The following is a 101,936-nucleotide window of genomic DNA, read 5'->3' as shown; positions in this document are numbered from 1 at the left end:
CTGCCATCCTCGACTGCGCTTCCCTTCTCTTGGTATCCATTCTGTAACCCTAACGGTCCACCGGTTATCCATCCTACGCATTACATGGCCTGCCAGCTCCATTTCTTCCGCTTAATGTCAACTAGAATATCGGTGTCCACGTTGTTCTCTGATCCACACGCTCTCTTCCTGTCTCTTAACGTTACTCCTAAGATTTTTCGTTCCATCGCTCTTTGTGCGGTCCTTAACTTTTCTCGAGCTTCTTGTTAACCTCCAAGTTTCTGCCCCATATGGTAGCACCGGTAGAATGCAATGATTGTAGACTTTTCTTTTCAACGACACTGGTAAGCTCCCAGTCAGGATTTGGCAATGCCTGCCGTATGCACTCCAACCCAATTTTATTCTTCTGCAAATTTCTTTCTCATGATCAGGGCACCCTGTGAGTAATTGACCTAGATAAACGTACTCATTTATAGACTCTAGAGGCTGACTGGCGATCCTGAATTCGTGAACAAGAATTCACGAGGTCCTATACATGTACCTTAATGTTGAGCCCAGGAAATGCCCGTAGAGCGGCGATAAAGAGACAGCAAGTCCAAGAAACGTTCATTTGAAACATCACATGGGGAGATGAAACCACCTCATCGTTGTGTTCGCAAATACATTCTCTTACGCTCCGCATCAAGACATCGCATGGCATGGAATAATATAGTTCCTCTACGTCAATGCTAAAGGCACTAAAATCTACAGGGATCTCTTGATACAGAAAGTCTGAAACAGAAGTAGAGCAAGGAAGAAAAAAACGGTCCTTAACATGCAAAGATTCCAAATGTTTCTGAAGAAACCCTGAAGTGTTTCGTTTAAAGTAGTGCTCGTCTTGTCTGGTTTTCCTTCTTGTGTCTTCGTTTTTTGCGCTTTAACTAAAGCATGAATTCTTACAAACTCGCCCAAATTTCCTTTCTGGCACTCTGACTTTGGTGAGAAGGAACCTGGTCGAGAACAGATAGAGAACTGCCAAAGACGCATCGTCCGACGGACTCGTGGATAGTTGTTAGCAGTGAATGTTTGGATACCATTGCATCGCACAGCGAGAAAGCGCACAGGAATCTCGTTGTTCCTTACTTGGTGCTGAAGTCACACTACTGTAGATAAAGGATTCAATGAACCAGACATCAAGATCAATTGCTTACCACAATAGTTATATTAATGCGAGTAGCATTCTTTACCTACTACAGGAGCCTATCTATCTATCTATCTATCTATCTATCTATCTATCTATCTATCTATCTATCTATCTATCTATCTATCTATCTATCTATCTATCCTCGTACACAAACCTAGTGGCCAAGTTGTCGATCTGCTTGTCACTGTGTAAGTGCTCCTGGTCGGGATGCAGTCGTGGTCGTTCCATTAGACAGTTTTAGTTTAGCGTGGATAGTGTAATAGCGGGCTTAGCGGAATAGCGGGATCGAAATGCGCTTGCGTAGAATGCTAAACGACCCATACCGTTTACCGTACGCACGATGTTTCTCAGATTAGACAGTTTTAGTTACACGCACGTAGAGGCTTTGCGTACATAGAGCTTCTACGTGTAAGCAGTGCGCTTGCGCAGAACGTAGCGGCCGCGCGCTGGTCTCACGGACGTACGTGAGATTCGATTTTTTTTTGCGTGCGCTTCTTGCGCACGTAGACAACTTCGCGCGGGGGTTTCGCGAGATCACGAACAAGCGATAGCGGGCTGAGCGGGCGCAGATGGCTTGCATGGAAACACGGCGAAAGGATGACTGGTCATCTATTTCATTCCATGTCAATGATGACAGCAGATAACGCTTGCACAACACACTTCCGGGCATTGCGGAGACGATGACCGGCACGCATCAATGCACATCACTGGCTTCGCTGAAATAATCATCTTGAATTGAATTGGCTACCGCAGTGTTCATATTTCCCGATAGATGTAGCTACGTGGTGCGTCGCGTACGTGTAGCTAAAAGCGTTTCAGATGGCGTACACGTAAGGTACGTAGAGTGTTCACGTTTGCATACGTGAAGTCTCCACGTACCATAGCGCACCCGGATCTCTGCCAGGGGGGTTGACAGTTTGCCAACACCATATAAACAGCACTAATTTCGATTTCTTCACGGGAAATTAAAAAATGCGCTTTTTGCGACTGTACAGACGATTGCGCGTCTGACATCTTAGTTGCAGTACCCAAATTCGTAAGGAAAGAAAAGTGGTTAAACAAAAGGGGGGGGGGGGCGGGTAGTCGGCCTCACGGGGGGGGGGGGGGGGTTGCAACCCCCGAATCCACCCCCCCCCCCATCGGTGCGCCACTGCCACGTACGTGTAACTAAAGCTGTCTATTTAACGTTAGCGTGTTTGCGTGCTTTACGTATTTTACGCACAACATGGCGGCGCTCCCGGCTGCCCGCTTCTAACTGAATTCCGCGTTGTTTTTGTAGAATTAACTTGATCGTAGCAAATCACTCTATAGACGGCTTCGCTTAGTCTGAGGCCGCTTCGAAGACAGAGTATTTTGGATAACCTTGAGGAATTTTCGAGATCGCTTCCCCTTTCGAACTTACCTAAGCCTAACGCAAGAAGTTTTCTCCAAAATGCGAGTGTCACCTATCGGTAAAGTTGGGAGATATGCGCGACGACGGCATATGGCCTCTGAGATGGGAGGATTGCGGAGGCTATGGTAGACGGTTTGTACTGCTTGTCTTTTCGCTAGAGATCGGCGGACATGGAAGTAAAAATACAACGCGCTAGCTTCCATTGTGCTGCCTCTAGCACTTTCCGGACGCATGCACACATAGAATCACTTAGGTGCCCTATGCATGCGAAACTCAAACCGTATTGGAATAGCGTCCCGCACGTAAACTACGCTATCACGCTATACTAAAACTCTCTTTCTGCAAAGTTCGTTTGCGGAACGGTAACGCTATTTCCCGTAACCCCGCTATTACGCTAAAGTTAAACTAAAACTGGTTATTGTCGTCATTCTAGCTTTGTGATCTTACTCTCATGTTGTCGTCGCCATGCCTTCTACCACGGCCCAATCACGTAACTTGTCTAATAGCTTGGGCTCGTGGTCGTGATGCTGTTGTGTTCGTTGTATCGCAGTCATGCCAGCTTTGTCACCCTAAACTCGTCGTGCCGTCATCGCAACTCCATCGTCGTCACACAGTCGTCGCACAGTCGCCACGCATTCGTTGTCACACCGCCATAGTGATATCACTGTGGTCATTTAATCGTCATCATTACAGCTTCATGATCTCACTCTCGTCATGTTGTCGTCATGGATTCTACTCCGACATAGTTGTTTAGTAGCTTGGGTCACTAGGTAGGTGCTCGGGGCGGTGATGGCGTCGTGGTCGATATATCATCGTCATTCCAGCTTTGTCAACCTAGTCTCGTCATGTCGTCGTCATCAGGCCATCGTCTTCACGCTGTCGTTTTAATGTCATCACTTCAGTTGCGTCATCCAATTGTCGTCATGCCGTCATCGTCATACCGTCTTTCGTCGTTCCATCAACGTAATTCTTTCTACATCATTATATGATAACCATACTGTCGCTATCATGCCTCCAGTGTCAAACAGTTGTCTTCATGCCATCGTCGCCATAGATTTTTGTAATAGTCATCGTCACGCCATTGTCATCATGCTTGCGTTGTCATCTCGTTGTCCTCATGTCGTTGTCATGCCATCGCCATCAGTGCATCGCCGTCATGCATTCGTTGTAATAACGTAATTGCATGCCAGGATGCTGTCGTGGTCATTCCATCGTCATCATTGTAACTTCGACATCCGACCCTCGTCATGCCGTCGTCATCTTGCTGTCGTTAACACATCGTCATCACTTCATTATCGTCGTCGCGTTGTCGTAATGCGGCCGTTTCACCTTGGTCCTCACTTCGGCATTGTCATTCCATTGCCGTCATCTCCTTATCATTATACTACGTTAGCCTATCCATCAACGTCAACCTCGATTATGCCGCCGTCGTCATGCCATCGCCATCATTGCGTTGTTCTCTCACAGAACAACCGTTATCGCGCCGTCGTCGTCATGCCATCTTCGTCATTTCCGCTTTTTCATCTGGTTGTCGTAATACCGTCGTCCTGACGCCATCGTCGTCATACAGTCGTCGTCAAAACACTGTACTCATGTCGTCATCGTCACATTGTCATCCTTATGTTATCGTCATAATTTACTATTCAACATCTCATTGTTGTCATGCCGTCGTCGTTATACGCCTTTGTCCTTCCGTCAATATCATTTATTATTCGTCAATCCACCGTCACTGCGTCGGCATCGTCCAGTCATAGTAATGATTTCTTGCTCGTGGACGACCTAGGCAAGCGAGTGTCATAGCAAAGTGGGGCGATATCGGAGCACGTGGCATATAGCTGAAGCAACGAAAGTCTCATAATTAACACTACACGTGTTAAGTGAACTTGACTTTGGGAATATGGCGTGTCGCTACATTGCTCGACTGCTATTCGCATTACTGTCGACAGTCATCGTGAGATGAGTTCTTGTGTATTTTTTTTTTCGAAGTCATCTGCCGACCTCCCTTTCATGGAAACTACACGTCATCGCCCGACACAGCGGTGCCAAACCTGCCCGCTAAACTATAATTTTATTTTCTCAAGGGCGCCAAACTTGGGGCGTTGCATAAGGGGTGGGGGTAACACAAACACTCGGTGCACGAATAATCCATTGAGCGAAATGCAGCTCCACTAACGTGAAACATGGGGAGGTGCGAAGCATGCAGTGATGCACCGCTAATGGGCTCATACTGCCTTAAGCAATGTCTCATAACCCCGTAGACGCGGGCTCACGTTTACGACGACAGGAGAGAGAGAGAGATTCAACTTTTATTGGTGCCAGCAATCCACGAGGGCGGACGCAGCCTCCCTCCTCCTAGCAGACGGCCGAGATCCCCTGAGTCTCAGCGACGGCCCAGACCTGGTCTTGCTGGTCTGAGCTGAGCAGCAGGGTATCCCACTGCTGCCAGTTTTGAATTTTGCGGCTCTCGAAAGGAGCTGCCTTCGAGCATGCCCATAGAATATGTGGCAAATCCGCCCTACCTTTACATAATTTGTATTGGTCGTTGTATTGCCCTGGATAGAATCTGCTGCAGACCACCGGGTTAGGATACATGTTTGTTTGCAGGAGGCGCCAGGCCACCGCCTGTTTCCTGGTTAGCGCGGGATGAGCTGGTGGGCACCGGGCCCTTCCCAGCCGATAGTAATCGGTTAATCTTTGTAGCTGACTATGCGGTCTCCTCTCCTTCCCGGCTCGTTGCCGGGGAGAGAGGAGTGCGCGGGTGCCCAAATAATTTAGATCGTCCCGTGGTAGAAAAGTGAAATTCTATGCTGTAATGATGAGCGGCAACGCAGCCAGCTGTGGAAGACGACGACGACGACGACGAACGTTGGCGCAGTGGCACGAGCGCGCCGAGCGCGAGTACAAGCCACTTGCTTACCGTGACGACGATGACGACGATTACGACAGGAGACGCCGACAGCCCTGGCGCATAAGGTGCTTCGCACCTAAAATGATAATTCATGAGAATGACCCCGTCGTAAAAAAAACGTCGTGGCTGCTTCCATGAAAGTTGATGGAGCAGTGATGCCTGCGCTATTGTACAAAAGGCCATCCCAGTAGGTTGCTGCACGAGGGAAGAAGGAAGACGAGAAGGTGCCAGTAAGGGCACGAAGGTGGGCGACGCTAAGAGAATGACCTTGAAGCCAAACAGTTTAGTATTTCTGACTCACTTACCTATTTCCCGGGCAGCAAACCGTTTAACAGACTTTCATGCTCATCACATCACCTCAGCAGCGAACCTAGGGTATTGTTTCGGTTGTATTCGATGGATTCGATATCGATGTAGGAAGGTCTAGGTTAAGGTAACACATGAATACTTCTTTTTGGGCGAGTTGGTACATCTTGAAACTTTGGGTAACAGCGCAAACAGACGACCACAAGAAGGGAGACACGGACACACAGGCGCTGACTAACAACTGGTTTTATTGTGAAGGATAGCACACCTTATATATGCCAGAGTGAAGCAATGGTAAGGGGAAAACATAACAAGGGTAACATCGTGCCAACAACGCAAGCGCAAAACAGCCAACCAAGCGCAACAAGACGCAAACAATTATTTTTCTTTCTAATCTGAACCCCCGATAGCCGCATCCAGAAGATAAAATTCAGCGTCCAAAGAGAGCAAGGGAAGGGGTGCTGAAGCACTTGCTACCGAACTTCCTGATGTGGTAGGCTTCCAAACTGATGCGCGCTGTCTTGTCACTACTCTTTCCTAGAATCGTCGTCTCCTTTAACCGGGCCACACAATCAGTGCACTTGCTAACGTGCGCAACTATATGTGCGTATTTGTCATCTCGTTTTTTCAGTTTTAGAGCGTGTTCCCCTATACGGTCATTGACACAGCGACCAGTTTCGCCTTAAAATCACGTTCTGTGATGGACACATTTGCTGGGGATACTACGCACGGGCTAAGAAGGAGCTACTGCCCTATGACTCGGCACATTCCAAGACAATTAAGAGAGGAATAGCAGTGATGTGTATGGAATCGGCTCTCCAGAAATTGTGCCCACATCAGATGACGCTCAGTTTTAACAATCAGGTAAGCCGTCTTTTGGCTGCAGGGTTTCCCGTCTCGGTCTTCACTGCTGTTTCTGAAACCCTCCTTCAAAAATTCAAGCGTGGAACGGGAAGTACAACGGCGGAGGATCACCGGAAGGCACATAGACCTGAGGTGGTCCCCTACATCCATAAACTCTCCCACAATCTGAAGAAGGTGGCAAGTAGGCACGGCGTGCCAATATGTGTTTCTGCCCCTAACAAGCTGGGAAGGTTGTGCCCACGTATCTGCAACACCAGTAAACGTGGATGCCAGAAGAACCACCAACCACCGTTCGTTAAATGTTCCACTGGAGTGGTGTATTGCATTCCCATGTCTTGTGGGATGTTTTACGTCGGCGAAACTGGTCGCTGTGTCAATGACCGTTTAGGGGAACACGCTCTAAAACTGAAAAAACGAGATGACAAATACGCACATATAGTTGCGCACGTTAGCAAGTGCACTGATTGTGTCGCCCGGTTAAAGGAGACGACGATTCTAGGAAAGAGTAGTGACAAGACAGCGCGCATCAGTTTGGAAGCCTACCACATCAGGAAGTTCGGTAGCAATGCTTCAGCACCCCTTCCCTTGCTCTCTTTGACGCTGAATTTTATATTCTGGATGCGGCTATCGGGGGTTCAGATTAGAAAGAAAAATAATTGTTTGCGTCTTGTTGCGCTGGGTTGGCTGTTTTGCGCTTGCGTTGTTGGCACGATGTTACCCTTGTTATGTTTTCCCCTTTCCCTTGCTTCACTCTGGCATGTATAAGGTGTGCTATCCTTCACAATAAAACCAGTTGTTAGTCAGCGCCTGTGTGTCCGTGTCTCCCTTCTTGTGGTCGTCTGTTTGCGCTGTTACCCAAAGTTTTAAGGTAACACACAGGCGGGCTCGTGGATACGCTGGCTTCGATTGACGTGGCATCATGCAGCTGGCGCTCTTTAGACGTGGTAGCTCGCGCCTTGAGACATTGGAAACAACATTAGATCGAAAGCTTTAAGTGTCTATGTTTGCGGTGACCTCGGCGAAACTGCGCCGTGGCGAATAATGGCCGACGCTGCAACGAGTAAAATCACGTCAACAAATGCTCTGATGGACGTCACATTTCTCAGGGAGGTTCGTGTAAGGAAGTAACTTAGTGGCTTTGAAAACTAAATTTGGTACATTTATGTCAGGGTGGGAATTGAGCCCAGGTCTCCGGGGTGCGAGTCAAGCATACTTCCCTGAAGCCACGGCTGCTCGGCGGTTCTGGTCAACTAATGATGTGCCTATAATCTGTTTCAGTAGTTCCGTGCAGCAGAGCCAAGGCTACGTGACCATCGAGCACAGATTTCTGCAAAGCGAGATGCAGTGCCAGCGTTCAGAACCCGTTGATTGTCTTAATCGGCTTAACAAGTGGTCTACTCGGAACATGTTTACTTGAAGGCTTCTCTGTATGTTAGAGCTGCAATCTTTTAGATGATTTTGCTTCGTCTTAGAGCGAAACCTCTGCTACGCCATGTCTCGCGAGGTTATTCATGGCGTCGCAATGAGGTTGAGCTGCCGCAGCGCGAGCAATGAGCCGCCGAGCGCATGTGTGGCAGGTATGCGCGCGGCGATTCTGTACGCAAAGCGAGAACACTGCGTCCGTAAATTATAAAATATTGCTTCGAGAGAGACATTCTGCCTGGGGCAGACGACAAAGAAGACGGTTCTGTCGGTTGCTGGTGGCTGTCCACCATCTTGGCTACTGTGTCTCCCACGTTGTGTAAATACAGTGTAAATAGTCCCGCCTTGTGTTGTTTCACGTAACATCTTTGTGGTGGAGAAGTGCTGGGTAGTTCCCTGTTTCCATCACGGAGCTCCGCAACGGCCGCCTCATCACGCTTGCGACCATGTCGGTCGGTGCAGACACATCGTCTTCACCCCCTGCCCCTCCCGTGGCTCCCACCTACATCGTTCTGCCTCCTGCTCGCGATCCTGGCGTCTTTTCCGGCCAGGATGGGGTTGAAGTCAACAAATGGCTCAACCTTTACGAACGGATCAGCGCCAGCTACAGGTGGGACCCGACCCTCATGCTCTGCAACGTGCTTTTTTACCTCGAAGGCCCACCGCGTGTGTGGTTCGAGACGCGCGAGGTGGACATTACAAGCTGGGACTTTTTCAAAGAGAAGATCCGTGACCTTTTCGGTGGCAGCACTGGTCGGCAGCTTTCTGCGCGGAATGAACTTGTGACTCGTGCACAGACATCCTCCGAGTCATACATCTCTTATATTCAGGACGTTATCGCTCTTTACCGCCAGGTTGACGAGCACATGCCTGAGTGCGAGAGGGTTTCTAATGTGGTCAAAGGTATCGCCGACGACGCTTTTAACCTGCTCGTCTATACCAACGTTAATGCCGTCGACATAATCATCAAAGAGTGCCAGCGGTTTGAACACGCCAAGCGCTGGCGTATAACACAGAGATTAACCCGGCTGCCCAATGCGGCTGCAACTTCATCGTGTGATGCCGTTTGCCAGCCGCCCACCAGTGACCACTTCATCCGCATTGTTCGTCGCGAAATTAAAGCTGCCTGTCCTGCACCTATTCAACCACCCGTGTTTACACCCCACGCCAGTACCCATCGCAGCCATGGGTGTGCTTCATTCAAGCTGTAGTCAGGCAAGAGTTTGCCAATGTCGGCCTTCCATCAGCGTGCCCACTAACTCGTCATGATGCTCGGCCTTATTTCTCTGGACCCGCTCGACGATCATACACCTCTCCTGTCTCCTTCTGCAATCCCGCGGAATGGAGAACGCCCGATGATCAGCCCATCTGCTTCTCCTGTCATTAGGCGGAGACATTCCTCGTTATTGCCGTCGCCGTTGGACCTACGCATCTCGCCAGACCTCCATACACCTTACTCCTTCTAGACGTTCAGCCGCTGGTTCCCCTACTTACTACTCGTTGTCCTCCCACACGCCTCTTCCCTCTGACGCCACTGCTCCTGTTCGCCACTTCTCCCGATCCCCGTCGCCGCAACGCCGCCAATCCCGCTCTCCGCAGCCTCGCCGCTTTTCCTCGCCGTCCTTCTTTGGACGCTCGCAGCCGGAAAACAAGATAGTGGAGCTTATGGAGGTGAAGCTGCAATGCCATCGTCCCCTGCAAATCCTCTGCTGACTCTGCCCACTCTCCTTCTACCGGCAATGTTTGAAGTGTGCCGAGATGGTGCTTCTACCGCCGGGGTAAAATGCTACGATAGAGACATTCTGCCTGGGGCAGACGACAAAGGAGACGGTTCTGTCGGGTGCTGGTGGCTGTCCAGCATCTTGGCTACTAGGAGTCTCACGTTGTGTAAATACAGTGTAAATAGTCACGCCTTGTGTTGTTTTACGTAACAATATTATTAAAGACTAATAATTTCACTTGGATGCGATGAGTCGCCAAATGCGACTAACGTAGCGTTGTACCACGTAGAGACAGATTGGTAAAGGGAACAGTCTTCGGAGATGATCCCGCCTCTTCCGTGCTGCAGCGCTCGCCGCTAGCAGACGACAGGGCACGGAAGGACACATTTAAGATGTGTTCGCGCTCCTGATTGGTCGAAGAGGCCTGTACCTTCCACAGTGCTGCACGGAACTACTGAAACAGAGTATAGACACTGCCTGATGTCTGACTGCACACGTCACGTGGTAACACAGACGCGCTCATGCCACAGCTCACGCGTTCGTCGTCTTCTTGTACAGCTGGCTGGACGCCGCTCGTACCAGAGTTCTCATACTGCCCCTCCCTCTGCGAAGGCGCGGACGGCACTGGCCTACTAGCTGTAGGCGCGGTCATTTCGGTGAGTTCTGTCCTCTGATCCGATGGACAGTTGCCACAATTCTTCATAAACGTTTATTTATTGTAAGAAAAACTGTGCCATGTGTGCTTTAAGGATTTTGCCTTAACGTTTTACAAATGTGTTGCACTTGCTTAACTTTTTTTGATTTACACAAGCGCACGAACACGTCGAAATGTTTAATTGAATTAGACGCAATGGCGCGAAATAATTTCGCCCCCGTGCATCATACGATATAGATATGTACCAACTATAGTCACCACAAGGCATAAACAATTCTGACCCCTTCAAGTCTCGTCTCCTTGCTGCTGCTCTCATCATGAGATGACTAGAACTAATTCACCTCCTCCGAGGCATGAACGCGGTAGAAAACTTCCCAATATGGAAGTTTCTGGCATCCTAACGCACCCTTGGTAGCCGCCCTACCCGTGGTGATCTGTCCTCATCACGTGGCAGATAGAGAAGCCTTAGCGATTCCGTTCCGATTTCTCTTTTCTAAGCCTCATGGAGGCACGTGGTTTAGCCATGTTTCCCGACAACATGCCATGAGTCTTTCGTGAGAAAGCGTGGCGGCAATGTCAAAGAGTCCAATGAGCCGAGTCCGCTAATATGGCCCAAGGAAGCGTAACGCGCAACGCTTCTGAAGTAGTGAAAAGCAATCTAACTGCGCTAGTCGCTCTGACTGGGCATATCGTGAAGCACATGCACCGCTCACTAGCCTAAGCTCCTTGCAGATATCTACTTTGCGTCAGGATATGAAATAGCCCTAACTGTTTTTTTTTCTTTTCTTACGTCTGCATCTTACACAACTTGGAGAGGGCTCACTAACAAGCGTAAAGTGGTGGTTGGGCAGATAAGGCCGATATTTTTTTATCGGACCAACCAACAGCGTGGCGCCATTGCTCAGTGATCACATTGTTTGGCTTTGCCCACTGTCAGCGTGGTATTTGAAGTTGCGCCTACGCGTTCTTCAGAACTCGTATGACACTGCAATGGTACATTCGGCTGCTTCCTACTGCGCTTTGCTTTTTTTTGCAAGGATAAGCAGCCCGCTTTAGATTTGGGCCAGTGAAAGCGTGCCCGAGCCGAACGTGATGCCACTCTATGGAGAAATGGTTGGCTTGAAGAAGAAGCACGTCAAAGCTTCTTCTCTTTTAAACCAAGAAAGCACGTAGGCACTAAGGCATCCGCCCGGTACCGCCGCATGCCAACAATAGAAGCTGCAGGAGCCACGTGGTGGAATTGCCCAAGATCTCGGTCGCGCTCCTAAGTCGAAGGGAAAGCACCTCCGAGAGGCTCTAAGCTGGAGCGTGGCGCTCTCAAACAACCAGCCGAACGTATTCCTAGGGGTCAATTTCTATCAGCCGCAAGCAACGCACGATGCCGCAGCTCTCGATAATGACAAGCCGAATCTACCATAAATGAACAGCGCCGATGTCGTGGCCGCTGGCGTCAGTATGCAGAAGAGCGGCAACGGCGTGGACGAAATGACACAGCGCCGTTAAGACGCTGGGTCACGTTTTAGGGGGTCACAAGCATCTTCGCATTGGTCCAACCCACAGAGGGGGCTCCAAAATGAATAAGTTGATGGAGCGGCGCCGCCATGGTGCCTAAGTCGCATGTTAATTGGCGAAAGTGCGAACAATCTATAAGAACACCACTAAGGCCCTTGGCGCACTGGGAATTGCTTGGACAGCGGAGGATGGCGGTAATCTTTTCGGGTTCAGGGGAAATACGGTCCTTATTAACGCGATAGCGTTAACGGCCCCGTGTCACAGAAAATCCGGCGTCGGCGTTAAACATTGGCGTCTGGCGGAAATAATCATGCCGAACCACATCATCCCGAACCACCCCGACCACAAAGGCCCTCAGCGTGGTGCAAGGCGTTAGTGAACAAAAATTTCATCTCTCAAAGTAAAATTCGTCAGAAAAATCGTAAAGTACCGCTTAATTACAACCTAAAGGCCTGATAGCGTCGGATTGTGACTGGAATATACGAGAAAAAAGCCTGATAAGCAGCCAGGAATCTTTGAATGCAATCGCGTTCCACTCATAAAGGCGAAGCTTAAGCGTCCTTCAATTATTTGTTTACGAGGTACCAGGTAGCCGAATACTTTACTCGTTTGGCCGACGAAGTAGCCATTTTTAGTATTCAAATGAATGGGAGCAGCACAGAGGCATGTCCACACTTTGGACGCTGAACGTGCTGAAGGACAGTAGGAGAAAATACTATGGCGCGTATATTGCTCTGCTTTATGGTAGTGGCAGTTTCTCACTGAATTTTCACTGTTACCCATTCGTCACTAGCCGCAGTGCGCCGGCTATTGTATCCGAAAATTCACGTTCTCGCAGATCCCGTGTAAGGAGTGCGATCTGATTGCACGCGTCGAGAACGCTGTTGTACACTCTGCAACCTAGGCAAACACGAGTAATTTTTCTTGAATGTAGCCCAGTGTCAGATGCAGCGAACGAACTTGACCAACGCCTCCTAGATAGCACGCCTGCGCACTCTTCTTTATGACGTCATGTTACTTGGACCGAAATTTTCACTGCCAAGCCCGATGTGATGAAAGCGTTGCCGTAAAAATAACCGCGGCTTGTGCGGGAGCATTGCCATTAGTTTATATTGCAGCCTTGCAAAGTAGCATGACATAATGGATCGAAGTGCACAGGCCTGGTGCTATCTAGAAGGCGTTGAATTGACTCGTCAGATCAAATTCTATGACTGACGACCATGAGCGCTGCTATCGTTGTGTTTTACAGTGAAGCTGTTAGCCTCTAGTTGATCGGGAGTTTTCGTGTACGCGTGCGCGACCTTTACTCGCACGAAAATGTGGGCCGATCCCGGCGACTGTGCAACTGTGCAAAGAAGCGGGAGGCGCACAGTGTTCTGCTTCTTCGAGAGGCATCACATTATAGAATAAGGTGACATCGTCACTTGACGAAGATTTCATCTCGTGATGTCACGTTTGACGTGATTACGCCATCATATTACGTCATCATGCAATGTCGTCGCGTGACGATGCCATTATCACGTAACGTAACATTTGACGGGATTAGGGAGCCTACATGAAACGCCGTTTTAGGGTGGTGACAGCCTTTGTAAGAGCACTTGCCGCCGCCAGCTAAATTGGCGGGTTAAAACTGGGGCACAAAATGGCGAAAGACCAGCTGACAGACCACATTTCCCGCAACCCTTGGGGACGTGAATTAATTAACTTCTTTTAATAAACTTTGGCCTCAGCAGCCAGGGACAAATGGCGCGTCTGAGCGCCGTACATGGCACGTCTACGTTTTAGTTAGACTAGTAAGGACAGTCTTTATTACAGCACACTTCGAAAAGCACCCTTTAAATATTATGTACAACTGGAATGCAACGACAATGCTTAATGCAGTTCACATTCTTGGTGTGAGATAATCCTACTACGAGCACGCCGTCGTGCCTTATAACTTGTTGCTTTATATGTGGCGCACGACGTGCAATAGCAAAGTAAGTTTGATGTGTTAAAAGGAAAATGCAAGTAGTATATTAAATATGTATGCAGGTTTCTTGTGCGCATTGGCGCAAAACAATATTAAAGAAATTTAATAGATCGCTCGCCAACATGAGTACATCAGAGCGTGACAAAAAAAAGCAGAAAGACTGGGGACCAAATTGGCTACCCACCAAATTTGGCCGAAAAATAGCGGTCAAAATGTTGGTGCTGTCACCACCCTAAAATGGCGTTGCATGTAGGCTCCCTAGACGTGATGATGTCATCACGCTACCTAGGTGTGATGAAGTCATCAGGCAACGTTTGAGATGATGACGTAATCACGTTTCGTCATCACGCCAAACATGACGTCCCCACGTAGGCACATGGGTTTCGGTACCATCGGATGCTAACGTCGAAATTCTTGCTTCATGGACCACATAAGTGGCGGTTTCCCACAGCGTCGCTGTACATACAAGTTCGCTGGGCAAATATGGCGTGTCATTTTCTTTAGCGTTACTCACTTTACTGTGCAGAAGTTTAGCCAGTTCGTAAAGCACAGTTTTGGCAGTGTCTGGTTCTTCACTGTCATTACAGTGTCAGAATATAGGAATTTCATCAAAGTAGCATAAACACGTTTTATACTTTTGGACCACTTTATATGCAGCATCGACCACTTGCTTAAATGTAGCAAGTAAGCTACAGAGGTGCTTAGCAGAAACGTTTTGATATGGCTGAGCAAGCACGCAAAGCCGCTTTCACTATGATCTGTGCGCAGTCTGTAATTTTCATGGCAATAAGCAGTTACTAAATGGCGTTGGCGTATCTCTATAGCAGCATGCTCGAACATTTTGGCAATCAAGAAGTAAAAAGGTCTCTTCTCTTGCTGCGAGAAGATGATGACGATGATACGTGGTTCTCACCCTCACCTCGGCATCCGGGACGCACCGTCAGAGATGGTCTGCACAGGTGGCTCAACGGGTGACTTCGGCTCGAAGGAGGCAGACGCAATTCTATCAACGAAGAAAGCTTTCCATTTATAACGATTTTGCAAAGTTTGGTTGCAATGATACATCGGTTACAGAGAGTTACACTGGTTTGGACCACATAGGGCAACCCTATCGCCGCCGAGCCGATGGTGCTTAGCACCCGAAGTCAGGTCCACAACCACTCTACTTGATCGGAGCGCTGCAGCCTGATTTTCTAGACCCAACGCTCCGCCCAAAATGTTTGCTGACGAATCACTGTTCGTTTGTTTTGTTACTGGACAATCAGTTCACCAATCCTTGGGGGCTCTGTCGCGATGTCGTGAAATGTAAATGACAAGTTTTATTACGCACTTTCTTTCTCAACATAACTACTGCAGTTTAGTGTGGGCCATAATGACCAAAACAAACATAAATAAAGTTCTCGTACTGCAAAAGAAAATTGTTCTAATAATCGTCAATGTTGATGATACAACTACCTCCAAGTATGCCTTTGAAGCATATAACATTGTCCGAGTAAATCATTTGTATAACTTTAAGTTGTTACAAAAATGTATTTTTCGACGGCATTCATTGCAGATTTATGTTCTAACCTGGCATCTTTGGGCATGCGTCGTACTAACATAAACACAAGAACTGCTAATACATGGAATATACCACGTTTTCGCACTAATTATAAATTACAAATGTTGTCTTATTTATTTATTTATTCAAAAATACCCCCAAAGGCCCTCATTATGAGGGTATTATATAACCTACGCCATGTTCTAAACACGTAAAAACATACAATAGGATATGCCAAAGCTGAGCTGCGGAAATATTTTGTTGAAATGTGATTTTATGTCCTCGCTTGTAGATGCTGCATGTATTGCTTGATTATTACTATTATTATTTGTGAACGTATGTATGACCATTTCAGCGTTTTGATTTTCGATTTTATTGTTCGAATTTTGTGCAAAGATGATTAGACTCTCTATGCATAAATGGTGAATGTTCTCTTTATTGAATGTGACTATTGTATGTGTATTTGTAGAGGATTTCCTGTACCACTCGTGTGCTACTGCCTGTAGGGGTTTTCTGGACACAGTCAAGCTGCGCAGGCATCTTTTTGCCAGAAAACCCTCCAGTTGAACCTGGAAAATAAACTTATACTTTCATGCGTGATTGGCCAGCCGATCGACCAACCATTTAAGAACACTTTCTTTAACACAGTTCACAGTGTGAGAATCCTCACCCAAAATACACAATATACAATAACAAAGGGGAGAGGGTCACGCTGCTCATATTTGTCTAAAGTTCCAAGAAACGGCATGTCAGCACAGCTGGTAAACAAAGTGATAAGCAAAAGGCACGTACAAAACCCAGACGCGAGGAAGCGTCGGAATCATGGCGCCAGTCCTCGAACACGTGCGCGAAGTGACCAGATTCCCAGGAGTCGAGGGTCATGCGGCGTCATAAACAACCACTTGTTTTCGAGTAAGCCTGACAGTGAGGTGCACGGGAGAAATGTTTTCCAGCCAAACGCGGACTGCGTGTCTCTATACTGTAAGACGAAGAAAACATGCTCTCGGCGCCTACGATCCAAGAAAAAACCGATGTGCTCTCATGTGTCTCTGAGAAACCACACGCCGGTGCACGCGGTAGCGCGCCCATGAAAAGTAATGGTGGCCGCGCATCCGGTCGGCATCGCGCCATTCCAACTGCCCGTGTAGAGACCCGAAACGCGCATATTCCAATGCCACGACGCCAGAACCCCGATGCGGAAGTCGGACGCGAGACGGGGTATTTTGTCTCCATTTAGCGGAGGCCGCACGTTTAAGTAATCGGTGCAACCTGAAGTTGTGAATCCGTTCACACTCAGCCGCGTGGCGCGCGCGAGGAGGACGCCTGCGGCGGTTCCGAGAAAGCGCACCGCAAAAAGGGGGCTCGAGGCCCCTCGTCACTGTCAAGCGCGACCGCTAATGTGGTGCCGGTAGTTTTCTCCGCTGCCCGAGCTCTGCGGTAGTTGGGAGGGAAACATGTGTGTTCCTTCCACTTGCGTGCGAGATAACGCTCTGTGTCAGTCTTCGACGCCCGTTACTCAATGGCGTCGGTGCGCAACGAGCTCGTTGAGACGAAAGCCCACTGCCCAGATGGCCCGCGCTGCGCTTTTCGATTTGTTTTACTGCCGTTCATGGCGGTCGGCCTACACAAGATGATACATGAAATAAGTTCTGCGCAGCATCCAGTCACCGGTAGCGTAAGATCACACTCTAAGTTCGCGCTACGCAGCTCGCCCTCAAAAAAAAGTCGCTTAACCTTGCACTCGGCCGCGCAACGCTTGAAACAGCGAAGCGCGGCCGATAATTTCTTTTCGCGCGTCTCGGACTTACGGCCGTCACTGTGCGTTCCATAGCGTAGCTTGCAACACCCACACCGCGTTCCAGTGCCGACACCGCGTTCCAGGAGACCCGCTCCGTGAATGCGTCTCTCTCTCTCGCTCTCATAGCGCGCGAAACCTATTCACCTTGCAGAGCACGAGCGTACGAACGCGCCAGCTGTGGACGAAGACGACAACGCTCTAACGCAATAATATGGCTCGCATAAATGCATGTTCTGCAAGCATGGTTGTATAGCCCAGTGGTTACGACGCTAGCTTTGGGACCGGGGATACGCGGGTGCGAATCCCGCCTCGGCAAGAAAGTTTATTTTCTCTCTTGGTAGTTTCTTGATACGCACCACAAATTACGACTGGCTTAAAGAGCTTCGCTGTTAAAAAAAGGTGCGTTAGTACTTTATTAGCGCTCTACAAAAACAGTTTTAGCGAAACATTACATAAGTAGCTTCAGAAAGTATACACTCGCTTCTTTAGGGATTAAAATTATACCTGAAGTACTGCTCTTCAATAGCCAAAATATATTTACGTTCTGGTTGACGAGCGCCATTCAGCGAATGAAGAAATAGAGCGTAAGCAAATGCTATGGTTTGCGAGATTTACTATGTGCTTCTGTGCGTCTGAGGCCGACGGCCACGCAAGAAGAGGTGAGACGGCCCCAAACCCTCCTGTACCTTCTATCGTTAGCTGACCCCTTAGTGAACTGCAAATTTTACCATGCCTCTGAGAGCCTAAACCGCCATTTTGGCGATGAATTTCACTACTTAATTGCAGAGGGGCAAATTGACAACAATTCGCGAGCCATATACAGTGTCGGTAAAAGGAAAACCAATCTTGAGCGTTGTTTATACCCAGAAATACTTCGGTCCCGTGGCTGAGGTCGGTGGGTCAAACGAAGCGGTGCGTGGCCTTGCAACTGCTTACCGTAGTCTGTGGATCGGGACTGCGGAGACATTCTGATATCGTTTTCGCCCCATGCGAGTAATGGTACTAGAAGATTAGTCTTTTTTACCGATGTTGTTAAGATCACGTTTAGGGTATGATGGTACCTTACAACTTCGTTTCATTCCTTTCATTCCTTGGTGCTGCAAACTTTTAAAAAAATATGCATCATACTCAGAAATTACTCAGGACATTTACCTGCCTGCATCCTATGCTGTATACGACATGTGTGATAACGTCATTCACCTATAGGTGCAAAGGAAATAGGACATACGCCTATTTTAATTATGTGTTTGTTCGCTACGTATAAAACTGGTCTGAGCATTTTTTGCAGAATACTATGCGTACGCTAAACCACTTATCTTATGTAGCTAATTCCGTTTTTTTAAATAGCGCAGCAAACTTAAGTACACTCATACTATTCACTCCGTTACTATCGTTAAGGTGTGAGGCCAAATCAAAATTGCAATTTTTTTTCAAAATGTCAATTTTTTGTTTTCCGCTTTGGCAGATGAGGAATTTATTCTCTATCATTTCGCTGAAAAAAGTATCTTCCTACGCAGTTTCTTTCAAAAGACACATAAAGAAATGTAAACCCACCCGGCGTCTACGAAACTGAAACTTAAAGTGCGAGTTTTCTGTCGAAACGAAAAAATGCCATGGCTTGCAGTTCTTTGCCGGTATTGAAGAATCGTATCACGTAAAAAGTGTAGCAATGCCATAATAGCATTTTCGACTTTTAATTTATCAATTAAAATAATAAACGCCTCACCGGGTGGACGTGCAATGTTTTACACGTGTTGTTTACGTTCTGGAGGATGCACGCGCATTAAAGGAGCAGCGGATCGTTTAATGGATGTGTTTACTCTCTGTCGCTTACTTTTTCTTACTGCCAGCCACAGAATGGGGAAGTTTAGAGCGCAAAGACGCACAAAATTAAAGTTCGTCGGCAATCAGTACATGACGACGGACCAGGAGACGTACGGCAAATACCTGTAATACTGCAAAGCAAGCTAGAACAAAAAGGAAGCCTAGGTGCCACGCGAGCAAAAACAGACAAGAGCAAGACCCAAGACAGAACTGGCTACAAATATTGGGGATTTTAGCACTCCTGATCATCTTATGTAAATGCTATGCTTTGAAATCTCTGTTGATTTTTTCTCGGAACCCATCTTTTTGCGACTTCTTCAAGCGCAAACTTTCATAACTTTTTCCCTAATAAAGATTTTTTTGTGAAACTTGGCACAATTCTTTCTCACATTATTGGGTGTGCAATGAACTTCAACAAGTAAAATCGTGCCACAAGTTTTGATATGGATGCCTTTTACACCAAGGCACACCCAATGGAAGCACACATGTTTTTGGTTATTTCATCACTATGCTTCGATAATTTATCTGATCTCAGTAATTTTGGTTCATTGCACAGATCAAAGCCTCTCCTATATCACTGCCAAAAATTTTGTTTTTTATTGAGTTATATTTGAGGTATGACTGTTGGCGTGAGACCCACACTTAATTAAATTTTTCAAATAATAAAAATATTGCAAAAATAATGCAGACTTTAAAAGGCTCACATTGGCCTAAAAAGTGTGCTTTATGATGTAGACTAAAAATTTGTATTGTTTATCCTTTTTTAAACTTTTTTTCCCAGCACTTGGCCTCATACCTTAAGTCCATATGCTCTCTTGAAATAGTTTTCTTCGGGCAAGCACTTCAAGCTCGACTTTCTTTCTGCGTACTTCGATATTATCTGTATATGTGACTTGGAGCTGTCATAAGAGATAATACATCCTTCAGAGCTGGACATGCTTTTATTTATTTGGGAGGGATTGTTACATGAGAGGATGCGTACTGAGAATGCTTAAAACAGGATGTTTGCACAAGCGTTGTTCGTTTCTCTTTCGCAGATTACATTTAAGCTTTGTGGTTTTGTTCCATTTAGCAATGTTATTTTTTCCAGTGCAGCAAATCACAAACTGCTACGCTTTGGATTCATGCATTGCTCCCTTAAAGAGACATAACTTTTAATGAAGGAATAAATGTTCCAGATGTGATCTCTGCCTGACAAACGCAAAGGAACTCTTCAAAAACATTGATTTTAATATAAAATCCGCCGTCTTAAGATGAAAATCGTTTACACCGTGTCTTATTGCTTGACCAAGATAGAGTGTAGGAAACGCAGCGATGTCAATGTGAGGAGACTGACATAATCTTGACAGAAAGCTCAATTGTTTCTACAAACACAAATTCTTGGGTATGCGTTGCGTCAAACACACGCGTCGCTATAATTTTTAGACGATGATAAGCATAGCCTTATCTCCAACGTGAACTCTACCAGATGTTTGAGTAACGACTGTTTTAAATAACTGAGTAACGGGGATGCGAGGAAAACTGATAGTACTCACTCGACATCAATCGTGCAGTAGAAAGCATGAAAACGATCACCAATGCCACAATTGGAGTGCCAAATTTTAACAAAATAATTCATTATTGTAATTTCATGGCACACTTTCCAAGTGCACTATTGAACTCTGTCAGTCCTTAACGAATGCGCACATGATGAGAAAGCTTAATTTGCCCACCTGGCTCAAGTTATTCATTTTCAAAACCCTGATATTCTGGTTACTTTGTTACAACAAAGATGCAAAGGAAGCTTTGAGGGAGAATAATAGGTAGAAGTCTACCACATAGTCTCGTCAAATTCTCATGCCAAAAGGTAATGCTAGTCTCTGGATTTGTACTAAGTGGGCATGCGTTGAGCTCTGATTAGCTTCAACTACACAATCGCGTTAGTCGCTATAAATTGCCATAGTGATCAAATAAAATGTAATTAAAATTCGTGAAATATTAACCTCAATTGAGGTTGCCATCTAACTTTTGATGTCGGCCACTGCTGTGAATATCGGCTGGCTTTTAGAAATACCCTTCTGGCTCAGGTGCCTTATTTGTATTTTCTATTTATTTATTTCAAAGTAATGTCCACCCTTCACTAAGCTAATTACAAGGACGAGAGTAAATGCGGAAATAAAAATACAGCAAAAAATGACGCTGGCTATAGAATACAAGCGAAATGCAGAAAAACCAGACAAACAATTAGAGAAATACGCAGAAAAGCACTGATACAAAACAAACGATAAATTATGGTGCTAAGCAGCACATTTTTCCGCGTAAACATTTCTAACGCGCACTGAGTAACAGTTATTCTGGTTATAAAGTAAATTTGGTATAACAATAAATCGGTAAAATTAAACTTGGTTATAATTATGTTACAAACTATGAAGTGAAGATTGGTGCCGCCGAAACATGTACCTTGCAACGAGGCTGTCTTTCGGCGCCATCCACCAGGCTTCGCTATGCGCAGTGTTTCAGGCAGAGCAACAGGTATTCATGACGTCGCACTCACGAAAGAAATTTTTTTGTTATATGGCAATTCCAACGACTACATTTAAAGTAGTGCTTGAAGTGTTTGTAGCTACATTATCGTGGATAATATACGCATATGGTCATCTGCATTCTCCTCAAGTTGACGTACTACGGACGCCAGCGGCGAATACAATGTGCTACATTCACCACCATGTCCTTCAGTGGTACTGGACAGCACTCACATGGTCAAATCTTGAACGCGAACATCGCGTGATTTTGCTCATGCTTTTCTTGGCTTCATTACCTGTTGGCGTGAGCGAGTGACTTATCCTGATAAAATTGGAAATCTTGGCAAGTTATCTGTTAGCTTTATATGGTTGTAACCAACAAAATTGGGGAGCTCGGTTCACGCCCTTCTTGTTCATGTCTATGTGGGTCGTTCAACAACATCCGTGCAGCAGTTCTACTATTGCAAGTGCAATCGGCGGTTCAGCGCATCATTCCAGAGTGAGGTGCTGAAGTCACTATGACGTTGTCTGGATAACGTTGATATGATGAAAGCTCTCACAACAGATCACGCGGGCTGAGCCTATGGGCGCTTTGCCAGACGCGCCCGGAACACGTGTTTGTGTTCTCTCGTGGTTGCTCACATCTGGAGTGTGCGTCACACATGGATTAGTTCACTCGTCCCGATATCACGCAAAGTGCGGGCACTTGCAAGGACACAAAATAGGCAGAAAAATACGCTGTTGGTAGGCGACGAAATTGAACCCATCTATTTGTCGTAATAAAGGCCACAAGGTATGAAAAGAGAACGTATATCTAATATGATGGAATGATTCGTGACCTAAGCAAGAATGCACTCACCGTAAAGCGAGCGGTATGTTGAAATGGGCAATTGGCATAATCTTTTATGAGGTTTTATCGTAAAGGTCACAGCGTAAGCACTTGTTTTGTCTGTCAAATTGAAAACAAAGTAAGTACCAATGCGCAATAATATGGTGCCATTACGGAGAAATGTACTGCAAAAAGTCCATGTGTACACATTTGACTGCGCCACCAACACTTGCGATAAAATCAATTATCTGCGTTTCGCTGCAAACAAAAAGGACGATCGACTGACAAAAGGGTAACTCGTGATTAGTATATTATCGGAGTATACATGATTAAGTAAAACTTGCTGCTGGGCCAGTTGGTACGTGATAACTGGTGTGAAATAGACGTGCTACAACTACAGAGCGAAGACGAGAAAGAAAAGGACATACGCTTTTATTTCGCATCTTCCTTCCGTGATTGTAGGCCGTCTATTTCACACCAGTTATATACTTGATTGTTGCTCCGTTTCGTCTAAGATAGCGAAGTATATTTTCTATCATCATTATGAGTTGACCTAAAAACTCGACCTGAAAAAGAAAAGAGCGATAGACTATAGGTTTGTCCACCCTGTCTACAACGTGGACGGCGGTTCTTACTACAGCAAATATGAAGCAACCGTGGACTCCTGGACTGAGGGGACCATCCACTACAGAGCGGAGGAGCTACCTACGCTCGTTTGCTCTTTTGCATAGTTTATTCTCTCTCTTACCAGTGCATCTACACTGATTTGTTGAAAAATCAGGGCCGAATCCCTGATAATTTTGAATGATCACCTTTCGGACACAGCGTAAGGCAACCACGTCAGTCGCGACGACCAGGTTCTTCGTCCATGTTTTCTGCGAAACCCAAGAAAAGGGGTCAAGGAAATATAGGGTGGAAATTCGCGCGGGAACCAAATATTTACCTATAGCGTGTAAAACATAAAAAATATAGAGTGATGTGTTAGGGGGTACTAAAACTGAGATGTTTCAAATCTGTGCTTGCTTTTGCTGTATAGCAGGGGTTTCATAAAATAAGCTTTTATTTCTTCCAGCCTCATAACAGGGGTTATTTTTTTTTACTGTGTCTGGAGTTACCTCCAGCTACTATGCCGGATTTTACGAATGAAATGACGCTTCAAAAGTGCCATTCCTTGTGTTTGTGTTAGGAGGATGATAAAACTTGATACGTCTTTTAGGGTGAATTTTTAACACACGCAGAGCGAAATTTTGTATTGCTCATGTATTTGATTGCTATCAGCGATATTTTGCCGGTACCTTTGTAAGTGGTTTCCACTCTGAGCTGACCATTACACCACTATAGCTCTTGATGGTTTAATCGCACTGAGCAAAATAATAAGTGAAATATTGAAGGATATTCGGAAAAGGTTTCGATTGCTGTAAAATAGGCAACCGCCAGAGTGTGTTTAAGGTGGCAATGACTTTAGGTTCTATAATCAAATCGATTGAAGCTATATCTATTAACCATGTCGCAGCTGATTTCAATTTTATTCACGCAAAAACTTACATTAACAGGGCATCATAGGTCTATTTATAGTGTTTTTTTCTGTAGAAACAAGGTTCAGTTGCATGACATGAAACTACAAGCACACTGCAAAGACAAAGCAGGGTATTGCAATCTTTAAAGTATACTACAATCACGTTTTCTTTATAGTGCCCCGTCGTGTGCGGTTATTCCCTGATCTGTTCATATATCGCGCAATATAGTTAGCACACTGCACGAATGTCGGGAAAATGAGACCGCAAGCGTAGTTTTTACGGAAGTATGGTCGGATGCTCTTAAAATCCTCAGCCAGAGCTTCTAAATGGCAAAATTAGAGTTAGAGGAAATCACAGGATTGACGAAAAGATAACGCCACTGTACGAGTACCACATGTATCTAACTTACATACGTCTGCCGTCTTCAAAAGGTGAGTTGCTGGGCTTTTTTGTTGTTTACGCCTGCCCGAAGCAAGCCAAAAACTTGCCCGACAGTTTTACGTCTCTATTAAGTGCATCATCGTTTACAATTTTCATAAATAACGGGGCCACCTTCTTTCACTATTTCAGAGCATCGCCGGAATTTACAGGGATTACTCGGCCTCATGTTAGTTTTAACGAAATTCACACAGAATCGTGTAATGCTTTCTGGTTGCGATGCTGTTGCACGTGTTTCACTTTTGTTCATCGGACACTTTTGCCAGGTATTTTGGAACTTAGTACATGTCATGCCCCGCGCAAGAGAGAGAGGTTCACAAGAAGATGGACCCGAGGCATCTGTTACTCGACCACTGTTGACAATGTGTCCAGGTTTCATGTGTATCGCAATGAAACATTCTTCCAATTCCTTATCCCTGCAAGTTTACCAATGTGTGTGTGTGTAATTTCTGATGTAGCTGCTTGGATGGATTTAAGGTAGCGTCGCCAGACGTCAGTAGGCTTTACCACATCTTGCGTCGTATATATTCTCGTGGTGAATACAACGTACTTGCCATCTCCAGAGTGAGTAGCGACGGGACTCCAACCACAGGTCATACGAGCTGAGTTAGGACGGAAGGAGAGGGCCACCGTTTGGGAGCATAGGCCGAAAATTTGGCGTTCTTTCTGAGCCCCGTCTATGTCAACTATCCTGCCTCCTGCGTACATAAGCAAATTTGTTTTAGCAGAATCTCGAATGCACTGGGCAACACGATAAAGTTAAGGAAACGCTATTTTGCATTAGCATGATTGGGCGCTATCGCTGCTTTATTATTTCAATATTGTTCAAAAAATAATTACACCACCGTCCCGTAGGGGAACCCTGAGTACTATGCGAAGCAGCCATGGGGTCGACTCAAGGTAGTTTCATCAGCTGTATAAATTTGGACATGCAGTAGCACCAGCAACGCGCAGAACTGTTGTCGACGCCGCCGGCGTTTTTCCCGCGTTCGCACCGAACGCTCGCGGCGTTGGTGACTGTTGCCGGTGCCTCTGGGGCGCCTACTGCCGCGCCTCTAACTTAAGCTGCTTCGCGTTATCGCGCGCGGAGCCGCAGGTGTTGCCGTTCGTTGGGCAATCCGGAGAGGAAAGGAGAGGAGGATGCGCATGAATGCCGAGAGGAGAGGAGATGAGACAAGGAGAGGAGAGGAGTGGGAGAAGGATGCGCATGCGCAGTAGGGGTGTGGACGCACGACGGTTGGATGGGTGGGGGAGGTAGGGAGGGAGGGAGTGACATAGCACCGAGCATAAGATGCTTCGCATCTAAAAATGCATGAAAACAGGCCTTTTTTGTGGTGCGGATGTGAAAACTTTTGACGTGTGATCTGTAAGCAGGCTCCATGAGTAGGCTCATTGTTCAGTGCAAATTATTGCAGCCTCATAGTGTGCAGTCTTGACTATGGCTAACGCACTTTCCCTCAAGCCTGTAAAAGATATCGTACACGAATGGGACCTCAAAGTACACAACCGGTGACACAAATCGTCATTGAAAACTGTGTAATATTTCTGACCATTGGTGTGCAGCAAAATATATGACACGAAATCGTGATAGCGATAGCTAATAAAGTTTATTACTATAAAGATATCGTGATATCTCTCCTAAGCTATTATCATACTTCATCATCATCATCATCATCAGCCTATATTTATGTCCACTGCAGTACGAAGGCCTCTCCCTGCGATCTCCAATTACCTCTGTCTTGCGCTAGCGTTATCATACTTACTTACCATACTTACTTGCATACTTAGATATCATAATATACTATACTATATTATCATACTTACTTAATTGCCATTAAATCTCACCAAGAACAGAAAACTTGGTCCCAATCAACGATTTAATTCTGATCCTTAAAGGGACACAAAATACAATTACTAGATAAGTTTAAACTTATCGAGTATTCATGGATCGAGTTTGCTTAGGGTGGGAATTGATGATATTCTCAATTGATTGTAGAAGTTCATGGAATTACCAAGGGCTTTTTCGAGGGTGATATGTGAAAAAATACGTAATCGCATGCGCTCTCCTCCGCCGAACGATGCTCATAGCACTTCAGAGTTGCAACGCTCCGCTACAAAAGAAAATTTGCAAAGACAACGACGGCGCCTAAACTTTCCACTTATCTAGGCCTGTTCGCCCCGCTTTTCTGTGTGCACGGTCTGTCAGTTTTATTTTCATATTTAGTTCTTTAGAAAACCAATTAGTGAACCTTGGCCTTGTGAGCGATTTTGTAGGTATGAAGGTGCGCATGACATCCTCAATGACTTTCATAAACAAATTAACCTGTTCATTATAATGATCTGTCCCATCAACAAACGACCAGTAAGCGTTTTCAAGATAATGGTACAAGCCATCGTAGTCTCCAAGGGAAAAGTTGAAGCTGCGCTCCGTGTTGTTATCGGAATGGATGCTGCGTTTCTGTGCAACCCGAATTAAGAGACACTAAAGGCGGGTGGAACTTATCTGGCGCAACCAGATTACTGTTGCTACGCATGACGGAAACAGTATCAATATTCGTAAGGCAGAGGCCTAATACATTGCCACAGCAGTTCTCGGTGATGGTTAGCTGCTGCATAGAATTATATGAAATAAAGTCAAGTAAGGAGTCCCATTTTTTAGAAATGTAGAATGAATTCTGGCAGACAGTATTATTACTCTGTAAAATTCCTGCTACATCGAAGGCAGCAGAATTTAACACCTTGAGCTTTTAATGCGAAATTATAATGGCTTCAATTGATGGCAGGATAAGACCAAACGCTAGAGGAGTTACGTCAGGTGCACTCATATAACGATAATAATCAATGAAACAAATGTTTATTATAGTGCCCAAGAACAGCTACGGAGCCTTCGTACTGCTGTACATTAAAATAATACAAGAGACAAAATCTACAGGGAAGACAAATAGAGTAGACAAAACAATGTGAAATAGAGAAACAAATAGGGATACAGAAAACGAGGATGCTGGCGTAAAATGTAGTTAACCATACCGCAGGATTATCCACTTTTATACAAAGCACAGGAAATAAACTTTCTAATATGTCAATACAGGCAGAATAGTTATTACATATTTTTGTGGAGTCAAGCCATAGAACAGGGTTTAATTGCCCAAGGCCTGCCAGAAAATGAGGAATGCTGCTTGGTATACATTTGCGGAACGGAATACTACACATGATTAAGAAACTTCGGACAATATATAATGCCATGGATCACCTTATACAGGAAGAAAAGGTCTGATCTTCTACGTACTGATTACAGAGGTGGGAGTAGCGATATAATTGAGAGGGCAGGACTTTGGTCACCAGGACGGCAATAGCGGTGCTTAAATATAGATATCGATTTATTTTACGTGTGTTCAATGAGCTCAGAATTAGGTTCGCACGTTCCGCCTCAAACTAAAGAGGCATATTCTAGTAGCGGAACGCACACAGTAGAATGCAATTTGAGAAAGACAATAGGGTTGTGGAAGTCTTGCGATATGCGAAAAACAATACCGAGAGCGCGAAGGGCACGTTGTTTGGCGTACTTAGCGTGTGAAGAGAAGCATGGTGTTTAGTCCAAGTAGACAACAAGATGTTTCATTTCATCGAGCCTGGGCAGTGGGGCATCCCGAAGTGACGTGTGGAAAAATTGACCCTGCTGTCTTCTCCGCGTATAAATTAATATCATAGTTTTGGAAGCATTTAAGAGTTGTGCATTGTCAGTGCACCAGTTTAATGTAAAACATGTCTTTTTTGGAGGTCAATGCAGTCATGAACAGACTTTAATAGTTTTAGGTCCTCATCACAAAGAAGGAATGAGCAGTGTTGAATTTTTGACGATAAACATTTAATAAGAGAAATAAGAGATGAAGGCCCAGAACGGCTCCTAGGGGAACTCCGCTAGTGACCTCGTATGTAACAGATCTTTTCATTATTGCCAACGGAGCGCAATCTATTGGTTACGTAATTAGGCACCAGAATAGTGATGGAAGAGGTTATGTTCACTTGCGTGACCTTCGTAATGAGGAGCTCGTGGCAGACTACAACAAATTCTTTACTTAGGTTAACGTAAAGAGCGTCTATTATGTACGACACTGGAAGCATTGGTCATAAAAGCGACCACGTTCGTTGCTCTGCAGCGCCCTGATAGAAAGCCATGCTATATCCATAAAAATGTTCTTAATCCTAACACAACGCAGGGAATGCAATACAGATTCATGCACTTTTGACGCAGTGCAGAAGATATATATAGGCCGGTAAATAATAATAATAATCAATCAATCAATCAATCATGTTTATTTAACGTACCCAGGAACAACCCTAAGGTCTGACTGCTAGCAAAAGCGCAAAGTAAATACAAAAGAAAAAGGAGGAGAAGGGCACTTGAACAATGCATGAAATTATAACAAAGGCAAAGCTCGGAAAAGAACGATGACAAGGAGTTATGAAAGATATCAAGTTCACGAAAGTAAGCGTTATAAAGATTCTGTATTCTGTGAACAATTGAGTGTTCGTGATGACAGGCAGGAACATGGAAAGGTCTATGTTCTCTGGTGATCTTGCGTGGGATACGAAACATGACACAGCTGAGAAGTTCGGGACACGTGAGGTTACCGTGAAGGAGTTTAAAGAGAAACAGAAGGTCAGCGCGATTACGTCGGTCGCGAAGTGATGGAAATGACAACAATCCAACAGTGCTAGTACAGGGTGCAATGTCCAGGTTTGCAAAGCGGTGATTTTATATGCTTAGAAACTGTTTCTGGACACGATCTATAATGTCACTGTTGGATCTAGAAGAGCCATTCCGGACGACCGACGCATATTCGAGCTGAGGAAGACAGATGGTTGTGTATAATTTGCGGAACGGTGTAGGAGACTTGAATTCCCTCGATAGTCTGCATACAGAACCAAGAGAGCGCATACCCCGCATTGCAACACGTTTAGTGTGAGCCGAAAAGTGTAAGGTTGCATGAAAAAGTACACCAAGATCATTGATTTCGCAGACCTTACACAACGGCACAGAATCTACAGAATAAGAAAAAGAAATACTTGCTGTTTTGCGTGTGAAAGTCATGACTTCGGTCTTAGCAGCATTCAAGGTAAGGTTATTATCCTTGCACCATTTGGAAAAGGAAAACAGGTCAGACTGCAGGGCGCGACATTCATCAACAGCGTGAATTTTCTTTAAAATCTTGATGTCATCGGCATATAGAAGGAAAGAGTTCCGAATAACAGAAAGAACATCAATAATAAAAATTAAATGAAGGAGTGGTCCTAATACTGATCCTTGAGGGACGCCGCTTGTTGCCATGTAAGAAGAAGACGTTTGGCCATTGACGTTAACATAACAGGATCTACCAAGAAGATAACTGCGCAAGAGATTCACAACTGACGAGTCAACATCAAAGGGCGTAAGCTTGATCAGAAGCAGCGATTGGCTGACTACATCAAAAGCCTTGCTGAGATCACAGTAAATGGTGTCAACTTTCCCCCTTTGAAGTACCCGCGTGGAGATCTGTATCATGAAACTTGCGAGATTTGTGATAGTGGGGCGGCCGGTGAGAAATCCATGCTTATTCGGACTGAGCGAGTTCTTCACAGTAAAAGAAAATATGTTGTGAAGAGCAAGCTCAAAAATCTTGGACGTAGCACAGAGAAGAGAAATTGGGCGATAATTCGAGACATCTGATTTACATCCAGACTTAAATACAGGATAAACACGAGCAGTTTTCCACACGTGAAGGAAAGTGGAAGTAGTCAAAGAGTTATTAAATAAAGATGTCAATACTGGAGCAAATATACTGCCGTAAGCTTTTAGAATTGTGGAGGGGATGCCATCAGGGCCGCAGGATAGGGAAGGCTTCAAGCGCTTAAGGCATTCGTGGACAAGCTTTTCATCAAACAACACCGCACTAGATGTAGGAACCGTCGTGTGCTGCTGACTGACACCAGCGTTGAAACCTGAATCTTTATATAAGGAAGAGAAATGGGCTGCAAAACAATCCGCGACTGCTTGCACTTCTGCCCCTCTAGAGTCAAGTAAGCGAAAACCCTCTCCATGTTTATTGGAGCGCTTACGGATATACTTCCAAAATTCCGCCAGCCGGTAGGAGGCGCTATTTTCCAAGAATGCCATATATGAATCTTGATCCCGCATATACAGACGTTTACATAGAGCACGAAAAAAGCTGAATTCTTCTCTGTACTCATTAGGCAACGGAATTCTGGATTTTCCTTGTGCGCGATCTTTATGCTTTAGGGCAATTATCAGTTCAGACGACAACCAGTGGGGATAGCTAGAGCGTCTAGGCCTGTACTGGGGAATGTATTTGCGCATACTGATCAAAACAAGCTCTGTAAACTGATCTACTTGGTCATTAACATTGCTTTTGTCTGTAACCAGTGACCAGTCGGTGGTGGACAAGGAATTATATAAACCAAGATAATCACCACGCTTGAAAGCAAAGCGTGGGGATTCATTTACGCCGCTGGAGGAGCTCTGCCTCAGTGCTGACACAGAGGCAGTTATCTTTAGTGGCAGATGAAACTTATCGGTACGCACAAGGAAAATTTCGGAACGAGAAACATCTAAAACCTGAGCATTAGAGATGTAAAGATCTAAGACGTTGCCACAGGAATTGGCGATTAAGTTATGCTTTTGAAGGGAACAGAAAGACAGAAAGTCCAACAACAGGCTGCATTTCTTCTCTGTGTAATGATTGTAATGAGAATATCTAAGTGTGTTCCAATCAATACCTGGTGTATTAAAATCACCAAGCAGAATTACTTTGTGCTTACTATGGGAGGATATTACACTTTCAATGGAAGAGATGACCTCATCATACAAAACAGGGGAAATATTTGGCTGTACAGAGAACGATCCAATCAACAATTTTTCACATCGGCATAGGCTGACTTCTAGCCCATATCGACTCTCGTACACTTTCTATATCGATGCGCCATACACATTTCAGTGAATTGTCAACTGCAATCAGCACGCCACCACCTATTTGTTGAGATCCACTGAAGTCCCGGTCACTGCGGAAGACGTTGTAGTGCGGTGGAAAGAAGTCTGAAAACGAAATGTCACCACACAGCCAAGTTTCAGAAATAACAGAAATAGGAAAAGAAGATGAGTTTACAATGCAAAAAAATTCACGTGCTTTGGTGCGAAGTCCACGAGCGTTTTGGTAAAAAATGTCCAAATTACACGCCACTTTGATCCATGGGGGTTGTTATTTCAGTAGCATGGATCATGTCATCGTGTAGCACACCACGGAACAGCTTGAACAAGCAACCCATTGGCCACATTGACGGGTCGTTCAGGCGCTTAAGGGCTTCTTCATCGACGCCTACATGAAAAGAAGAATACGAGTGATATTTAGGTCTGTCGCCGGCAGAAGAGGGGAGAAATTTTCAAGGCCTTTAAGTGGTTGGTCAGGTCGGAAGAGGTTGTTTCAGAGCTAAAATTAGACACAAAATAGCCTTAGGTTGGTGCTGCCGTTGAGCTACAGATAATGTCGAAGTCTTTCACGCTCGAACCGAGGCAGGACTCTTGTTTTTTTGTGTAGTCTCGGGTGCTTTTTCAGTGGACGAAGCGAAATGACGTGGGGAAACAACATCTCGTCGTTCAGCAGTTCGTTGTAACACAGGTACATTAGCTCGCGTTGAGGCAGGAGTAGAAGTAGCAATTTTACGGAGTCGGCAGGTGTCTTCACAGGCATGGCAATTGCACGTCGCGACAGCTCGTCGGGCAGGCAACGAACCTCCGCTCGAAGGGAGGCGACGACTTCGGTCTGTTGCTCCACGCCGCGGGAATGGTCCTATACGAAGGCGTTCATTCTCCTCTCGCAGTTGGGAAACTTCTTCGCTTAAGAACGAGATTCCCTCCAGCGCGTCGAGGAGGAGGCGACGCAGACCTGCCATACCACCGTCAAGGTCACCCGGTGGGGCAAAGAGGAGAAGGGGGAACCAGTTTGGGAAAGGGGAAGCTGCGGGGAGCACGCCGTCGGGTCGTTGTCGCTAGGCTTAACACCCTGCTGATTTAACTCACACAAATTGCTGCAAATGGAGCACGATCCCGACTTCAAAAGATCCAGTTCGTCGTCTGGCTAGGTCACACATTTCGCATGCACACGTTTTTCACACTTTTCACAGCGAAATAACTGCTGTTTTCCGAAAAAAAGGGCACGAGCAGAGCAAGCATGCGTCCTTACTGGGCGCCATGCTGCGGGACTGATAATACTACTACTACTACTACTACTACTACTATTACTACTACTACTACTACTACTACTACTACTACTACTACTAATAATAATAATAATAATAACTATAATAGTAAAATTTCTTTAAATCTTTTTGTAACATCACATATCACTCCAGTTTAGTCTCTGAATACATACATTCTGTTATCTTGTCCTGGTCTGAGCTATAAACACAACCTGAAAAGCCTTAAATAATCATTTTGTGCCTGGCGACGCTGACAAAGCAAACTTATATACACACTTCATGGTCAGATGATCGCTGGAAAGTTTCATTTTCAATACTGGGCTGGGAAGGGAAATGTTACGCTATACGCTGTTTGTTTTCTTGAATACTTTGAAGGCAGAAAATTTACACCTTCAAAATGCAGCTGGAAAGGCGCCCAATTTTCTTTTATTTGTGGTAATTTTCTCAATGTAGAGATAAGATATAAGTGTTTTCAGGTTGTAATAGATACATTTCGTGGTTGTGCCGCGCTAAGTTTTAGCAGCCCTTGAATCGGCTCCTTGAATGTGCACCAAGTAGCGCCGTTGATCGCTTTACTATAGATACTTTGCATTCTCTTTTTTTATTTTTATCAATCATGTATTATGTTTATCAAGAGCACCAATCTGTCGTTAGACATTTTTAAGGTGCCCCTTTCAATTTGCTAACGTGGAGTAATGTTAGGTCGACGATATATCATGTGAAGCGGGTTCCGACAGTACAGTGCGTTCAAACGAACTGGAATACTGGTCAAGTGAACCAGAGTACAGTTCTCTGGGCGAGCCAGTTCCCCCTCGTGCGTTGTACAACTATACAAAAAAATTCATTTGTCAGAAGTGCTGTACAATGTGGACGCCTTTGAGACAAAACTAAATAGCGACAAAAGGGCGATATCCAGGCAAAAGGCAAAGCAGAGCGGGAGTTTTCTTTTTTTGCTCTCACGTGCCAGACAGCGTGCATGCGGTTCCCCTCTCTCCTCCTCTGGGCCGATAGGAGCCGAACCGTGACCGCGCGGCGCCGGCTTGAAAATACGGGAAGGCGCCAAAGCGCAGGCCATTTAACTTATCTCGCTCGGAGCTCGTTCGTCTGAGAACGAAGACGACCGGGTCGGTATCGCGCGCGACCTTAGTAGGGGAAACGACATAAGGCTCGCGTCCGGTGTGGTCACGCACAGCTCCTAACAGGGCCTCTATACGGCGCCGGATAGCGGATACACCAAGTAATACGTGCCAAACAAGGCTGTCGTTCTTGCGTCCTCGAGGCCGTCAACTTGAATCTTACATCATTCTTTCATAACTGCAAGGCCCTCGGCGTGTGGGTATTACGTCGCTATATAGCACGTGCGCTTCGGTTCATTCGGTGTACCCGCCGTACCTTTACGGCGCTGAAGAATATGGGCGCCTTCAGGCAAATGGTTTTAACGAAAGCATTCCTGCCGGCGTCGATTGTGCTTGTCGTTCTCGGAGCAAGTTCAACTGGGCAAGTCCTGGCTGCTTCTGTGCGGGCTCGGCCGGCGTCGGTGACCGGTGAGTGATGCCGGCAAGAAACACGAAACGCGCTTATGTGCATACGCACGCGTTCGCGCACTGGTCGGTTGCAATAGCTGTAGCTGTCATTTAGAGCACGGGCTTTGCATGGCCGTCATACGTGTCTTGTGAAGTGCACAGCCAGGATAAATTAGTCTCATCAATTTAGCCGCATCAATGCGTGAATAAAAATACGATAATAACAAGTATTAAAAAACACGTTTTGCGGCAGGGCAACTTAGCAACTTTCCTATCCGTACGTGGAGAACTGGTAATTAGTGTGACTTTTGGAGTTAAGGCTCTGAAAGTGATTCATACATCGTGTGTCCAAGTAAAATTTATGGGATCTTTACTACACAAGGAAAAGTATCTGGGGCAATTTTTCCGGATATAGGCTAAGTGATATGGTTAAATTTTTTCAGCCTTACACTAGGACAGTACAGTCACGCATTTTGTGTAAGGTTTTTTTGTTTATTTTTAATGACATTTATTTATTTGTTGTTACAGCACACGTATTAGAACTAAGCAATACTGATCGGATTCATTATCGTATAGCTGCTATAATGAGACTATTATTAAGACTATTACTAAGACTCACTATTAAGATGCCTGCTATACTCAGCGACAGGTGTTGAGTATGGCTGTCACGCCAAGTATCCCGCAGAACTTAGTGAAGTGTGCGCCAAAGATGAATTTACCGTCTCTACGCGAGAGCGAGAAGAAACAAGCAAGCGGAGGAGCTCGATTCTTATTAAAAACCATATAAATTCAAAATTCAATTAAAAAACACAGCTTACTATTTTTTTAATTGAGAAACACTACGAGAGCTGTGTTGCATGTACACAAATTTTCATCAGAGTGGACGGGGGAAATGGCCTGCGTAACTAAATTTGGAGGACATCGCTTATGGTACACTCTAAGCCAAAAGAGACTAACGGGGGTATAGGGGTTAGTCCTTTGAGGGACTAACTGCGTTGCCACAACCATTACTCCCTTTAGGGACCAACGGCAAGGGGATGAACTGTTAGTCCCCTAGCAGTTACTCCCTTGGAGACTAACTTTTGGTCCCTCCAGTTACTCCCTGGAGGATGAAATGTTAGTCTCCCCAGTTGCTCCCCAGAGATTAAATGTTAGTCCCACCAGCTGCTCCCCGAGGACTAAATGTTGGTCCTTGCAGTTACTCTCCGAGGACCAACTGCTCATCCTTCCAGTTACTCCCCAGGGGATGAACTGTTTAGTACTCCGTATTGGTGTTACTCCTTATAGGGTTAATTTTTTGTCTCGAACATGCTTTTCAGAGGCCCAAGACATGATCAGAGCTGCTTGGGCTGGGATTTTTTTTTCTTTATCTCGAACATGTTTTTCAGACACAGAACAAGAGCTGCTTGGGTGCTTGTAACATAAAATATGGAGAAAATATAAACAATAGAACACTTTATTTTTTTTTTACAGTAGCAACGTGTGTGACACGCGCACAAGTGGAGTTGGCCACACACCACTGTTAACACCGACCATGTGGCATATGGTCAAATGTTCTTTGTGCCTTTGGTGCAAAAACAATGTCGAATATCCAGTAAAGGGCAATCTGCATGGCAAGGCCAGAGACAAGGTCATCTTCGTCAATCTTGATCGATTCGAGCTGTACATGGAGGGCTCTTGCTTGCAGCAGGCTAGTTCCCTCGTATTTCACCGTAGGCATATGATGTGACGCATCCGGGTGCTGCAAAAATAAATGATAGCGTTGTAAATGTCAAAGCCAACACATGATTATGAGGCACGCTGTAGATGAGTGGTCCATGCAACAGGTCTATTATCAGCATGCAAGTTACATATAATCTTACGTAAGGGGAAATAAAAGCCTCCATCCTCTCCTTCACAAGGCTTGACAGTCAAGCGCACAATCTGAAGCTGTAGGCTTCAGGTCTGAAACGAAAAGTTTTCACAAATTATGCATGAACACCCTACACCCCGATTGCAAGACCTCATACATGAACACAGGCACTGAAAGACAATTTACATTGCAATTACAGTGGAACCCCGATTATAAGGCTTTGAGGGGACCACACAAAACCGCTCTATAATCGGGGCATCGTATAATAAAAAAAAACTAAGAATATAGGCAGTGACGATGTCTTGCCCAAAAAACAGGTACAGACTGCCTGAATAATCCCACGGCACGAACCTGCACTGCTTGCAAGGAAGGTAGATTAAATTATTCAAAAAATAGTGGTATTTATTCGATTGTAACACAAGTGTACTTTTTTCACAATTTTCGTTGCTTGAACCATGACCCTTGTGTTCATTCGAATAACATCAAAATTGACCATATAAAACAAATCTACTAAATCCCACGATTTCTTGCATTACGTTGGCAACCTGTAGCCTTACGGCTCGATCCAATCCATGGACAGGTCGACCGAAGTGCTAACTTGTTTTTGGTTGGAATCGGCGCTGTTTTCACTGTGCTTGTGACTGGTTACGGTGCTGTAATACCCTATAACCTTTTGTGGTTCGACTCAGTTCATTCGCGGCATTATGGCAACGCAGCACATTCAGTATGATGGTCGCTTCGGGAGACGAGCAATTTTGATGGCCGAGGAGCTGGGAAAGGCCACACAACAAGAATACAAACATTTCTGATGCTGCTAATTTTTGTAATAGCATAACACTTCAATGTTTGAAACAGTAAGGCGGTGCACAAGGAACCCGAGAGCAGATTCAGAAAGCGTTCGTAAGCAAGAATTTGTAAAAGTGGTGATTGGTCAACCAGGGGGATCGGTCCACCCATGAAACAGGATGCAGAAACCAGGGTGCTGGCCAGTCAAGAAGTGCTGTTATGAAGGCTTGCACATAGAGAGCTTTGTGAATTTAAGTCGACTCATTTGTGCTAGCCAAAACAGATGTCAAAGGGTACAAGATGCTGTTAGTAGTACCAACATAAACAGAGCTTCCAAGTTGCCTTCCAGAACCAACAGAACAAACTCCAACAAAAATAGAGAGAATTAATTATGGCAATGAAAACAGCAAAAGCACAAACACAGGACATTCCACATCGTCAGTGCCACAATAGCTATAAGTCAAGATACATTTACTGGCTATTGCGGACAGCTGCACTTTGTTCCAAAAATTAATCATCCGTGTTGTGAACTACTTTGGCTGTATTGGTTTCCACTCGACAAAGAGCAGCAGTGTCTGTGGATTGCTAACAGCAATTGGAAAATCTTCTATCTGATCACTTGGCGTGGAAACAAGCATAGGAGTGCCGGTGTACGGGCAACCCAATGCAACCCTGAGAAATTTAAGTGCCAGCCGTTATAGAATATTTGCATGAGCTACCGGCATAGTTCTCATGCATTTCAAGTCCACTATGTCATGCCTATGTCAGCCTATGTCCACTACGTCACACCTATGTTGGTGCTCTCCCAGGCACATGTTGAGGCACTGGCCAGTCTGCCCCATGTAAATCTGACCAAATATACACATGATCAAAGGAATAGACCACACAACCCCTGATGGATGCAAGACAAGTTTTGTGGTATCTTTAACTAAGCAAGCCTCCCTTGCCTGGATGTCTTTCTCAATTCGCTTGTGGATTGCTATGCACATATATAACCAGAAAGAAATAATGTAGACAGGATATGCACGACAGTCCGTAAGTGAACTGTGAAAGGCGAGCAGGCAAGCAAGCGAGGCTTCCTTGGTTAAAGGTACCACTAAATTTGTCCAGTGTTTGTCCGAGGCAGTGTATTGTACTCCTTTCACATGTGGCCAAATGCACATAGTACAGACTGGCCAATGCCTAAGTATGTACTTAAGATATTAACCATATTTGACTCAAAAGGCCAGTATGCTCATCCGTCTTGGCCGTGCATTCCAGCAATAGGACTTCTGGCCAGATTACACGATCGTCACCTATTTTTCACCTACAGTGGAAAATTGACACATGAAATCGGTGAGGCACACTGCATAAATAAAAAGACGTGTGCGCCAGCCCCATTAGTAATGGTCTGCCTTCTCTCACAGTGTAAATTTTGTCCTGAAAAGTTACATGAACTGACAGGCAAACTCAAAAGGACGCTACAAATTTCACCTAGTGGGCACGGCTGGTTCTCAAAAAATGCACAAATACAGGGATGGGTATCTGTTGGCATACTGTAGTAATAGTTGGCGCAAGTTAGCTTCGACATTGCTGCCATACTTCAGCTGTCGCAAGGCTACACCTTCACATTTCATTTCAAGAAATTTAAGCTCATCATATGTGTATTTGCCAGTGGCAGTTAATCTGAGGACAAGACAGAAATTATTGTAAATAGCAATGCTAAAGTAACAATGGTAAGCAAAGGTAAGCACGCTGCACACTTAGACCTGTGACATATTTGGCACACTACAGTTCGAATTCTAACATGCACAAAAACTGCATATGTGTGTAGCATAAACAGAGAAAAAATACAGAAATAAAAGCTACAGCATAAAGAACAGTTTCAAAACAATAAAACCAAAATAAGGAGAGTAATATACTGTGTGCAAAGCAAAAATAAGTGAACTTGCAGCCAAGTGATTGAAGCGAGAAAAACATGCTAAACATCAGGACATGTTAGGTTTAGTTTTATATAGAACACAATAATGTGTGCATAATGTTATGAACACAAATAAGCAGCAAGTTGAATAACATTGCATAACTATTTAGCCTATTTAGTAAGCTGAGTTGAGTAATATGTCGATAAGCTTATACACAAATCATACCGAGATTGTAGTTTCTGGTACACGTACACTTCATACATACCTGACATGACATCCAGATTACACCCTGTTCTGCTGTAGCCATGGCTGCGGGATCCCTGCATTTCCCTGCCATTATGTTGACACTGCTAAAGGGTCACGGTCTCACCACTGCAAAATGAGTAGTGTGTTAACTTATAGCATTGATTGGCACAATAAAACTGTCATATTGTGAACACATGTAAGGTGCACATAAAAACATGTCTGGACAAGTGCAGGGTGGCAACGGAGCACAAGGTCGAGTCACTGAAGAATGTCATGATAATAGGGACCCCTTCATCAAAGTAAAATTTTGAACACGCACGCAGCAGCACATACAAGAAATGTTTGTTTACATACTAGAGTTTGCTTTCATGACTTAGTTTAAACAACTTTCCCCTGCCATGTTTAGTTACGTCATAGTTATGGCAACACCCCTTGTTTTGAAAAGAAAGCTATACTAGTAGCAAACTGTGACTCCTTACATTCTCGTTTTCTCCTCAAACTGCTCGTAAACCGAAAACCTGGTAAGCATAGATTATTTACAACGTCGAAGAGTTTATAAGCGAAAAAAACGTAATTGCCGTAATAATCGGTGAAGAGACAGATCAGTCGTTATTATGCAACTTCAGCAGAAAAGCGGAAGCGCACGTACAGGTGAACACGATTATTTTCGAACGTAATTTTTCTCATCGGAAGAAAACGCTTATCAGGATATTCAATTTCGCATCAAAGCAATAAATTTGCGTAACTAAATTCTGACAAACAGCGCGCAGCATGCACAAGCACAGGTTTCACTGTTGTCGCAGAAGTTCAATTTCCTACGTTCGCAAGGTACGCTATGCACACGCGAGGAGCACGCACAACACACGTGTAGTACTTAGCAAGCACGACTGCTTACCTTTTCAATGGTACGACGCTCTCGAAGTTGCCGGTGCTGCGTCGACGACATTACTCCCATCATAGATGTCGCTGCGTAGTGGACGAGCTCAGGCACGCTAACAATACGCATCATTTTTTTTCGACGTCCACCCAACTTTCCACGACAACCAGACAAAGGCCACGACATAAAAATCGTTGGTCCACATTTGCCTGGCGCGCCACGCATACCGCGAGTTCGCAGCGAGACACGAGGTATCTTCTGGCACTTTTGTGCATGCTAACTACGTCCCGTTTCATTACAGCAAACACAAAAACACACGATAGAGAAAATATATCGTAAGCAGCGCGGTTGCAGCTCGCACAGACCAACCGCCATCTTGAAGACTGAGGAAAAACAACAGCGCCACCTGCATACTTGTGAGGTTGTTGTGGCCTCCGTGATGCCAACAATATTCACCAGTAAACTCATGTATTGTGCCGTGTTACGCCCAGCTACGTATATATGTTGCGAGGCAAAACAAGCCACCGAACAGTCCACATTTTACGCTATAGTTTATCGTAGAAATAAATTCTATGACGTATTTTCTTTTTTTGGATTGCTTCCGTGGTCTGCAGCCAGCAAAAGCATGGCCTTAGAGATCGGGTTACGTTATCCTTTGAAAGCCGTCGCTGGGGCGTGAGTTGAATGATATTGACTGCCTGCGGCGTCACTTCGTTTTAGATAACTTCCGGCTATCGTTAACATCAGCTGTAGGCTCAGAAATTGTCGAAACGATCTCTGCAGTGTGCCTCAATCGTGGTTTTCGCATAAACCTCAGCATTGCTTTTAAATCAACATTTTTGGCAAGCTATGTAACACTGCGATTTGCCTGCAAATTGTGCTCGATATGATAGACTAATAATCTGTATTATTAGCCTCCCCCCGCACCCCCCCCCCTCCCCTAAAAAAAAAAAAATCAGAGCCCTTCCACTATGTGAAGATCGAAGACCAGCTATGGTCTTCGATGGTTCTCGCTATCTGCTGGTTCTCGTGGTTCTCGCTATCTGCTGTTTGTCGCGACGTTGTACGGGGTGCCGCGTAGCTTCGCATTTTATTGCGATGTTCTCAGGCTATTTTTGTTGCAGGTTGTTCGTTAATGCACGGACTCGACTGCAGCTTCAGCCGCTGACGCTTTGGTGCAACCATTTACTTCATTTGTGTGCATGCGTATCTATTCGCAAAACGTAGTCCCCCTACGCCAACCCGCAAGAAAATCTGGCTCGTGAATGACATGTGAGCGCGTGCAAATGCAGGAGGCAGTATGCATGCATGCGGCGTTCTGTAGGAGAGCAACGGTTGCATGACGAGAGCAAGCGTTGCCGTTCGTCCTTCCGTTGCTCCCTTTCAAACCGGAGACTAAACACTTAGTCCTTGGATTTTCGACATGTCAGCCATCTTGTTCCAGTTGGTCCCTCTGGGGACTAAATGTTAGTCCTGAGGACTAAAAACTGCAGTTACTCTCATTTTCTCCATTTTTGGCTTAGAGTGTAGAAGTTGTGGGTGCTGTTGTGACCAACGGCAGGCTGTGCTTTGTTCACTTCCGTTTCTCTCTTGTCTTATAAAAAACATGAGTGCAACACAGCTCTCGTAGTGTTTCTCAATTAAAAAAATAATAAAAACTGGTGCTCAATGTTAGCCTCAAATTGGCCCAAGAGAAGCCCTGCAGGGGTTATTGACACGCAATCACTCAGCACATCACTCTGCGCTGTAGTTTAGTGACTATTTGGCGTTGCGCTGTTGAGCTCGAGGTCGGGGATTGGATCCATGCCCTGGTGACTGCCATTGTAATAGGAAAAAAAAAGGCTCTTGAGCTTAGATTTAGTAGCACGGGAAAGAAGCCCAGGTGGTCAAAATTAATCCGGTGTCATCCACTAAGGCGTGCCTCAGAATTAGGCTGTGGCTTTGGCACGTAAAAAGCCGAACTATTATTTTCGTAAGGAAGCATTGACGCTGTTGCAACAGCCGCGTTTATTTCGGAGTGTTGTACAAATCAATATCAACATATTGCGAATCCATAAACGGCATACACTGTTATATGTTATGCTTTCAGAAGAAGTTTAGGATCAAGCTCAGACACATATTAAACAGCAGTCATCCCTGAGACCGCATAGCCGTGTCGATGTGCTCACGCGATAAGCAATTTTTCTAGCTGACCTGTTTACGCTAATGTAACGCCTGCGACTTAATGTAAATGCAAAAAAAAAGAAAGAAAACTGGCAAGTTGGCAACGCCTGTGCACATCTGGCTTTGAAACACGGGCGGCCAATTGCGTGCACATAAATCTCGCGGCACTACAGTTGCCCTGTCCAGAGGGAGCGCGTGTCCTCTTATCGCATGACACGGCCCTGTCGGACCGTGATCCCGATTCTTTTTCCGCTCTTCCTAGAAGCGGACTATATTACTCGAGGCGGTGCATTGCTCTAAAAAAGAAAGAAAAAAAAGAGAAAAGGCCAGATAAATGCTTCAAACAGCACGTGCACACGTGGTTCCGTCGACCGGGTAGGGGCAATTAGCCGTAATGGCAATCTTTGTGAACCTTGGAATGCACGTTATTTTGGGCTTAACAACGCTGTCTCTACGCTCTACCAACTTGCTTCTGCCTCCGTACGCTTTGAGGCTCAGAACATGCCATTTAGTGCAGTATTATTGCATGATGCGAGCGCAAGAAAGATCAGGGACAGGCAATCATTTGGGTATTCTGTTGCGATTCTGTTAAACATTGAATTGTTGGAGACAACTGCGATAAACGATATCTCCAGCGCTATACTTATCAACTGCATGAACGTGATGCTCCCTAAATGCAAGAGAGATAAAAAAACTGTTGCACTGTGAAAGAACTCGAACAGCCGAGAGGCGACATTGTCCGTAACATGTTAGCGATCGTTGTGCTAATCTCTGTCCTCCGTCCTACTTTAGTGCTGATGCCGCTCGTCCAACAATTAAGTAGAAATTTATAAAATGCTTGTGTGCTCTTAGTCACTTCAACCCGGTGGAACGCTTTTACGGTAATATTGAAATGGTGCACACCACTAAATGTTTAACGGTAAGTGGCATTATTCAACACCAAGTAATGGTAATACGCCCTTCATATTTATCATTTGCCCTACATGCTGTGTCCTTTATATTTTACTTTTTTTTCTATGTGTCGTTCGATGTTAGCGTTTTATGAATGGCCTACATAGCCCTCTCCTGAAAAAATCCCCATCTGGGATTGACAGTATCGTGAAATGAATAAATAATAATAGATATTGAAAATATGAGGCAATAAATAATGCAAGGCCTGAAGCGAAAATCATTCTCAATAAATATTACGCGAGCCGAAAATACGATGTGTAGTGCCCAGTCTCGCGTTAAGCCATGCATAACGTAACTTGGGGCTTTGCAAGTAAGTTTGCATTGCTTTTAAATATAATAGCATCGATACTATCTCCACATCTACAAGATTGAACAAAACATCGAATCTCGCTCCGTATCTAATCCCTACGTTCAGTAAATATCGCTGCTATGAGCCGTTGTAGAGCCTATCTTGCTCAAAGCATGCATTTCAAGCACCGGAAGAAGCGCACCAACCACAATGAAACTGGCCAACTCGCAACAACCGCAACATTATCCTAACGCGTCTATGTCCTTGCGTATTTTAAAGAGAGGCTTTCTCTGCTTTTTATAACGAATTTCATATCCGTAGTCGTTTACTTGTTGAATATGCTTGTGAATGTTTACAATAACCTTGGGTCACTGACTATGGGTTGACTGCTGTCTTGCCGAGTAGTCAACTTGGGTCATTGGATTTGTGCCCGAAAGACAACTTGCCGCTGGCTGCTATTTGGCCTAGTAGAAAATTCTCGAAGTCTCAAGACCGCTGGCGGGCGTGAGGGCTTTCTGGACAGCAATTCAAACACAGAACATAATTGTGCTGCAGAAATACAAAATTTTCATTGTTACATTTCTTGAAGCGCCAATTTACACTCACGCACTCAATGAAGTAGCACGCGACTGACTCCATCATCTTCAACGGACGTAGGTCACATCAATAACGGCTAAAGGTTGTCGTAATAAAGCTTAACGGACCGCAGATTGCACTGGGTAGTGGTGCTTGATAACTGAATATCCACATCAGTTGCGAGAGTCTCGCGCCACTGCGAGGCTAGTATGAAATAATAACAGAAAAAGACAATAAATTAAGAAGTTATCACTTCATTTTACTTTTTTTCGAGAGCTTCCCCAGCACAACATGCAGATTCTCCAACGAGTGAGCCACAATCGCACATGGTCACATAGCCATTACGTCTGCAAATAAAAGTTTCATTATATTCCTTCATGAGTGCTTGACATTGTGTTACTGAGCACGTGCCTGACATGTTTGACACTCGGCTGCAACGACTACTTTACGAGGACGACAGAATGAAGAGGGGCCCTTGCCCTGAGATCTTCCAGGCTAAGCAAACGCAATTTAAGAAATACTTATCTAGCTTAAGAGGAAGTATGATGATGCCCTACCGCACCATAAAAGTGTGGATACCTAGCCTTATATTCGTAAAAAAAATACTCATGTAAGAACTGTTCCTAAGAGAATACTCCAGTCAATTGTGTTGATGGAAATAATAGTAGCAAAGGTTGTCGGCCATTCAGAAACAACATTTACGAACAATAACGTTTGTGAATTGGGCCCCAAAAGATTGACGGCAAACTGGCCGTCATTGCTGATATTATCAAGCTAAATGGTCACAGGGCTTCTGCTTGAAATAATCTCAGCTAGAGAGCTCGACCTCCTGGGTTTGAAACCAGGCGCGGTATGTTCCAGCTAAGGTGAAGGTTGCATTCGCAAGCATTATAGTAGGGTCCCAGTGGTTATGTTGGCTGAAACGCTCCTACATGTTGAACGAGTATTGGATCTCAAGAGTATTTTGGCCGGACAATGTGCCAAGATCGTGGGTACGAGAAAGTGCGACGCACATTGTTATTGGAGCCTAAGTCTTAGGCGGAAACGAGGTGTCGTCAGACGGAACTATTGCCGATAGCTGGACGGTGCGGCAGCTGCGGACTTGCGTGGCGCTGACTGGGAACACGCCCCTCCACCAAAGTGTTACCGAATGACGCATTATTTATACTGAATAATCTTTACAAAATATATTTAAAAAATCAAAGAACAGCGCTGAGCAATAAAGCTGGCAGATTGAGCAAGGGACAAGTTCGTCGTCTTTGTCGAACGACCGCGCTCATATTTTAGGTGGCTGACGCATGTACCAATACTGCTGTCACCTGTGTTGGGTGACTCCTGTTCTTACGAGCATTTTTTATGGTACGAGTATTTTTTTGTGAATACAGTCCCTGGTGACCACCCACTACACCGCAGAATAGCGCACTGCAAAGTTCTGTACATTTCATGTACGAATATAAACTTCTGTCATAATGCACTGGGCAACCTAGTTTGTTAACCCGGAGAGCCTGCGATGCGGTCAAAGAGGATATGTTTATGGTATATGATATATGATATTATGATATATGGACACTGAAATGTTTTGAAACCAAAGCGTCAGCTGTTTACAGTATTTCCTGGTTTCTGCGTAAACATTAATCACTCCACTGCATGTTATCTTTCCATGCGCGGAGCGCCTGAGTCCGTTCCTATATGGAGAATTCATTGTAGATGATGATTGGTTAGTTCGGTTTGATGGCGCAATGGTCCAGAACATCGTGGATGTCACGCAAAAAAAGAAGACATGTATGAATAAGGTTATCGTTCATGGCGTCGCAATGCACAACAAATGCACTTGCACTTCCCTTCATAATCGCGATTAGAGACTGGGTGCAATAGTTTGTGGCTTATCCATGTTACACTTCGTGGCTCTGCAGCTTGAGATATATGTGATTCTAGTTAACACAAGGCTCTAGTTCTCGTTTAGTTAGCATAAGAATAGTGACCTCAAATAACTGGACACAATGCGTGACTGGCGTTACAGCTTACGGAAGGAAGTGAGGTATGCAATGTGCTTCGGTATAACCACGTTAGGAACAGCCCAATTTGTTCAGCATGCATACAACATTTGTAAATAAACGTCGCTACCAAACTCAACGCTAGCGCGTACACTTCTAAAAAAGAACGAAAATTGAAATGCAGAACCCGATGACGCCTAGAACTATTCGTTCTAATAGGGCTGAACAAACCGTGTCTCATCCAATGAATGACGAAAAACAGAAGCACGTTCACGGAACTACAGCGTGCAGGCCCCACTACATTTATGATAGGAACTATTTTTGTGCTTCGAAACTATGCTAGTGTGTCGTGGATGACCAAGCAACACCGTCACCGTCACGATACATCTACATTTCCGCAGACTTCTTAGTGCATTACAAAACGTATAAGTAGGGAAGCACGTGATGATGAGTGGTTGTCTTACATAAACTAGTAAATATCAAGAATTCTTACATGTGAGCGGGATCAATGATTTTGCGTACCCCCCCCCCCCCCAAAAAAAAAAAAGCGGGCAAGTTTGCACTCCGTCTTGCCAAGATTAGGCACAGCGAAAGTCTCAGTCCGTAAGTCTTACTGGCTGCTACTGCTAGGTATTAACTTGGTTGCTGCTAGGTCTTAACTTGGTTTAACTTACCTACGCATGTAGGGAAGGTATTCTCGAGCGATCATTATCGGAGGTACCTTCCCTTTCACGACATTTCGCGTGACTAACGCTGCACGCGTGGGCACCTACGAGCGACAGTCCTGGTATGCAACAAACGCAGCAGGCAGGAGCCGTGTCTGTCGGACGAAGCGAGCGCGCACCTGCGCTGGTGGTTACTAGGCAACGCGAGGTGACGTCATCGCTACTGCTTCGGCGCATGCACGGCTAGGCAACGCGGGCGGCTTCGGCAGCAGCTCTGCGCGTTGCCTCGTTGGTGCAGCTACAATTTCTTTCTCTCTCTATCTCGCTCTCATTATCTTTCCCCTCCCGAGCATTGCGCGTGCCGCCCGCATGCTCTCCTTCCCTCTCCTTAACGTCCCATGTCAAGGCAACATGTGCACGGCACGGAGAGGAGGCGAGGCACACGCCGCTCCACGAAGTGGTTGCTGGGCAACGCAGTGACGTCATAGCTTGGCGAGATTTTGCGACAGCAGGCGCCACTTTTTATGGTTAGCTAGAACAGCTTCGCTGTTAAAATTTGACTGAATAGTGATGTAGATGTTTTTGAAAGCCACTGCCGTCTTACTACGCAGTGTTCTTTCGCTCCGGAGATTTTGCTCCCACAGTCTGCCTGCAGGTACCATAAAAGATAAAATCAGGCTACACATGACCGTCTTTGCAACCTGCAGAGATGTAGTATGCTTCCATTTAGCGGTGCAATCGTCCGATGACGCGAGGCACTGTGGGAGTGAAGTCTGGCTCAGCATCCGGTCATGCTTTTATCACGGGAACTTACCGCAAGATTTGATAACCAAGTGCCTGCACAAGGCTTTGTTTCGCTTAGTATACAACAAATTTGCATAAATGCTTGCTGATCGACTCCTGATGCAGTAAAATGCTTCGCTATAAGAAACAATATTCCAGCTTACTCCGCAATTTATTGTTGTCTCGCCATGATATCGAGATTGCTTGGCGGCTCTCCACGTTATTGTTTTGATAATAAATATACAGCCCTGGAGCCATACGCAGCACATTATTAGGTACGTTGCTGCTCCCAAGCATTAGTTGTGTCGTAAACTGTCTCAACGAGCACAAACGGTGAAGTAGAAGAAAGTTCTGGTTTTCGGACTGGAGCGCTTCTGGAGTGGCAATATCTTGATGTTAGTTACCGTTAAGCCTATATTTGCAAAAGTTGCTGCCATTAAGGTGCAAATTCTGATTTTAACTGTTCATAAAGGACGCGCACACGCTGTGGTTGCTCAGTGTCTATGGTGTTGGGCTGCTGAGCACGAGGTCGCGGGATCGACTCCCGGCCACGGCGGCCACATTTCGATGGGGGCGAAATGCGAAAACACCCGTGTACTTAGGTTTAGGTGCACGCTAAAGAACTCCAGGTGGTCCAAAGTTCCGGAGTCCCCCCTACGGCGTGCCTCATATTCAGATCGTGGTTTTGGGACGTAGAACCCCATAATTTATTTTTTTAAGGACGCGCAATTTGGATTTGGGCCTTACAGATATAGTAACTGATGACGACAGTAAATTTTTTTTAACACCAAAAGGCTAAATTTTCTGCTCCGTGACGCCACAACACATAAATCGTTTGAATACCATGACGTAAAGCTTGCGGAATAATTCAAGTTTTATATTTGGCCAGACCAAAAATGGCTTTCAAGTAGAGCGGGATTTAGGCCACAGCCGTTTTTTGAAAATTGTGTATAACTTGTAGGAAACATGCGTACCATGCCATGTAATATGCTGGCTTTGTCCGGGCTGGAAACGCTAAATCGCATGCACTATACTAGATTGTGACATCCGTTTTGGCGTCCAGTTACCAAAGAAACTTTTTTTGGCTTAAAATTGTTTGCATAAAATTTCCACAATATCTATGAGATATTTAGCGAATTAATAAGGACTCCACAAATGTCATCAGATTTGTCCCAGCATATTCTTTGACAGAATTTAGAACAACTTATAGCGCGCTAAATACCAGGATTTCTTCGTTTCTGAAGGATTAGAGCATAGGATTCTTTTCTTAGAGCATAGGATTTTGTTCTTTTCTTAGCCGTATACTTTGGTGCCGCTCAAATATTACGTGGCCTTCGTACTTGTACAGCGCATTATATGCATCCCGTCATAACATCCTTTCGCGAACGTCATCCTGTGCGTTTCCCGTCAAATAAATGGTACGCTTGTGCATTATCGCAATTCTATTGCAGCCCTATCAGAGGCAAAGGTAGTGAGACCAGCTGTTCTAGAGTTAGTGTAGTTGTGAAGCAGTGAGAGGTCATTGAACGTTGCAAACTTTACGAATTCAATTACCGCCACAGAGGGCCTACATTCGACGGATTCAGTTTCAGACGCGAAATGTATGTAAGTTCGCCCAGAATAGGGCGTCGCTCGCTCAAGCCGTACGTAACGAAAGCTTGCAATACTAATATCGCTTATATTTTTGCAACTGTACAACCAATGTGCCTTACTTTGGTATTACTGTGTAAAGGAAAGAAGCCATTACTCGATCATGGAAGTGTCGCGTGCACAGGCTGCGCCATTGTGGCACCATGTAAGGCGCAGTTGGAGCTAAATTTAGCTCCTCGCACAGCGTTCAGAGAGGCATAGCTCGGGTGTATATTTGTCAACCCGAGCAGGAGCGCTAGCCTTTGAGAGCTCCGTCAGCCATAGTAGTCAGAATCCATCAAACTCAAATCTGTGCTCGTCAGGAGTTTTAAGGTTTACAAGCGTGCGGTTTGTTGCAGAAATTTGACGGTTCCTCGCCAGCGGCGCCCCCGCGTTCCTCGCCTATAGAATCAAGTAATGGCATAAGAGGCTCGGGCAGCAAGGTAGAGGGTTGACATATCGCGCTCACTACCATCAATGGTGCTGGCGTCTTGTCAAGACGCCACTGAGCACTATGTGCAAGGAGACTGAGATTGTGGAAGTGAACCCCAGTGACAGAACGTATGATATCTGCTTTCCGTTCACTTTATGATGCTTGTGTGTGCCATTTTGTTGGAGCGTCGTGTGGTTGTGTTCTCTTCATCCGTCGAAGTATGTTGCATGCTAAGGGGACGTTTGCTTATTGTAGATTTTTCAGTTCAGTATTTACGTTGTCGGGCAATCTGTATATACGCACTAATTATTGAGGCTCACCGAAATTAATTTTTCGAGCAACCTAATTCTTGTCTAAACTATGATAAAATTCTAATAACGGTACGTGATTTTAAACGCGTATGTTGTTCTTGGGATCGAGCTAATTGCCTCCTGATAGGCAACAGAAGTACTAAAGCGCTGAGTACGCTGGTATATGGGAATAGTCTTGCGGATGTTGGCACCCTTTTTAGGGTTGAGTCACACCCGCAATACACCAATTTTCAGCTCCATAGTCACGCCAGATTAAGCAGCATATACGTGTCGACAGAACTTTTAGCGCTTTTTAATATATATGATTTGACACTGCATGGTACAGTTCAGTGAACACTGTCTGGTGACAGATACTTTCGTTTAAAGCAGTGGAGCAACCGTTTTAATTGTAAGCGTCTGAAGTTTAAAAGAATGATTTTAGAAGATTACTCATTTGTTTGTGATGTCATTTGTTTGTGAGGATACACCAAGTAATTTGCTGTCCCCGTGAAAACTGCTTAGGCAGCGAGTTGCGATCAAAGCGATAGAAAGCGGATTCGGCACGAACGAAATCAGGTGGAAAAAAAACTATTGGCGAGCAGCTAGAGTATATGGTTTTGGTGTAAAACATCAATTCCGGTGTTTTCTGAAAGAATCTCAAAGAAATAAAATGTAGGTTTTAAAACCTCGATGCCGTCAATTATCGGGCGCATATAGTAGGGGCGTGAATACGGAAACTTCTGGTAGGGAAAGTGCCAACAAAGCGGCCGTTATCACATGAAAAAAGTATGCCTGCCGGAACAAAATTCGGTAGTTAAAAGATGAAGGTGAAGTTACGTGTGATGAGGATGTTATACGGTAGGTTATCACTGATCACCACAAAAACTTGCTGGGTAGTACATGAAGACGTTTACAAAAGCAGTGTTCTTGGGCATAATGCCACGGCTGGATGACGAAGTCAAGACACGTCTCGACCTGCCTATTTCTTGCTAGAAGTAGAAACTGCAGTGATGATTTGTTGCCATAAAAAGCGCGTGGCCCCGACGGAAGATTCGCAGAATTTTATAAATCCTTTAAGCATGAAATCGCCCAGGTTCTACTCAGAGTATTTATTGAATCCTATGAACAAAAACACGCGCCTGTCTTGTTTTATCACGTCTCAGACTGTTCGTATCTCTAAATCAGACGACCCTGAGAAGCGGAGGTTTGTGGGGTCTTATCGCCCAATAAGCCTTGCAAATAGCGATTACAAGATATTTATGAAAGTGTGGTCAAGAAAGATGCGAAGTAGTACTAATCATAAGTCCCCATTATACCTGCGGCAATAAAAGCCGGAGTATCACAACAAACCTTCATGCTGCGCGTAGCGTCTTGGAATGATGTGATGCCTTGGGAACCCGTGTGGCTATGATGCGAATAGATCTGGAAAGTGCTTTCATTGTTGTAACGCACGGCTTCCTCTTTGACTTACTAGACTATTTGAACATGGGGAGCACAATTTCGCAGGGAGTAAAAATGGCATACACTGACTGCATAACTAGAATAATTGTCAATGGACAGCTCACAGAAAGTGTGTGAGCGCACGCGTCGGTTAGATAGGGATGTCTGATTTCACCACTGTTATTTACTGCCTACCTTGAGCCACTCTATTTAGTCATTGCCAATAACGAAAACAGCATCAGCATCATCATCATCATCATCATCATCATCAGCCTATATTTATGTCAGCCTCAGGACGAAGGCCTCTCCCTGCGATCTCATACTAGAGCACTGTACGGGCCGCTTTTTTCAGCCCGGGCCCGGCCCGGGCCCGTTTTTACGTTGGGTTGCCTGCCCGAGCCCGATCAAAACTTTTATGGCGAGACCCGGGCCCGGCCCGGGCCAGGAAATAATCTACGTTACCCGCCCGGCCCGGCCCGCCACCTCTTTACCTTAGGCCCGAGCCCGGCCCGAGCCCGACTCGAAACCGGCCCGAACCCGGCGCGAGACCGAAAAATAATGTTGTTCAGAGTTGAGACGCCCGAGAATAACTCGCTGCACGTTACATGCACACCACCAGAAAGCCCGAGCCCGGCCCGGGCCCGCGTCAAAAAACCCGAGCCCGGCCCGCGGGACCGGGTCAAAAAGCACACGCCGTGCCCGAGCCCGGCCCGATCCCGTGAAAAAACTGTTCTGCCCGGCCCGGCCCGGGCCAGGCCCGGGCTTTCGGGTAATCCCGAGCCCGTGCAGTGCTCTGTCTCATATCACGTTTTAAATTACAGTGTGCACATCTCATGATCGTAGCTTATGTTGGACATATAGCTGTTTTTTTTTTTTGCGCGGCGAATATGGATAGAATTCGCGTAGTTACTGATACTGCCGAGACGTTCTCTGAACACACAGGTTCCCGCATGAAATGGGAGAAGAGCTCTGGTTTTTGGCGTGGCAACTGTGTGACGAAGCCTGAGCCCTTTTCTCGTATGCGTTGGTCAGCTCTGGCAAAGTAGTACCTCCACGTTTATTTAGACAAGCATGACGACACTAATGATTTATGAACAAATCAAATATCACGCGTAAAAGAAAAGGCAGACGCATGGCAAGGGAGATAATTGTCAATGTTTGCGAGCTTTACGGTATGCAACGGTTTTTATTTGTCCAAGATCTGGTATGTATTTAATGTACAGCACGCATCGCGCACTAGTATTCAAAGAATTGAGTGTTTACTCTTTTTATTGGCGCTTAAACAAGGAAGAAAACTAGCCGCACAAGCCTGTTTCTTCTCGTTAAAAATTTAACTTTGGACTGGTGCCGTTTATTTATCCTTTCAAGCTTATTTTTCCCCCGAGTAGAAACATTTGGGTTGTTACTTACAGTAATTCAAATGCGCTTGCGTAGATTACTCCCTCGTCCATTATTATCTTCTTGCGAAGTGATGTGTGGTGCTACAACTGGATATATGCGAGAGGCGTCGCTTTCGAGTCGTATTTTACAAATGAGATTTTCCTCCGAGTATGTGTCCAATGTGTAAAAACATGACTTTACATAGATACTCTTGATGTTATGCTGCCTGCACCACTGCACCATCTAGCACATTGCGGAGGCCCAGGGGAAAACGCACTGAAGTGTTAAAAATATTCCCGCTGCCCCTCCTTTCAAGGGTTTCTCTAAGCTGCGCTCATGCACATACCTGTTAAAACGTGACTGCAGCAAAAAATACATGTTTATTGCCTGTAAGACTGATTGTCACTATGCAATAAACTGGAAAGCATTTAACAGGTATTTCTAAATTTCTGGTCAGCAGTTTTTGATTGGGATGTGCTTGAGAAAACTATATAAAAAAGAATTGTCACCGGAGAAGCAGTGTAAGGAATTTTTGCCGGTTCATAGCACAGACGGTTTTCCTTACTTAATAACGCTCCTTAATAATGCTTCCTTAATAGTGCTCCTGAGCCTACATCGTTTGTGGAACACCCACATGCAAGTTCATCATGCAGATATTAGAGTCCACTCTGTACGACACAATTTCAATGAAAATGCAGTGCGTGTTGGAGTTGTGTGCGGGAATCGACCCAATCCGCCAGAGTCGATCACACTGTGTGATGATTTGGCAGTGCTCAGGAAGTTTTAATACGCGTCAGCAGACAATAACCTACCTACCTACCTACATGATAGTGCCAAGAATGAGGCAAATAATGCTTCGCATTAAAAAGTGTCTAATATCTCTCTCTCTCTCTCTCTATATATATATATATATATATATATATATATATATATCGTAACGGGAGTCCGGCGCCTTGAAAGGGTTCCAAGCAGTCCACGACAGACCCTAATCTCTGCTGTCCCAGGACCAACGATTCTCCTGACAGACTGCTGCTCTAGCCTTCTGTTTGCCATTCTCTTCCACTTCTTTCACTTTCGCCGTTCTTCGTTACCGTTACACTCTCCACCCACTCTCCCCTCGAGTTCGCACAGTAATACGACAGTTGAGCACCGGTTTCACGAGACACGTAAGGCTTCATATGGCTGGCATAAGCAGCAAAAGTGCGTTTGCGACGGTTGTCATCAAGTTCTGGAATCGTGGCTAAACGAAATGTCACAGGACCCATAGCTTCCCCAACACGGAAAGGGCCAGAAAACCGGTGTAATAATTTTTAGCAGCGCCGAGGTAAATGCAGTGCCCGTCGAACCACGACGAAATCACCCGGTTGGAAAGAGCAAGCGGGACTTTGCTTAGAAGAAGTGTTGAACTGAGCTTGGTGGTGCACTATTACTAGCCGAGCTCGTAGGCAAGCCTGGCGCAGGGTCTCGTTGGAGTCCACTCTTGCGGGGCGATGTTGCGAAGACGTGTCGAAGCCAAGAAGGTGTTCATGTGGTAACCTTGGCGCCCTCCCGTAGACCAGCTGAAACGGGGTGGCGCGAGTGACTTCCTGCTGGCACGTGTTCAGAGCAGAAACCGCAGCAGCGACGTAATCAGCCCAGTCGTCGTGTGTGGACAGACGCAGGAAGAAATGATGTATTTTATGGTGCGGTTGGTGCGTTCGACCAGTCCATTTGTTTGTGGATGTTGACGGGACGCTGCAGCGTGTCGTATTCCATGGTTAGACAAAGTGTTGAAGGCACGCGGCATAAATGATGTGCCACAGGCGGCAATCAGCAACTTCGCGTGCCATGGCGTAATATGAGGCAGTTGTTAACGAAGGTCACGAGATGAGCGGCTGCAGAAGCAGCGACGGCTCGAACTTCTACCCACTTAATCAGGTTATCTGCCGCCAGAATGAGCAATTTGTTTCCATGCTTGCTGCGATATCGAAAGGTTCGTTAGGAGAGGCGATTGATTGTAAGGGCATAGGTTGTCGGTTTGTGACGACCTTACGAGGCTGAGAAATGGTTCAGGGTGACACGGCTTTGGCAGCCGAAAGAAGCAGCACAGCTGTGAGCAGCTCCGCCAGGCATCTAAACTGGCTTGCAATATGTCTATACACAATCGGCTATGTCATATGGGGGGTTCGTCTTTGTATCGAGATTCACGCCCTTGAATAAGAAATTAGCATATTAAGTGGCAAATACATTGCGGAACAATTAAAGCGGCTTTGGGAGTATTCCGAAAAATAGAATTGTCATTGAATACGATGGTTTTAGTTACGTAATATATATCTCTGCCGTAATCACAAAATTAACAAAGTTTAAAATATTTTTGCAATTAGGTGTTTATTGACCCCGCTTATCCACAAAAGCTTCAATAGTATTCTTGAGTAAAGTAACAGTTGAAACGAACACTGTGGGCTCGTTGTTCTGGGTGTGGATTTCGCGGTAAGAGTCACAACCATACAATGAAACAAGCAATGCAGAAGGAAAGAATTGACACAGAAAATGGCCAAACTGCAGATTGAAGGCAATAGATGAACGCCGCACATCTGCTATGTTTCTGCTACGCCTTTGTCGGGTCGCTTATGTTTTACCTTCTGCTACACAAAGTGAATGAATTACAGTTATTTATGGTGCGTGGCGAGAGTTCTGGCTTTAGAAAAGTATCTGAGCCTATCCTCTTCTTTTCTTACTTCAAATCTAAATAAATATTCTCAGAAAATCGTTATCGAACTTGGCTGTAGGAAATATGCTCCTCTCCAGATATCCTATGGATTCGTAGCAAATACAGCTGCTGTAAAAATTTTCAAATTTTGGACGATAGCTGTCCTAAAGCATTTATATTAAGCCTAAAACCTAAAAAGATAGCCTCGCTTTCCATGGGGTCTCCAGAAAAATTGTTCTTTGAAGGGATAACTTCAACGCTTGTTGAAGCTTATTACAAGAAACAGCGACTTCTTTTTTGTGCGATTGTTGAGTTGGCTTTTGTTGCAAGAACTAGCGACATATGCTGCTTCAAGTATACATCAGGCTGTAATGCCACATATTGGGTGACTGGCCTACGAAGCGTTTGTTCCATTTAGGAGATACTAAATATGTGCAGTAAAAGAAATACTAGGACACATGGCCTTTGCTACAAGGCCTTGAAAAGGATTTCACGGTTGCGAAGAAGGTCACAAACGTGCCATCTTTTCCCTATAAACGTTAATTAAGCCACCCATATAGACGATCCATGTGTATCTATACAAACACATCGCTTTATGTCTGCGCCGCCCCCCTTAATATTTTGTCATTGTCCGTGCATAAACCATGGAAGCTAAAGACATTAGCTTATTGAATGTCTGTGATAACTATATAGCTCCGTACATACTGGTAAGCATAATATATATAAATATAGCGTGCTAGAGTGTACAATTTACTTGCACCCACATGAATATTAATATTCCTACCAATACATATGAATATGTTTTTATGAAATACTTGATGCACATAGATATAAATATACTTTTACAAAGGCAAAAGTTATTTTAGGCATATTAAGTTTCCAAATGCTAAGCCATTAGGACTCTGTCACACGCTGCACAGCATACTTGAAACCATTCGGTCAATACCGACCACGTGGTTTGTATACGCGGCCACTTGACCGCATGGTCCTATTTCGCCTCATGCTGTGTCATGCTTGCAGGTAAACACCTTCTCTTGTCTTATATGGGCGAGCTCACACAACCATTTAAAGGTGGTCATGCTAGGTTTTCGTCGCAGGGGGTGCTTGCGGCCAGCCCTCGGTCGAGCCTCAGCTGGAGTTTGAGGATCGTATCGTTGGTGGACAGCCGGCGGTGCCCGGTTCGTGGCCTTGGCATGCGGCGCTCCACAAGCACGGGACAGGCCATGCTTGTGGCGGGGCGCTCATCACGGACCGTCACGTCATCACGGCAGCGCATTGCGTCTGGTGAGAACATCGCGACCGGCACCCATGACCGCCCCAACGCGTCTGGTTCCAACGCACTTGCATTGCTGCGAAACAGAAACAAACATTATATAAAGAAGCCCTGAGTTTCAATAGCACAGATAACTGTTGTAACGACCACCCGAAAGTACGAATTTACTTGTGCAAACGGTGAGGAGTCCGAGGTGGTTGCAATAAATCTGCAGTACAGCTGCGTGAATTTTGTCAGTCTTTGTATACCTTCCGCAAGTAAAATTTCATGAATACCAATCTCAGATGGTGACAATAAATGGTCTCGAAAGCCTTTAGAGTACATGATATAAAGTGTTTTTCAGTGAGCAACGTAACAAACATAGCGCAACTTTAGCAATACAGCAAGGCCAAAGTAAGGTCACGTTGCGTTCGGAAACTCACCATTTTAATAGGGCTTACACCATGTCGGCTTGACTTGATCCTTTTCTGAACTAATTACGCCGGAGTAACCGTGGTTTGCCCCACCACTAGTGCAAATAAGCTGACTTAGGTCCCCTATCGCACTGTAAACATGATTGAGGTTCTTAGATGGTTTCGAGTATCAAAGCACTTTAGGATTATTGATTCGCGTCACTCCCACGTAGGACTCACCAGCCCGGCCAGCAGTACGTCAAGGTGCACCTTGGCGGCCATTACCGGGACGTCCGTCAGGGAAACGAAATATGGGAGGAGGTAGAGGAGATATGCGCCCATTCCAGCTTCAAGTACCACAGGAAAACAGTGAGTAGACTACCCCGCGGGAGCCACGTGGCCGTCCTAACTACTACGTTATCGCAGATCACAGCTTGCGAACTTGAAGACGAGGATAGACGTAGAAACGTGTAAAGAGATAAATTAACACTCTACCAAAGCAAATATGCGCTCGCTGATCTTCACATGAAGATATGAACCAACTAGCCCAATCAGTAATCCTAGGTCACCCTTATTTAATATGTCTTACCTGTCCCAGAAAAATTCTGTGTAATGCTCTCACCAACTACATCAACAAATATTTAAATAAATACCTATCAACTAATTTGTTACGATACATACGATTAGTTCACATCAATGAAGTTTGTTTGAGGATGCCTTGAGTCACAGAATTTTCGAAGTACCATCTGGGATGTGGGTCAGATGCTATATTCATGTAGTTGTTCTGGCATTTAACTGCGTAAGCATTTCTGTGATTACTCAACGAGAAAACTGTCCGTGCATACATCCGTCCTTCCCGTAAAACGATGGCTTCAATGCGAACGAGGCGGCGAGAACACAGCGCTCACGGAGCTCTCCCCACATTCCACACACTGTCCGTTTCGCAGACCGCTTTCAAAATATGGACCCGCGCGTCTCTCTTCAACGCAAAGTGAGCAACGAAAATACAGCGCGTCAAGAGTGCCGACATCAGCAGTCGGCACTCTGTCAGCATCCCGAATAGCTTTCAGTTTGCTTCCAGACGTAGCCGCCGCCGGAGCACGGTTGATCACTGTTCATAGTGGTTGGACGCGGGTGGATATTGCGCTAAAGGTGATAACGGCTTGTGATAATCGCAGCGTCATCAGCGCCCTTGACACTGCCACCTGTAGTAGAAGCAGCCAACAAGAGACAGTGCGCGTCATAAATGTTGCATACATTTATTTCATTTCCTACATCTCAGTCATCATTTCACCCCACGTCCACATCCACTGCGACCTATCTATAACATTGCTTCTAGTCGCCTCTTCTACGTCGTCTTGTGCACGTCTCAATTAACAGCTCGTTGTTGCAACCGCGCTTCTCTGTTTCATGATACTTTCACGGTCCTTCTCACAATAATACAAAACACACCAGCGTACGAGAACTGAAGTGCACGTCGTTAACTACGAAATGCTTGCGCCCCAGTCATAACTCCCACAGGAGATTCTACACGGATTTTGTTTTCACTCTCTGTTAGCTCCATTCATCAAAAGCGGCTCACCAAATTTAGGTTGCCGTTTTATTTGCCAACCGCTATATATGAACCAATTATTTTACATATTTTTTTTTTCGTTTTTCCTCACCAATGGTGCTTTACATTGGGTTTTTTTTCGTTATAAACAATTGTAAATGAGTGGGGACTAGACCACTGGGAACGCCGCATTAGTGCTCATGCTGCCCCCCCCCCCTTCCTCCACCTGATGTTTTTCTTTTTTTTTTCATTCTATTTCCTCATTTCTTCTTTTTCGCTGCATCCCCCCCTCCTGTGCCTTCTCAAGGTTCCACGGCGGCCGCATTTCGATGGGGGCGAAACGCGAAAACACCCGTGTACTTAGATTTAGGTGCACCTTAAAGAATCCCAGGTGGTCCAAATTTTTGGTGTCCCCCACTGCGGCGTGCATCATAATCAGATCGTAGTTCTGGCACGTAAAACCCCATAATTTTTTTCTGGTCATTCTACAACGGGTGTTGGCCTATTTTTCTTTTTTCAAAACTGTTTTTCTTTTCCTGTATGGTTATTTTTTCTTCCAGGTATAGAAACAGTCTGCAATCTTGTAAGTTCTCGTAAACTAGGCGAAGCTTCGTCCGAAACGTCTACGTAATGAGCAATTTCAAGAAGTGCGCCAACCTTTTCATAACATGTCTAACTAATGTTTCTGTCCTGTGTATGTCGGCAAATGCGTTTGAGTGTTACCTCAGTCCAATGCGGCATCCGCTAACTCTGATCTTATACACAGAGCTGCATATCAAAACGAACATCTCAGGCTTAGGAAACAATGAGTTCTACGCTGATATTATAGCTTGTATTGCAAAACTGGCGGATCACCAAAACAATAACGAAGACAGGCGAACGCTACACTCGCAGCAAATTTTTTAGGGTATTCTGGAGACAAAATACCCATCAATGATAATATATCAGCATGTACCAAAAGTACTGATGTTTTCTTCAATTGTGAAGGTAACCTACCATACCTATGCATTGTTTATACTTTATTCATTCATTTAAGTGCCTGTGTCCAGGTGTTAATATAAGCTGATGTCATTCATAAAAAAATTATTTATAAGCGCAGCACTTGTCTTCATCAACGCTGAGCATGGGCTCGGTAGTTTATGTGTTAAAGCTAAACATATTTACTCGGCATCAACTCGCCTAGACACTGCTTTGGTGTTGCACTCTTGCAGTGCGCCCTTAAGAGCAAAAGTGTAGTCTGTACTGCCCAATGAGCAACGTAGATGATTCCACTTTTGTCACTTCAATTAAGCGAATCTTTTTTTTTTTGCTAGCTCTCCCTGGATTTTCATGACCGTGGCTGCAAATGCTCTCTTGCTGCATAGCTCACACACGCAAAAAAAAGTTGTGTCCAAACGTGGAATCGAACCACGGCTGTCGAGCACGGCTGCCCACTGCTGTAACCATCAGGTCCGTCACTTTTTTTCTTAGTTTATTGGCAGTTTTGACAAAACAAAACAGAGTACAATTGTTAAAACGATTCAGCATATTTTCGCGGATATGATAGGATTAAATTTATTCAATACAACGAAGTCATCAAGCAGTGTAATCCAACCAGCTGGTTCAGGCAGCACCTGATACACCTGCCTGTACTGCACAACGCATTTTATGAAATTTCAACTTACGGAGCGTCTAACCTGCATACGCGTTTTTCACGAGCTGTGGAAACCACGAAGCATAATTTCAGCATAAGGCATTTCTCAGGTACCAAATTTTAGAAACCTAATGCCATGCGAATCGAGCAGTAGTTCTTTTCTAAGAGTCCTCGGTAGAATAATCTCCCAGTGGACGACTCGGTCCAAGCATCATAATTCTGAAATAGACCTGAGACCATCGAGCATACTTCCCTACTATTAGGCCACGAGCACACGCATACTTAGCTCGTTCTAAAGCCAACGAACTCTGAAACATTTGGCGTTTGCGCCCCGTGCCACTTTCGTGTCTTCTTTTGTCGTGACACCTCGAGCTTTGAGGCGCTGTGTTAGACTGTACCTTTTCCGAAACCAGCCGACATTACCCAATACTTTCCTCGTAGCAGCTTAACAACACGTAGAAACTATGCGACGTTGTACCGATTTCGTGATCGGCCCAAGTAAATCGTGTTTTAACATTTCTTCCCTCGGAGTACAAAGCCATCATCGTTTTGATACAGGCAACATGAAATAATCATAAATATGTACGATTGTGTAACGCTCAGTCGCACATCGCGTCAGAATCCGTGTTTCTCTCGCTAACGCTCGTCGAATACTTATGTAGAATCGAACAAGTGGCGTCGACCGGCTACAAAAGAAATCATGCTATTGGCGCCATGCTATCATCGTTAACGCGGTGGTCATCTTGCCGCTGTGGTCACACACACATACGCTCACGTCAAACACACAACTACTAGATTTGCGTAAGCAGGATGGCCTCCGTGGTAACGCTTTGTGAAACCCCAAACAATGGTGGATAGCCAAGTACCTACGAAATGCTTCGCATAATGTCACTTGCTACAGTGCGTAGGATCGGCGAAATTTTTTTCAATGTCATTATTTCAAGTTAAGCTTGTTTGTAGGACACTGTACGGATACTGTGCTGTTCTGTGCAGAGCTTGCGCGGTGACATCGCCATTCTAAAGCTGAAGAACAAGATCAACTTCACAAGCGTGGTGCACCCAGTGTGCCTTCCAGTCAGCTACGAAGAACTGGGTGATGGCTCACACTTATACGTCACCGGCTGGGGACACACCGGCCGTAAGTATGCAGCGGCGTTCTCTAAATAATTGAATCCAGCAATGCTTAGTCAATTTGAAACAGCTTGCATTGTGTTAGCTGCCCTTGTTATATCTCTAGTTATCACACGTGAACTAGTTCTCAAGTTTCTTATCTCCTTTCGCGACACATCATCTGACGTCGTTTTCGAGCACGTGCTCAGATAGAAAGGGTTCGTTCAGCCTTGGTCTAGTGCCCCAGTGATGAAATGAGAACGGCACACACTAACCGTAGTCATGGGACACCGCCGTCAAAAGCAGCGCGCGCAAGGCTCGCCAAGAGCCCAAGAAATTTCTCTTGTTTACTACGCGCTGATAGCAACACTCCGACGTCTGTGGCAACATAGTTCACATTCTCGTGACCTGATTAGATGTGACACGAGGGAAGAAAATAATATCAGCCGACAAGTACTCTCACGATTCCAACGATACTCGTCGCTAAAGTGTAATAATCATTTTTCTTTGAACAAGTATTCTGCTCTTTATTAATTTCTATATGCATATTTTTACCTCTTATTGACAAAGTTTTCAACATTTTCATCTGCCGGAATTTAGGAACAGAAGCTCCATATAGGTTCCCAATTCAATGGCTTTGCTGAGAAAGAACAGGCCAGGAAGCGATCATGCGTGGCATGTGGCTCTATTCTCGACACGCACGGCGGCTGCATGGCCGCCATTATCCGCGATGTCTTCTATCTGATTGGCTGTCGAGAGGTCACGTTCTTTCAAATTTGTGCCGGGAAACGGAAGTTTTGCAAAATGCAATTTCGGGTTTTCAGCAGAATGACGAAACGTGACGTGGAGCTGCAAATTTTATGGACATACTTTTTTTCTGGTCCTTGGCACCTATGTTGCGACTTTAGCGCTTTGCACTGGTTTTATATTATGCACATGCGGGTGGTTATTTCTTTTTTGTATTACGGAATGTTTGTATGCTCATATTTGATGCTTAAACTATCGTGATGTATGAACTATTATGATCTGTTCGTATGCGCAAGTGGACGGTAGCGTGCAATGTATGTGCAATTTCGCGAATATGTTGCGGCGTTCCCAGATAGCCGCCATGCCAGCTTGTTGATTGGCTGAAGGAATATCCCGTGAGGAGCGTCACAGGAAGGGCCGTTTTGTAAACGTCAATTTGACGTTGCGTGACGTTGCGCTGGGCCACCACGGGAGATATTTTCCGCCATAATTTGTGGTGCAACGAGCCGCGCGAATTATGGTTAGGAGCGACCATATGCAATGGCGGTCGAGAGGCATGCGTATCACCGCATTTTCCCTGACATTTGGGGCCATGAAAATCTTTTGTTCATAACGCGTGCTCATAGCATTTGCATCGCTCTTGGGTGGTGTTGGCATTTATGTTTTGGCCATCGTTTTTTTAAACACCTTTATTTGAAATAATATTGGTTGAACATAGCAAACTTTCTGCCACTTTTGCACTTTTCTTTGGTGTCTTTGTATCGTAATCAAGATTAATGACTTTTTGCATCATCAGAGGCTATGACAACAGCGGCTTTTTAATTTATAAAAATAAATATACACAAGGTGGCGCCTTAAGGTTTCCTCACGCGGTGCGAGTATGCAGCGAAGCGAACAAGAAATGGCAGCGTCGGCGCTGGTGTCGCGCAAGCGGATACATGTGGTGCGCGCAACGCTATCGATGATAATCGGCTGCTGCTCAACCAGACGAGTCGGGCTGAGTCACTTGCGTTTCACGAGATAGCGATAACGCGTCTTAGAGCGTGCGCTGATCATCACTGGTAGATCGCGTATGTTGTCCTAAGGTAGAAAACAAGCGCGTGGGCGCCAATATACGACAACTCATTCCGTTTCCCGTGGGAGACTCACCATACCTAAAGGAGCAGACTCTGGCTTCGACGCACCAAATGACGGACGCTAGAAGCGTTTACGATGGAATAATCGTATGGTTTGAGCCAGCTACCTTCTTTTTACTACGGGAAGAAAACTGTTTTCTTTAATCAGGAACGTTAGGTTCCGTGCCTTCATTTCAGTTTATTAGGCAAAACGTCAAATTTGCGTCACGTTACGACAGCAAATCGGGGCCATCAGTGGCATTTTGTAAGTGTCGCGCCTACGTCACGCCTCGAAGAAAATGGCGGAATGTCCAGAATAGAGCCTAGGATCGCACCAGGCGCCAGAACTGTTGCCTCTCCGGCGCCGCCGATACCCACGAGCACGATCGCGCAAGACAGCTGTCAATCTTATTCATGCGATGAAACGACCCATGCGCTCCTTCTGAAGGCATCGGGGTTAATAAAGGCTGGGTAGCCAATTACCTGCGAAACGATTACATGCGCATAACGTCGACACCCACAGTGCTTGCGATCTGCGAAAATTTCTTTAATTTCAGTTTTTCAACTTAATAGGACACTGTTCGGATATTGTGCTGTTCTGTGCAGAGTTTGCGCGGCACACCCGTAAGAAAAAAGATGTGAACGAAAGATTCTACGACAAACCCGATTTTATTTTTCGCCTATTAATGTAACAAAAATTTATTGAATATACTTTTTATTTGCCCGAATTTTTATTTTTCGAGTGGAGGCAGAGACTAAAGGCATGGGCTGTCTGACATAGGTTCCTGCTCCTGCCTGCAGGAGCGGCAGCACAGCGCATACGAACAGATCACAATAGTTCATACATCACTATAGTTTAAGCATCAAATATGAGCAAACAAACATTCCGTACTACAAAAAACAACTAGACCGCCCGCCTGTGCATGATATAAAATCAGTGCAAAGAATGACAATCATGGCTACAATTGCGATAATATTAGAAGCAGTAAATAATGAACAACATAAATCTCAAAACAAAGCAACCATTCGGCTTATTAAGATTCTGTAAATCAGAATGACGCGATAAAATTAGCTAAGATCGGTGTCAGCCTAATTTAAACCATTACACTATAGGGTCGTGTTAAGCTTCAACTATTTTTATTGGTCGCCTAAACAAAGAGAAAAATCACCCGTTCACAATTTTATCTTGCTATTTAAATGCATTTACATGCTGAAACTTGCGGCGATAAGTTTCATCTTAAGAGAACCCTGTAAGCTTTTGGTTCTCGTAGCCAATATTAGGCCATTTGCAATCTAAGCAGACGTCGCATTGCATTTTTTGCATCATTTCGACTAAATTACAATATTTCAGTTCATCGGCTCGAATTATGACGTATTTTAAAACAGTGGAGTTATTCGCGGATTCAATATACAACCGGAATACTTGATGTAGAGGTAAAGTACTTTTTCTTTAATGTAATCAGTTTTCCATAGTATGACATGCTAATTGTGCTTCATACTAACGAATAGTAATACAGTTTACAATAAACAAGACCCTTATGCAGTTGTACTTTTAAGCGCCGTGGGATTATGTACGTGATCTTGTGAAACACAGCAACAGCCTGAAATAAGGCAAGGGTGAGATACTTAACGTGAACGCTCTTATGAGTGTTCTTCATGAAACCAGACTCTTAAAAATTGGTTTTTAACTCTGCAGCGCAACATCTCGAAAAGCTGCTCTAAAGTCCACGTTGGCCGTCTTAATAATTGAGCGAAATATATCGGCAGTTTTTGGCCGCATTAGGCTGGAGTTTATTATTATTCAGTCACAGGCTCTCATATATTATTTATTTGCCTTCGTTTTCATTTCAGCTAAAATATCCAATGTAAGGAGACGTTGTGTCGTCAGCCAGAATTTTAGCTTGGCGTACAGTATTAGGACTGCGGTCCAAACTTGGCATTGCGCATTTTACATTGCATCGTTCATTTCGGTTTGTTTCTGAATCAAGAAGAAATCCATATTTTTTTTCGCGAGCCTATCGTCCATTTATATTCGGTTCGCAGGTGGACACTTTAGTTATATGGCGTGCGTTTTTCGGAAATAACACAAAACGAACCCTGTTCATCTTCGACTCATCAAACGCCTGCGGCTGTGCTCGTTGTCACTCTGAGGTCGCATCACGTGGTTTCTCACGTAGTCTTTGCAATTGCGCCACTACGCCCGCTTCACCCACAAACCTTTGCCTTTTTTTAAATGCCAGCCGCTCATTCCAAGCTCTATGCGGTTTTTCATCCTCTGTGTGCCAGTAATCCTCCATTAAAAGGTATTAGACATAAAAGTTGTGTTCGTGATTAGCGTAACCTAATTCTTCTTTGTAGCCTAATTGCCTAAATAAGCATTCTTGATTTTATCCCTTGCAAGTATTGTATGTAAGAATGCTCTAGCTAGGTCTTCGTTGAAGTTACTTTCCGTTGATTACATCTGACCGCCTTTAGCGCAATGTTTCTTGTAATTTTTTTTCAAGAATGTCACTCTAGATCATAACGCATCATAACGCAAGCTTCTAGGAATGTTATTATTTATTGTTTATATGGAAAAAGAACAGAACACAAGCCGCAACTTCTCCTTAGTTTCTACCATTTTACACTGGAAGTGGCGCACAGGTAACCCATAAGCAACCGAGTTTGCACTAAACTTTGCAAATGTCACCGAAACTACACTTTGGAAAAATATCTGAGCATAGAAATCTAATATGAGGCGATATTCAAGTTTCAGCACAGAATGCGGCAGAAGACAAATTGCAGAACCATGCACAATGCTTCGTGTGATGGCGTTGTTTTCCCCATGCTTTTATACTGTTTCTTTGTTCCAATGTGCATCAGTTCAAAGTTTCTGGGCAATAAATGTCAGTAGGAATTTAGCGCTAGTGCCTGTTATTCACGTGTTCTGTCGTCTGTCCTATAATGCGTGAAAGATCCAAGCGTTCCCGATTACCATGAAATTAGTAGAAACTATCGCTTTGCTCTTAAAACGAACTCTACTTCGCTGTATTAAAACAGTATTCACGCGTATACCATTTACACAGGCATACAAAGCAACATCGGAATTCCAAGAATGCTCATTACTTTGTCAAAGCCACCATAGTACGCACTTCTAAAACTTGTAGTACCTTGCCGAAAAGACGTTTAAAACAAGAACCCTTGTCAGAAATTCGCTAAGCTAGCCCAAAAGACGCGAACCGTCGAGCTCAGAATTAAAGCAAGACCTAATATAGATTGAGCGTATGCCTTAGGTGCACATTTGGACTGAGATATGAATTTTACGTGTTTGTTCTTTTTTTTCTTTTTTTTGAGGAGTCGGCAAAAGCGAGGCTGCAGAATTGAAGCAGACGTTGACGAAGTCCATGAGCACGGAAGCTTGTAGGGACCACAGTGGTCGCAACGTTCCACCAACGATACTGTGTGGTGGCCACGACTACGGCTCATCCTGTGATGTAAGTACTGATGCCGAAAACTTCATAGGGTCTAACTGTTTCTTGACCGCAATTCTGCATTTTGCATTTCTGCGAAAAACACAGGCAGAAATATTTTAAACATTATCGACGACATGGTCTGCTCTTCCAACAGATTAGGACTGATGCATCAATAAGGTATGTCTCCTATCGACCGTGAACTTATGAACTTGTCAAATGACCGCTTCTTGTGATAAAATAATAATCAGAGGTCTACCGTTGTAAGAAGTCAAATACGAGTGGCACAAACTATTATATGCCCATTTGTAATCAATGGAACGGCTTAGTCATTTGATCGTACATTTCAACGGTACTGCTAACGGCTCCATTGGACATTACTATGGAAAGCCTTCACAAATATTGTTGATAATGAAAGAGATTTCCCTTTAATTTCAAACCACAGGGAAGGTTCATACGGATGGAAGTATTTATCAAGTCTTAGCTGGTTAAAGCAATGCGGCAGAAAATTACTACGCAAGCGCGAATAAGTATCTTGCCTAGCAATGATTAAATCACATTGGACGTTTGCGGGTGTTCTGTGCGGGCAGTGCCGGATGACGTCTGTGTGCCCTTCAATCCTTCAACCTTTCAGGTGTCACGCTTGGCATTTCTCACGATTTTTTTCCATTCCTCGAGCACATTGGCATGTTGAGGCCAATGGGTAGTATTCCTTGGCCTTATGTTACATAAGCAATGTCATGTATCGTCGACTTTCATACAGAGTAGCATAAACTTTTCGAAAATCTTATGAAGCAGTGCACATGTCAAAAAAAGTAAAACAGAACCACTAAAAATAAGGAACTGGCAAATAACATTGGGAGATTTTAGGACATTTATGGTACCACTATATCATCTCTTGAACTGAATGCCCTAATTAATCCCATTTTATCAACTACCGGCAAGCGTAATAAGTTATGTTGTAAAATGTTACCAAAATGTGCCACATTGTTACCATTATTACGAAATATTTTAATTATTGCTTTGCGATATAATTTACTGTTACCTTTGTCAAAGTACTTAATCAAAACAGCTCTCGAAAATTAAGTCTGCGAGAATGCAAGTGAGCTGTCATAGCTTATTGCTCCAGTTCCGAACTCTTGTTTGTGACAGAAAGCCAGCGGAGCTCCACTTACCCACACTATATATAGGGGCCGCCTCTAAAGGCGATCGTGGCCACATTTCTTAGGGAAGCGCCCGCGGCGAGAACTGGATTTCGCCTTGGCCGCCAAGTAGACTGTGTTTTCTAGATTAATTATCATGGACAACATATAGTGTACATTCACCACCTCTCAGTTCTATAGCTTTTGTATCACGTAATATTTCTCTCCAGCGTTCAGTATATATTGAGCTTTTCTTTATCGTACAGGGACATCGAACTGCATTACATAGTTTCAGCTATTGGGCCAGTACTTGCTAACTCAATCTAACTGCGCACATTGCTTGAATGAAATAAATAAGTAATAATCAATCATGTTCACAGGGAGACAGTGGAGGTCCTGTGGTGCACAGAAGCAACGGTACGTGGAAGCTGCACGGTATCGTTGTGGGCGGTCCCCAGGAGTGCGGCGAAGAGGACGAGCCGCTCTACTTCGCCAAGGTGTCGCACTACGTGCGGAACTTCATCGACATCTACGTGGACGCTAAGACGAGTCGGAAGACATTACGCAAAATATGCAACTTCCTATAAGCTAGGCTACAGCTCCCGGCTAGTGCTCCACACAGACCCTGTGAATACGCAGAGTTCTTCGCGTTGCTCGCCCCAGGCGTCAAATAAGAAAGCGAGGTGCTGTGATAGTATGGAAATTACGTAGTGCTGCTGGAGAGTGTGTAATGGAAGCAAATGTATTATTATTGGGAAAGTAAATTAGTGCGGTGCAACTATAATCGTTGCACCGGGCTCGAAACTATGAAGTCGCATAACCTCTACGCGGTGACATGGCAGAGCCACGAGTGATATATTCTGCCGTTTTAGCACAAGCGATTACGTACAACAATTGCCACGCACAAGGCTAAACGATTCATTAGTGATAAACCTCATGTAACTCACATTTCTCGGTGTTTTGTTGTATCATTTCTGACCCTGATGTATATTTAAGAAACCATATTTTTCTGGGCTTCATATGAAATTAAACCTGCTGTGAACTATTGAATACTGCAGCGGTTCTCGACTTATGAGTGCAAAACCCAGCGCATCGTTAGATAGAACATCTCGTCGCCTGTCTTCCTAAAAAAATCAATCGCAGTTTTTGCGTGGAGTAGTTTTTCATTTTGAAAGCTGAAAATTAAACACAAGGAATTTCATTACCATCAAAATGAATAAATTTTTTCTTTCGTTTGCTTTGACAATTCTCAGGAAACTAAAAAAATATACTCTTGTGCTTTTCAGAGAACCAGAAGCAAGCTCTTTCCTTTGTACTTGATATTAGGCAATGAAATGTTGGTACTGAGGTGATTCACGCTTGTGGGTATCGTGTGTGAATTGATTAAATGTGATATTGGTCGAATCAAAATCTCAGCGTCATGCTGAAATTGTTACAGAGATGTAAACGGGTAGTTAGCAAGTCAACACCCAGGCTGTCTTCAGGAACCACCGTGGAGGATTATTGGCTACAGCATTTTTTTTCCTGCTGATCACAATACGAAGGGTCAGATTTGGGACAGTGAATGCCATGTTTAAATGAGGGAGAAATGTAAAAACGCTTGTGCGCAGAAATTTATTTGCTAGCTACAGAACACCGACGATATCCATGTTAAACCGAATCCCTCCACTATGGCGCATTCTATAACCCCAGGGTGGCTTTTAGACGGTAAACGCCTTAATGCTTGCCTGTCTCTGCGCCTTCTTTGTTTCACATGGCAATCGTTGCGGCAAATAGAATGACGCACCGCAAAACTTACTGAAGAGGTTGATATTTCTAACATACCGTCATTCAGTCATGCTACAAGCCACTCAGATCATCACCTTTACTTCGCATCTACATTTTGGTTCAGCTTACCCTCTGCAGTACATAATGAAATGCTACGATATCAGCAATGCTAATCGACACTAGACTAACAATTGGTGGGCACTGCGGTGCTGTAATGAAACGGTTACTGTGTGTCAGTCAGAATAAACTGAGAATATCTCACGCGTAAGCAAGAGAAGCAGTGGCGATGATGGATAAGATATCGTAAGTAAGCAATTCCAGCCTCTGCTCGAAGGCGTACTTTTATTGCTAATTCGTAGCAAGCATTCTAGAGCTATTCATAGCAAACAACGCACAGGAGCGTTAGTTATGTATAGAAGCTGCGATGTAGTATACGTGGTGATTTCAAGGGGTTTCGAGTGCAGGTCTGTTTGAAGCCTGCCTGAAATTCAGTAATGTGGCAAGCTGGGCGAGTTGGTGACTAATCACCATACCGTGGCGGTGAAGCAGTGCACTGACCAGGACAAGGCGGGGAGACATAAGTGTCGTGTATTCTTGCGTCTCTCCGCTTTGTCCTGGTCAGTCTGCTGCTTCACCCCCACGGCCCGATAACGGCCTGAAATCTTTATATGGGGCGAGTGATGTCACCGAACACGTTGGTGTTCCATCCACTGGCTTTGTTGACGCAAAGCAAGTCTGAGCCCGGTAACCCTTCAGCTGTTTCACAGTAAAATGATCCTCGTTTCTTAGAATGGCTCATCACCCCAGCAGAAAATATCGGCCAGCTTGACAGGTGAGGTTAGCTGGGCTATGACACTAGAGGATAATGTTGGTTTCAGCGCATATTGACATTGTCAGTCGCCTTCAGTGAAACCATTTTCGAGTTGCCGTGCATTTTACCAACATCACAGAAAGCCACTATAAATATTGGACGCGGAGGAGCAATTGAGGACAGAGACTGTAACAACAGTGATCTAGTTGTATGAAATGGAACAGAAGGAAAATAAAGGTAGGAAAACCTCTCAAATTACGAAGGTATTTGTTCAAGAAAATAATTCTCCACAATAAACAATTTTGTACTGCCACAATGAAGGTCCTTTCTTGCTCGGTTCCACTTCTTTTTTATAATCACTCTTGACGGCATGCTAATCCTGCCCTTAACCTAGGCGGAGCTGTGTTTGCACCCGGCGAAACGGTAAAAGAAAGGTGTAGAATAGGGGACGAATTCGCGAAGCTTTTATTCACAACAGCGGTTCGTTATTGGCCTGTCTCCTTCGAAGGAGATGTGCTCAACATAACTATTGGCACGCACCTGCTTTTACTAAAAGTTCTAGCGTTAGTGTTTCATTTTTTGTTTTTTTAATACAGGCCAATGATTGTGGCTCTACTTTGGTCATAGATCATTAGGTCAACACTGAGGTCAGATAAGCCTAATTGGATACTGTAACCTGAGTAGCTGCGCAGATGATTGACAACTATTCTACTAAGACTTATCTGCGTTGCACGCTTGTGTAGAAAATCACTTGCAGGTAGGGCTCGTATTCACAAAAATGTCATCCACTAGAATTGATCGTAAGGAAAAAAGAACGAAAAGATTTGTGAATGCGGTCCCATATTTAAATAATTTTATTTTTAAATAAATGATTTTATCCCAAATGTGCAAGTTTAGCACACGCAAAGCATCGATTTCTTTGGCGCCTGGTACGAGTAACTCAAGACGCCCTGTATATACTTCATTACACTTGCCACCATCTCACATATGAGCATATACCTGCTGTATTCATCAAGAAATAAATCATCATCAACAACCACCATTCTCAGACTGTCTTTTCTTTGGTCTTCATTGATGCAATGACGAACGTATAAAATGTGATTTAGTAATATTTTGTGTCTCAACCAAGATTGGGTACCAAGAGTGCCATACGAGTACCAAGAGTGCCATACCAAGAGTGCCATACGAATAGTGAAAGCAGCCATTAATAGTTTTCTGATTCTATGACATAAATATGTGTATTATCCAAGGAAGAAGAGTACATTTCGGCGCTCTTTCACAAGTGACGTGCTGCGGATTTAGACAGCAAACACTGCCTGAGGCCATGCCACCTGATGGCGGAGATACGCCACGAAGCGCTTCCACGGAACATAGCATCTAAACCTTCGAACACTATGAGGGTCTCACGCGACAACGCTTATGTCTTAAAGAGCTAGTTGGCGTTCGACAACGAAGTCGCTCCGTAACTAGGGTGCGCATGAACAAGTAATCTATACGCGTAGTTACAGCCACCACTGATGGCTATCAAACGTGCGCTTCCGAAAGTATGCTCGGGCCGCAGTAACAGACAATGCTTTGCAGCAAGGATGGCTGAAGTTCGCGGCTGCGATTTCGCCTTTGTTCGGATGTCACACCGCTACTTCTGCGGTGAGAGCTGCAGCAGAGGCGTGGGCCTCCATGAGAACGGCCTTGTACACGATGTTCCCGGAGTTTGGCACAACTAAGTTTGCACACTTGCCAGATGCGTCTCGCAGACAAGCACAAGGAAGCTCAGTTGCAAAGTTGAACTTCGGTTAAGTAGCGGCTACGCTTTGTTGACTAATGCGATGCCTCGATAATGTTTTTCTAATTCTGCCCTTGCGAAAATAATTTTTGTGTATCAATAAAAATTACACGTCGCTGGTGCCGTCTTATATCGATTGCATTCATCTCGCTACCGCTGAATAAACGAGACATCGCGAAATACTTGTCGTGAAAGTGGTCTCAAGAACAGCAATTGTGAAATTGTCAATGGGAATGTGTACCTTCCTCAATGAAGTCGCTGAAATAACGAGCGCATAAATGCACGAGGTAGCGCTCCACTGTCGATATAGTTCCGCTAGCCTTTCCGCTGTAGTTTTCGCAATCTTAAATGCTCTTAGTTAGCTGCATAGAAACGTACAAAGCTGAAGGTTTACCAGCTTATGAGTATTTTTTTCGAATGTTACGGAAGAGAGGAGCCGCCGGTTTTATTTTAAAGGGAGAAGAGCCGACGGCAAGACCAGGTTTAGCCCTTTGTGACGTAGGTACTGCACTCCTACACCACAAAATATATTAACGAAAAATGTATATCAGTAAAAAATACACTCCCAAAACGCCCACAGCTGAGATGCAAATAAAGCACGGTGCGTGGTAAGTCTGCTCAGACAGCAGCAAGTTGTTTTGTCCTAACAAACATGACGCAAATTTTTCAGCAACAATTGAGGAGAAATACCATATTCCGCAGCTAATAGTAATCTTCGTCCTGATGTACATTTTTCTATCAAATTGTCCTGGCAACCCCAATATCAAAGATGTTCTTGAGCGAAAATAATCATGCTGTTAAAGCAGCACATAAATGTTAACATTCCCGTACGGTACAGCATGATTTAACGGCTTTACAAATCAGTCAACGTGAAAACCACAAGCCTGAAAAATGAACAGTTCTGCAAGAAGCAACCAGCAACAGTTCAACATGGCGCGAAGCCGCGCTAAAACTAGGTCCAAGGACATGAACTGCATGATCATTGGTGCAGCTACTTTAAGGGCCACAAAAACGAACATAATCATTGCTGGCAAGCCTCAGCAGATTTTACAGACAGCACAACGCATTAATACACCCTAGCTGGAGGAACACGCCGAAGAAGCGGCAAACGGTAGGAGCGCCCAACGGCCTTGAAATCCTAAGCGAAATGCCTTTAATCCGCATGCTACACTGCAGACAAAGTGAACGACGACATGGTATACGCCATGATCAGGTACGTTGCTTACCCATAGAAACGTGGCGCATGGGAAAGAATGAGTGCAACAAACACCGAGACGACAGAAAGAAAGCGCGAGAACGAGAAGCTTGCCTCGTAGTGTCACCGTCAATCTGTCACCGCACGGCGTGTGTCTAAATGATCTTTTCTTCTTTTTCCGTATCGGTTGGCGATTACAACATCCTTCCTTGCAGTGACATCGAGAGCCGCATGTGCATGACCCTATGCTTGGCCTTCATCCCTTAATATCGAAAGGAATATCAAGAATACCACCGAGATAATGCTCCAACTTTGTTGCCGAGGTGAGCTAAAGGGGCACCGAAAGTCTACAATACTATTCACTTTCCGCGATAGGGGTAAATGGTTTAGAAATGGTACGTGTTCAGCGTGAATCGGGCAGGTGCCCCTTTGTCAGGTGATGGCGTAATTCCTGTTGCATGCAGAAGTCTGCGGCAATCCTCTGAAACAAAACGCTTTCATGGTCAAAAATGCCACAGAGAAAATATTTGCCCTTTTTACGTATGTCTAAATTGACGCTTGTTTGCGTGTGCCTGCTGTGAGTGTACTCGATGATATTGGATTTTGGAGGTCGCCTTGCCCAATAAGATGCCTGAATTCAGCCCGCCTGAGATTCATTTAACTGAATCTCCGCTATCCTAAGCTTCGATCTGCTTATGAGGGACAGGTCTAGTAGTTACACTCCGCATTGCGTCAAGTGTATTTGTCATGACAGAGATGCGTGTGAGAAGAAATATTGCAGATCGATTTACTGCGTAACGCATAGCCCATTCAGCAGGATTCGAAGAGCGCGTTTGCCTGAGGACAGACACATGACAACGGCATTTGTGAAAGGTGTTAGTTGGTGAGTTGCCAGCATGCTGTCAGTGCCAAGGCGTACGCAAGCAAATGCCACAGCGGTAAGCTTCGCGTTCTTGACTGTGTCGTATTTGTAACAGGCACAGTCGAGGAGCTTACTCATTCCATTTGGAGCAAGGAAATCTCCGTTATGTATCTCCACACTTTTACTCTCGCTTTCGTGCAGCTAGAAGACCAACTGTCACGCTTCGTTCGGCGTGCCTCCACCTCATGTGCCAAGTGATGCCGCGGAAGCAGCGCGATATGCCTGATTGTGGCCACTATCTTGTCACGTCCAGCCACTTGCGGTGTCCGGTTTCGGCGTGCTTTCGTCAGACTCTTAACTCCGGATTCAGTTTTCTTCCCGGAACGCGATTATCCTTCTACAGATATGTGAATAATCAGTCAACTCACCGGAAGACGAGCGCCACCCACCGTGGACGGCCGGAAACATTTGAAACTTTCTTTCCTTCTTATTTTGGCAGCTCTCGGAAGCCCTCCGTTTGGTCAGTTGTTGACGCCCGTCGTAGTAGTTTAGCGACGACGCCATGCGTCTCCATTCTTTACTGTCAAAGATAACGCTGCTTCTGATTACCTACGTCAACAGAAGGGGTGTAGACTGTCAAGGAACGGGTAAGCGCTACTGCTGCTTTGAATGGCCTGCGAGAGGTTCATGAGAAGAAGAAAGGTGACTGATTCCTTCTTTGTGCCACGAACGGACGGACGGTCAATACTTGTCGGAGTGGATGTTTCATCGTTTATACTGCTCAAATTTTTGCACTACCGCACCACGCACTATAAGAGCGGCAATTGGAAGCCGTGTTCTTTAATGGCTGAACAGACAATATTCATCGCCGAATCGGTAAAAAGAAGTGTTAATATACTTGTTTGCGTGCTTCCCTGAGATTGTTTTCCTTGTTAGTAGTGTCACGCTTCTAAATTGGCACTCAAAGGGGACCCCCTGTGGGCTTTCCCAAGAACATTTATATTTCGTGTACGAGAACTTTTGAAATGCCGTCACCGCATTTTTGCCTAATAGTTGCCCCTTTTGTAACCTTTGTTTAGAACATAAATATCATGTAATTCAGGAGGAGCAGCCAGCGCCTCCATAGGCAACAACTACTTCTTAAACACAATTGATATTAAAATGTAGGGGCGGGCGAATATAGGAAATTTCGTATAGGAATACGCCAACACGTGTAATATTCGATTGGTGTTCCAAAATGAACTATTCGGCCCTTTCGAATATTGAAACTAACCAAATATTTAGCAACAACCGACTGGTAAAGTCGCGTTACTGTTCTCCGACTACTTAACAAAATATCGTGAATTTTCACAGGCAAAACAACGACAACGTTCCCGAGCAGTGCAGAAAAAATTGGTAATGCAAGCTTTGTTTTCGGTTGCATGGCGGAGGCGTGGCGCTCACTAATACGTCTTGGGTGTTAGCTTGTACATATATATAAATACCCATGAAATGGACGTGGGAACAGCCGTCCCCGTGGCAAAAATTGGTAATCTAACGCGCCAATATTGCGGTGGTTGTGGAGGAGGAAACAACTTATTTTGCTAATTTGGCTTAGTGAGGGGTGGCTACTAGGTGATGCCTCACAGCCACCTCGTCGGCTCTTTTGATGGCCTGAAGTTGAACCTTCAGGTTCGGGTTCATAAGTATCGCTTCCCACGCTTCAGGCGAGGGAGCGACCAGGAGATCTGGTGGGGGGAGGGGGGGGATCTTCTCTGCAGTCCCAGAGAATATGATTTAGGGAGGCTATGGAACGACATAATGAGCAGTGTTGGTCTGTAAAGTCAGGGTAAAAGTGTGCGTATATTTGTGGGCTGGGAAAGGAGTGTGTTTGGAGTCGGCGCCAGGTGACTTCTTGTCCTTTGGTGAGCTTGGGATGAGGTGCGGTGGTTGTGGTTGGGCTCCCACCAGTAGCAAACGGTGTGCTTCTCCTCTTACATTTCACTTTAGCTTTTAAGTTTTACACTTCAATCAAAAACAAAAATTTTTCCGGTGTTTCTTCCTTTCCTTCCTTATCTTTGGTCTTTACATCGATGTGAATAACCAAAAGCAGGCCCCTCGGTAGCTCTTCTCGTCCATTAAATGACCACGGGTTATCCTTGCTTCTTATCTGCCAATTAGTCGTTCTTGCAGTCTTGTCATGTAACAGTTTTATCTTCTACGCTTGAACCAGTGATGTTTATTTTTGTAACGTGCCCTTTATTCTTTGTTCTGTCTACGACACACAACTACATCACCAGCTTTTTCTTTTCCTTCTTCCACAAGTTATGCTATTTTTCTGAATGTCCATGTATTTAGAGTTTTTGGAAAGCTAGCCCCACATCAGCCTGTCAGCCTTGGAAAGCTTCTTTGCAACCAGGCTCTGAAGGGATCGAGTGGCTATTTGGCCCAGTTCTTTTAATCGCAGTTATAGTAATGCTAGGCTTAAAGCTGATCATAATCGTTCGTCATAGGTGCCTCTATTTTTTTACTGACAGTAGAAGTTAGTTAGCTGATTATACCCCAATAAAAATTATTATTCCTGCTATATACGTATAGGCGCGTCTCCGTTTCAATATTCGATATTCGATTCGATATTTGATACTTACTATACATATTAGATTCGTATCCAAATAAGTCGACAGTGGCCCACTTATAACAAATGAAATATGCCTGCACGCTAGCGCGTAATTATCAGACCGAGGACGATGTCACATGTGCTGCGTAGGTACAGTGACATCAGTCAATTCACCAACGTGCTATATCGTCACAAAGCTCCTTATTTTGGATTAGGTTAAAACCAGCAATTCATCAACGTGCATCTTAAGATCGTCACACGAAAAGTTTTGCATTCTGTCCAGTAGGAATACTGTGCCCATGACCGCCAGCAAACTCGCAATCTCGTGGTCACCTGCAAAACTCCATAACCACTGCATCCCCGCAGTTGGCATAGTTATTTACAGCTTTCTACGTCGACCTAGCATGACGTGTGATGAAGCTCATTGGCAATGTCGCAAAAAAAGCATAGGAACGTAAACCAAAGAAACAGCTTACCAGACTAGAGTAGCCGGCAATCCCCTCTGAAGGGGCGCTGACCATGGTTTTACTCTTCTGTTCCCCAGTTTAGGCCGGTCATCCCATCCGTCTTATCGGGTCGTTCAAAAGCTTGCTGGATGCCCTTAGTTCACTGTATTCAGTACGCTAATCTCAAGGAACCTACTAGGGTGCCTTCGAGTCCTTTTTTTATATTCTATAGGTGCTACCAGCTAGACTCTTATTCTCCAGCGCTAGGAATCCGTCGAATGGTGGCCTTCACTGTACGTAACTCGTGAAAAAAATAAGAATTCATAGACTTCAAACCAAAAACAAATGATTTAAGCTAACGAAGTTACCGATGTAATATAATCACTTACCACATGCAATTAAGACCTTTTCGTTCCCATTGCAACATCTCGGCTAGCATATCGCCGTGTGTAACATCAGTTTATCTGGTTCACTTGATCCTAATGAATACTTCCTTAGCGTGCAGCGAAACCGGCGTGACACATTCCTGGTTTCTGAATACTGTAGCGCTCTTCAGCTGCCTGAATGCAGAGGTGCACTCAGTAATCCGTGGTCTGGCGATTTTGATGAAGTAAAAAAATGGTAATTTGGAAAGGTCATGTTAACCTTTGCAATCCAAGTGTGCTTCTGAGGAGGCGAAAAATGTTTCCACACGCCAATGCGTCCCCATTGTAAACCTATATTTGTGTATGCGTAATGCCTTTGCCTGCAAACCCATAGCCTATATATATCTGATCGCCTATGTAGCTTTTCCAGCATACCATCTTTCAATCAATTGTCACATTATCTGTTCAACGATGGCTCCTACAAGTATCACCCAGACTGATACAACGCATTACAGAGAGTGCTAAATATGTATTTTGAATTCGCGACCTGTATGCTAGCACAGCCATCATTTTTAGCCCGTGCCATCTCGGCTGCTTATTAGCAATGTTGGTAAAGCTTGTATCAGAAGCAGGTAGCCACTTGAGAGAGACCTAAAGAGAGCTGTTTTATGGAATATGAGAAATATGCCTCGCAATGCAAAGCGTGGGCACCACCTGATGAATGAAGGACAACATTTAAAGGCTGGTGAGCGGAGAGGCGTCAGGAAACGTGTTTCGTATTCAGGTAAAGCAATATAAGTAACAACCTTTGCAGCGAGTGGCTACCGCAAATCTCTCTCTCTCTCTCTCTCTCTCTCTCTCTATATATATATATATATATATATATATATATATATATATATATATATATATACATCGTTCGTTTTAAATTCACTTACACGTGTCAAAAAAGTAAAAAAAGAAGCATCTGCATCCTAATTAGCATAAGAAGCTAATTCGCCCTCCTTCTGCTACGCGATGTAGATTTTCTCTATGCATGGATCCGCAGCAGATAAAATGCAATGAAAAATAGAATTTCAGAAGAAGTTTGGCATTCAGAGTTCTTCACATTTTGGAAAAAAAAATGCCGAATTATAATAGTATATAGACACATTAAGAAATATTTTGTGTACAAGTGTTCATTTTACCAAGCTAATCGAAAGTTCCTAAAAGAATTCCCGTCAGAAAACGTCATCTTTAGGACCGATGCAGCCATGTTGGCACTACGCAATACTGCCGTCTGGCTCCAAATTCTTGCCCTCATTCCTCAATCACGAATTCTCTTGCGGCTTGGCATAAAATTTGGTATTTGTTGTGGTACATTGAATTCTATCAGTTAACACTCGGTGGCGCTCATCGATACGACTGTTCAGTAAAATTTGGCATTCGGTAGCCACCATTCTTACAGAGAAGCTATATACCTCTACCTGCCGAGGAAATTTACGTTTCGTTCGCGAAAGCAAGAAATGACAGGCTAAAAATTGAATAGAAAGAGGAACTGAGAGCGAGAGAGAGAGAGAGAGTGAAACAAATTGTAGCAGTACGAACGGGGCAACGCGCAAATGTGCTCCCGAAGCAAACGACGTTTTTCCGTTTCCCCGCATTAGCGCCGAACGCTCGCGATGTCTGTGATTGCAGCAGGCTCCTCGAGTGGTGGCTCGGCCGAGCTCCCATCAGATGCGCGCTACTGCGCATGCGCCGTGACGTCATCCGGGCGTTTTGTCTGCTGCGCGGCGCCCATAAACTGTGCATAGCTTTCGCTCCACTTCCCCTACGTGTGCTCGGACTGCAAGTGCTTCCCCCATGCCACGGACCACAAGGAAATGCTTATACAGTTCGTATAGCCATGACCAGCTAGGAACCGATCAGCTCCGCTTTCTCTTTAGCCTTGCGCCACTAGTGCAGGCGTACAGCATCAGGCGTACAGCATGCAGCTCAGCACTCGTTTTCAAAAGAAAAACCACGAAACAAGCATCAAAACCACATGATGGATGATAAGGCACGTGTGAACAATGGGAACACCCTGCGACGCGTTCCGGTAAAGATCAGGTTTGCAGCTGCTTCGAAAGGGGTTGACGTCATTCAAAACCCTCATGTGAAAAGTGCAAACCGTATAACGTATGCTTCTGACGTATGCGAATAATGCGAAGCATGTTCCTTCTCCCGCGTGTGTTTCCCGGTAAAGATTACGGTTGCGTAAGCTACTCCGAGTGGAAAATTACCTAACAGCATAGAAATCACGTAGTGACGTCACCACGGTCTAGCATCTCATTCAGTTCATTCCAGGCTACCATGGGTAGACCACGGAAAATAATGACGCCACAAGAACAGCGTGAATATAATGTCGTTGGGAAGTATTAAATGGTGCGGTTAAGTACATTTCACTTGTCTCTGGTTTCACTCCAAGGTATATGTAAACTGGTAGCATAGCTTCCATGGAAGCCCACATGCCAAGAAAATGAAGGCTCGTTGCAACCGTCGCCATCTACGTATCGGGGGGACAACTAACAGCAAGCAAAAAATAAAAGGTGACGTCATAACCGGAAATTGCAGTGCCGTCAAGATCTTATGCTGCTTGGCGCGAATGTTTGACTTTCTTCAGCGTCCGGCATTGCGACCACTACGCCAGCAGCTATGTTTATTTCGAAGCTGAGGCGAGCTTGCGACTCGCCTCAGCTCAAGCGCCAGTGTGACATTAAACTGTACGAGTGGCGTATGTCTTAACGTGATCATAATTAGGGTTATTAACGGCAATTCGTCCAGTAGGTTCTTTAGGAATATGAGCGAATAGGATGCAAATAAATCACAGTGCCACAGAGGTTTCAAAAGAAACTTAACTTTTATTCGTCTAGAATGATGCAGCCACTATACTGGACCAAACAAAACATATGTTGAATAGATGAAAAGTACTATGGCCAGCACAGAGTCGTAATGTATAGCAACATATGCGAAAGCTTTTCACAGAATCATTCGCAGTTCCGGACGACACCGTGTATTAATATCTAACAGTTATCCATAACAGACAACATTGTCCTGCATTATCATTTAGAAAACATTTGACCTACTAATGTTGATTGCCATCGGACACTAAGAGTGGACACTGGGTTACGGGGAGTGAACGAACATAGCGCGACGTTTCCTTCCAGAGCCTTCCGCATTTATCGTCACGACGAGAGACAGCGCGTCAGATGCCGCAGCCGTGAATTTGCACGATAACAAAAAAAAAAAAAAACTGCACTCACACCTGCAAATTTACTGAATTAGCGTTGCCTGAAATTACTGTTTTTTACTGTTTTCGATTGCGCACGATCGCTCGCAAATAAAATCAGCATTTAACTTGCAGTAACGCGCCGAAGAAGCTATACACAATAGTCATTGTTCAAGCGTATTTGAAAGAAGTTTGTTAGATCACAGGTAGGTAAATTCTTCCTTCTGAGGCAGTGGTAAATGTTAAATTGTCTAAGCCCATACAAGACAATCGGTAATTTCATGTAGGAAATTTATAGAGCCCGCTGCCCAAAAAGAAACAGTTAAGGTCTCTTCGTGAGACATCGAACTCGTCATAAAGATACAACAGAGTAATAAACGCTTCATGATGCCTACCACCATTTTACTGCTCTGAAAGAGTTATCATGTTCCTTTCTCAACCATGGCAGCTGCATCGCTAATAGGGAAGCGTTTCATAACCCGCTTTAAAAAAAGGTGTTTGTGCCCGTTCAAAAAGCTCCAGCTGTCTGAAAATTGTCCGAGGTGGTAATATACCAGGTGTGTCATATCCTAGGTATTTTTACGCTGAACTGCATCGACGTATAGCGCTGACACTATAATTAAAGGTAGAACATTAAGAGGGAACAATATTTCTCGCACTTTATTTCAGCCAGCCAGTGTGGTAGACCCGTCGTCATCTCTGAGCCCCCAAGAGTTCGAGTGAACGCGGTGCCAGAAGATGCGGACCATGGCGTCTGGCCCTGGATGGCTGCGCTGCACTTGAACGCACCGTCGCCGACGCAAAGTCACTTCTGCGACGGTGTCCTCATCGGTGACCATCACGTATTGACGGCCGCGCACTGCATAGAGTAAGAAAGTTCATGAATGGGCGTCTTTAGGGTCATCTTCATTATAATAACCATCATCATAATCATCCCACTTTACATCCAACGGAGTTCTTGATAAAACTTTTTATATGGAGCATTCTGCAGCGTTTCCACACCCTGTTTCTAAATGTTACAAAGGTGATGCAACAAGCAGTACACTGAGAAAGCGCACTTGCGCTTAAAGTTAGAAAGACCGCTGGGTTGAAATCAATGTGGCCAGGGAACCTAAACAATAGATTCGCCTGCGCCATTTAATAGTACGTGATCACCTGATTAATCGTGAACTAGTCTTGACGCCTATGGAAGTCTTCGAAGTATTGGCACAACATGCAGAAGAGAAATTTAGGCCTCCACTGGTATGTGTCAGAGTCAAAGCTACTGACTGCACTTTTCCTAGTAAACTTTCTTGGTTTCCCACTGGGTGCCTTAAGCTGTTAGAAAATGCGCCTATAGCACAATTCAAAGGTGTGGAAAAAATAATAAAAAAAGTCTGAGGTTGTTACCTCTAATGCACAGAAGTAACATACAAAATGCTCTGAGGTGCGTGAACAATGAGCATCGATTCTGCGGAATCAGGTACAACAAAAGGAAATCCTGAATGGGATAACAAAGTTTCTAATTTTCTTTCACTCAGCGCTCCTTCAGGGTTCAATGTGGCGCTCCGCTTGCGTTATTACTGCCTAATCATCGGATCGTGAGCCGTGGATGTTAAGGAAAAAGCAGAGTTGAACGAAATCAATTGTTGCATTGTGCCAGTGACGCGTCACTATTTCCTGAAGCACAGGTTATCGATCATCAAACTAGTCATTGAGCGTGATCGGTGACAAGAGCGCACAGAGTAAGCGATTAATTGCGCGTTTAAATAGGCGGAAGTTCTTATTTCCCCCTGTTCAACTACTCTATCCAATGCCTCACACTCCTTCCACCTTCCACTTGAAGGTGTGCATCAGGATTTCGCAGCACGGACCGCGCGAATTTGGGCCAGCTTGCGTGGACGTACACTATATATATATATATATATATATATATATATATATATATCAGGACAACGTAGATTTGTGGGCCAGTTTTCATCTCATGAAATTAGCCCATAATGAAGGCGCTGGAAAACTTAAAGTTTATTTATGCCATACACCTTCCAGGGTGAAACTCTCTTCGTCAAAGCATTTTCAAAGCTTGAGAACTTTCAATCAAACTGTGACACTGCCTTGACTAAGAGAGTTCAAGTCTCGGAACTGTTGGAACAAATACACTTAAGTTCTTGTTTACGTTAATGCCTCTACTGTGACATATATATATATATATATATATATATATATATACAGGGTATCCCAGCTATCACGCAGCACGATTAAAAAAAAGAGGAACGGCGTTACGCGAAGCAGACCTAGTGCGTATTGTTTCCAGTACAGTGGAGTAGCCGCGAGTATTTTTTTCGTTACTGAGATTTAATTATTTATTGTAATTAATTATCTAACTCGAGAAGTACTGTCCTAATTATCAAAGTGTCAATGAGAAAGTTGCAGAGCAACATGAAAAACTTCCGATACAGCTTTCTGTTGCTCAATACGTGATAGATAAAAGTGTTTTTCCGAGCATGAAAGAAGCCCGCTAATACACGCAAAGTACCTCGAGAGGCCAGTCGTGCGGCAATTTTGCGCGTTGATAGCGCTAGAAGACACGGACAAGAACGAGAGAACAGGAACTTTAGTTAGCGTTCGTCCTGTTCGAGTTAGCGCTCGTCCTGTTCTCTCGTTCTTGTCCGTGTCTTCTAGCGCTATGACCACCTCTGATGTATAAAACCAACTAGCTCAAAAAGCCATACTTGTAAAATTCTGCCTGTAATCGCGGCCTTCTTTCACACTCGAAAAAACACATTTATGTTGCACGTATTGAGCAACGAAAGCTACATCGGGAGTTTTTCATGTTGCTCTACAACGTTCTCATTGACACTTTGATAATTAGGACAGTACTTCTCGAGTTAGATAAATATTTACAATTAATTAATTAAATCTCAGTAACGAAAAAATTACTGGCGGATACTCCACTGTATTGGAAACAATACGCACTAGGTTGGCTTCGCGTAACGCCGTTCCACTTTTTTTAAATCGTGCTGCGTGATAGCTGGGACACCCTGTATATATATAACGGGAGAGCTGCCGTGTCCGTCCGCACCATTCAAAGTCGTTGGCACTGACCTGCATGATCCCCTTCCCACGACTCTGACCGGCAATCGAGGGATAGTGACAGCCGTTGACCACCTGACAGGTTAGGCCGAAACAGTTTGCGTGACTTCGGCGTCGGCTTCTGAAGTGGCTGCATTTATACTTCAAGCATTAATCCTGCGTCAGGGTGCTCCTCGTGTAATCCTGAGCAACCGTGGAAAGGCATTCCTTTCGCTAATCGTAGACGAATTGCTCCGACCCTCCGGCACCACCCACACGACAACCTCCAGTTACCACCCTCAAACCAACGGCCTCACTAAGCACTTTCATCGCACGCTCTCCGACATGATAGCCACGTACATTCAACCAGACCACACAAACTGGGACAAATTTTGCCATTCGTGACTTTTGCGTACAATACCGCCGTACAACACACAACTGATTACTCACCATTCTACCTCGTCTATGGCGGTTAGCCCTATTCTTTTCTTGACGTCTCTTTCTTCTCCGCCTCTGTCACTCCAGCTGCATCCTCTTGCGAACAATATATATCACGCCTCCTCCACTTTCGCCAGCCCGCCCGCATTAACAGTGAAGCAAGGCAACAGGACCGCAAGAACCTCTATGTCGCATCCCATCGCGCCGTGTTCTTCCGCCGGGGCAATGAAGTGCTTCTGCGGACACCAGTTCGCACTCATGGCTTGTGCGACAAGTTTCAGTTTCGGTTCATAGGCCCGTACTTAGTCTTGGAACAGACTACTCCCGCTAATTATCGCGTCCAACCTATTGTGCTTCCAACTGACCACCGCTGTCGCGCTGCCGAGATTGTCCACGTCTCTGGTATGAAGCCTTTCACAAGGCGTTCGCCGTCCCTTTAAGTTGCGGCCAGGCTGGCCGCTCGCACGCCGGGGAGATTAGTGTGGGCATTTCGTAGTCACTGCCGGGTGCGAATCCAGGAAGAGCATACGTAGGCGGATCGTGCCAAGCCGAAGCCAACGGCGCCGCCACCAAAGGTAACGCAGGTAGCATTGCCTGAGCATAGGGAAGACCGGGCCAGGGTAGCTACGTTGATCCAAGAGAGTCCTCGCCTAAAGGCCGAGCTTCAACAGATGAGGGCTGAGTCTGAGTCGTTCCGCAAATCTTACTCCTCGCATGGTGAAAGACAGCAAATGCCCCCAACAGGGAGGCACAGGCGCGCTCGGGTAAACGTAGGGCCTCGCCCCCGCAAGGGGAGTGGGGCTCTATGGAGACCGAGTCCAACAGTAAGGCACTGCAAAGCATGCGGCAATTGATTAAACAGCTTGCTGATAGCATGACTACCCTACTTAAAAGAGTGTCGTCTCTTGAAAGTACGCAGGCAGCGCTAGCTACCGCACGCTCGCCTCCGAAAGGCCCGAGCATTGCACAGTCGCTTGGAGGCGCGGTAGCTGTGAACCCCATATGGGAGTGGCTAATTGAGAACCGTAATCATGGCGGGCAACGCTAATCAGCTGGTCGTGTGGCAGTGGAACTGACCTAGTTTCAAAAGGCGCAGGGCTCCTCTGCAGCAGTTTGTCGCTTCTCAGGGGGTCAAACCACACGTAATTATGTTCCAGGAAACTCTCTGTGATACGCTAACCTTCGCGGGCTATCGTGTCGTCTCGGTGCGCGAGGAGGGAAGCGCGGTTTGGCAGCTCTTGGTCGCAAAAAAAAAAATGCTGCTTTCAGGAACACATATTACAACTGGGCAAAACCAGGGCGGAGGTGATTATGGTCGAAATCATCCCCAAAAGCTGGCTCAAAAACAACGTTTTCATCCTGAATGTCTACAGCTCGCCATCGGACAAGCGGCAGGCGTTCGCTTCAATCATGGCAAAAGCGGTGGCTCTGGCCAAGGGAGACCCCATCGTGGTAGTCGGAGATTTTAATGCTCCTCACGACGCTTGGGGCTACCATAGGCAATCCCCCAATGGTAACAATCTCCTAAAGGCGGTATCGGACTGTTCGCTGGAACTTATTATGGATCCGCAATACCCGACGAGAACTGGCACGTCGGTGGCCCGAGACACAACTACAGACTAGGCGTTCGTCAAGAACGTCCCAGGGGCAGGGTGGCAAAATTTATAAGAGAATGTAGGTAGCGACCACTTCATATTGGCTATTACCCTAACAGTCAATGCCGCTCCCCTCAGAGAACTTAAAGTGACGGACTGAGATGCGTTTCGGAAATTGTGAAAGGAGGTCCAGGATCAATACGACAGCTTAGACAGCCTCATTGCAGGGCTCAAGGAGGATGCTAATGCTGCAACCAAGGTTGTCAAAACGAACCTGAGAGTTGATCGGATGGATGCGCGTCTCGCGCACCTCTTAGAGGCCTTGAATTCCCCCCTAGTCCGATGGAGGACGCAAATATTCAATCGCATACATCGAAAGAAAATTGCGCAGCTCAATCGCGAGATTGAAGCCTACTCTATGGAACTGTCAAAACAGCAGTGGAACGAAGTATGTTCTTCAGTTGACGGACAGATGAGAGTGGGAGGCAAGTGGAACCTGCTCAAACAATTACTTGATGAGTCGCAGTCCAAAGGTAATCACAGATTGGCTATTGACAGAATCGTTCATAGCCAAAAGGCGAAGGAGGTGTCCGAAAAGGTCCTCCTGCAGGGGTTAGCGGACAGATATCTTCCGCTGCGCCCTTCCGGGGACGCGGACTATGCTCGTTACCGGGGGGACTGGTTGAGGAGCTGGACGCACCTTTGACTGAACCCGAGCTTCGGGAGGTCCTCCACGAGCTCAACGGGCGCTCTGCACCGGGCCGGAAAGAATCTCAAATAAGCTCTTACGTAACTTGGACGGCAAATCCATCGAGAAGCTCTCTGAGGAAGTCAACAAAATCTGGGAGACGGGGCTGGTCCCCGAATCCTGGCAGACGGCCTCGGTTGTGCTCATCCCAAAGTCAGCCAAACCTCTAGCGCTGGAGAACATCCGGCCCATCTCGCTTACGTCCTGCGTGGGCAAGGTGGCCGAACATGCGATTCACAATCGGGTATCCCGGTACATAGAATACAAAGAGCTATTTCCACACAATATGGTAGGATTTAGACCTGCACAATCCACACAGGACGTCATGCTCCTTATCCAGAGACAAATGATTGACAACTACACCAGGGATACTAGAGGCATACTAGCTCTAGACCTGGCCGAAGCTTTTGACAATATCTCGCACAAGTTTGTGCTTGAGGCAGTCTCAGATATGGGGCTGGGACAACGTTTTGACGCATACGTTAGCTCCTTTCTCAGGGATCGCAGGGCTACCATCAAGATCGGTCAAGTAAAATCCGAGGAATTTACCTTAGGAGCGAGAGGCACCCCACATGGTGTAGTCATATCTCCTCTACTCTTAAATATTGCCATGAAGGGCTTCTCGGAGTGACTGCCCATGGTGCGCGGGACTAACCATGCTCTCTACGCGGACGATATCACCGTGTGGTGAATGGGAGGGTCCGACGCCGGGGTAGAGCAGGTACTTCAACAGGCACTAGACATCACGGAGAACTTTCTAGTCGGTTCGGGCCTGAGCCTGTCACCGGCTAAGTCCGAGTTATTACTGTACAGACCCACCCGACAAGGGGTGAGGACCCTCACTCTTTTAGAACAGACTCCCATAGCTCTATACACAGGGGATGGGCTGATGATCCCCACGGTAGACTCCATCAGGATCCTCGGACTCCTTCCTACTGGAGTCCAAGGGGGGCAACTCACAGCCCGCATTGCCTACAAGACAGAGAGCATGCTTAGGCTCATACTCAGGGTCTCGAACCGCAGGGGAGGGCTGAGCGAGAGCAATCTTCTTTGGATCTACGATGTGTTTTTCATGAGCCACATTAATTACGTCACTTTGGCGCTGCACTGGTCCAAAAGGGAAGAGGCAAACACCGATGCACTAATGCGCAAACGTATAATGCGAGTTCTAGGCTTGCCTAACACCACCAGCACCCAGAAGCTGATAAAATTAGCATGCGTAACTCCCTCTCGGAGGTGATGGAGGCCCAGCAGATGACTCAGATAGTGCGTCTATCGTGCTCGCGGGCTGGTAGGCGTATCCTGGAATCCATAGGCTGCGGTCTTGCGGCGACTAACGAACGTAAGACTCTACCGTCCTCAATCAGAGGTACGTTTACGGTAGCTCCACTTCCAAGAAATGTCCACCCGCAATACAATGTAGGCCGCCGCATATATCGGGCCCGTTCTTTATTGAAATCGGTTGCAGATAGTCGGGATCTCGCAGCCTTTGTCGATGCAGCCCAGTACGGGCGTTCCGATTGCTTCGAAGTGGTTTCGGTCGACCATACAGGCAAACTCCTATGTTCTGCCTCGATTAGAAATGTTTCGGCAACGGTGGCTGAGCAAACGGCCATCGCTATAGGAATGAAGGACCCGTCGCGTCCAAATATATTCACGGACTCGCGGCCCGCAGCTAGGGCTTTCGCTTCGAGTTCGATCTCGCGGGAGGCAGCGGCCATCCTTGGCAGTGAGGGGGCTGCCGGCTTTCACACCATAAAATGGTTCCCGGCCCACATGGGGGCCAACGTACATCCCTATGTTCCCAACGCCAATGAATTTGCCCATGATCGTGCGCGAGGTTTCGCTAACCGCGGCGGTGCCGGCGGATTCGAAGGCGGGGACACCGGGACATACAGGGACTCGCTCCTCACTTTCCACGAGATCTTGACTCATTATCATCTTTCTCGGGGGGCTTTTCCACTTCCTCACCCTAGACTCACTCGATCGCAATAGACAGCCTTTAGGATGCTCCATACGGGGTCCTTCCATTTGAGAGGCAGATTTAGTCACTTATCGCCCAACATCGAACCGCATTGTCCGGATTGCGGAGAGGCGTACTGCTCATTAGCTCATATGCTCTGGCAATGTCCTGCGTTACGCGACACAGAGTTCAACAACGAAGAGGACTAGGAGGAAGCCCTTAAAAGCGGCGACCTCTCGGTTCAACTTCGGGCTGTCCAGTGGGCCTGCGAGAGGACGGAGGGCCACGGTCTTCCGGTCCCTGCGTGGAAGCGGCCCGCGACTGCTACCGAAAGGGGGCGTCCCAACGCAGTTCTTCTGGACCTGAATACACGTTCTTTGTCTGTCTGTCTGTCTGTCTGTCTGTCTGTCTGTCTGTCTGTCTGTCTGTCTGTCTGTCTGTCTGTCTGTCTGTCTGTCTGTCTGTCTGTCTGTCTGTCTGTCTGTCTGTCTGTCTGTCTGTCTGTCTGTCTGTCTGTCTGTCTGTCTGTCTGTCTGTCTGTCTGTCTGTCTGTCTGTCTGTCTGTCTGTCTGTCTGTCTGTCTGTCTGTCTGTGTCACACATATCTTCTAAGGCATTTTGAACACTTTCTTCACTTCAACGTAATAAAAATCTGCCTCACCAGACACTAAGATGGTAGCCAACGCCTGATTCGTTCGTCCTGTACTAGAATACTCCAACTTAACTGCGGAATGACCCTAAATCATTGAGAATTGAAATGTCATTTGTTCGAACTCTGCATCCGTTGTTAACGCACGTAATAGTGCCACTGAGAGCCTCGTTGACTTCACGGATGTATTATCAGACTCGCTCTCACTTTGCGGTCAAAATCCTTGACGCATTAAGCAAACAACAAGAAACTTGCGCAAATTACGCGTGCTAGAATACAAGAAGATTCGCACTTATTTATAAGTACTTCCACGCACTACATAAAACTCAAATGCTGCCGCCTTCTAAACACACGTGCGAGACACGCACAGCCTTCGACATACCCTTACATAATACGTCGAAGAGAAATCAATTCTGTAGAGTATACCTTCACTAAAAGCGATTCGCGCAGTCCGTTTTTAAGGCACGGTACGCTCTACGTGCTTGCGGGCAGTACCATCCGGTGATTTCTAAAATCCGCTGAAGGATACTCCAGAACAACCAGTATCTAACCTGATACAGCGTTATTTCCAGAACACGCGAAATCCGAAAACAGTCTTAGTTTAACGGAGACTCACGTGAACTTTCTACATATCTCTGCGAAAAAAAAAAAACACTGACGCTATCCTTGCTCGAGCATTCAGTTGTCACGCCTTCCTGAAGGCAAGCATTAAATTAACTAGAAAATTAAGCTACCTCTACCACGATCAGAAGAGACCAACACTGCCCTCCGCCTAACAGAACGTCCCTAAAACTCAAATTTGTTCCAAAGTAGCCTCAGAGAAATGAATAAAAGTAAATGCGACTTACCAATTGTGCCTCGAACGAAATGCACTACTGTCAAACAGAACACGACTTGTCACGATCTATATATATATATATATATATATATATATATATATGCATGTGCGTGTGCGCGCGCCTGTGTGTTTAATCTATTGCACTGTGGGAAGCGGCTTAAGCGAGGTTGTCAGTTGTGTTTTTTGCGAGAAAACCTTATTTGTGCTTAGCGGCAACTTTCAGGCATAGAGCACACGAACAATTTGGACACACATTCGACGGGAATCACCTCGCCTAACGTAAACTTCTGCACTCGAACATGCGGATTTCGCGCATGACGAGAAAGGAATGACGACGATGATGTGCCGACGACGGCGGCATGGTGACAGCATGATGACAATGAAATTACGACGATGTCATGACGACAATAAGATGAGGAAGCGAGCAAGACGACGAAGAAGTAACGACTAAGAAATGAACACAACGGCATCACGATAACGGCATGGCCACTAATACAGACGGACGGCTATATGACGACGATGAAATGGCAACGACGACACGATTACGGGGGCAGGACTACATCGTTATGACGACGACTGCATCATTACAATGGTGTAACGCCGAAGGCATGACGTCGAAAGAATGACGACGATGAATTCATGGACCGAATGGCAATAGCATATGATGATGGCGAGACGTGACGACGGCGGCATGATGAGGACGACGAAATGAAGAAAGCGGAGCTGTGATGACAACAGAGAAATAATCAAAACGCAGTAAGGGTAAAACAAAAATGGCTGTGGTGTAGCTGTCGCTAAACCTAGTCGAGTAGCGATAGCTACACACCCCGGGCTGCGCTTCGGCTTCGCTTGTAGTTATATAATACTGCGGCCTCAACTATGGCTGCGGCGACGCGAGCTCTCCCCTTCTATACCCCCGGTTATAACAGCTGCGGATCGCGGGGTGTGACGTCATACAGGTGGTGCAGCGAGCGCCCAACAGCTAAAGTTCCTATATAGGAAAAATACCGCCATCCTTAGATCAACGCCGCTTATCTCTCTCCTGTATCTCCGATTGGACAATGATAGCGCGCCCTTTCACTTCTTTATATTCTGTTTTTTTTCGGCCTCAGAGCCATGTTGAAAGTCACGCTGCGCAGCCGCAGTCGCCGGCGGCGGCCGCGGCGCGCGCCCGGCCTGAAAGCTTCAACGGGGACTTTCTAGGGGCGCCACCGTAGACTTGCTTTCGCAAGCAAAAAGTAAAGAAAAAAAACAAGCGTTTTAGGAGAGAAAACGGCGGAGGAAAGAGTAGATGGCGGTACTTTTACTATATAGGGGTTTTACCAACGGCGGGCTTTACCAACGGCAGGAGCGGTGGCTGCGCGGCGACCGCGAGGACGCGAGTTGCCGGTGCAACGAGGCCCGTGGAGTGACGTCACACAGAGGGCGTGGTGAGTGCGCCAGCTGTGGCAGTTTCTAGGCAACGGCAGACGCGCGCCTGTAGGAGCGGTGGCCGCGCGGCGACCGCGACATGCCGAGTTGCTGGAGAATCGAGGGTCGTGGTGTGACGTCACAGTTCGACCACGGCTCAAAGTGCGGCGACGGCGAAGAGGCGAAAACCTGGCGCAATGTAGCTGTCGCTACAAAATACTACGACGGAATGACGGGACTACCTGAAGACGACGGTGTATGTGTGTTGAAGCTTACGTCCACGCTTACGCTTACGTGCATCACCTGCATCGCACCGGGCCGCCTCGGCTGGCACTATATCCGTTGTTTGCTTGGACTATATCTGGTACTGACCAATCGTGCAAGATGGCGGCCCACCCGAAAATGCCACCAGTCAGCACCCTAAAATTTGGGGGAAGAGGCAAAGAAAGCTTCGCTTTGAAAACAAGAAAGCGCATCAAGCAAAAAAATATTGGCGTTAACATTATTGCGAGAAATAACATCGCTCTTGTGATGAGTTTTCCAGGATAATATTGTTATATTTAACTCCATTGGAAACTAAATGCATGACCAGGTGAGACTGTCGAGTTAAGATGCCAATGGTATTTCTTTTGCAGCGCCAAGCTTTCAAGCGAAGTCCGTGTCCATCTCGGTTCCCATTTCACAAACCTGAGGCTGCCAGGAGAGCAGGTCATCGAGGCAGAGGAGATATGCGTCCACAAGCGCTTCCGCAGTGGACAGGAAATGGTGCACGCTGAAAATGTTTCTGTGACACTATCAGATAAGTCTGCATGAGCGCGGAGCCTCTTTTGAAGCAAGTGCAACATACTTTTTTTCACTTTTTAATGAAAGGCAAATATTAGGAGCCTGCGAAAGCTGATTCTATGTATCTTAACAGGATCGGGTAAACTTAAATACAAGCATTGGTTTCACAACGCAGGAAAAAAATATTTAAAATAGGAGAGATTAGAAAAGGTGCGCGATGGCGAATTGTGCTCTTCTCTCCCCATACTGCAATGAACTTTGTAGGTGAGAGCTCTGTCACCTGGGCGACATGTATAGAAACGACAATGAAGCAAGGATTTACTTGAATCAGAAATATTTGAAAGTGTAGCGAGAGGGCAGAGCGACTGCATGCGAGGAATGTGAAATTAGCGTTGACAGAGTTGCCGGTTACATGCAACAAGAACATCAGATATTGTTTACCTTATCTCATTGATGAAGGCAAATATGCTTACGGTTGCAAATTGAGCCAACCTTCGGACAATACAAACGTGGAAAGTAAAAAAGTTAATGTGCTGGCTTACTGAGCAACGTACTTCAATGCCACAAGAAGCAGACATTCCTCGGCATACCAAACATAATTGGTTAAAGCGCGTGTACGACAGGCCCGCTGCAGTTGCTAACTACTTACGTTGGTCCTTGAGTCAACCAACCTTTTTTCATTAAGTATACGAGAAGATTATTCGCAAGCGGACAGTCCAAAATACATTCGAAAATATCAATTAGGCCTTATATGACAGTTGAGTTACAATTAGTTGGCTTCAAAAACGCTCCCAGTTAGCATTAGTCATGTATACTAGTATATGACACAATTGTGTATTAACACCCCTTGCCTTCAGAAAAATTTGCTGCAAAAATACAATGCGTTCATAAATATCATTAGGATACTCAATAAGATAGGATTTAGCTTTGCTGCATATGGCTATGGCACAGATTGTTACGTAATTGATTATTCGCTAAAATTTCGAAGATCTTACCCCATCCTAATTCATCCTTTGTGCGATTTATGTCCTACGCTGGAATCAGGATGGTTTATTCTTTTGCAGGATTTGTGGTTCTTGGTGCTGATTTGTGTGGTTACATGTGGTTAATGTTGTGCTTTTTCCCTGGCACTGCAAAAAGCCCATGCAAAACAAAGCAATGATGCCACTGCGCAATTTAGCGCATCTGGTTTGCAGGGCTCTCAATCATGTTTCTGATGAACTAAGGCGGTATGTATGTTGTAAAAGGAAGCGATAGGCCCCGTAATCGAGGCAGTCATGTCACGTCTGCATTGTCCGAATCGATAAGCTATAGGCAAACTCTAAGAGCTGAGCAAAACTCTATCGTCGGCTTCATTTATGACAGGTATGTGGGCTTTGTTCTCAGAAAAAACTGTTGAAAGTTGTTGCATGCAAAACGTGCAGTTTTTATAATGTGTTAGCAGTAGGAGTGTCAAACTGGAAAAGAGGGTATGTGTGTGAAGTGTGGGCAGCCGGCCACTTTCAAGAAGCGCTTATATATATAGTGCAACTCACGCTGGACTTCAGTTCTTGAGGCAGGATGTGTTTCGAGTGAGCTCTTGAACGACACTTTGCAAGCGGTTAACTTGTCTTGAATCATGGATTCGGGACCTTGAACAGTTGTCATGAAATGCCAAGGCATGTTTGGCATTTCCAAGCTTCAAATCAAACTTTATTCTCACAATCGGGATGCAGAGGCCCGTGGTCAATAAGCCGCTGTACGAGATTGACTGGGACCACGACCCAGTATAAATGTCCGGGACAGGCAAATACAGCATTGCAAAGACAAATTTGACGCAAACAAAACAAGAAATTGCACATAACAAACGGAACAATAGTCTCAAACATATTGTGAGTGCAGATCCGGCCAATACAAACATAATTACAATGCAGGGGGTTTAACATTAAACGCAGGCGATGAATACACTATAACGCAATAAACGCAACATAAGCACAAAGGCTAGAACATATAAAAATGCAAATAAGTGCGACCGAATGAGCCGGTATAAACAAAAATGTACAACAAGCACGAATGGTATAAGAAAAACGGCAAAGCGGCAATAACAAAATAGCACATCAAGGGTGAGTTGTACAATGTACAAAAAAGGGATGAAGGCCCTGGTCGATATCTCCAGATTGTTAGTTGATTCGAGTGAAGCGGCAAAAGAAATCGAAAGATTTTTTCCCCTTAATAACTGCATGTGCGTGGAATATCCCACGCTATAACGAGATGCGTTTTTTATCGCTAAATCACATCTGAATTTTTTTATACTCCAGGGCGTTTTTTCTAGCTTAAAAAACAGAGCATAGAAAAATTAAATAATCAAAAGACATCGTCATGAAAAAAACTTTATATTCGCTGTATTGAAAACACTCTGCAGCATTTACAATCGCACTTATGCCAAGCAGGTAATGTTTTAAAAGTTTTCACACCTAAGATTATCTAATTAGCTAACTACGCTGACATCAAGAAATATTATGAGTAACTAGAGGCGGATACTGTCAATATACCGTTGTTCTCCTACGCCTGAGCAAAACCACATTTTTTAAAGCTTGGTTGAAGCTGCGTAAACCGCAAGGTGTACATAAAAACAGTTTCTCTTTGGGTGATTGACATATGACGCAACATTTGCGGATCTCAATGAATGTTTCAGTATGACATCGCTGTGATCAAGCTGAAGGAAGCTGCTACCTTCAGTCGCACGGTACAACCCATATGCTTGCCCGAAACACACGCGGAGTTGCAAGATAACACGCAGCTCTATGCAGCTGGGTGGGGAAGCGGGAAGGAATGTGAGTTGCTGATTCTTTTATTTTTCATATTTGGCAAAAAACATTTGATCGAATACAGCGTCTTGCCATGCAGTTCCGGTGAAACAAAAGCACTGATTTAGCAAGAGGGCTGCATTCATTTGCATTCTATATTTCCTGCTCTAGAAGTTGTAATAAAGCTGCGCCTGAAATTTGTGTCTCCAATCATGGCATTTCTCATTATTCTGCTTAATATAAAAATAATTTCGTATGCCTAATTTGTGTCCAGTAAACAAATCTCCCTCCAAGTGCTGTACGTCATCATGGTGAAAAATGTATTGAAATATTATTATTTAGATTATTATTAAAATAATTGCTGCACTCGCAAATGGTTATAGGAGGACGTAAAAGGCTTTCAGAAGGAAAGCTGAATATTTTTGACATATCTGTATATCAACAAACGTGAATTTAGTCTGTGGAGTTGCATCTCCATTCACTTACGTATTGAGGTGACACGATCATCCTGGCGATTCGTCTATCTGCTACAACATATCGCTACATTTTAGGTGATGATATGCTAAAACAACCACTTCGCCAATAATTTTAGTGCAATTTTAATCCATATAATGAGATGGGGACAAATAGTAGGCAAAATTATAATTTGCAAAATAACTACAAAGAGAAGCCACTGCCAATGTGGCAAATCAACTAGAACCACGAACGCGCGCGTTGTTCATCGTCGTCTTCTTCGTCTTGCTGAGCGCTTTCTTCAGAGTGCGGGAACAGACTGCAACATATGAGTCCCGGTGGTCAGAGAGCCATCTTGGTGCTTAGAGAAGGGAAGGTGCTGTAGGCGCAAACGCACGGCTTGAGGAGGGAAAACAAATAAGCGCGACGTCGGTAGGGGGCACCTATAATGACGAGCTACCGTCCATCAGGGCGATCTCGTATGTGACCTCAATGAGTTAGCGTGAAATCTTGTAAGGCCTATAGTAGCGCGAAAGAAGTTACGAAGACAGGCCGACAGCGTGGCAACGCGTCCAAAGAAAGACCGCAGATTCTGGTGAGAAGAGGACGGTTCTGAGGTGGCTATCGTAATGCGCCTTTTAATCGCACAGACAGTCGCATGAGATCAGGCGAGCCATTTGGGCCCGAGCAGCAGCATCACGGGCATATTCTGTAGAAATGAGCGCAGCTGATGAGAGTAGTGTCTCAAAGGGCGACATGGGGTGGCGGCTAAGCAAGAGCTAAAAGCAGGCAGTGTTCTGGCGGCACGAGGTGTATGCAAATAAGGCAAACTGTTGTCTCAATCGCGGGGATCTGAGAAAACGCGGGCGGATATTATCTCGCTGAGGGCGCGGTTAAGACGTTCTGTATGTCCATTTGTCTGCGGGTGGTATAGTTGTATTGTGACGTGTAGAACAAGAGCGAAAATATCGTTGGCGACTTGTGAATGAAACGGCCGACCATGGTCGGTCAGCAGTTGCCGTGGAGCGCCTCGGTGGAGGATGATGTCATCAAGCAGTAAGTCCGGGACATCAGTGGCGCAGTTGGTTGACAGTGTCCACGTCAGTGCGTATCATGTTGTGTAGTGAGAAGCTACAGCGATCCACCTGTTCCACGAAAGAGTAGTCGGAATTGGTCCTACGAAATCACTTCCGATGCACTAGAACCGCACCGTTGGGATGTACAATGCCGAAGAGGGCCGGCAGGCAGCAAATACGAAAGTTTGCAGCGTTGGAAGGACTTGCAAGCCGCAATGCACCGGCGCAAAGAACGATAAAGGTCTGACAAGAAGAGACGACGCAACACCCGGCTTAATTCGAACGCATCACTGATATCTGTGCGCTCGTGTCAAAGAGAGCTGCGACGAGTGCACCATCTACCTTAAGGTCCATTAGGCTACGCAGAGTCTGCAGTGTGGTCGGAAGATTTTGCGGACAATTCGTCAATGTAGCATCACCTCTGCGAGCTGCATCGTCTAGTTTTCCGGCGGCAGACATTCAATTGGCGACGACGGACGACCTAATTTGGGCGAGCGAGATGACGGACGACGAGAGAGCAGCGTAGGCGACTGGTTTCCACGCGGAAATGGTAAAAGTCGATACGACTTGGCGGGACCGTCATTGCAGTTTGTTCGAAGTGAGGTTCGCAACGGTCAGAATTGCATTGAGGGCGATGGTTATGGGCATACGGCGCATGAGGAGGGCAGTACCAACGTTTGTTGTAATAGCGGGCGACGTGACCAATGTGATGGCAGTTCAAGCAAGTCGGCCGACTGTCAGCACTCCTCCGAGCGGAGGAGTGCTGACAATGATCAATGCACTACGAAAGCATTAGGAAGATTTTATATGGTATGTATGTGCATAATATATAGCAACATGTTGAAACAGCTAGGTAACCTAGAAGGTTGCTTGAGATGTTTGCGCGATAGCCTGAGCGACCTTTCAAACATGCGCCGGAAACATCAAGCAGCTTAGCTCGGTTTAGGTACGTAAGTTGGTTTAGTGTTTCATTTTTATGAGACAGAACACTACCATTTTGTATCAATTGCTGAAGTGCGCGAAACATTTTCCAAGAATCTTTTTTGCAAACATCAATCTCACGCTGACGCAATCGTAAACAAATTGAGTACTTTTGGAATCGTGGTATAGCTAGGTAGATTTTAAGGGCGTTTATGTGCCTTAAAGGCATTTTGGAAGACAATTTCCCGCTAAGGATGATGCGGGTCGTTCTTCCCTATTTTTTGTTGTATGCGTCGTTAGTTTTGGGACACCGGTGCGTTGGCATAACATGCTAATGAAATATTTGTTCAGATCTGAAACCGCACAATCTATTAGTAGCCGTGTATGGTCTCATAGACATCGCTTAAAAACTAACACCTTTTTTAGGGACAATGGTTGTGTAGTATTCGATGAATGCTGAGATTACGATATCGAATGTAGCGCCATCGTAGAAAAGTTAGTGTGGGTTGGAACACTCATAGAATATGTTGCTGAAACGAATATTCAAAGAAAGTCAACTGACTGCATGAGCTGCCCACGAAAGTTGGCTGCGTTGCACAAACGCTACGTAAATCAATGTGTGTCTTTTTTCAGATCGATCGAACTGTTTTTAATATTGCAACTAATAAAGAGCCGTTAAACCTGAACATAATTATTAATGCAGGCGAAAATTGCTCCCGGGCGAAAACGCTAAAGCAGATGACTACAAGTTCCATTGCAAATAGCCGGTGCTTGGATTACTTCAACAAGACGGCGGACCCGTCCATACTGTGCGCTTACGTGAAGGATGTCCCATCTATTTTCGTAAGTACTTGGCCTATTCATATCTAAACCTGCTTCGTTTGTGGTCCGCTAGCAACTTAAGATGTTTCCAAGGAACCTAGACTATATCCGGGCATTGTTGCACGCACATTCGGTGACAATTTCATATCTACTTTTACCATATATTGTTCATCATCTATTGCCTTTTCTACGACGATCGGCGACCATCGTCGATACGATCACTAAGTGTTAAGCAAGAAGCAACAATTAATTGTAATTACCATTACCCGAATTTTTATTTACTTCAATAAAGTTCCTGCACCACAGATTCTTAAAAGTTACTTTGCCATTTATTCCGGATATTTATTGTTTTCAGAACATTATTTCCCTTATTTTAAGTTGCAGAACGTTGTCTTAAAGCACGTTATTGCTTTCAGAACATTATTACTCGATATGGGAAGCGTTGATGAAGGTATTTGTAATTATATTCAAACAATAATAACAAAAAGATCTTTAATTCACTATTAGCCAGTTTCGGTTTTATCCCCTTCCTCTAACCTTGGTCAAGTCTTATTTTGAATTTTGTACTTGTTGCCCATTTCTCGCATTCTGACATATTGACAAAAATTTGACGGTTTACTTACTGGGAGAAGTCCACTGCACGAGCACCCGAGGTTCAAACACGCGGCACATCAAGATGAAGATATAGAGATATTGTTTTCATTTTTATATCATTTTCATTTGTGTGCATACAGGGCGACACGGGTAGCCCAGTTGTGGGCTACTGCGCACCGACTCACTGGGCAGTCTACGGCATTGTGTCCGACGGCCCACGACGTGACGGTTTCGAACACTTGCCCCTCATCGCTACCAAGGTTTCGCACTACACCCAGACCTTCATTTACCCTTACATGGATGTCATGAGCACGTCCCAGGTGCAAAGGATATGCGCTTCTCGTCGTTGAATGTGCGTGCTTGTTTACTTAGCATTTACCGCATCATGCAAAGTGGTCCATCGGAACATTCGTCGTTATTGGTGCAAGCAGTGAACCGTAAGCTTCTACTAGCGGTAACAGCGAGGCTGTCAAGTGTTAGAAGCAGTTACACAAAGAACACCAGGCTGCCGACGACACATTAAAAAATGCATGTGTGCAGTGTGCAGGTAGAAGCTACTTAGAAGCTACCGTCACATATCTTGTTTGTTTTATTAAGCCCATTAATCAGCTGTCCACAGATAGTTTGTGTAGGTGAGCTGAATGTACTGCTTTCTGTAATAAACTTGTCATCGTCACAAATTTTTCTGCGCGTAATAAAACAAAATTTTGAATTCCTCGAAAACTACCATCGACAGTTACTTCAACCACCGTAAAACGTTGTACAAAAATATTAAAACAGCTAAATCCCCCGCGCATGTTCTCATCTTTGAAAACTCGGATTATTCTCTATTTTGATAAGACTAGAGTCGCACATTCTATCCAACTCAATTTAACTCTGCATCATCAAATTCAGTGTATATGTCTGGCGATGTAGTTATGAAAAATGCGGCAACAGTTCCGCGACAATGTAAGTGGCGCGCTTTGATCAGTAACATAACTCTGTAAAAATTATACCTGGCAACCAATGAGCCTGAAAATTCATACGAATTCCCTCCCGTACGGATTCGTACGAATTCCCCGTAGGGTATATGTGTATGCCATCCTTCCGCGTACAAATTCGAACGAATTCGTATGCTGAAGGATGGCATTTATTCTAAACGAAAACTTCCATTCAGCACAAATCTTTCTGGCATACGTGTGCGCTGTGTTAACGATCATTTCTCCTCAATGAGGAACTATACTCAATAAATTTACGCAAAAATGTAACCTACTGGCTCACGGTGTCTTGCACTACCGCTAAAAAAATTACAAATTAAGCTTAACGGTTTTACGTGCCAAAACCACCATCTGATTATGAGGGACGGGAGCTCCGGAATAATTTTCACTCCCTGGGGTTCTTTAACCTGTCTCCAGTGCGCGGGACACAGGCGTTTTTGTATTTCGTTCCCATCCAAATGCGGCCGCCGCGGCCGGGACATGATCCTGCGACCTCATGCTTAGCAGTGCAACAACATAGCCGCTGAGCCACCGTAGTGGGTTGCACTGCGACCAAAAGGTACCATCACAACTCCTTTTTGCATGCATTTCCTGCAATCTTGCACTGCCTCGTAGTTCAACTTGTCAGTTTCTTCACAAGCACTTTTTTTCAACAGGACGCAACATTTGTAAAATCATAGAAGCCCAATGTTGTGACCTTTACAAAAACATTCTGGAGACTAGGCAGGTATCATTAAAATACAACTCTCCCGTATTCAGTGATAGCACGTTAAAGATAGAGGAATGGTTTGAGTACAGGCTCTAAATCGGCGCAGTAAACTTACTTGAAGTATCTGAGTTTCTTGAATTGTTTTCATAGCCTCTTACGAATCACTCAATAGTTCATTTTGCCATAGACCTTCACCGTATACCATGAGTGGGCTTTGCATATCGTTCACAATGACTGTGACCCTGTAATGCGACAATACAAAAATCGCTGTGATTGGTCACGGGGGGGGGGGGGGGGGGAGTTGTGCGTTTTCTGCCGCACGGAAAGACATGTCCCTTAATACTGTGTCATTAAATCGTGTCATTAAATCACACCGTCGACGCAAATTCGCGGTGGTCAGCGTTGCCAATTAGTATATTCCAGGAACTAGGAGCTTCATTTTGGTTTCAGCAAGGATCGATTGCTCGAGAAACACCCTTCTGTTTAATGCGTTGGAGTACACAGTATAAGCGTTTGGTTAACAAGTATCCAAAATTGTCGTGGAGCCATTGTTTTATGTTATACGCATATTCTATGCTACACTGTTGGTGGTGTTGCCCAACCCAATAGGTCGACTAGAGAAGAATCATCGCGAGTGTGGTAATATGGTCAAAGTCACATGCAAGCCGTGTTTTCTCTGTTCTCTGTTATCGGATGGCATGCACAACCACTACAATACACAGGTAAGTGCACACTCATGAAAAAAGTCCCCTAAAGAACTAAAGGTGTATTTTAATTGTACATTCAGAGAAAGACCCGTTTGGCATACATATACAAATGCGCAGGACGTCAAAATCCTCTAAACAGCATAATTTATGCAACGAATGTAACGATCACCTAGCTTCTTAGGAGTCAGTCCTCGTCGGATTTAGTCCTAATATGTTATTTATAAATGTAAGAAACTAGCCCACGTTGACATTCTAAACAAGACATTCGTTTAGGTACCACGAGGTTTGTCCTACATACTGACTCTTGAACGATTACTACAAAATACAGTCAACAATTACTTTTTGACACGGCACAAAGTTGTATTCATGCCTCTTTTTTGGTGCATTTCATCGTGCAGATTTCAGTGCAGCAGCACAAAACCAAGATACAAATGTTGCGTTTATTCCATACCTGTATCGGATTAACCATGTCTTGGCCAACGAAATGGCTTGAAAGTTGCGTTTTTGGCACCTTACAGATATCTCAAAATGTGCCCTCAATTAAGTCACCGCTATTTCAGGCCCAATAAGCAAAGTTGCGTCAGCAAGTTTGTGCTGCTGAGTGCCGAAGGCGTAGTTTACTGTATTCGGTTTTCGTAAACGAGTGAGTATGTAGGTGAAGCTCGGCCGTGCCTAAAAGAACATCTCCGAGTATATAGGCATATGGTAGAACGGCTCGTTAGCGGCATGTTAGGATGCACTGTCCTGGTTATGTTGGCCGGCCTCTGTGATAAAGCGTGTGTATTCTCTAAAGGAAGTACACAATGGTGAAACAATTCATACAAGCGCCACAAATTTCCAGTCGTGGTAACAGGTT

The 101,936-nt window shown here is 45.1% G+C and overlaps 2 protein-coding genes across 5 annotated transcripts; both read left to right on the top strand.

The window, feature by feature from the left end:
- Positions 1-33,680: 33,680 nt before the first annotated feature.
- LOC119445573 (chymotrypsinogen A) lies at positions 33,681-71,107 on the top strand. Of its 2 annotated transcripts, none has more exons than XM_037709844.2 (6): positions 33,681-34,153; positions 56,174-56,360; positions 56,975-57,110; positions 60,920-61,064; positions 66,235-66,371; positions 67,870-71,107. In XM_037709844.2, exons 1-6 carry the CDS (start codon positions 34,021-34,023, stop codon positions 68,074-68,076), a joined length of 945 nt encoding a protein of 314 aa, XP_037565772.1. In that variant the 5' UTR covers positions 33,681-34,020; the 3' UTR covers positions 68,077-71,107. The 2 variants fall into 2 exon arrangements, with proteins under 2 accessions (XP_037565772.1, XP_037565771.1); XM_037709843.2 differs by having other exon boundaries at positions 66,232-66,371.
- A 3,292-nt stretch (positions 71,108-74,399) lies between these two features.
- On the top strand, positions 74,400-99,464 carry LOC119445572 (chymotrypsinogen A-like). Of its 3 annotated transcripts, none has more exons than XM_049663420.1 (6): positions 74,400-74,554; positions 81,231-81,429; positions 91,888-92,017; positions 94,710-94,848; positions 97,975-98,114; positions 98,828-99,464. In XM_049663420.1, exons 1-6 carry the CDS (start codon positions 74,470-74,472, stop codon positions 99,035-99,037), a joined length of 903 nt encoding a protein of 300 aa, XP_049519377.1. In that variant the 5' UTR covers positions 74,400-74,469; the 3' UTR covers positions 99,038-99,464. The 3 variants fall into 3 exon arrangements, with proteins under 3 accessions (XP_049519377.1, XP_037565770.1, XP_049519379.1); XM_037709842.2 differs by having other exon boundaries at positions 74,526-74,609; XM_049663422.1 differs by having other exon boundaries at positions 74,528-74,609; positions 81,235-81,429.
- Positions 99,465-101,936: the final 2,472 nt, after the last annotated feature.

Source organism: Dermacentor silvarum, chromosome 3, assembly GCF_013339745.2.
Source record: "Dermacentor silvarum isolate Dsil-2018 chromosome 3, BIME_Dsil_1.4, whole genome shotgun sequence".
Classification (NCBI taxonomy): domain Eukaryota; kingdom Metazoa; phylum Arthropoda; class Arachnida; order Ixodida; family Ixodidae; genus Dermacentor; species Dermacentor silvarum.
Note: the sequence above shows the minus strand (reverse complement) of the source record. Positions and strands in the feature narration are given on the sequence as shown.

What these genes read in the sequence shown, in the direction of transcription:
- LOC119445573 (XM_037709843.2), top strand. Translation starts at nt 34,021, where the DNA reads ATGGGCGCCTTCAGGCAAATGGTTTTAACGAAAGCATTCCTGCCGGCG. An exon ending in ACGGCAGCGCATTGCGTCTG is followed by an intron (nt 56,361 to 56,974) that starts GTGAGAACATCG and finishes ACTCCCACGTAG; the next exon opens with GACTCACCAGCCCGGCCAGC. An exon ending in TCAAGTACCACAGGAAAACA is followed by an intron (nt 57,111 to 60,919) that starts GTGAGTAGACTA and finishes TGTTCTGTGCAG; the next exon opens with AGCTTGCGCGGTGACATCGC.
- LOC119445572 (XM_049663420.1), top strand. Translation starts at nt 74,470, where the DNA reads ATGCGTCTCCATTCTTTACTGTCAAAGATAACGCTGCTTCTGATTACC. An exon ending in TGTAGACTGTCAAGGAACGG is followed by an intron (nt 74,555 to 81,230) that starts GTAAGCGCTACT and finishes ACTTTATTTCAG; the next exon opens with CCAGCCAGTGTGGTAGACCC. An exon ending in GTGGGGAAGCGGGAAGGAAT is followed by an intron (nt 94,849 to 97,974) that starts GTGAGTTGCTGA and finishes TTATTAATGCAG; the next exon opens with GCGAAAATTGCTCCCGGGCG.